The sequence below is a fragment of the Phaseolus vulgaris genome, chromosome 7, assembly GCF_051622355.1.
Source record: "Phaseolus vulgaris cultivar YP4 chromosome 7, ASM5162235v1, whole genome shotgun sequence".
Lineage (NCBI taxonomy): Eukaryota > Viridiplantae > Streptophyta > Magnoliopsida > Fabales > Fabaceae > Phaseolus > Phaseolus vulgaris.
Window position 1 is genome coordinate 4601763 of NC_143504.1, and position 144179 is coordinate 4745941.

A 144179-nucleotide genomic window follows, 5' to 3' on the forward strand; every position below is an offset into this window, starting at 1 on the left:
TGTTTGATTTTAGACGATGAATGATTTAGAGAGTATATATTTGGAACTTAGTTATGTCTTTAAGTGAATTTGAGATATATTTGGATTGTTTAGAAAGTTTAAAATATGATGTGATTGAATGGTGCATTGATGTGTTAAATGATGTATGTAATGAGGTGAAAGTATAATCAAGACATAATATTTTCAGGAAAGAAAATATCATGTTGAGATTGTTATTAGGGTGTATTGATTTGTGAGTGTCCTATGAATGAGACGATCCTGACTCTACTGATATAATGGAATCACATAGATGAAGTTAATCAGTTGGTGAGAGTCGAAGGAGGTTCATTTGGCTGAGTCTGAGGTTTGAAAGAACTAATCAGAGCATATCAAATGGATTTACCCTGTCATATGAGATGATGAGAAGATGAGATATTGAAATTGATTATGTGCATGACTTTGTGGATTCACAATGAGTAGTATGATAGGTGCAGGTCTCTGGATGCTAATTTCAATACACGAGTCTTCCGGAAGTAGTCAAGTGTCTAAGTATGTGAGTCAGTAGAAATATGTCAGGAATAATGTGGATGATGAACGTGATAGAACCTTGATGAACTTGTGAAAATGTGTGAATATTGATGGTTTATGTTGATATTTAAAGTTTTATATTTGAACTTTTAAAAATAGCTAGCTTACCTTGTGTTTGTCTTGTGTTTGTTTTCTATAATCTGTGATGATCGTGTTAATTTACATGGGAGCAGATGGAGTTGCAGGTGATAGAGTTTTTCAGTGAGCAGCCAGAGGAACATATGTTTTATGTTGAATGTTTTGTTCGTAAACTTTTGTGTAAATATTAAAATCCCTATGAAGAGGGATATCTTTTTGAAATACAACTATGAGATAGTTGTTTATATGCATATGTTAATTAGATATTTCTTGTTTTACTTTTATTTTATTATATATAGGTAAAATTATAGATGTTACATTTTATCCATAGCAGTCACATGCATCTTATATAAAACAAGTTAAATATAATTCAATACATTAGACTTTTTGTTTGTTTTTTTATTATGGTTATTTCACATTTTTTCCAATCAAAAGTTCAATAGAAATGTAACACTTCTCTTTCTTATTTTACTCCATTGTTGGTAGACATCCCATATTTTAAAAGAGAATTTTCGAATTCATCTCTAGTTCAAAATCCAAATCACTCTTCAACATCTCTTTAGCCTATTCAATTCCTCATTTAACTTATTGTATCTAATATATCTAAATTGTTATAAATTATTATGTTTATTAGGGTTATAAAGGATTATTGATATTTGTATGGTTTAATATGCTATACCTTTTTTTTTTAATGATGAATTAAAGTAACTGTTTGTTTATATATACTCTTTTCTTTATCAGCAATAAAAAATCAATAAATGAGAACTACTTCAAGGGTGGTCCAACCCTTTTACAAACACACAGACAATTTAACTCCTAACTCAACACCCAAAACCGCCGGTCAAAAAACCAACCAAACCAAACGCTAACTAGCTTTACCGAATCAACCGTTTACAGGCCAAAGGATCCAGAACCCAACAGGGATAGGAAAAATAAACTTCGCGGGACTTTGCAACAATCCAAGACCACACCTTTACTTATGCTGAGACAAAAACTTCTAACACATCCGTCACTCCTCCATTAAAGACGACCGAGTTCCTATGCTTCCAAATTTCACTCACAATTCCAACCCAAATTGTCCCCTAAACATCATTAACCGAAACAGATGCCTGACTCAACCTGAATTGAATAAAATTTTGCATTGGATCCAAATGGATTACGAACGACACTCCAAGCCACTCAAAGCAAAGGCACCAGACCCTCCAAGCAAAGTCACAAACGGCGAACAAGTGACTCATCGACCTTCCCACACAAGCAACATACAGGGTTTTCAACCACCATCCCGCGCCTAGTTGCAATCCTATTTTCCAAAACTCTCCAGGCCAAGAATACAGCAGAAGGCAAGGCTTTACACCTCCACAACCTATAGTAGGTCGGAGAGGACTCCCCATCACTAACCCTCCTTACCTTGCTATAAGCTGAGTTAACAGTAAAACTTTGAGACCCCTCAGCCTTCCAGACCCAGCTATCCACCCCTCCCACATCCATCTTCACCCCTTGCAGCAACTGACTCAACTGCTCCTCCAACAAGTTCTCCCAGTCAAAGAGGGGTCTACGCCAACACAAATACCAATATACTACATTGTAGATGAAAGTAGATGAAATGGATGAGATCAAAACATAATTGATGAATGAATTTGATATTGTTATCTTTTGTTTTGAAATTATTTTATATTTTATCATGTAATTTAATGTTTAATGTATTTTTTATTTGAATTTAATTTTTTTTATTTAAATTTAGTTTAATTTAAGAAATGTGTTTGAAGTGTATGAAAATTAATTTTAATGATATTTTGGATAACCCATGAGTTTTATAGGACTTATGCATCATGTTAAAATCGAAATGTACTAAGTCTTTTTAGATCCTTAATTTATCTTTTTTTTTATTTCTTGAAATTTGGATAGTTAATTTTTTTTTTTGTTAATAGTATTAATTTTTTTATTCTCTCATTTTAAAAATTTAGTGAAAAAATAAATACTAGAAAAAACTAATTAATATTGATGGATAAATAACTGACGTAACTTACTTTGACAGAAAAATAATTCTCATCCAATAATTGAAAAAGAATTTCTATCAACGTGTCAAAAAATCATAACTTGCATTGTTAAAAAAATAATTATATTATTATCAATAATTTTTTTTATTAACATCGATGATAAAATTGTCATATTAATATTAATCGAAAAAACTATAATTAATATCGGTTCAAAAATCACTTCAACAATGTTAAACTTTTTTTGTTAATGTTGATAAAAAACAATTTCCACTTACATTAATTTTTCAAGGTCAAATATATATTAGTCAATGTTGATAGGGGAAACGTTAAATAACATTAAATCTTAACTATATTATAGTTAATTCAATACCGTTTCAGGATTGATTGGAAATTTTCAATCAAATTAGTGTCTCAATCCAAACCAAGTCAATAAAAAGATAATATAAAAATATACACGAACATAAGAATTATATTTCTTTATGTAAATTTTAAAATTATATAATTTTAGATGATAAAATTATTCTCATCTCAATTTTATTTTAAAAAAATCATCAAAATATTATATTTTATTATAAACAATTTGAATTTTTTTCATATAAATATGTTACTCTCTAAACATTTTCAATTAAAAAAAATATATTAAATATCATACCATGATTGGTAGATGTAATGATTATTTGGTTTAAAAAATATTATAAAAGAAACATGATTGGTGAAGATAAAGTTGGATAAATGATATAGATAAGATTGGAACTAACAACTGCATAATACTGGAATTTTGGGACTCTTGAAGGTTAATCATTTGCTTGGTTGGGAAAACATCTGCATCAAATCCTCATCGTATTTGCTTCTCCTTATTAATGCTATTTTAACATTGTACCTAAAATGAAACTCGTAATAATCAACTGTTTTGTATATCAAACTAATATTTTTTAAATATACTTAAAGTATTTTACATCATATAAAAATATCTGAGAAACATTATCCATTATGTCAACAAAAATTGTTTCAATTGTTAAGGATGAGACACGCTAACAATAACGTCGATTCAAATTCTGCTTTTGTGTCGTGTCTTTACATGTCTTGACAAACACCAAGTAGCCTGTTTTTTGAATTTCAAATAAAAAAATATTGGCTTTATATTTTATATAATATATTAATTTTTAAAATAATAATTCAATTAATTGAATATAATTTTTATTAAATATTGCATTATTAATAATTTTATAATTTTTTTTATTAACTTATTATTAAATTATAATCTCATATCATCGTAATTATTTATCTTAAAATTGAATAATCTAACATGATTAAAATACTCATATTTTAGCATGTTTTAAAAAATATATATTTCGTTATCTTTTATCTATCATAATAATATTTTTTTTTTGTAAATATCGTTAGTATAAAATAAACTTTCAATTTAATAATAAATAAAAAAATATGATTCAATTAAAAGATACTGAGATTAGATTGTCATTTAGATAATATTTTTTCATAGTTCATTATTAGATTGAAGGAACATTTCAAAAATATTATATATATATATACATATATATATATACATATATATATACATATAATAATAAAGTTGTTTAATATTTTACTTATATAGATTATAATCAATATAATAAATATACTACTATATAAATAACTAAATATTTATTATTTTTGTTAAATTTTAGTCAACTTTAATCTGAATAATTTTAATGATATGATATTATAATTTAATAGCTAAAACGAGAAAAATTATTTTATATAAATGTGTGTGTAAAGGTATTCATAACATTTAATAAAAGTTACCTGTTAATTTGATTTCTTCCTATGTATATAAATAAAGATTTTATAGTATATTAAGAATAAGGTTGTTTATATTATTACTTATTATAAATATATGTCCACGATAAAGTTGTTTACTTTGTATTTAAGTTTAAGTAATTTTCATTAGTTGACCTATTCAATTTTTTTATATATATTAATAATAGTATATTAAAATTAAATTCTATCGATAGTTTGACTCAAGTGGTAGTAATTCGTATTGTTTAGTTAAGTACAGTGGTTCAAATAATGATAAAATAAACTTATGGTTACGAGAAGAGAAATACAAAAATTAAAATTTGAGAAAAGATAAAAGGAGAAAAAAATTAGTTATTTAATAAAGTTAAAAATAAATGAAGATTTAAGAGAAAAACTATTTTAAAATCTATGTAATTTAATTGATTTCGTAAAAAAGACAATAAAATTATTTTTTCTCTTTTCTTTCACTACACAACAAAACTATATTACTTATCTCCTTCTCCATATTTTAAATAGACAAATAATTTAAAATGGATATGTTATTCGCAACTGTTATATCGCCCAATAGTATTCTGCTGCTCATTCGCCATCTCTGTCAGAATTAAAAAAATGAAAAAAAAATTCGAGATAAAGTGGTGTTATCGTAGTTTGAATTGACCAGTTTTTGTGTGTGAATTTGATCCGATTTTTTAAAAATAAACTGAATAAATTGCTAAATTAAAAATTAAAAATATATTGGTCGTATCAATATGTAAAATTTTCAAAGTACTTGAAAAGTATATTAAATTTTCTTGATAGATAATGTTTTTCAAAAAGATTGTTTGATGATCCAAAGACTCAATCCTTATTTTATGTGATAACTGTTAACTAAAATTTAGATAACATAAAATTGTAAAGGTAAAATTTAAAGTTTAAAATATAAAAATAGGACGATTTTTCAATAAGGTAAAAATGAAAAATTTAATTATTATATATAAATAATTTTTTGTCTCATTATAATTTTCATATAAATTATAAAAAGGTTATATTTTTATGATAACTTTGTTTTTTCTAAAAGTAGTTATAAAATATAGAGGTAAGTTTTTTAACATTACTATATTTACATAATCTAATATAAATGTAAATTTAGGTAAAAAAAAAAAGGAGCGTGAATGTCTCAAATTAAAAATATAAAGAAATGAGTATCTAGTTGTTATAATAAAAATATATAAGATTTCACCTCAGTAATATTTTTTTAAAAGTAATAAGAAAATATATTTAACCTCAATCCATTTTTAATTTAATAACTTAATAATTGAGCTTTAAAATTTCATGTTTATTATGATTTATTATCATCGCGTGTTTTAATAGGGTTTTTTTTAATTAGTTTAATTATAAACTAGTTTTATTTATATCTAGTAAAAAAATAGCTACTTCATAAATTTATATATTTTAAGAAAAAATAATTACTTTTTAATTAAAAATAAAATAAAAATATTAAATTAGCATATATATATATATATTCTTAAAGATTTTTTATTTATTTTTAGTTTTAAACATAACTAAAAATAAAATAAAAATAGAAAAAGTATATATTAAAATGAAGAATTATTTATATATTCTTATAGATATAGATATTGTACTTTATATAATGAGAACACACTTTAACGTATGATTTAAGTTTGTATAATATTTTTTTTACAATACTATTTCAAAATATATTTAATTGAAATATTAATTTTCTTCGTTTTTTGAACTAAGCCACTGTCAACTTTTTAAAATTCGTAAATCTTCAAAAAGTGAATTAATTAAACTGAATTTGTCAATTAAAACATACTATTCCCCTTATTCGTTATGAAATTATTTGGGCTAACGAAGTCAGAATTTGGCAGCTAACGGAAAATTTAGTTGAACAAATTGGGTTAACTGACTGACAGCTGAACTATTGGTCCGTCAAGTCAAAGTTCAAGTTGACTTGTGACAAATATATTTACAAATTTTAAAATAGTGAAAATTGTTCAAGGAGTTATTCGTACAAGGTGAGTAAAAAATATGTAAATTGATTAAAGTATGTATAATTAATTTAAAAGAATTTGGATTTTTAGATAATAGCTATTAAAACACGTATTATTTTTCAAGAGAGAACAGACAAAAATTAAGGTAATTTTGTTTTCCAAATTTATAATAAAGATAACCATAAATAATAATAACAACAATGATTAGAATATAGGAGTAAGTGGAGAGTGGATTGTTTTACTTAAAATGTTGATTGAAACTAATTTCCTTAATCATACGAAAAGCGAACATTTAAGACATAATTTTTTAAAACAAAATTACTTCACAAATATCAAAAAGATAATCATTATCCTTTCCTGTTCAACATTATTAAGATTCAAATCACGTCATTTTAATTTATGAGAAAATAAATACAAAACTATTTTATATAGTAAAATATATAACTAAAAGCTCCTTTTTTTGTATTTATGGATAGAATTAAGTTCATAATATTTTTTATTGACTGGTAATTGAAACATTTTTTATATATTCATTAAATTTGAATTATTAGAGTTTAAAAACAATTGTCCGATTCATTGGTGCAAAGATGTACTTATCTGCTACACGTGACAGATTGACAGAGTAAAGTACATAGAAAAGCAAAGATGATGGTATAAACATTAAACAAAAGAAAGAGAGAAAGAAGTTTAAGATGGAGTCCATCTTGCAATCAAACCCATTCTTACTTCTCTGTTTATGAATGCATATTTTTTCTTTCACAGAGCAAACCCCACAGTCCGCATGATGATGATGATGATGGTGATGTCCTTCTCTCTCTCTTCTCCTCTTACACTCTTCCCATCCATTCTCTCCTCCTTTCCTCTTTCTTTCTTCCAATAAAAATCACCCTCTTCTTCTAATCAGACAAAAAGAAGAGTTGTTATAAGTCCATTCCTTTCCTCCATTTCCACAAAATTTTCACCACAAGAAACTAACACCTTCCTAACTGCTCTTCTATCTCTTCACTGCCACAATCACTTTCCCAATAATCCTGCAACTCAAGAAGGAACAAAGAAGAAATTTCTGGGTTATGTTCACGGGTATGTTTTGTTTATTTTATTTATTTTTTATATATATAATCTTAAGCGTTTTGACTTATGGGGTTCATTTTCATTTGCAATCAGGTGGTGTGTAGCTATAGCCTGAGCTGTGCCCCATTCCATACGCAACTTTTCCTCCTTCATTATCCTTTTCTTCTTCTTCTTTCTATTAAAAAGAGATGGAAATGGAAGAAATTCCAGAGTTGGTAAGAATTTCTTTTACGGTTTTTCTCCCTTAGAACTGTTCCATTGAAAATTTGGTCTTCTGGGTCTTCGGTTTTCGGTCATCAAGCTCCTCCATAATTCTTAATCATTGTACCTCTGTTTCCATGGGTTTGGGTTTTGCAGAATTCTGGTGATTCTTCTTCTCGCGAGGCTTTGGAATCAGAACAGAAGAACATGGGTACCCAGAGAATCTCTGTTTCAGACCACATAAACGCATATCAGTATTCAGCTGAGGAAGCTGATAGCTTTGTGATTGACATGGATTCCTTCTCTTCCGCCATCAACAAAGATAGCACCAATGCTAATTCCAGAATTACAGTAAGATCCTTTTTTGTTCTGTGTTACATTGTATCTTACCACGCGATAATTACTTTATTTTAATTTTGTTTGGCACATATTACAACCAAAACAGGTTCAGTGGTGTTTTGTTCTTCTTGCAATTAGTATAATGTACACTAATGGGTGGGGGCATTAATGAAAGTTGAGAAGGAAAACACACGTTATCCACTGTTGTTAAACCTTTGCGGCCATTGAAATCGAATGTCTTTCTCAAGCTCTATTATTTTTATTATTATTTTTATCATCATTATTATTAATTTTCCACCCTCAATTCCCTCACCCTTAACTATAAATTAAATTAATGAAACGTTGAAAATTAGATGAAGCCATTTAATATAATCATTTAAGTTTCACCTTTGTGTATCCCTTACTTAACTCCCCACCCAAAGTTGACTTGTTCACTATTTTTTTCACGTTATTGATTGATTGATTTTAACGGTATAGTTGCAGCGGAACCTTTCCAGGAAAGGATCTCAGCGTGGGGGCGACAGGATGGTGAATACACTTCATGATAGGGATACTGTCCCAACTACATGCTCACCAAAAGGTACCATACACCATTGTCTTCGCAAAAAAATTGTGAACTCATTAATTGTATTATTCTAATCTAAAATATAATATAGTATGTTTTGTTTTATTTAGAATTAGATCTTCCTCTGAGTCTCTTCATGCGCATAGTAATTTGCAGATAAATATATAAAAAATATGTACCACATAAAGAACACATGAGAGGATCCAAATATCTTTTTTGTATTTTTCATACTATCCTAGACCGAATGATTCACCAACTTGAGATTTGTCTTCATGTATCTCGTGTTGAAGATAATTTTAATAAAATTACCAACAGTCGCGTCTGTTTCTATTGTTTGACCATTATGGAACTTGGGTTAATCGATATGTATATACGTGCATACAGGTGACAAAATTAGTAGTATCATTAAATATTTCAACACCAACCTGTACCTGTGAGGCCAAAGTGGTTGTCCCCTGATTCTTAGGTCTCATTGCTGTCTAACTCTGTCTGTTATGAATATACTATAGTTGTCAGTACAGTATCAATATCTCAGATCCAATGTAATTTAGGTTTCTGAATATAATGACATCAATATGATTAAAAGTCACACTGGGATTACGTAGATAAAAAATTATGATGGCGGTGAAATTAGTTTGGCCTAGTCCCTGGTAGGTGGAGATTAGTTCGGGTGAAAAACAGGAAACCTACTATGAGAACATGCCAATTAATTATAGCTCTCTGAAATAGATATCTGGGTCAACCATGTGTATTTCTACAGACATTACAGATCATGAGATAGATATTAATATTAATATTTTGTTGGTAACCCACTCTTGGGGGCCACAGGTAATGCCATTATCAGAAATTGAGACAGTATTGTGATGTGGGTTTTATGGAACTGCAGCTGCTCTAGCAGGATCCTGCACGGCTGAAAAGTCAGCGGCGGTAGCTGTAGGGTCCACGCAACACTCCACAAACACACAGGTTCATCATCAGATTACTATTACTGCCAGTAACATGTGCAACACCAACACCGAAAGCAAATGTGTTACTAGAAGAAATAGTTTTAAACGAACTTCTTCATGCCTCCTTGACCCTAGAAGAGTTCTTCTTTTCTTTGCCACCTTGTAAGATTCAGCTCCTATTAGCTTCAGTACTTGGCTTCAGTTATGTCTTTCAACCTATTTTATGTGTCTTAATTTCCCAGCTCTGAAACAGGTCAAGCATGGGAACAATGTTGCTAATATACTTCACTCTTACTATCAGCAAGCAAAGTGCAGATGAATAAGGGGGTGACTGGCAGCAGTTAATGATGCCACTGATTTAAATGGGACAAATGAGATAATGGGTTGTGTAAAATCTAGATCCTAGGATTGGAGAAAAACGCACGAACAAGAAGTTTGAAGACAAATTTGTAAAACATTCAGTAGGCAACTAAAATTTCCACCACCTTGACGTCAGAATCAGTTATCTGTTGGGGGGCTACGAAAGGCAAATTCAATGACATACTGCACTATGATAAAGGGGGAAGGAATATTTTTTTTATGTGAATGGAATACAGCAACAGATAAAGATCACATGTAAGAGAGTGCTCTATAGTTTATTTGGAGTGTCATCTAAGGGAATAGCGGTGTTGGAGGATCAGAAAGTCCCTTTTTGCTCTTTCTACTCCGTCCTTATTTTTATCCCCTGTATCTTTTGTTTTGATAATGTAATGGCAAGTGAAGCTTTTTCTAATGTGTGTAACTTTAATGTTAACTGTGGGAAAAGGTAGGGGAAAGTAAACCAAAACCATGAGAGCTACTTACCTACAAGCTACAAAAGTAGACACAAACGGCATGCGTGCTAAAAGACGTTTTTTCTTTCTGGAAGAAACTGTAATCCACGAGTGCCTTTTCTAGGGACAAAGAATGTTTATATATTAGGAGACCTTTCGGAATAAGCTGTGTGTATATGGAAGATTAAGATTAATTTAGTAAATTTTTGTCTGCTGTGTACTGTGGTCTACATAAAATGTAGAATGTCAAAGTTAGAGACACTGGGATCCTTTTAAGATAAATGTTTCCAGAAGACATAAACAGCCATGCGAGTTTTCGATTGCGGACTTGAGGACAACCCTCAATTACTATAAGTGTTAAATTTGTCCTCAACCATATTAAGAGATCAGATAGACTCCTTAGGTAATTGAGCTAACAATTATTCTAAGGTTGCAGCAAAACTGTTAATCCACAGTCCCAGTTAGGTTTACAAACATTAGCAACCCAACCTACAAAATTTGTGAGTTATTGAATTTCACCATGGGAAAGAAAAACAAAGAACCCCTCACTGTCCATCTGCTCATGCTTTTGAGCCCGTAGGCAAGTTTGGTACACCAGCAAGTTTACTTATATAAGTTAAATGACATAAGTTGCTTGGAATGTAAGATTTTAGCATGTTTAGCATGTTTAGTATATCTTGTATTTTTTCTACAAGTGTTGGCAACCAAACTAGCATAAAATATTAAACTCCACCAGATATTTTGGCAAGAAAATTGATGGCTTACATAACAATAAATATTGCCAGCATACCAGTCAGTGTAACTAAAGCCAGTAGTCATCATGGAGGGATACTTCACTATTTTGGCGGAAACAGAACTTCCTTTCCCTTGAAGGAAAAGAGCATTCTACTCATTCATCATGCTCCATGAGATTTTTCACAAAAAGAGAAGCCACCAGCACTCACCAAAATTTTTGAAAGCAGTTTTTTCAACTGATCAGTAGGTTCACCATAGCAAAGCAACTTTTCGGCCGCTGGGCCAAGACACGTTCGACTCTTTCTTGGAATCGAATTACTTATGATACAAGCTGTTGATAGTAGCATTTCACCATATACATGTAATGATATGTAAGACGAATATGGTTGTTAACTTTTAAAAAAAGGCATGCCTGCTGCTAGTTAGCAAAAAGAATACCCCAAAAAGTAAGTGGCATATAAAATTTAGGTTTAATTACTTGTTTAATTCCTATAACTATAAAAATTTCATTTTTTAATTACTGAACATAAAAACATTTATTTTAGTCCATATGCATATATTATTTTAATCTTGTGATGATAGGCAGAATGCCGACCTTAAAACAAGTCTTTACTCATATATTGATGGTTGTGTAATGGTAAGTAGAATGTTAACTTGATTAAAACAAGTTTTCATGTCGACTTGATTAAAATAAGTCTTCATTCATAGTTGGGAGTAGACAAAATGTTAATCTGATTAAAACAAGTCTTCACTTAGATTTGAAGGTTGTATAATGTCATATAGTGTCATGGTAGAAGCTCGATCTCTTTAAATCCAATTTTAACATTCCCAGTAGGCCATTGTTTAAGAGTAAGATATTACTTAGGTGAATTCCCATAATATTGTTGAGACATTTAAACCTTTTTAATATAAATCATGATATTAAAGAGACATAATTAATACCAAATATAATGAGAATGGACTAAAAACTAGGCTTCATACAAATCACACTGAAGTGTAAGAAATGAGCAAATATGAGATTAGAAAGAATAGTAACAAAGAAAAAAAAAAGAGGTGAATGATGTAGCTTATCTTGTATATCATTTCAAATCGTTTTTAGTACATACCGTCTAAATTTATATAGAGACTAAAAGAAATTGAAATAGTATGTATAAGGACTAACAAATGATGTTTATTCAATATCTGAAGTTCAACCTGAGAAATACTTGTCATCTCTAATAGCGTTTTGAGATCCTCGACATGGTGCACTTCTGCTTCCTGTCATGGTACAGCCTCAACAGAATTGCTGCAGTCTCTTCTATGGCTTTTTCTGTCACATCTGTAAATAGATAACAAAATAAGACGTCATAAGCATAAGTCTGAAAGGCTAACATTTTCCAACCACTGTTATGAATTAATGTAACATCAAAGATGATAGAAATCAGGACTTGAGAAGAATAAATTTGTACCAATGACTGGCCAAAGAGGGTTCTGAGCAAAGACCCTTCCACCGAATTCAAGTTCCTCCATGACATACTTCATCTCCGAATACGTACTCTTACCATCTGAACTTAATCCCATGGTTTTAGTCCTTGCAGTTCTAATATTCTGCAAGACAAGAGGATTTATAGTCAAGCCAAAAACCTTCTTCGGATCCACCTCAAACAGAGTCCTTGGAATTGCCACACCCAAGACAATGGGCACATTGGCCACCTTGTACCCCTTCTGAGCCAGATAAATGGACAAGGGGGTCTTGCCGGTGCGCGAAACTCCGGTGAGAACAATGTCGGCCTTAGCCAGATTCTGGGGAGATGCTCCATCATCTTGCTTGATGGTGAACTCAATAGCTTCAATCCTACGAAAGTAATCATCAGATAGGGGAAGGCCAGAAGCCCCACGCGGAAGGCCAGATGGAGAAACACCCAAATGAGAAGCAATGGCCTCTGTGATGGGTCCCAAGACATCACTGGAAGGCACACCCCATAACTTGCATGCCTGCTTTGCAGCCAAAGCCAATTGTGGATCAGCCAAAGTATACACTAGCAAAGCGCCTTCCTTAGCTGCTTGCTTTGTGATCTCCACCAACTTCTCCGCGTTATCAATCTTAAAACCATAACATCAACAACAAAATTTACATTCTAAACATAACTGAACAAAAATTGAAACTATACAGCATCAGTCAAAATAATAATTATTGATATGATTCTTCATGCATACAATTATTTAAAAATCGTATCTAACATTTTTAATTTATTAATTACTAATGTAAATGCAAAATTAAACTCATACTATGAGATTATTCAAATTAGTAAAGCACATTTTCTGTAAGATGTGTTTGCATTTGATTACCCCAGAAAACAAATGGGTACTGACGGGGCAGCCACGGTCGACCAAGCAGTAATCGAACTGGCCCAAAGCGGCACTAACGCAATGCTCGGCGGTCCAGCCGGTTCCGTCGGAGACTATGTAGATGGACTTGACGGCCATGACATCTGCGACGTCCAAATTGACGGCATCGTCTGGGTCCACCGTTAGAGCAAATTGACGTAGAGGGGCGTTGGGTTCCGGTGGTTGGGTTCGGAGACGGGAACGGTCCAATTTCTGCCCGGACCGTACGGCTCGGGCTCTGGACCATCGGTTCAGCTGGGGGCTCCCCTTGGGTCTCCCTGAAACGGACTTGGACCCGGTTTGGTCATTTTGCGTGCACGCTACGATTTGAGGAACAGAAGGACTTAACCGCAAAATTGGCATGACTAACATGTGCTTCCGTTTTCTTCTTTCTCTTTGCCCGGGGTAAGATTAGGATAATGAAAACATTGCCAAATATCAACAATTATTTTTCCTTTTTTAAAGAAATGTTTTTCATTATTATTAGCGGAAACATAGGTGCAATAGCGGAAACATAGAGAAATCCGCATTTTTCTCTTCTATTCAATTTTTATGGTTTGAGTTTCTCTTTTCCTTCAAACCTTTTATTTTCTTTCATTGGTGATTTTTGGATCTGGAGGGTGTGAATGATCTTCACCTTAAAATTAAGATTCACAGATGGTAGATACAAAAAGAATGATGATTTTATCAAATAATAGAGTTGATTGAAATGGAATGGAAAGACCAGTTGAAAATGAAGATTATTTTATTTGATACGGAATATTTGGTGTGGAAATGAGTTGAGATTGTAAGTATGTTCTCTTTCTTTCTGGTGTTGCCTTAAAATAAGGAATTAAGGGAAGAGTGGAGAATTGGTTTACATATAAAAATTGTCTCATAACATTAATTTTAAAAAAATAAAAAATAATTTTAATTTTTAAATAATTGATATGAAATAATAAAATATTTAATTGTACTAATAAAATGAAATATATTAAAAAAAAAAATCAGTAAAAATTTGTTACACCAAAGAATCCTCTATATAGGTATAAATTATTATTATTATTATTATTATTATTGTTGTTGGTTAACCTACTATTTTAATTTCATGGTTTTGTTAACTTAATTCGCCATGTTTTATTTTGTTATAATTTTATATAACTCAGATAAACTATTTTATTGCAATTTTCTACTTCTTAACATCAATTCTCTATCTTTGAAATTCGGAGCTTTGTCCATTTTGTTTCGCTTCACATTCTTACTTGATGAAGGGTCGTGAGAGATTCCTGAGCACAGCCACAAAATATTCTTAAGGGCTCGTTTCGGCCCAAAATATATTATAAGTTAAGTCCCTAACTCAGACTGGTACTTCAACAGTATTCCTTTCTTTATGCACCCCTATCTCAAACTCCTCCTTATCAAACAACCAGCACCAGAAAGGGGGCCTAAACAAAACCTTTTTATTATTAAATCAACCGAAAAGATTATTTAAATTTATTAGTAATATTTGGTATACAATTTGTTTTTTGTAATTTTACTAAAAATAGAGTTGTTTTTAAAAGTTAACATTTAGCTTCTAGTTTTTTATATGTATTTTCATTTTATTTTTACTTTTTCTATCAAAGACATGATTTTATTATTATTTCTTTATTTACTCATAAGACATGCAAAACAAAGTTGTGATAAAGCAGAGGCATGAGGAAGTGGTATTCATGCACATTACGTAGCTCCTCTACGTATGAGAAACTTTGGTAGGCCAATTTTGTAGCCCAACTTCTGAACATCATCTCGAACTTCTTGTCTATATTCCCCAAAGCTAAAGTTCCTGTACTTCGACGCCTCTGTGCAGCTTTCTATCAATGTATCATCAGAGGGGCAAAAGAAATACGCCATAGAGAATCTCTCTAATTTTGGGTTCGTCATAACTCGGTGTTCAAGACTTTTGTAAACTCCATTGCTCCATGCCTGCATATCCCAGATTACCAAGTTAACGCATGTAACTTCACCATAAACAGTCTCGGAAAAAGTGTTCTTAGATAAGAGAAAAGATATGTTGTGCCTAACAGTATAAAGTACCTGGAACAAGTCGCCAATGATGATTACAAGGGCATCAGGGTTTGGTTTGACTGCAATCCATTTCCCATCTTTCACGATTTGCAAACCTCTGACCTGATCTTGATGTAAGATGGTGAGGAAAGCAGTGTCTGTATGTGGCATCAGTCCGTGAACCTCAGAAGCCAAGGGGCATGGAGGATATCGATTCAATCGAATATAACAAGAACTGGGCAAACAATTCTCCTCAAAGAAACTACACTTGTGACCCATTTTCTCAGCCAGGATATGAGCCAACGTTTTCGCCAGAATAGAAACTTGGCTGGCAAACTCTTCAATGGTTGAGCTGCAAATATAGAAAATTTTCAAAATTTTCAATGTGTGCTGTATCTTTTAAGTCCTTTTCCAAAGGTTAAGTGGAACATACATATTTGAGGAGAACTATGTCTGTCTTAATTCAATGTTCAATGTTTGTCTTTGAACAATAAACACGAACCAATGAAAGCACACTATAATAAAAAGATGATGATGAAACATTAAAATTAAATAAATAACGTGATTACCTAAAAGTGTTGGAATCGGTGGAACTGAGTATATCAGTTAGAGGAATATGGAATGCTTCAGACCAAGATAACTGCCTAATGCATGTTGCAGTGGGGGCTCCCCAACGGTAGCTACCAGTGGAAAAGTTGAAGAGCTTGTTCTCTTTGCTCTTCTTCTCAAAAGGTTGCTTAAATATCTTCTCTCGTTCGACCCTCAAAACACTGAAAACGTCATTGGAAATTCCATGATTAACGATCTGAAAGAAACCCCATTCTTGAGAAGCCTTAGCTATCTCGGACTTGCACTCCTCCCTCCTCACTTCATCACTCTCTGCTAAATGACTCACATTGATCGCTGGCAACTCTGTCTCCTCCACCACCAACACCTCATCATCATCAAAACCACTCTGTTCGTTACTGTTTCGGCTCTTGCTCAAGAGCATATCGTATGCCTCGTGAAGGGGTGGGTTTGAATTCGAGTCCATGCTTTGTTAGTGGTGGCTGAAAGGAGAGAATTTCAAGGAAAAAACAATTCATTCTTGTTTCCTCATTTATTTTGGTAGATGGAGACAAAAAGAGATAATTAAAGACAACCAGTACTTGTAGCTTTCTTTTTTCTGTTCATATTTCGTCTTTGATTGAAAGGTTTCATAGACAAAGGTACGTACGTAGCTTGGTGTATGTCTTCAAGTTCACACTACATTGTAGTGCTAGTCATTTTCTTATTATCTCCTGCTTTTACTGATTTCTTATGATATTAATTGTTTAATTCTAACTACATTGTGTTCAGACGAAACTGCATCATAATTAGATCTTAATATATGACCCACTTTACTTACACGGTCTTAGTTAGATCTTCATTTTTCAAACTTTATCATAATTAGACCAAACTTCATCATAGTTAGATCATAATTAGACCAAACTTTTTCACGTTCAATCATGCAGCTATTCAACAATTGAGGACCATATTATCATAATTAATTCTAAGTACCAACCATAGCACCGAAACAAACTCATATTTTAGCACAGGTTTGTTTGAACTCACTTTGAAGTGACGATCAGTATATTAATGACATATGAGGATTATAATTTTGGGTTTTAGTTTTTGAACAAAACTTGTTCTTTTATGTACTTTGTGTGGTGCTCTTTATTAAATTTGAGGTTTACTTCAGCAATCTTCACAATAAAAATCGCTGCTAATTTTTTAGATACATCTTTAATTGTGATAAGAGAATAACTACAAAATTTCACTTACTTTCTTTTACCTTTTATCTTCCCACACCTTTTGATTCAAGGGAAATCACTTTTTTTCAGTTATATTCAAACACAAAACACCGAGAACTTACATACATATTATTATGACAGAAGAAAACCTTCGTCTGATGTTTTTCAAATATATCAGATCGATCAAAACATCTACAGTTTGTATTTAAACACAGTAGCAATACACTCCGGGAGAAATTAAGAACATGATAGAAACTAGCTAGCTGTTATTATTGAGAACAAAAGAATTAAAAAAAAATGTATAAATATGAATAATTATAAATACACAAAGAGATAATCATCTTGTTGGAGGAATTAAAATTATACAGACATGTTAATAGCAGAGAAACGTGGCACTCACACATATAAGGAGACTATCCACCGAACAATGAGCAATGAAATTTGCTTTCAGCTTTAGAGATTAAAGAGTGTAATTTAGCCTGTCAGCTACATTTGCGGACTTGGGATAATTTATAGGCTACAAGTCCCTCAATTATTGTCACTACTGATAATACCAAGGACATATATTGATGTAGAAAGATCAAGTTGAAGAGAAAAATAACTTTCAAATACTCAAATGACATGGTTTTAAATGTCACTTGGTGAATTCAAAAGCTTAAAGGGAGAATTACAACAAGATAATGGCATAAGAATATAAGATAGGCACATAACTATTTACATGTAAATTGCACAGGAAAAAGAGAATTAATTTAGTTTGGAGATATTGGAGATGTTGGAGATTCCACGTCGACAAGAGATGAGGACAATTCATTGTATATAAGTGGGTGCAAACCTCACCTTATGAGTTGATTTTATGAGGTTGAGTTAAGTTTAAAGTCAACTTCTTATTTCGATAGTTTTTTAAAAAAGATTTTTTATCCGTGTTTTGTAGATAAAAAATAGTTTACTTAGAAATAAACTCTTTTCAAATCTTCCAAAAAAAAAAATTCTTATACGTCATCTCAAACCCAAATTATGATATGAAATTATTATCCTAATTTGGGAATGATTTCAATTTTTCTACATATGGAGAAATATTACATTTGGAATCTTGTTCCATGATCTGAAGTGGCGAAACCTATAGGTAATTTGAAAAAGTTCAAGACTCATCTTGTGACGAAGAAGAGATCTATACAGATGGAAGACGTTGATTGTAAACAAATTATTTTCTTTGATTTCTAAAGACTCTTTTTGGAGTAATTGACATATTTTTTATATTGAGTTACATCAAATAAATGTAAAGAAAGTATTATTGATGAAATAATTTATATGGTACAACTACAAAACTTTGTTTTAAAATGTTCAAAGGATTTGGTTGGAAACTTAAGAAATTCATCTATGGACTTAATGTAATTAACTCTTGTGATTTTGTGGTAAATTTAGTTTATGATTTGATATACCATAACTTTTGTGGAAGCAAGTATATTTTTATAGTTTTATAGGTTGATGTTATTTTGCTTTCCGGCAGCAATATAAATTTAGTGCATAAAATCAAGAGAGTTTTAACTAAGAACTTTGAGATGAAAGATCTTGATAATGCATATTTTGTATTAGACATATATAAATACATCAAGACTTTTGGGTTGTTCATGATGTAAGATATTATAAACCAAGTAATGCTCTATAATTAATGGTGTGTTTCTAGGAGTGGAAACATTAATGAAAAGCAATGAAAATGCAAATTTCAAGAATTTAAAACATAAAAAAATGCACAAAACTAAACTAGAAAGTTGGTTGTGATTTAAACTTTTCACTCATATAGGAAGAGATTTGTATGGAAAGTACTGTTCACTTTAAAATGATAATTGATTGTATTTATTATAATAAAATAAGTAAATTAAAGTAAAAAATATTAAAATAATATATTATACAAATTAAATTGTTTTAAAATGTTATTTAATTTATAAATAAATCAATCCAATTAATTTTTTAAAAATATTTAAATATGAAAATAAATTTGTAAATTTACATTTTTAGCAATTAAAAAATATAATTTCAACCATTATCACATCACTCACAAACTTTTATAAACTTTAATAAATTTTTCTTATACCTTTTATTCTATTTACCTTAGTTTAAACAACCTCACATTTTTCATATTTTCTCTAAATCTCGAATTCATTTCCTCAAATTCACTTCTTAATTCAAACAAAGAAAGAAAAATCCATTAGTATAGAATTCATTTTGAAGAAAAGAAAATATAAAAGATTTCTTCTTCATAAGCAGTAAGAAGTCTAATATATGCTCTCAAATTTTATAATTATTTCTATAATTTTATTTTTAATTTATAGACAATGTATTAATCAAATTTTAGATATAATGATTGTACTACCTAACCTGAATAAGCGGAGCAGTTAGAACAGTGATACTTGTAGAATATATAGTATAATGATATACATTTGAAGGAGAATTTATTATTATTTTAAATATGATTAGATAATAAGTCTTGAATTGCTTATTAAAAAAATGGTTTGTGCTTGAAATATATGTTTTCACGTTGGAATTATTGTTAGGTGAGTAAAGATCATATATGAGACATCTTTATCGAAAGCTGAGTTGCTCTATAGACTTTCAATACTTTGAAGCACGCACCTTTTTCACAACATGGGTATACTCATGATCTAAGCAATCTATTGATTACACGTGTTTCGTTAATGTTAACAACTCATCCGTGTTAAATTTTAAGGAAATTGTTGCTTTATAAAGATGAGACCTAGAGAACTATTGAAGTCTTCGTCTTTCTTTCTCTGTCGGGCAGGTTGTTAGGTGCTTGATTGAAATTCTTCTCGTCTTCGTGTTTCTTCTTCGGCTCTCAGTCTTGGGTGAACACCAAATGAAGTACCTGCGCACCCTAACGCTCAAGTCAGTAAAGCGGGTTATCGGTATTCGAGTAGGTGCACAGTAATAAATGACGTACCTTTCTCCTTGAAATGTGTGCTATTTATATATTATTTTAATATACTTACCTTATTGGGCCTAATTAGTAGAATGGATCACACTTACGGGTGTATTACCTAATCTTTAATGACATGTTAGCTTCATTGACCTTGATTTTAGCGTTAATGGATGTATGTGTTGGTCGGTCGGACCGTCTGGAGTAGTTTCCCTCGTCTCGGTTAAGTTTCCATAATCTCGACCAGGTGTTCTTGATTTCGGTCAGCTAGACCGAATCTCGATTTCGCCCGTACTTTTTTACAGAAATATTTTATGATCATCCTAAACTAATCTCATATAAAAAAGAGAAAAAAGAAATTAGGATTGAGTTTGTTTGATCCATTTAAGAAACAACTTAGAAATGTGAAAATATAGAATTAAAAGGAAGTTTGAAAAAAAAGAGGTGAAGGTTTGTGCACGTATATGGTTTGATCATATGGTGGATATTGATTGTGTGGACATTGATAGAATGGAAGAATTTGATTTAACCCTGAACTCAAAATTAACCTAACATGAATGAACAGAAGGCAGATGTGAGATGGAAGTAGGCCTGAAGAAGACAGAGGGGCCATGGATGGATTCATGTCGAGTACCAAACAAGGCTCCACCCAGAGTAACATCAACGTCAAAATTTATCCTCAAATTTCTAATTGGCTCAGCCTCAGAAATTGAGCCCAGAGCATGCATGTGAATTGCTTTCATAAGTGACAGACACTGAAATGAAATTAGGTAATGTGAAACCCATGCTTCTGTTGCTACACAATATCCCTCCTACTTCAATTCATGCACATTCTAGTTTAACCAAGTAACAATTTGTTAAATAATCTCTTTATCATTGATTACTATTATTGTACCTGATGTATAAATTAAATTATAAACACTTAATCAAGTTATCTAGATCTGGTGAGATAGTTAATAAACATAAACCTATAGAAACATACATGTATATACTTTATTTTATTTTAATGGTTGAAATAAATAGTATGATGTAAAATATTAATAAAAAAAACTTATTATTTATCATTACTAGTATTTTGTTTTTAAAAAAAATTATTTTATATAAAATAAAGATAGCAATTATAAAACGTATGTTTGACTAAAGAATGGTGGTTATGTGAAACTAATTCACGTTGGATAAAAAAAATTATGCCGTGACAAATTTTGAAATTCAAATAACTTTTTTTTATGTCGGAACACTTAAAGTCACACATAAATTTTTAATTTTATATTTTTTTTTAAAATTGTGTGTTTTTTTTCTTATTGTGATTTTTCGTTTTCTTTCCAACGAATGTGATGAGGTTGTGAAAGTTTCATTGATGATCCAAACAATAGTTTTCTTAATTCTTCAGATTTTGCGTATTCATCATTTTTATTTGTTTGAATTGCGTTCTTTATTGAGATTACTGGTCTGAAAACCTTCCATTTGTTTTTAAATTGATAATGTGATTAATTTTTGGGATCACAATCATAGCAATTCCTAAATGTGTCCCTTAAATTGTTATTGCTTAGTCTTTTGTGTCATGTTATTTAAATGTATAAATTTAAAATTTTGAATATTGAAATTAATTGTTAAAATCAATTTATTAGTATAGATGAATTTTTATTAGATGTTTAAAATTAAAATTTAATATTTAGGAAAATAAAAATGATAGAGGCTAATTAATTATTTTAGTATCTATATTAAGTCACTAGTTTGTTTATTATTACTAAATTATAGGTAATTTATATAATATATTTTAGGGAAATTATAGTTTGTCTGAGATTTACGGTAAATGATTAAAATTGTATTAAATCTTAAATTATCCTATTGAACAATTTGAAAAAATTATTTTTCAATTATTAATACATACGCATTGTAAATTTGATAAAATATTGGTTTTAACTATTTTATGTTGTTCTCCGTATGTATATTTGATTCGAAACATATAAGATGTTGTGAAAAATTTATCTAATTTAAGATAATACATTTTGTTTAGCTTTTGTTTATTATAGATTTACATATGTTATGTTGAGATCCGACATAAATATAAATTTTTTATTGACGCATTGAATTATTATTGAAAATAAAAATTCTTAAATGAATAATAAATGTAAAAAATTAGTTTTTTTGGTTAGTGTTCATGAATAAAAGAAGAGAAATATGAATAAAATAAGAGAAATGTAGAAAATAGAAATCAAAGTTAAAATATTTTTAAAACGAAAAGAGAACAAATGTAATAAATTAAAGTTAAAAGTCAACGTTTGAAAACTACACTACTTTCAAACAAGTTTTCTAATTAATAAAGTAAATAAAAAAGTTTAACTGAAATTACCTTGAAAACATAGTTTTAGATTTAGTGATCATTAATGTCTATTCAATGAGGTTAGATAGGAAACAAAAATGATAGATTGACAAGTAATGTTATTTAAAAGAATAGAGAGAGATAAGAAGGACTAAGAACAAGGAAGAAAATTAAATGAGAATTAGATAAAAGAAAAATAAATAAATGTTAGTATTTGATCTTAATTTATGCATTTTTTAATATTTATTCATTAATATTTTATGTGATATTTATATAAGTTTTTTATTTATAGAAATATTTTTAAAAAATCTCATAACAAAAGAAAATAACAAAAAGTATTAATACAATTGGCATATCAATCGATGGTGACTGGGCTTATTTACTTGTTATTGTGTACTCAAAACCTCAAAAATAGAGGAAATAATTTATTATGCTAAATATGATTTAGAAAGACAAAAAAAGTAAGTATAATAAATGAGAAATTATGTGATAAAAAGATATAGATAAAAAAACTAATGGGTCATACATAGTGTTCTCGTTAAGATGAGGTCAATCAGAATTTAAAGTAGTTTTAAGTAGTCTCTATTTGAGCTTTAGAATCGGCTCCAAAGGAATGAGGAGGTTCCACCTACATAAAACACTCTGATGCTCAAGTCAATAAGAGTATCAAATTATGTGTGTATAGTGAATATAGTGTAGAATTCGAGTTGAAAGTAGTTTTTGTGTTGTGTTCTTTCTTTCCCTTTGTATCTAGTCTTGTTTTGAACTATATTCCAAATTAATTATAATCCTGCATATTCAATAAATCACCTTAATTAATGCATTCCTCTATTTATGAGGAGCAAATAAGATATTTTTCATCATGTTATATATAAGATCACCTTTCATCCTATTATCTGACTCGGCCCATGATACTCCACATATACATATTTATATATCAATTATGTTGATAAAAAGCTAGATTTATTTTATCAATAAAAATCTTAAAAGTAAAATATGAGGATGTAACACATTTCTTTCAAAGTTTCTCACTAACTAGTGCTACATTCACTAATATGAAAAAGAATTCCTAAAGCGTAATTTTATATTATTTTTTATTAGAAAATAATTTAAGAATAATTATTAATTAATAAGTTGTATGTAATTTAAATCACCATGTTTATTTTTGAATTAGTGAATTTTATTTCATGTAAAAAAATTAATGAGATAAACACCTTTTTTTTCAAACTTTCTCAAAAAATTAAACAAGTTATAATTTTTATAAAATAATCAAAGTGCAAGAGTTTTTAGAAAAAATAAATTCACTTAAGTTATTTTTTCTCTTTCTTTGCTTACTCTTTAATGTAGTGTTATTTACCTCTTGGAATACTTATGTTAACCGACTTACAAAGTCATGTTTATAACTTAATTATGTTTTCTGCCATAACATAAGCTTTTAATTCATGGAAATTGCATTACACTTTAAAAGTAAGTTTGTCATAACAAATTAACACTATCTTTAATTTTGATATAGTTTATCATTTATTTTGCATATAGTTTTTACCGTTGACTAATTACCCTGTCTAGAAGTAGCTTAATATAAAATAAAATTTAAGTAAACTAATTGACCAAGACTAAGTAAAACTTTTTTTTTTTTTTTACAAATAATAGATTATGACATATTTTTCACTCCCATCTTCTTTCTTGTTTTTTTTTCCTATCTCAATTTTAAGTTGGAAAAGGGATAACTATAGGTATTTTTCAACTGATAATGGTTAAAAAACTTGTAGCCACATAAAATCAGAAGTTCATGGTTGTGTTTCTCTCATCTTTCTAATAAAGTAGAATGAGGAGGGAATCAATATATATATAATATGTGGACTTGAAAGTCAACATGTTGATGATCTCAAAGCCACATGAAATAAACACTATATAATGTAATTATGATAATGAGTTGTTGAAAATGGTTTGAAATAATAGCTACATTGATTAGAGATAAGCTAAATCCTATTTGATTGGAAATTTGGATTGTGTGTGATGTGTGGAAGTGGCCCTTCCCTCTTCTTGTCAAAATTTCACTTTGGTTAATCAAACCAAAAAGCCTACGCGTACACACAACATCTACTCTTATTCAAAAGAGCAACTATGTCTTACATACTATATCTCTATCTCAATTCTAGTTATTTTTTCAAACAGTTTTCAACAACCCATAATAGGAAAAAAATACATAATTCAAAAAAATTATGAGGTATGATACATTAAAAAGATATATTAATTAAATAATAAACATTTATTAATTTTAAATTCAACTTCCGAGTGGATAAAATAAGAATCTGTAACATTTTATCATTTAATTAATTTTTGTATTCTTTAGTACGTGACTCAATTTATTCAATCTATAAAATATTAAATAAGTCATATGGTTGGTTTATATTTAGTTATTTGCAACATCTAATTTCAATTGCAAATCTCTAAAAAAACTTCAACTGGAGAAATTAAACAAATAAAATAAAAATATGGTGAGAAAATAATGGTTGCATTTATTTCCCAGCCCTCGAGAATGGCTGCATGATTAAGTCTTAACTCCACGTCTTTGCTTAAAAGGGGACCGTTTCTTCTTGAATCTTCGTTTTTTTTTTCTATCTCCATAAATTTTCATATTTTTTAAAATTTTTATGTAATATTTTATATTATGTAATTTGTAAGTCATTTTTTAAGTCATTTTTTAAATTTGTAATTAGTTTTTAGATTACATAATTCAGAAGTTTTTTTTAAAATATATGATTAGTTTCTAGATTATATAATCTGAAAATTTTTCTAACTTTCGAATTATGTAATTTAGAAGTCTTTTTTCAAATGCGTGTGCAGATTACATAATCCGGAAACTACTAGCAAATTCAAACTTTCAAATTATATAATTTAAAATATCATTTTGAATTATGTAATCTAAAATATAGAAGTGACACAAGTAAAAAGGATAAAAAAGTTTTTTCATATTTTGTATGGTGTGCCAGAAGAACTGGAGGTGCAGGAAAAAAACAGTGTAAAGGGGCTGTGTCTTATTGCACAATTTGGACTGAGGTATATTTGGGCCACATTTGTGGGCTGCCATTTAGAAGCTCATGAAAAGTAGGGTTTTGTATTTTGCAAGTCCATAAGAAAATGAAATTATAAAGTTGTCTAAAAAATTCCATTCCAGATTCTAAAATGTATTTATTATATATTTGTCTTTTGAAAAGGAAAAAAGAACCAAGAGTGTGGAGTTTGAGAATGTGCAATCTCAAAATTATATACAACAATAAAATGAACAGGTGTATAAGCATGACTAACATTATATGATATAATTCTTGATATTTATGTAAACATCTAGATTTTAGTAATATAATATAAAAATCATAAATTAAAGTTCGCATTTTTAATGTAGATCAAAGTATGTTTATAGTTGGTATTACTCAATTATCCTGCAACTTCCATTAATTTTCATCATATAATTCAATCACTAAGTAATTGATAATACATATTTTTTTATTATGAAATATAAAAAAACAAGCTTCTATCATTGTGACCAGATTGTATTGTGATCAGATTGTATATGGAACATAAACTTACCTATTATTGTTAGGGAGATGAGACCTAGAGAACTATTAAAGTCTTCGTCTCCTTTCTTCGATCGGGCAAGTTGCTGGGTGATAAACTGAGGTTCTTCTTGTCTTCGTGCTTCTCCTTCGGCTCTCGGTCTCGGGTGAACACCGGATGGGGGTACCTGTGGAAGGCACTCGGACGCCCAAATCAGTAAAGCGGGTGATAGATACTCAGGTAAGTGTACAGTAATAAATGATGTACATTTTTCCTTGTGATGTGTGTTATTTATATTATTTTAATGGGCTTACCTTATTGGGCCTGATTAGTGGAGTGAATTTCACTTAGGGTTGCATTACCTAATCCTTAATGATGGATTAACTTCACTGACCTTGGCTTAAGTGTTAATGGGTGTATGGGTCGGCTGGTCAGGCCGACCGTGATGATTTCTAGAGTCTCAGCCAAGTTTCCGAGATCTTGACCGATTCCACGTGTCTCGATCAGAATGGCACGTGTCTCGATCAGGATGGCATGTGTCTCGGTCAAGGTGGCACGTGTCTCGGTCTGCCCATACCAGTACATTACCAAAATCACTATTCTATTTGACATTCAACACAACCCAAATTTTAATTTTACCCCAAATTTTATATTTGTTTAAATTTATATAATTAATGGTAAACTCATATTTTAATAAAAAATATATAATAGTATTAACACACTAACTATCAACTAGTTTAAGTAATTTAGTTAAGTTTTAAATATATTCATGCTTTTTAGTTATAATTTTGGCTTTCTTTTTGTTCTATTGTTTATATGCTACACGTGATAGATGAGCTAATTTTAATATAACATATGTTTTTAATATATTATACTCAGATAGATTTTAAAATACAAAAAATAATAATTTAAAATTGTATTAATTATTTGTTAAATATAGAATCATTATCCATGATATATTAAAATAAATTATATTGCAGTTATTCAAAATTTTAATTTTAATATAAAAACAATACATTAAAAGTAAATTATTAGTTTCTAATGTTATTATATTTAAATTTATTAATTGAATTACTTTTATAATGATTAATAATTCTACACTAAATTGTAATTCAAAAATATTTATTTAAATAAATTAATTTTAAAATTGTATTAATCAAATCATAATTATAAATTGATGATGTTTAATATGCATTTAAAGTAATATTTTTTATTTATTTTATATTTATAAAATATATTATTTTTAAGAATTTTAGTAAATTGATAATCTTAGACTAGAATACAATTAAAAAAAGAAATATTTTTTTTACTGGAATGTAGATTACAGATAAATCAGATAAAGAGATATAGTAATTTTGCAAGATTGACATCATACTAAAGAACATTTACTTAATAATCAAATAAATTAATATTTTAATTATATTTAATTTATTTTAATTTAAAATAATATTATAGTAAATTATCAATTAGATGTGATTTCGGTGTAAAAGTATTTTTTTTAAATCATATTGTGTCAGGTTCTTATAATAATGGTGAGTTTGTAAAATAACATTTTCTTATTAATAACTTAAAAAATAAAAATTAAATTAAATATAGTCAAAACATTAAAAAAAAAAAACTAATTCGCAGAGCATGGAAGACCCGAATTTAGATGGGAAGTGTAGCAAGAGAGCATTCGTTTGTGGAGTTTGGGTCAACAGAGAGAAAGTAGGGAACAGAAGGAAAAGAAAGCCTCACCGTTTTCGGCGTCATGGATCCGCTGCCGGCAGCGCTCCGGTGGCGCACTACCGCCATCCTGTACTTCGTGGCGGTCCTCCTTCTATCCACCGTTTCCCCTTCGCGCGCAATCTACTGCGACGAAGATGATTGCTACGATCTGCTTGGGTCAGCTAACATTCCTTTCCTTCCTTCAATTGTTTGTAACCAATACTTTAATTCTTATCGTAACGCTTCCTCTTCTTATTCACAGGGTTTCTCAAAGTGCCAATGCTTCCGAAATCAAGAAAGCTTACTACAAACTCTCCTTGAAGCAGTACGTGTTTCTCCTCCTTAAGACGCTCTCTCTCTCTCTCTCTAATAATATCTACTTTCTCTTTGGTTTCGTGTTTAATTCAGTCATCCAGATAAGAACCCTGATCCAGAATCGCGAAAGCTGTTTGTTAAAATCGCCAATGCTTATGAGGTGCTTTGGTTTTCTAGCTACTTTTTGTTCAATGATTTGGATGTAGGAGTGTGTATTTGATAAGATTTAACATTGTGCAATGTTGAGTGAATTGAAAATTGAACACACTGTTCTGCATTTGGTGAGATATTGGTTCTGATGGTAATGAAAGTTACACAACTTTACAGATTTTGAAGGATGAGGCCACGCGCGAACAATATGATTATGCAATTGAGCATCCAGAAGAGGTGTTTAGACTTTTACAGAAACTTTGGTTTATTTTTAAAATTTGGGTCAATATCCCTGAATTGTTCATCTCTGTCCTTTTAGTGTTTGTTGAAGTATGTGTTTTCATTGATTGATTTCAGGTGTTTTTTAATACGGCGCGCTACTATCGGGCATACTATGGACATAAAACGGTAAGATTTGTTGGTTTACAATTTGAATCAGTGATGAATTTTGGATAAAATTGATTAGAAATTATTGATTTCTGCAAGTGAGTCTCATTTTGTAGTACTTACGTACTTTTTTACCTGCCAGGATCCTCGCGCTGTGTTGGTTGGCCTTCTTATTATTCTTTCAGGTTTTCAATATCTAAATCAATCAACAAGGTATAATCAGGTATTGTGATATATGGAATATCATACGATTTATTGTTAAACTCCCCTTATGTGAAAATGTACCATACGATTGTGTAATGTCTAACTCAGGAATAGTAGAACTTGCTTATGTAAAATGTACTTTTATACAATTCTCTAATTGGCTAGCTAAAGTTTGAAGAGCTGTACCTGTGGTGTTAAAGATTGTATTTAGCTAGCCCACTAGGGTCGGCATGGTGCTAGTACCTTTGGGTAGTTTTTCGGTTTGAACCTCATTTCTGCCATTGTACGCACCAAAAAACAGATTGTACTTATCTGACTTATGCCCAGTTGAGCTCAACGCTGTTAAGGGTTTTGGAAAATCTCTTAGCAAGGAAAGTAAGTAGGTCAAGAAATCAAGGGTTGCGGTCCCAAGTTTTAGGGTGAAAAATTCCTGTTCCATACATGTCATATGAATCCAATATCATTGCCACTAAAATGTTTTACCATGATTTTCAGTCTTAGAGGCTTGCATAAGATTTGAAATAGGTCAGGGCTGTGCCAATTTTCTTTGGTGGATATATGTGACATTTCTTATGTGCAAATTGCTTAGTTTGTTATTTGTACAAAGTGCTTTTGGAAGATTTAGACATTTACGATCATTGCACTATTTTTCTGTGCATAGGCTGTAGCCATGGTCAAGAAGACACCTGCATATAAAAACAAACTAAGGGCATTGGAACTTGAACGCAGTGGAGGGATTACAAACAAGAAGAAGAGTCAGAAGAACATGGTCAAGTATGCTATTTTTCTCATTCTGTATGAGTCTGTTGTATTTGTTTCAAGTTTTGCAAAATTATTCCCAGGAATATTATATTTGTGTGTTATAAGTTTTAAAAAATTTCCCATACGTAGTTGATTCCTATGAATTTGTCTTCTCCATACTTTGCTTAGATTTCATTCCCATGGGATTGTTGGACGTTATCATATATTCCAACTAATAGCTTTCTTTCTCCTTTTTTTTTTTTATATTTGATTGTTGAAAACATTCATCAAGATACTAAAGCTTAACTAAACATGTCGTTTAGTTTTCGCAGGAATACTATTCTTGGAGATTTAATTACATGCCTTGATATAAATTCCACCCATAGTTGTTACACGTAATTTCCTTTTAAGTTTTTCAGTTGCACCTATATCCAGGGTCAAGTTACCTGTTCAATTTGGTTCTCCACTTTGAAAACTCTTATTTCCTTTTTTAAGTCAGTTTGTCTGTCATATGTAAGATTGCGCTTTGTTGACTGCGATTTCTTTACTTCTGGTACACAATGTGAGGAATCTATGCATGCAGGAAAGTGGAGGAAGACCTTAGCAATGAACTCGACCTGCAGATAACTGGAACTGAAAGGGCCTCTGTTTGGAAACTTCTTGGTGTCCGCTTTGTTCTATTACCTTATACCTTAGGCAAGGTTAGAGTTGAATCTTTATCTAGAAAATGCAGTTACTACAATGAATCTTTCATTGCTCTATTTTAATTCAAGGTAACATCTGTGAAGTTCTTTCCCACGAATAGTGGTGAACCTTGAAATATTTTTTTTGCGCGTGAAATTTATTGATCAGTTCTGTTTCCATTCAGCTGCTATTGTGGTCTGCCTGCTGGATTTGGAGATACAAAGTGAAGAAGCACTCTTATTCTTGGGAAGATGCTTCTTATCTGACACACAGATCCCTTGGTATTCCTCTCGATAGATGGAGAAATATAGGTAAATATTTCTTCTTTTAGACACCATGGACATTGGGGACTTATGTGTGTTTTTTTGGTTACTTGTGTTGGATTTTACAAGCATGGCCTAACCTACTAGTATGCATATTAACGGTTCTTATTTGGTGCCTGTTATTAATAGATGAAGCAACAAAGGAAGATCTTGTGCTCAAACGCTTATGGGAGAAATCCAATATGGAGAGCTATGTAGCAGAGATGCGGAAAGAATCAAAGCGCAGAAGATAGCTACATCAGTGGCCTCATCTGCTGATTATAAAGTTCTAAATTTGGTTTTAATTATGAAGTTGAACTGAAACACGAAGTGACAGTTAAAGTTGGAAAGCTGCAAATTGAGTTGGGGGAGGAGGGGGTGATAGAAGCAGAATTATTCATTTCAACCACGAAATCGTGGAATCATAAACAACAAAGTTTACTGAGTTTAAACATGCTCTCTGACAGCCTGTAAACAGTGAACGCTAAAGAAAACCGCATTAGATATTTGCTTTTTTGTTTTGTTTCAAAGTCAGGTATTTAAGCCTCAATCTTACTACAATCGGATGTTCGGTGGTGGTTTTGTGCCACAATTTTAATGAGGGATTATATGAAATCTCGGCATGTTACAGTAGAGTTGTGACTTGAATGTAGATGTGTCTGAAATATTTATCATTCCACTCTTCCTGAGTAGTATATCACGGTTAGCGTTGCTTTCTTAGACTTAAGATTCCTGGTGTTGCTTACATGAAGAAACGGGATAGATGGGTCTTTGAGCCACTTTGTGAGGTGGTGAATGATTTGTTAGAGCATCTCTAATGTATGAGTTTTAACTAGACTGTTAAATCTAATACATAAATCTAATAAAAAAATTCATTTGAACATGTCATATAACATAATGAAGGTCTTGAGATCAAAAGATATTTAATCATAATAATTAAATTGATCTTAAAATACAAATAGTAGTTATAAAAGTACATGTTTTTAAAGATTTTATTATTCAAGTAAAATCTGAAAGACAGTTTTAAAACGATACTGAGATGTAGATAAAGTAAAATAAGATTTTATGAAAAGAAATTCTTTTAAGACATTTGGAGATGTTCTTATATTTATAGAATCGTTTGAGTTAAAAACTTAGAAATTATCTGTCTTTTTGCTTTTTTTATTGGATAATCATGTTAGCTAATGGATAAAAAAAATAAAAACTTTTATAAGATTCAATTGTTATAAAAAATCTATATTGCAACATATTGGTATATCATGGTGTAAATTTTAAAATTAATAATAAGATCTAATATAATTATATAAGACTACCTAAATTTTAACTATAAAATATAATATTTTAACAATTAAATTAAATTTTAAAGTTATAAAAAATTAAAATAAAAAATGAAAAAAGTATGATTTTTTTATAAGATTTAATTATCAAATCAAAATTTATAAAAAATATAATATAAATGCTACACATTTAAAATTAAGTGAGAAAATCTTAAAAGAAATTATAATACCTTGTATTGTAGTCATCTATTGGATATTCACACCCAAGTGCTTGAAACATACCTTTGAGCTTGTATATATGATATTCTTCTTTCTTTTGAACTCTATTATATTTTGTCATAACAGATATTTGGAAATGAATCCTAGATCCAAATTTATTATGTGAAATGAAAAAAAAAATACTTTTTTTAGTTTTTAAATAAAAGTGCAAGGCAAAATGTATTCTGATTTTGGATTTCTAGAATACATTTTCAGATTTGTATTTCTATAATATTTTTTTTGGATTTTTATTTTCCAGAATATATGTAATTATTCTAATTAATTATATTAATGCACAATTATTTCTCTTCAATTTTGTTTGAGGTAATAAAAGTATAAACATTTATTGGTTATCATTAAGCAATAGAAGTATGTATATTGTCGTTGGTGATCTCTAATTTTATTCTTCTTTTGTTGTACTTTGTATTGTATTTTCCATCTAAAAAATTAAGTTTTATATAATTTGATTTTTTTTAATTTTTCACATATATGCATATAATTATACATGATTTAATTTTGTGTTTTTTTAAGCCATTCTTTTATGGAAAATTGACTCATTAAATAAACTCAACATTGTACCAACTAAAGTCATTAAATTAACAAATTTTAAACAAATTGTATTATATGACACTTTTAATTTTAAAAATATTAAATTATCAACTCCATAAAATTATATCCCGTATGTACATATTCCAATCCTAACTGTTTCCTGTGACAAACTATTTGCACCAAATTCGCCTAAAACTTATAAGAAAATGTATACAAAAATAAAGAACAACGGGGAAAGTAATGTAATTTTCGTTCCCTTTTAGCCAAATATATATTTTTTATACAATTGAATAAATAGTGTTTGTAAACATAATTTTCAAATAAAGAAATTATACTTATAATCAGGACGTCTGTTTTTTTTTTTTCAAATTAAAAGTTGTGCTTTCATACATATGTTTCAATTTCTTTTTCATAATTACATTGAAATCGTGGTTCAGAAAATGAATTTTAATTTTTTTTAGAGTTTAGGGTTCAGAAAATGAATTTTATTTTTTTAAATTTTTTGATAAAGTCAATGTTTGTAGAGACGTTTTCAATTTTTATTTATTGAAATCGTTCTTGTAAGTATATTTTTCGTTTTTTAATTTTTTAATTTTTTAAACAATATAATTATTTTTATTGTCTTAAATTATTTTCTTAATTTAAAAATATAAAATAATATTTTCTTATATTACTTTTTATTTCTTCATTTACTGTTATTCATTTAAAAATATAAAATAATATATATAAAAACTCTTATTGTTATAAAAATGAAACTAATACATATACATAACTTTTATATACATACATAGGTTATTTATATATAGATATAAACTAATAAATATAAAATTATTTCTATTGTTTTCAGTTTCATTAAAGTAATATATAATTCAAAAATTAATTACATTGTTTAAAACATAAAAGCATAAAAAAATAAAAAATAAAATAGAAGTTGACTTCAATAAAAAAAAATTGTTTAACACAACATTTTGAAAATCAGTTTTTTGCAAGCAATGACTTACCAACCGTGTAATTGTTTTAAAAGTTAACTACTTCTGTGAACTAACAAAAATTACAACATTTCTGTAAATTTGGCACAGAGCAATCTTTGAGCTTGTATATATGATATTATTCTTTCTTTTGAACTGCAATCCCACATTTCATTTTCAGAGTTTGTTGATTTTGGTTGCGGCATGGATGTGACTTTCGTGTTGGAGGATAAAACGGCGTTCTGTAGTAGAGTGGAGTTGTTCGACAAGTTCCAAGAAATCAAAGAAAGGATAAAGAAATCGAGGAACATTCCCGTTGACCGACAGACGCTACTCTTCAATGGTGAAGTTCTTCAAAACGAAGCCTTGGTCATCGACTCTGACATCTCTGAATTCTCTCGCGTTCAACTCTTGGTTCAACCAAATGAAAAGGTCTACGATCTTCCGCAGTGGATTAGGAACGTCTCCAATCTAAATATCCAGGAGATGCAAGAGATGATCTCGTCGATTCCAGGAGCACAAAATACGCCGTTTACTATGGACCCATCGATGGTGCTCTCAGAAAATCCAGACGAGATAGAAGAGTCTATATCGTCGATGATGCACGCTCCGGCGAAGGAGCCGGTGCCGCAGTTTCTGGTGCCTTATAACCAAGTCAAGTTCACGGTGAAAAGCTTGGATGCGAAGCGGAAGCCTCTCCCCATGCAAATGAATCTGGACGACACCGTTCTGCTGCTGAAGAAGATGTATTTTAGAAAGAAGAGACCTCGAATCCTGAAGCTGAAGGATATGGTGGTGGTGACTAAAGTAGGTTATGAATTGTATGACCGCATGTCTATGCTAGCGTGCGGGATGCTTAATCTGTCACATGTTTACGTGTGTCAACGATCAGAAGAAGGAGCTTTGATTGGTGGTGATCTGAAGAAGGGGAAGATGTTGAAGGTGATGGTGGTTCCCGAGGGCAGAACTGAGAAGATACCTATCGAGGTTAATTCTCTTACCCTTTTGGAAGATTTGAGGTATGAGTTGGAGAAGTTTCACAAACATGTTCTTCCCCGAAGTGTTCATTACACTTTTACCGTCAAGGACGACCCTGTGCCATGTGAAGTATATTCGTTTGACAAGTTAGGGATTAAAGAGGGTGAGACCATTGTAATCAAACCTATAAAACTGTCCCTTCCTTTTTCTTTCCACAGTTCTGAAAATGGTGAAGAAGCCATGCATGCATGAAAATCGTTCAGTGTTGTGTTGAATAACAAAAATTGAGTTGCAGAGTCAGTTACTTAGGTCTGGTGCCTGTTTGTTAGTTAGTTAGTTAGTTAAACTAGCTTCTAGAAAGTTAGTTTGTTTGTCGTTATCATAAGAGACTTGTACTAGTATGAAGGGGTATCGTTTCACAGAGCTTTGTAAATCATTCAAATCAAAAATTTTGCAAACACCTTTTCATGCTCTTCTTAGCTTTTACATTTTATATTTCAATTTATTTAAATTTTCTCAACCTCCGATTAGCATGGTTTATATTTCACAAATATTTCTTTACGCGTTAACTTACTGCACCTTTCAAGTAGTATCCATTTTTTCATGACTTATATGTTTAATAAAAAAAATTATCGATAAAAATAATAAATTTGAATAAATTTCTTTAATACCCAAAAAGTAAAATACATACAATTAACAAAACATTATAATAATATACTAATATTTTTAATTAAAAAAATATTAATTTATTAGTATGTGATGTGTATATATTTATTATGTATGGTGTTAACATGACCCTAATAATTTGGGGCAGTTTCTTCCTGCACCCTACATTTTTCTTCCTGCACCCTCACAATATTATGCAAAAATTAAACTCTCCCTTTTATTTTTTAAAAACTCTAAAATGCACTTGTATTTACTTTTTTTCATTCTGGATTATGGAATTTGGAAAAATTTCGGATTGGCACTTCTGGTAAAATTTCGGATCCACCAATCCGTAATTCAAAATATGCATTTCACATTCAAAAATTCATCATCCAAAAAAAGCATTCTGGATCCAAAGGGGTGATAGGGTTTCACCCACAGAAAATACTCTAACGCTCAAGTCAATAAAAACATTAAATTTAAATTCAATGTGTATAGTGAGTATTGTGCCAAATATAAGTTGAGTTTACACTATGTGGATGACCATCTATTTATAAGTTTTCATGGACTTAGATTTTTGACACTGATTTTTTCAGGTTTTAATGTGACATATTATAGTATCCTCTTATTAAAATTTAAATATTATGTATATAAATAAGACTATTCTTTAATATAATCAGAACATTGATGTAATATAATCAAATATATTATATAATTAAATCAACGTATTAATGGAGTTAGAATATTATCTTTATGGTCAGAGATGTTATAAAATTTGTGCAATTAAGAAGATTGAGATATTATGCTCTAAAAACAAATTACATGAAAGTCTATTAATTTTTACATTAATAATTGATTTCCATGATATATTTATTCAAATTAACGACACTACTAATGATAATCACGAGGGAAAGAAATTAGTTTATAATATTTCTAGAAATTTTGATTAATTTCACTAGGTGATGGTCACTTTGTGATTTGAGCTTATGTTCGACTCACCCTAGTTAGGCTAGCTCGACATCTAACTAATCCATATTTGGACGATACAAAACCCTTCAACCTTGAGCCGAGTGAGTGAGACGAAAATACTTGTCAACGTGAGTCTGGAAAAGTGAGTTTGTTTCCGAGAATGTCATCTGAAAAGATAAAAACACGCACATATATATATATATATATATAATTAATAAATATTTTAAAAAACTTATATAATTTATAATTGTATAAAAATAATGTTCAGCTCCTAATTATCAAATGAAATCTTTAAGGCATCATACTATATATAATAGGTTTTCTGCAGGTATTTTAAGTGATTTTTTTTTTGGTAGTTTGCCATTTTTGTGAGTATTTTCATATGATGAAATGTTAGTTTTATGTAAGGGTTAACTCTTTTTTATATCTGTTTCATTCCTTAAATAATCTATTTTTATTCATTCACTTTGTTAGTAAAAAAATGTATTAAATGTGCATTTTTATAATAGTAGTCCATTTTCTTACAACAAAAAAAATGGTATATGAGACATTTCTATTGAATTTGTATCTATCACCATATAACCTCTATCAATGGCAGAAAAGAGAATAGGAAAGAAAAGAAAGAAGTCATAGAGATTCACTCATAACAGAATAAATTACCCACCTAGAATACATACATATATACACATATATATATATACATATATATATATATATACATATATATATATATATATGTATATATATATATATTTTTTTTCTTTTCGTGAGAAGCTTTCTCCGATATTTGTGTTACAATTAACATTCGAATATTAAGTATTTACATGCTTAAAATATTGCGTACTAAGATTTTTTTAAACCTTGTAAAAATTAAATATTAATATGTAATTTTTATTAAAATCCGATTTTATAAAATTGACATCATATTTTTTTTTTCAATAAAACTTTCTTTTTAACTTAAAAGCTAAACTCTTGTCTATCATTGAATTTATAGAATTTAATTTTAGATATATGATTTAATTTAATTTAATATATATGATTTTTATAATTTTAGAATATATTTATTTTATCTCTTTAAAGTCAATCAAAACTTTTTTTGTGTGTTTATCTTTTTACTAAAAAGTAATTATATCAATTTTTTTTAAAATTTAATATTTACAGATATTTTTTTATATTCATCAAGATATTAACGTTCCTCATCCATATTTTTATTCGCAATAAAAAGTTAGCATGACATAGTTGTTTGTAAAAGAAAAAAAACAACTTTTAATAGTTGATAATATTATGAAATCAAAAAAATCTTGCGAGACTTTTAATTGAATTAGCTATATGAGTATAAACATTACTATTAAGATTAATTTGAATAAGAGTATTTACTCGTAAGTTCAGATTGGGTCAATTTTTAATTTCAATCTTGTTTCTTTAGAAATATTTAATTAAATTATCAAATATCTGATAAAAATAAAATTTTATTCATTTATAATGTCGAAAAAAAATAGCTATATAATCAATGACAGTATAGGTTCAAAGTTTATATTATTAAAAAAAATAGCAAATTTAATAACAGTACGTATAAAATCAATTTGAAATTAATTGAATATATTTTGAAAATCAAAATTTCAAGATAATGTTTGTTATTTGTTTCAGTTTTGAAACAGTTAAATTTATTCGATTTGATTTGATTTCAACCGTTTATAAATAGGAAAGAACGTGCCTAATTCAAACAAAAAAGGGTGAGATGGATATAACTTTTGTGTTGGAGAATGAGAGAACGTTCTGCATTGAAGTGAGTTTATTTGACTCGTTTCTTGAAATCAAACAAAAAGTGCAGAAGTATAAGGCCATTCCCGCTTCTTCCCAAACGCTCATTTTCAACGGTCAAATTCTTCAAAACGACGACGTCATCTTCCATACTCATATCTCTCAGCAGTCTCGTCTGAAACTTCTCGTTGACCCGGAATATTTCGCCAACCCCGCCGTGACGTTGCCGTTGCCGTTGCAGTTTCCACCGCCGCCAAATGAAAACGACTACGGAGATATGCTGCAATGGAATGCGGAAAAGCAGGCATCAAATAGAGGCCAGTTAGAAGAGGAGCTGTTGAGGATATCCGCCGCGCTATCGGAGACGACATTACCGCCTTTGTGTTTCGAAGACGATTCAGCGAATGCGTTGCCGCAGTGGAAGCCTGAGTTTAAACCGGCTCCGCCACCGCTTCTGCCAACGCCACCGGCTATAATCAGGTTAACGGTGAAAATAGTTGCATGCAGAGCGAAGCCTTTCTTCTTAGAGATGGATCTGGACGACACCGTTCTGCAGCTGAAGGAGAGGATTTACAGAATGAAGAAACCTAGAAACGTAAACCTAAACGAGGTGTCGGTGCGGATAAAATCAGGTGAGGAATTGCGTGACCAATTGTCGTTGCGAGATTGCGGGATGCTGAATCTTTCTGTTATTTACGTGCATAGAAAATCAGCAGAATCAGAACCGCCACCGAAGTTTACTTTTCCGGCTGTGACCGCTGATGGTGGTGTGGGGGCAAAGATGGTGAAGGTTATGGTGGTTCCGAAGGACGGAACTCAGAAGATAGCGATCGAGGTGAATTCGTTTAATAGAGTGGAAGATTTGAGGTACGAGTTGGAGAAGTTTCACAAGCATGTTCTTCCCGAAAACAATAGTTATTTTTTCACTAACAAGGATGGCCATGTGATGACCGAAACGCATTCGTTTAACTGGTATGGGATTGAAGATGGGGACGTAATTGAAATCACCCCTGAATATGTTTCTGATGAATCCAATCCCTGAGTATTATTATTTCCTAGTGAAGAAGCCACGCGTTCAAGCATGAGTATCAGTTGGTATTGAATAACAAATTTTCTGTTTGTTACTTAGGCGTGGTGTTTTTGTTGAACAATAAATAGGCGGGAACATTAGTTACTTACTTATCCTAACACAACTATAAACAATAAATTTGAAAAACATATGTCATGATTCTTTTCTTTTATTAGATATATTTATATATTCTTTTAACAGCTTTTTTTTAAAAGGCTTAGATGCATAAACATTATTATATATGATAAATGTTTCGTTGACACTTTTTCAAAAAATTAAATTCACTTCACAATCTACTTTAATAATATAATAATATATATTAGAGTTTTAAATTAAAAAATAAAGCTGTTAGAAAGCAATGGCGTTTTTTATGTGATCACCCTTATTATATTTGATAAGATATTTTTTATCAGAAAAATAAATAAATAGCAAAGTATTAGAAATATTTTAAGTCATATACAAATTTAAAATAGAATCGAAAATCCTAATAAGAATGACAACTCAAGTTCTTCTATTACATCACCAAAGCAATTAAAAAAAATCCTTTAATAAAAATATATACAAAATGTAAAAAAGTTAAATATTTTTTCAAAATTAATAAAATTATAAATTTTTATAAATAATTAAAATGTTAATATTTATTGAATTATAAGATGGAATACATTTTCAAATAAACATTAATCTAAAGGTATATAAAAGTGATGAGAGAACAAGAGCAATATGATTCACAAGTTTATCAATACAAGACAAGAAGGGTTAAATATTTTTTTTTCTTTATATCAATTTTTCTTTGTCTTTGTATTTAGTACAAATTTTAGACCTTTTTAATATTTATAGTAAAAAAATATTAAAATTAGTCATTGCATAATAAACGAAATTTTAGCATATTAAACTAGTTATTAAAAAAACTAATTTTACCAACAGTCAAAATTTGTAAGTAATGCATAAATTTTTGTTAATAAATAAAAATTACTGACAAAATTCAAAAACCATCCAAAGACTTGTATCTAGAACTTCTCAACTAAAAAGTAAGATAAGAGAAACTTAATCTGGTTGCTGTAGGGGAGTTGAACACGCGTCATTGACTACAGGAACTTGTAACCACTGTAGAAAAGATGATCATTATTATTTGGTTAATAAAAATTAATATAAATAAAATATTATTATTTTGTTAATAAAAATTAATATAAAAAAATTAAAATAGAATAATAATATATTTGGTTGTTAATTAAAATGGAAAAAAGAAATTGTGAGTGTTAAAGTATGATTACCCAAATGGAAATGGTGGAAACCTATCACTCCATGTTAGACAGATTTTTTCCACTGTAAAGGTATCAGCCCCCTCCTTATAATATATGGTTGGAAAGAAGTTTCCAGAAACGATATAAGGAAGTATGCATGGTGGCTCCCTCTCATTCTCAGATTCTCACAGACCCTAAAGTGATGGTGCTGATGGATGTGAATGTTGATATCCAGGGAGGGGAATCGTTCTCCATTCAACTTCATTCCTCCCAAACAATACGTGATATCAAGGAAAAAGTGCAAGACCTTCGACAAATTCCCATTCGCCAACAAATCATCCTCCACAATCAACAACTTCTCTACGACGATCTAAAGCTTCATGAATGCTTCATCCAAAACGGCTCGCGCATTATCGTCCAAATTCTCGACGATGCTCCAATTCCTGTTTTCTCGCCGAACGACTCTGATTTTGACCCGGGATCGTCATCGCCGGAACCCTACTCAGACTTGCCTCCATCGCGGGCTCAGGTACCTGACTTAAACTTGACTCCATCTCCAGCTCTGGAGGCTGATCCGTCACCGGCACCGCTGCATGACCTAAACTTGCCGCCGGTGCCTTCGCCATCACCTTCACAGTCACCCGCACCATTACAACAATCATACTTGCCGCCGGTGCCTTGCCCGACGTTAGGCTCTAACCTGACACCGCAGCCAACGTCTGATCTGCAACTCCCAACGCTTTTCAATAAGGGATACAATCGATCGGATATTCTACAGTGGAATCCATCATTGCAGCTGATTCAGGCGTCAAATGAAGACGATCTGTTAGAAGTTGGAGGGTTTTCATCTTCACCGCTGTTGATGTCGATGCCAAGTACGCCGTCAAGGGTAAGGACTGCGGCAGAGTCGGCGCCGTTACCGCCGCCTTATCCGTGGTGGCTTCCACCGCTGCCTCCTGCACTATTTCAAAATATACCGAATCCTGTTCCCCCACCGCCGGCGACAGTGACGTTGAACGTGAAAGTGCCTCAGTCGAGAGATCGTGTCCGTATAGAATCGGAGCGAACGGACACGGTTCGGGAGCTGAAGGAGAAGATTGTTGCGCTGGAAGACATGCAGGGCGTGACCGTGGATAGGATCGTGCTGCAGTTGCACTCATTGCGTCTGGAATTATTGGACCATGTGGCACTGCGTGATTGTGCAGTTTCAGAGAATTCTCAGATCGATGTGCTCTTGAAACCTGCTGTTGAGGAGAGTGGTAGCAACGAAGAGCAGTTTCGGAAGCTGAAGGTGACTGTGTTGCCTATGCGAACGAACGAGAGAATCGAGATAGAAGTGTTTAGTTTTGACAAAGTGTCGGTGTTGAGGCAGAAACTGGATGAGTTGCACCAGATGCAGGGGTTCCTTCTTCCTGAAGATGGTGGCTATTTTTTCATTTACGGACGGCAGGGCATGCATGAAGAGCAGTCCTTTGATTGGCACAGAGTTCGTGATGGTGACACCATTCAAACTTTTGATGGATTCCTTACAAGAAACTCCTCACCCACACCCTCCCTCACTCTCTCCCCCACTCTCTCCCCCTCATCCTTACCCTCCTCACCCTCTTAGTTCCTTCTCTTTAGTTCTTCTATAACTACCGGAGCTTAAATACCTGTAGATACAACTTTCTAAATACAACCACTGTAAATTTCACCTTTCCATCCAAATGTGTATAATCCTTCATCATCAATCAAAGCATTCTTCTTTTTTGTTTTCTATCATACACCTCCATTATTCAAATTACAACATTCAGTATAACAAAGGCGAGTAATGCACTTACTGATCAAAATTTATGTAAACGATAGCGCCTGTGTGGTAAAAGAAAAAAATTAAAAGTTAAGTGTGTCCGAAATGAACAAATGATATATTTACCCCCAACTCTAATTTCTAATTAATGATAAAAAAAAAGTTATAAAAATTAAAATTTTAAATAAAGAAATTGAGTTGTATACTGAGTACGGTTGTGCATGTATATTTTTGTCCGAAATATCATATTCTTTATTAAAAAAGGTGGTTACTAAAACAAAACAAAAAGCATTCAGAACGCAAAATAATAATATTTTAATTATATTTATTTTATTTTTTATTTTTTAATTTAAAATATTAAAATATATTATTAAAGTTAGTTGTCAGATGGTGGCATTGTTGTCAAATTATTTTTTCATTAAAAAATGATTGGTTGACACAAATTAAATACTTCCTATTACCGCATTTTTAACAATATAATAATATATTAATAACTTCTATTAAAATATAAAAATAATATGATTAAAATAATAATATACTGAATTAGAAAGTGAATATAATTTGTAGGAATCATGATACTTTCCTGCTTTCACTTTTCTCACATTCAATTTACAACAATATTATATTACAATAATAAAACTGAATAAAAAAAATTATAATTTATCAAGTTGTAAATTGAATGTAATAGAAAAATAATCATGATACTTTGAAGTTTTAATTTTTTTCTTGTAAAATTTCTACTTTATAAATTATTATTTGATTATAATATTTTATTTGTATTTACTTTTATTATTGTAATATAATATTTTATTATGAATATCAATTATGAAAATTGATGTAGATAAAGAAGATGTTCTCAAGAAATATTTTTCTAATGAGAACAAATCACATTTATCATAAAATTGAGAAATAATATAATTCACATTTACTTCACAGCTAAATATATTATTATTTTATTTTAAAATTTTGTTTATATTAATTTTTTTAAGAAAATTTAATATTTTATTATTAAAAGAGATGGTAAAGTAGAAGTGTAAAAAAAAAAAAAAACACTAATGTGAGAGATTATTTTTAAAAAAAATTACTAGATAGGAGGTATGTGTTGATCGATGTTTATAGTTTAACCATATGTAGTTAACATTGTCTTACCTCAATAAAGGCTTCATAGCCTTAAGAAAGTTTGACATTTGTTCAAACTCAAAGAAATATGTTTTTGGAATTGAGAGAGACAAATTCATATTGTTTATGCTGATCTATTAGAGTGTTAAGCACAAATTCATGTGTACTATCTGTATTACTCATGTGTATTATTTGTATTACACGTGTTCGATAAGACACATGTATACATCCTAGATCTTACAAGGAACTAATTACATCTTGAAAACTTAGTATGGTTTTAAGATAATCAATTAAGCGTAACTCATATTTATGAAATTCTCTTTTAATTAACAGATTAATTCAATAAGTTGTTGTGAAAAGATCTCATTTGACCTTATAAATACACGTTTAGAGACAAGATAGAGATACATATCTAATAATATTTCTTACATTTAACACTAAATTTCGATTACTAACTTGAGCATCGAAAGACCTTTAATAGGTTCGATGACTCCCAAAAGTTCAAACGCCAAAAAGAATGAAACCTTCTTAATGTATACAAGAACATTATCCAAACATCTTTAAAGAAGTTTGATATTATAGTTATTCTTAATATAGAAAAAAATAAAATTAAGAATATAAGTACTATAATTTTTATTTATAAATATTAACTTATTTTTATTTGTAGTTCAGTCAGAAATTATACAAACAATTATTTTAATTATTTTGGTCTTATTAAATGTAATGAAAATAAACAAGGAAATATTATTTATATAACTCGTTTATTATTTACCTGTATTAAAGGAAAAGAAAGAATAAGATAAATCTTTTGTGTATATTAGACACATAAGATTATGTTTATATAGGAAAAGAAACATATGGGTTAAGCCCATTACATAAATAGAAATATCTAACAATATCTATAATATCTTATAATATCTAATAATATCTAACACTCCCCCCTTAAGTTGGTGCATATAGATCATATGTACTCATTTTGTTACAAATGTAATCAATCCTAGGCCCTCGTAAGGGTTTAGTAAAAATATATGCTAATTTATTATTTAAATTAACAACTCAATCTTGATATCTCCTGATATGATCTTTTCTCGAATGAAATGACAATCAATCCCGATATGTTTGGTCATTTCATGAAAAACTGGATTTGAGCTAATATGAAGAGCAACCTGATTATCACATATAAGTGTCATTTGAGTGACCTCTCCAAATTGCAATTCTTTAAGTAACTGTTTAATCCAAATAAGCTTACAAGTAGTCAAGGCCATAGCTCTATATTCTGCTTATGTACTAGATCTCGCCACAACACTCTGTTTCTTGCTCTTCCAAGAGATCAAGTTATCACCAATAGAGACACAATAACCAGAAGTTGATCTTCTATCAAATGGAGATTATACCCAATCAACATCTGAATAACAAATGACTTTAATATGGTTATTATGACAATATAACAAACATTTTTCCAGGAGAGCCTTTAATGTACTTCAGTATACGAATGACTTCATTCCAATGATCTTCACACTGATTGCAAAGGAAATATCAGGACAAGTAATAGTGAGATAATTCAATTTTTCAACTAATCTCTTATACTTCTCGAGGTCTGAAAGAGACTCCCCCTTATTGGGTAGAAATTTGACATTGGGATCCATGGGAGTATCAACAAATTTCAACTTCATCAACCCAATTTTCTCCAAAATATCCAATGCATATTTTCTTTGAGAGATAACAATACCAGTATTCCATTTTGCTACCTCAATCCCTAAGAAATATATGAGTTTGCCAATATCTTTGGTCTGAAAGTGTTGACAAAGGTGTTGTTTTACTTGCGAGATGTCATGGTGATCACTGCCTGTAAGAACAATGTCATCAACATATACTACAAGATAGATACACCCAACACTCGGGTGAAGATAAAAAATTGATTGATCTGCTTCACTACGATTCATACCAAACTATTGAACAACATTGCTAATTTTTTCAAACCAGGCCCTAAGAGACTGTCTGAGGTCATATGAGGATTTGTGAAGATGACATACCAATCCAGAAGACTCCCCGTGAGCAACAAAATCAGGAGGTTGCTCCATATAAATTTCTCCCTACAAATCCCCATTAAGAAAGGAATTTTTGACATCCAGTTGATAAAGAGATCATTGTTGAGGAGTAGCCATGGCTACGAATAAGTGAACATAAGCCATTTTTGTCACTGGAGAAAAAATATCACCATAGTCTAAATAAAAAATTTGGGTATAACCCTTAGCCACAAGACAAGCTTTGAGACAATCAATAATACCATTAGGACCAACTTTGATAGCAAAAATCCACCTGCAACCAACATCAGATTTCCTAGATGGTAAAGGAACAAGTTTCAAGTTCCATTATTCTGAAGCGCATTCATTTTATCAGGCATAACATGACGCCAACCAGGATGAGCTAAGGCATCACTTACAGATTTTGGAATGGATACAGAAGAAATAGACGAAAGGAAGGTATAAAAGGGTTGAGATAGTCTATGGTAACATAAAACAATATAATGTGGAAAGGGATTATAAGTAGAACGTATACCTTTACGGATAACAAAATAGGAAGATCAGGTTCAACTCTCAAAGCCAGAGGGGGATGAGGTGTTGGCACTAGAAGAGAGTCATTTGATGGACGATGAGACGTTTGACTACGACTATACACCTAAAGAGTTGGTGGCGGTGGTGAATCTTTAGGTGCACTAAGCACAACAAGAGGAATATTAACTTGATGATTAGATAAAGACATAAAAGGAGAAGGACAAGACTTAAAGTAAAAGAAGATTCACTGAAGGTGACATCACGGTTTAGAGAATGTGAGAAACATTTATATTCTTTTTGTGATCCAGTGAACCCTAAAAAGACACATTGACTTGGGAGATAATTTATCAAGACCAGGACTAAAATTAACAACAAAGCATGCAGACCCAAAATCTTTGGGAGGTAAAGAGTGAAAATAAAATAAAATGAGGAATTTTGTCCTCTAAAACTGAAGATGACATGCGATTAATGAGATAACATGCCCTAAGAACAACATCACCCCTAAAAACGTTGAGGAACATCATCATGGATTAAAATAGTACGAATTGTTTCAACAAGATGTTTATTCTTGCGCTCAGCTACCCCATTTTTCCATTTTGTTGAGGTGTATAAACACATGAAGTCATGAAGTTTGATGGATAATACCATATTAAAGGAAAAGAAAGAATAAAGTAAATTCCTTGTGTATATTAGGGTTATGTTTATATAGGAAAAAAACATATGGGCTAAGTCCATTACATAAATAGAAATATTTAACCATATCTATAATATCTCATAATATCTAACAACTTTATTCTAATTTTAAAACAATAAATATGCAGATGTCTCGAAAATGTTTTACTTGAGATACTTTTTTTGTGAATTTTTTAGGAGCTGAGGTTGTATTGATGAAGTTTATTTGTGAGCTTCAATATTTTTTCAGTTTTGATTTTACTTTGTGTAACGTTCATTTGGTAATTTATCACTTCTACTGCTTTTTCTTTTCTAATTTTTTTTGGTTAACGTTGCTTGTACCAGAAAGTATACTTTTATAAATAATATCATATTGCTGGAAAAAAAATCACTTCATATGTTCCAAGTGTATTTTTCTTAAATCCACAATAAACATTAATCGACCTTCTTAAGTACTGCTGAAGCTAATCTTAGTTTGTTTCTTGTACGAAGAATTATACAGATATTCATAATTCATGGGGTGAATTAAGTTTATACCTCTTACATTTTAATTAATATTCCTCCATCCACAATCAAACAAGAAGCTCTGTACTTTTTAAAATTATGTCTATACTTCTCTGTTAATTTTATGGACATATTATTTATATAAATATGTAGATATTATACTGTTTTTAATATATTATTAAATCTTATATTTATTCAATTTTATAAACTATATAGTAGTAGTATATTTTTTTATTTAATTTATATAAAAATATATATATTATTTAATAAAATATACTTATAAAGAAGTTTATTCTGTACTTATCTATTAAAAAATATCATATTTTTCACATTATTTATTTAAAATAGCTTATAAAATGACTAATGAAAAATAGTAATTTATATTTTTATTGTTATAATTTTCTTATACTTGTTTTGTCAAAATTATAGGCTGATTTAAAGTTACTTAAATCCTCTTTTAGATTATTTGTGTTATTTCAAAAGTTGAAAATAAAGAAACTGTAAATAATTTTAATCAACAAATTTTCAATACCAACAATTGCGTAAAATTTGTTCAAAAATATTCAACTAAATTTTAAAAAGATAAACAAAAAAAATCACCCTTGATAGAGAATAAACTTATAGATAAATCTGTGTTTTTAATTCTTTGTCTCGCCACTGAAATTGAAAAAAAAGTAGTAAGTTTCTATTCCAAAAAGAAATTATGAAAAAATCGTAAGTATTTACTTACAGTTTAACTGATCGTATGAATTTTTTTATGAAATTTTAATAATGCAGCATACAAATAGAACTGTAAATAGAATGTGCAGTTTTATTCTATTATTATTAATACTTATCAATAAAATAAAATATTTATTATTACATACTAATATAACTATCGACAATAATTTACCTTATTATTTTTAATTATGAAAATAAACATGATGGTATACTTTAAGTATAAAAAATGTATTGGGATCTATTTAAAATGTAATATAGCAATTATACTCAATAAATATATATTTCACATTTTAATTGATAGCATTAAATAAAAGAATAAGATAGAAAAATCATCTACAACTAAACGAAAAAAAAATTGAGATCCCTTTTCCAACTTTGGAGGCATAAGGGGTGGAAAAGAAGTTAGAAAGAAGTTTCAAGAAAGTACTGAGTACAGCAGCAATGGACTTTGAAATTGATGTTATTTTTGAGGTCTCTGGAGGGATCTCCTTCTCCATTGAAGTTAATCGCTTCGAAACAATCCGTGAAGTCAAAGAGAAGATCCAAACCATCCACCATATTCCCATTTCCCAACAATATTTCGTTTTCAATGGCCAACATCTCCAAGATCATCTCTACGTTTATACCACTCCAATCCTTCACCGATCCCGCATTCATCTACTTATCACCACCGCCGATGCCGCAAACCTTGCGCCTCCTCCGCCGCCGCCGCCGCCGCCGCCGACTCCACCGCCGATGAATTGCCATTCTTCTCCGGCACAACCGCTGCTGGAGCGGCAACCGTCAACACTTCCGAGCACCAAGATGCCGGATAACGCATCGGTAACGCAGCGGCGAATGACGACGACAGTGACGTTGAGCCTGAAAATGCCAAAATCCACAGATCGTATCCGTATAGAAATGGACAGAAAGGACACCGTTGGGAAGCTGAAGGAGAAGATTGCGGCGCACCAAGACATGCAAGGTGTGCCTGTGAATAGGATCGCGCTGCAGTTGCATTCAAGGCGCCAGGAATTGAAGGATCACGTGGCTCTGCAAGATTATGCGGTTGTAGAGAATCCTGAGATTGATGTGTTCTTGAAGCCGCCTCTTCCGGTGGCCGGTAGCCGCAGAACGCATCCCGGGAAGCTGAAAGTGAAGGTATTACCGATGCTAACAAAGCAGAAGATCGAGATAGAGGTGTTTCCTATGGACACGGTGTCCGTGTTGAAACCGAAGCTGGAGGAGTTGCAGCGGATGCTAGGGTTCCGTCTTCCGGAAGGTAACGGTTATTTTTTCATTCACAAACAACGAGATATGCATGAAGACCAAACATTTCATTGGCACGGAGTCAGTGACGGTGACACCATTGAAACTTTTGATGGATTCATTATAACAAACCCCCAATCTTAATTCCATCTCTTTACATCTTAATTCCTTCTCTTTAATTCTTCTATTAAGAGAAATGCTAATTTGAGAAGTGCAGAGCCTCAAATTTACAATTGTAATGTAAATAACTTTACCTCAATCTAATATACTCACATGGTCCACGATTCAACAACAAAATTACATAATAAATACAAGTATAATTAATTTCAGTGCATCAAAATGTGTAATTATTCTCCCTCCAAATATAGAATAAAATTTTTGTAACACTAAAATATTTAAGAGTTAAGTGAATGTAACTAGGTTCAAAGTATTCTTGTTCACCTCCAAATAAACCACTGAGATCGTTTTTTTTAGTAATAATACCTTCACACCATACACATTAAAAATACTCATTTCATCTTTTCTTTTCTGTTATAAATTGAGTATGCATTCTGATATTTTGACTTTTGTTGTTTTTCTTTTCTTTTCGATTTAATCTTTCACTTCAAAGTAGTGTATGAGTTTCTTCGTCACTCAGAATTTCTCAAATATGATTTGGGTATCAGCCTTTGCTTTTTCTATGATTTTTATTGTTGATTTTCTTTTGGGCAACTTTTTTTTTTTCTTTATAGTAAATCATTAATATAATATATATATATATATAAAAGTAATGAAAAAATGTTTATTCTTAATTGTTTGATGCGATATATGCAACACATTAGACATATGTATGATGACAAGTCACCTACCAAAAATAGTAGCGACTCATGGTACCATACCAAAAAATAGACAAGTTTATCTCATGGTGTTACATATATAAATAAACATATACACATTAGTTAGGATATCATGTATTTCATATGTGAAAACATGATTTTGACTTAGCTCACTTTATCTTTTTCTTAACAATTATCCAGTTGGAAATTGAATCCATAACTTTGGCTTCAATATCAATTCTTGAATCAAATGCTTACCATTAAAGTTATGGCTCATAATCATGGTGTAACTGGTTCTACTAATATTGTAGCAACCTAAGCACTATATGGATTAATTATGATTAGGCTCACTAATTACAACCTTGAGATAATTGATGTCACTTCGATACCTATGTCATAATAACAACCTCGAAAGTCAACACAAAAAATGCAATGTCATAACTGAAGGACCTCTTCCATCAATAACTCCATCATGACCTTTATCAAATGAGAGCGTAATGACTAATATAATTCATCATAATGAATTCTTAAAATAATATATTATTTCATCACAAAAATTGACTTAAATAACAAATAGTCAACACTAACTCGTGATTATCGTCCATCTTTTATCAATAAAAAATATGACTCTCCATGACTCAAAGCTATGATCTTTGTGTCAACACCCTATTATCAATAAAAAATATGACTCTCCATGACTCAAAGCTATGATCTTTGTGTCAACACCCTATAAAAGACGTTATTAACATCAACTAAACCCGCATTAAGATGAACATTATATATTAAACATTAATTAGTTATGAGGATGTAGCATCGACTTAGTGGACTAAAAGGTTATAAAATTTAATTATTTTTTAATAAATAGAGTTGGCTTAGCCAATATTTGTCATATTAATTTAATTTGTGTTGGTTTGATAGAAGCTAACGACGGTAATTTAAAAAAAATTATAATTTTCATTTCTAATAAAATATAATAAATTGAAAAGATTTGTAGTAGATGAATGAGATGGGAAAATAACTATGAATAATAAAAGAGATGAAAGATTAATTTTTTTTTAGTTCTTAACAAAAAAAATTGATCTTTTATTTTATTGCTTACTTTATTTTATTACTTAAATGTTTTCTAACCTGTGTTTTCTTATTATGTAGTTCATATAGTGGTTAAAGGAAAAATTTGGTTTGACACGGTCTTTTATCAACATCATTAGACAATTAATTTAAATAATAAAATATTATATTATAAATAAATATAAATATAACTAAATATTATAATAAAATAATAATTTATGAAGTTGTAATGTTATTGAAAAAGAGAGTGTCAAGCTATCATGGTTGCGTTATTCCTAATTTCATAGTGAAATAAATATCTAATATTCAATTGTAGTTCAATAAATAACTGCAAAAGTATGAATGTGAGTATTATATAATGTAATGGGTGACATATTTTTTTAACTTCTAAAACTCTAGGATAGACGATGATCTTTAATTACTTAACTCTTTGGTGGTTTAGTGTTAAATTCAATTTATGTGTTTATAGTGTATAAATTTTTTAAAACATATTTGATTAATTTTAGTGTATAAAAATTTGATTACTTTAAATATTCTATTTTTTTATGAATATTTTATAATATTTATATCTTTTATTATCATATTTCTGCATTTGGCCGAGGATTACTAGATTACATGTTAACAAAAAGGAAAAAAAATAACTGAATAAATTGTACTAAAAATAATTTGTAATATAAACGATGATTCATTCCAAAATTGTCGTCTATATTACTACATAGACGACAATTATAGATATAAAACATTGTCTATAAGTGTTTTCTACCTTATTTATTTATGTCGCCTAAATATATAAATTACGATTATATAAATACAAGTATAGATAATAGATTCACTTAAAATCGTCCTTTATTTGAAAATTAAAAAAGACAACTTAAGTCGTTACCGTGTATGTTTAAACGACGATTACAAATATGTCATCATACAACTCGAATGTTAATCGTCTATGAGCCTTATGAGCCTTTTTACAACAATGAGTGTAAAGTAAAAAAAATCTGTTGTAAAATAATAGTTATATTAGTGCATTAAATTATGGATTACCTAAAGTGAAAAGCAAGACATCAATTCCTTCCAAATCCATTTAATGCAACAATTACTATCCATCCCGAAAATAATTTATGTCTTAGGTTATTTTATCCCGGGTAAAAAATGAAACTCTCCAAGACAAATATTATTTATTTAGACACAATTCCACTAAAATAATCTTATTTTCTCTTAACTTCAATACATGTAGGTCAATTTTATTAAAAAAAAATGTTTGACACGTGTTAATATTTTTCATATAGAAAAACTTCGTATTGATAAAAACTTCAATAACTATATTATTAAGTCCTATTATTTAAATAAAAGTATCTATTTTGGGACACATGTTCAATGTTGGAACTGAAATTATTTGAGGAAAAAGGAGTAATTAATTATAACTTGTCCCTCAGGAACTTTTTTGTTTAGGGAAGTTTAGAAGTTTTCAGAAACCAAAGCACAAGAATGATGGCTTTTTTTTTTATCAAGAAGATGGTTTCTTGAATGAAATGAAATTTATGGGAAATGACATCAAGATCATGATGCCGATTTGGAACGTTTGTTAGGTACAGTTACAAATTAACCGTCTCACTTCCTAGCGAGTGGAGGGATTTTCTTAATTTGCACCCATTTACTCACTTCTCAACAATAGCCGTTATAAATGGATGACGACGGAACGCTGTTGCCGCCGAGGTTGAGGTGGAGAATACAGTACAGAGGCAAGAAGACGGTGGATGCGTCACTGGCACCGTCACAGCAGACGCAACCTACGACGGTGACCTCGCCGAGGGAGTGGTCGACAATCGTGCTGAAAGTGAAAGTGCCTGCGAGGAAAGAACGTGTTCCAATAGAAATGGACGTCAACGACACCGTTATGAAGCTGAAGGAGAAAGTTCTAGAACAGAAAGGGATGTACGCCGTGGCAGTGGAGAGAGTAGTGTTGCAATGGCATAAAGAGCACGTGGAATTGGTGGACCGACAGTTGTTGAAGGATTTCGTAGATTTCGATCAACGTGAGATCGATGTGTACTTAAAGCCTCCGCCGCGACCGCCGCGGACGGTGAGGATGAAGTTGTCGGTGGTGCCGGTGAACTCGAAAGAGAGGATAGAGGTGGAGGTTAGGGCTGAGGAAAGCGTGTCGGTGTTGAGGCAGCGGATAGAGCAGGCGCACCAAATGGTTAGGTTTCGTCTTCCCACTCGCGGTCGTTATGTTTTCATTCACAATGAAAAAACGATGGACGAAAAAATGTCGTTTCGTTGGCACCGTGTTAAGCACGGTGACACCATTCGCATGCTCGATGGGTACTTGGTGAAAAATAAGAACACCCTCTCTGGATACATGATGCAAGATCAAAACGACGTCGCTCAATATCGTTCGTGACGACAAAGATTGTTGCCAGCTATTATTTGGCGGGAATGTTAGTGTTTCTTTCATAGAATTGTACGAGTAATGTGTAATATACAGTTTAACTGAACTTCGAAAATGAACGTTGGATCAATAGGTAATGGTAATAGTCGTTTTGTAGCAATTTTCTTGATAATAAAATGGACAATGATACACATACACCTATTATAAATACTTCTTTTTCCTTTCGATCTCTATCTTCCTAACACATCATATATCCTATAAACCTATAATTTTGTTTCTCTCTAAGTGTATCTAAGGTGTTGAACAACATTTTGGGTATCAATGAATCATTTTCAGAATAAAATTAGGTTATTGGTTTTGGATAGTAAGGACTAATGTTGTGTTGAGGTGTAGCATGCAATGGAAGACAGTTCGAAGCTTCCAGATGGACTGATTCTAGTACACTCCAACAAAAAACAAGGTAATTCGCTATTTGAAATGCTTAAGGTAGTTCGCATGCAGAAAAAATGCCCTAACTTCTTAATAACATCATTTCAAATATGTAAATATAAAACGGTATTATCTTATTAACACCACTTGAAATTTGATATTAGACATTCTTTTAGGAAGCAAATGTTAGACATCTTATTAACATCTTACTAATTTTCAAATATTTCACGCATTTAATTTTACTTAAAAAACTAGTTGAGAAATATTTCAATATTTCAATATTTCAAAAAAGACAAAAAAAAAACACAAGATTAATTATAAAATTATAAAAAAAATTATAGTATTTTCATAACATATCTATGCGTAAAACTAAAAATTCTAAGATTTTTAACCCGCTCTCTGATTAATGTTTACATACAAAATCTCACAATGCTCCTAAATACAAATTGAAAAAACATAATTTACTCAAATAATTTTTTTTGTGAACTTGTATCAGACACCAGCGATTTACAACTTATTTCGCCTGCTTTTAACTCCATTTATATTTCCGTCCCTGTATTCAATGTCTAGTTAATCTTAAGAAAAAAAAAATGTATATATATAGTAAAAAAAACGTTCATTGATTGCAAAATACTGAATAGCAGGTAATCGTATTTTTTTATTTCAACATAAAAATAAACCTAACATGAGAAATGAACGTATCAAAGTCTGATTTTTATTAACATGAATAAGATTACGTTATATTTCATCTCCTATTAAGCCCGTCTTCATTGATTGGGCCTGACCCATTTTCCTTGCGTTCCTTTCTTTCTTTTCTTCTTCTTTATAGGTATTATTTTCTTAATTCTACGCGCATGTTCCCAACCGTTCCGCTCCATCATTCTGTATAAATTTCTCTATCGTTTTTTTTAAAACGTTTATAACCCGTGCAATGCAGGAAAAGGAGTGTAAAATATTAATTATTTATGAAGTATTACTAATATATTAATAAATTAATTAATTATTAAATAAATGTTAATATATAAGAAATAAATATTCAATAAATATATTAAAATTAATATAAATAATGTATAAATATAAAAAATACACATAAATAAATAAATTGTTGAAGTATCGTTAAATTGACACAAATTTTTAAGTAAAATAAGTATTAAACAATTATGTAAAATAATGATGATTTATCTTAAAAGGCGAATAACTTGAATTTTATTATTTAGTATGTTAACCTCTACTTCAAAAATAATCTTATCGTTTTTTTTTAAGTCACTTATCATACAAAAATTCTTCTATCCCGCTTTAAGTTTTGTTGATTTAATTGACAAGTTTTCTTTTACTATTATGTATAAAAATATAATTTATAAAATCAAATATATATATATATATGAATGTAAATGTAAATTAGAAAATAAATAAATTAAAAAGCAAATATTAATATATAAGAAATAAACATATAAGAAAATGATATATAAAAAGATGGTAAGAAAAAGAGATATTTTTTATTCTCTTGTGTAGATTTACATCAATCACTCCATGTATATATGAAGACTTTCTCTCTCTAAATTACAAGCTAATTAGGTAGGGATTCACTAATTATGAGATTTTATCATTATTAAATTAATTGCATATATAATTGCGTATAATATCGTACAATAATTGTATACAATAATTGCATATAATTTGATAGTTAATATTTCCTTAATACTCCCCTAAAGTTTTGGTAAGTGAAGATATGAAATCACAACTTGTGTCGTAGCGTCAAAAACTGTTTCTTGTCTCAGTGCGTAAAAATATCTGCAAGTTGTGTGTTGGTACATATGAAGTGTGTTGATACATATGACGTGTGTTGGTACATATGAAGGACTGATTATCCTGACTTCTAATTTTTCTCGCACAATGTGGCAGCTTATGTCAATGTGTTTTGTGCATTCATAAAATACTGGGTGGGTTTGTTGTTATATGTAATGCTGCTTGGTTTGGTTGTCACAAAAAAGTTGAGCTGACAAGTTACATGACACATTTAAATCCTGCAACAAATATCGCAACCAAACTATCTCCAAACAAGTAGTCATCGCACGGTATTCTGCTTCCGCAAATGATCTTGATACGTTTGTCTGTTTTTTGACTTCGATGAGATAATAGAACATGGCATTTTGCACATCTAGCTGGTGAGTAAACCAATTTCTGGTTGCTGCAATGGTGAGAAGACACCTCAAAGTTGTTAATTTTGTTGTTGGTGAAAAAGTTTCAAAATAGTCAACACCTTCAATCTAAGTGTACCCTTTGCGACAAGGCGCGCCTTATATCTGTCGACGCTCCCATCTGAGTTGTACTTTATTTTTTAAACCCATTTGCAACCGATGGGTTTCTGCCCAGCGGGTAACGGTGTTAAGGTCCACGTTTGATTTAGCTGCAAGGCAGAAAGCTTTTCGTTCATTGCTTTTTGCCAATTTGAATCAAGGACAACTTGAGCATAAGTGTGAGGTTCTTTGGTGGCTGTGATGTTAGCAAGATATGCACTATGTGCAGAAGAAAATCGTGAATTAGAAAGAAAATGATGCATGGGATACATGGTTCCATTCGGTCGGTCTTGGGTAGTGGTCAAATGATTGGCTTGGGATCCCGTTACGTAGTCTTGAAGCCATGAAGGTGGGGTTGATGTGCGACTGGATCGTCAAACAGGAATGTCGGTTGGAGAAGGTTCAGTAATGGGTGCTAGACTTCCTAGCGTGGGAGAAGAAGGTTGGTATGTTAGAGGTTTAGGTGCATTGTGACAAGTAGAAGAAGAATGTTGGTTTGCTGGAGGTTCGGGTGCATTGTGACGAGTATGAGAAGAAGGTTGATCGAGTGAATGTTGGACAATGGTGGGTAAGTCAATGTCAATAGTGGGCAAAATACCTTGGAATGGAGGTGATGATTGCGTCTGGGACTGTTGGCAGAATGGGAAAACACTTTCATGGAAGATGACATCCCGACTTGTAAAAAAGTGTCTGCAACTATATCAAATAATTTGTATGTTTTTTTATTGAGAGGATAACTAATGAAGATCCATTGTCGAGCACGCGAATCAAATTTTTGCTTAGGTGAAACAACAATTGCATAACAGAGGAGTGTAGACACAACTGCTTTGACATTCAATACCTTTTTTGAGAAAAAAATTACACATAGAAATAAATTCCAATCCGTAGCCAACGCGGATGGTTTTAATAGATGCCTGAAATTGATTTTGTGCAAAAGTAATGAATGATTCTAAAAGATGTTGGGTTTGAGACTTGTTATTCATAAGAAATAACCAAGTACATTTAGTATAGTATTATAGTGAGAAAAACACGTTTTCCAAAATGAGTTGAGGTTTTATGAGGACCCAAATGTCACAATGCAATAGATTAAATGGAGAATGAGATTTTATTGTGCTTAAAGGAAATGGTAACCTTGTTTTGTTTAGCTTCGAGACAAATACTACAATTATTATGAATGAGAATGAGATTTTTACTAATAGGTAATAAGGAAGATGCAAGTTGTAAACACCTCGGAGAAGGATGTCTGAGGCGCTTGTGCCATAAATCAGGGTCGGTCGAAATTTGAGATGCGTGGGCTTGGTTTGGAAGAGGGACATGTAGTATAAGTTTGCGTGTTGTTTACCCGAGCCAATCATCCTCCCCGTAGCCAAGTCCTGCAAAACGCAACCATGTGGAGTAAAAACGACACAACAATTTAGTTTAGTGAATTGGTTATCTTACTAACGGACATGAGATTTAAATTAAAAGAAGGAACGCAAAGAACATCATCTTTGATAGTGATATTAGTTTAAATTTTTTTTGATATATATATATATATATATAAAGAAAATTCTAAGTACCATCAATTGATAAATGATACTAATTTCAATGACCATAATTAAAAAAAACAAAAATATACTTTAAATTGAAAGAAAAATCATCAAGAGTAATCGAAAAATATACTTTATACGACATAAATGTTCTGTTCTCAATACATGATATCAAGATATATTCATATTTTAGGAACAGTTACCGTAATATGACACGTTAATTCCTGGAGAAACCAGAGTCCAAGAGTCAAGCCCATGAGGCCTTATAAATAGACAACCACCCCAGGGAGTATCTCAACTTGCTTTTTTACATACTCACTAGATATACAGAATTTTATGCTCTTACTAACTTGAGCGTCGGAGTGTAATCGCAGGAGGAACCCCCACTCGTTCTTTGAAAGCTGATCTACTGAAGCTTGAAGGGAGGCCATCAGAAGCTCATCTGGATTCCAACCGACTTCGAGCCGGCGAGAACAAGAATCTACTATGATCAAATGCATTCTTGGTGGAATATATATAATATTCTCTTTTCTACTTGTTCTTGGTATTTTCGTTTTATGCTTATTGCTAGATTCTATCTGATCAATGGAGTCTTGAGTTTGATCCTTAAAATTTAACTGGAAAGTATTTTTAAGGATATGAAATAGACGAAAATACTTGATAACTTGTAATGCTAGGAATAAATTCCAGGTTATTAATTGCATCATAATTATGTTCATAAAGTTGAATGATTTGTTATATATATGAGGAATAAGTATTTGAGAAATCATCTTATGAATTTCATTTGTGAGGAATCAAGGTAAACGACAAGAATAAGTAGTTTTGAGTATTATATATTGTATTATTTCGAAATACAAATGACTAAGATAGAAGCAATTCAATCCCAAGTATATTTATCTATATTTGATAAGTTAGTTTCGTTACTTGTTGGATCAAATCTTAAACTTTAAGTTATTTATGGTGAAATCGTTAATTTAGTTGTGAAGAAGTTCTCACATTTATTTTCTATACTTAATGAGTTTTATAACAGAACTTCTTAATTAGAATTGTTCATATGGGTTCAACATTCGTACTTTAAGTTGTACTACATTATAGTTGATTCGGTATACTTGATGGGATAAATTCAACAATTATGTGTCGTATCATCACTAATTAATGTTATTAGTGAAAATTTAACATAAGGAACTAAATTATAGATTTTTTTAAAAAACTTAGAGAACAATTTTATTTTTTTTTAAAATCAAAAACAGTTTAGAAATTAAATACAATTCAGAAAGTAGAAAGTAAGAAAAGTAAATGATTAAGGATAAAAAAGTAGAGCGGAAAAATTAAAAACACATGAATAAGAATACAAGTATATTCAGCTTTTAAAATATGATTTGTGAAGTAATTTTATAACTACTTTATTTGCACACGAATTGTATTAGGCTTCTTTCAACCTTTTTGAAAATATATATTAAACATGTACTTTTAAACTACAATCATCTTTTTTAAACATAGAAATTTATCTCTAATTTCTTATATTTTTAACACGAGTAAATGTATCTAAAATATGTAAATCTATAGTTTGCATCTTCTCTTCTTTCATATACAAAGAAAAATGGATGACGTTTAGAAGATGAACAGTTCCAATTCTCTTCTTTCATATACAAAGACAAATGGATGACGTTTTGAAGATGAACAGTTTAAAAGAAACTCTATTGAAAATTCAAATAATCCAACGCCTTTAAATAATGTTTGTTTAAGCCTTGACTTTTTTTTTTCTTTTTTTAAATGTTAAATTTTGTATTGTATATTTATAATTTCTAAACAAAAGCACCATATATGAGCTGATTGAAAACTACTTGTCTTCTAATTTTTTAGAGTATTCTGTGTTTGCTTTCCACTTCTGTCCTAATCAGCTCGACGAGCCTACGCTTTAAAACTTTTTAATTTGACTACAGAAAATGCAAGTTTTACTTTACTTATCTTAAGTTGAATGTAGATTTTTTTTTTTCTAGACTACGTGTACTTTTAAGCGTAGGCAACTCGAGTTTATAAGAACAAAAATTAATCACAAGTCTATTTTAATTAGTAACCATTTGAAAGGAAAAACTACCAAACACACACGGTATCAAAAGATGTAATAAATTCAATGAAAACTACAAACAAAAGGTATGAAACTTATTGAAGGAAATTCTGGTTATAAAGTGAAAGCACCATTCATGATCAGACGCAAAGCTTCCGTTAACGTTGTTCCTTATTCTGATTATGGGATGGGTGCCGTTTCTTGCATGCTTCTTTTCTTTCTCTGTTGTCTAATATCTCAAGCCAACGCCCAGTATCTCTTCCAATCCTGTGATAACAGCAACGGCAACTACACAGCCAATAGCACCTATAACACCAATCTCATCACCCTTTTATCCACTCTTTCTTCCAACACGGAAATCAACTACGGTTTCTACAACTTCTCTCATGGTCAAAACGCAGACAAAGTCAACGCTATTGGGTTGTGCAGGGGAGATCTGGAGCCAAATGAGTGCCGCAGTTGCCTCAAAGATGCCGGAGGCAATATCACACAGCTTTGTCCAAACCAGAAAGAGGCTTCTATATATTATGACAACTGCCTGTTGCGCTACTCAAACCACTCAATATTTGGGGTCTTGGACATTTCTCCTGATTTTTATATGGCAAATCCAAACAATGCAACAGAAGTGGTTGAGTTCAATCGAGTGCTCGACGACTTATTGAGGGAACTCAAAGGCAAAGCAGCCTCCGGTGACTCTCGTCGTAAGTATGCTACGGATAATGACACAACTATGAATTTTCAAACCATATATGGTCTTGTGCAGTGCTCCCCTGATTTGACTCAGACAGACTGCAATGATTGCTTGGATGAGGCTATCACACGAATACCAACTTGCTGCGACGACAGGAGAGGTGGTAGAGTTGTTGGACCCAGTTGTAATATTAGATATGAAAACTACCGCTTCTACGAACAAACCACGATAATAGACCCAGAGACACCACCACCATCCACAATTAACACTTCCCCGGAAGGTACTTATCATTATATTTAATTGCTAATAGCCTAATAATTACAGTTGAGTTCGTGATCCCCCTTTATCATTTTCCTCTCTATGCTGTTTTTACTGTCCTTAATCCTTCGAGTGTCTAACACGGCAGAGGATTCTTGTTTTTGCAGAAAGTAGCAACACAACAATAATTGTCATTGCCGTAATTGTGCCTGCTGCTGCTGTTGTTTTGGTCATCTGTCTCTTCCTGTATTTAAGGAGGAGGAAGGCAAGGAAAAATCTTGCAGGCAAGTCCAGTTATCAATTTACTCCTATATATATATATATATTGTTAAAAAAAATTATAAACGGACAAGATAAACATATAGGATCTGTCATAATATAGAGTAATTCTTACTATAAATAATAATTGAACTACATGGAATATCAAACAGTCTGAATATGAAAATCTTCGATAAGTGTAACTCACAGATATTTTGAATAGAAAGAGGGAGATGTAAACCTTTTATGTTCTGGTTTCAAAAATTATAATTTAGAGTAATTTGTTTCCCTACAGTAATAATTGAACAGCATACAATTTATCGAACTGACAGAATATGAGAAAATTTCAATAATTCAAAGCATGAGCAAGTCACGACTACTTTGAATAGAAACAGGGAGTTGTATGCCTTTTGTATTTTGGTTTAAAAAATTATAAGAAATCACGAATTCACAGAGAGCGGTATTGTTCTTCGAACATATTCGAAAAACTGACTAGTTCAAATCCGTTTCCCATGTGAAGTTAAAGAAGAAGAAGATGAAAAGGAGGAGGATGAAATTAGCATTGTTGAGTCATTGCAATTCAACTTTGACACAATACGAGTTGCTACCGAGGACTTTTCTGATTCTAATAAACTTGGACAAGGTGGATTTGGAGCTGTTTACTGGGTAAGTAACCCTGTTGATTCAGACACACATCATCAAAAAAACGTGCTATAACAGCAGTTACCAAATTATTTACTATACATGAGAGAGATATATTTTCAGGGTAGGCTCTCCAATGGACAGATAATTGCAGTCAAAAGGTTGTCAAGAGATTCTGGGCAAGGAGATACGGAATTTAAGAATGAAGTGCTTTTAGTTGTCAAGCTTCAGCACCGAAATTTAGTCAGGCTACTTGGTTTCTGCTTGGAAGGAAGAGAAAGACTACTTGTCTATGAATTTGTTCCCAATAAAAGCCTTGATTACTTCATATTTGGTAACTTTATAACTGCTCTTCTATATTTCACTTTTTGCTCAATACACACCTAATTATTCATAAACTTAAAACTGTTGGCGGCTATATATGCAGATCCATCCATGAAAGCCCAATTGGATTGGGAAAAGCGCTACAAAATCATTAGAGGTATTGCTCGAGGTCTTCTCTACCTTCACGAAGATTCTCAGCTACGAATTATCCATCGAGATCTCAAAGCAAGCAACATTCTCTTAGACCAAGAGATGAATCCTAAGATAGCAGATTTTGGCATGGCCAGACTGGTTTTAATGGATCAAACTCAAGCAAATACCAGTAGAATTGTTGGAACCTAGTAAGTATTAGAATATGTTATAGCTTGTTGATGGTTGAGACTTTAATTTCAATCAACCATTGAAGAGAACTTTTATCAATGGTAAAATGAATTAGTAACTTTTCAAAGAGTTTACATCTAAGGTAGTTGTTAGAATCAATCTGTTTCGTATGCTGTGATAGCGTAAATTATTTTTAGTACTAATTCAGATTTAAAGCTGTCAATGGCATTAGAAACTGAAACAGAACGAAAGTAATAATCCTGTCAATATATTGGTCTGTAGTGGATATATGGCACCGGAGTATGCGATGCATGGACAGTTTTCAGTGAAATCAGACGTCTTCAGTTTTGGTGTACTGATTCTTGAGATTGTAAGCGGCCAGAAAAACAGTGGAATTAATAATGGAGAGAATATGGAGGATCTACTAAACTTCGTAAGTCTTTCTTTTGTCACTGTTATTTCTTCATCACGACTTAAAATAATGGATTAGAAGATTACATGCTCCAAAACATTAATGTAGAAGTGAATCCATGATCATGATGTGATGACAAATTTTGCAGGCTTGGAGAAACTGGAAGGAGGGGAAGGCTATAAATATTGTAGATCCATCACTGAACAGCAATTCACGGAATGAAATGCTGAGATGCATCCATATTGGTTTACTCTGTGTTCAAGAAAATTTAGTTGACAGACCAACCATGGCTAACATTGTGCTGATGCTTAACAGCTATTCTCTGAGTCTCCCGATTCCTGCAGAACCAGCATTTTATATGAACAGTAGAACTAGAAGCCTTCCAGAGATGCAGTCATGGGATTATAATTCACGGGAAACAGGATCAAGTGAACCAATACTTAAATCGGCTCAAGAATCAGAAAATGAAGTTTCAATTACTGAGCTATACCCTCGCTAGATGTTGGATTTATTCATTATCCATCTTTCTTCTCTTGGACCAAAATATAATGTCTTACAGTCTGCAAAATTTTGTTAAATACATTTTTTCCCTACTGAGACTGAAACCTGTGATGATTTTCTTTTAATCTAATTAATATATTTCTTCAATTAATACGTAATTTCATTTTTATTAATGTATTTATAAAATGGTTTATAAAATATCCAAATATTCCTTAATTAGTGTCTGATAGTTTGCTCCTTGTAAAATTATTCATGGGTAGAATGTTTTTGAGAGATGAGATTGATAGTTTGGTCCTTTTCAATTTTCTACCTTTTAATAATCTCATGTTCGATATTATGATATGTGTGTATAGGAAAAAGTTTTATTGACAGTGTGATTAACACTATTCAATAACCCCCTCTATAATAATATTATAATATTTTAAATTAAAAATTAAAATGAAAATGATTAAAATATTAATTTATCTATTTGCTTTGTTCGTACTGTTTAAAGTGTCAAAGGATGAGGTCCTGTGTGTATAATGATTTAAATATGACAATTTAATGTTTGAAAACTTTTAAACACACAAATAAACAAGAATAAAATATTTCCTGCAATAGTAGAACTTGTAAAGAGATGGATGAAGTGTATACTTCGTTCTGTATGCTACTCGAAGTTTTAGTATGTTTTTTTTTATGGGTAATGATATATTAATAATTTTATTTTTTATACAATTATATCATAATTTTTAATATTTTTTATATTATTTAATTACAAATTTATTTTTTATTATATAAATTTATATTTAAATAAATCAAATCAAGAATGGTATAGAATTTATAGCTGTTAAAATATCAATTTTTTTTATATTGTCAAAATAATTTTACCTTCTCAAAATTCAAAAATGTTTTTTTCACAACTCTGTTGCACCCTACAACCCAATAAATATTATTATTTTAATTATTTATAAAAATTTATAATTTTGAAAAAAATTATACCATTTTATGTTTTGCTTGTATTTTCACTAAGGGTTTTTTTTTTCTTTTTTTTTTGTTACAAATATTAATATTTATTGTCCAAATTCTTGTATAAGGGTTGGGACATCCCTGAAATGTCCCTCTTAATTTTAATTTTATTCTTTGTTGATAAAAAAAACGGGTGGACCACGGTTGTTAAAATATCATAACTCCTCAGAATAACAAATTTTGTCACCTTTCACCCCGACAAATTTTTTTAAAAAAAAATAACAAAAAACTTGTAATAAATAATGAAAACAACCCAAATACATGATCTCCAAGTTGCAATACTCAGATACTCATCTCCGAATTTTCTGACAACCTTCATAGTCTGAGTTGCAATAAGATGATGTCGGTGTCAGATTCATGTTTCTAATAAGTTTGTGATTTGAAGATGAAATGAAAAGCAAATGTGATTTGTTATGATTCAGTGAAAATAGAGAGAAACACCTACCCGTGAGCATATGCGAAGATATTCCTTCATGAATTGTCATTTATTTGTTTTGATTTGATCTGGGAAATTGATTGTGTCTATAATTTTCTATATTTGAATTTGGAAGCATCATAATTTTCTAATCTGTTGTTTAGTGAATTAAGATGGGTTTGATATTTAAATTCAAATATATTCATTTACTATGCTTGAGGACAAGCAAGATTATAAGTTGGGGAGAGTGATAAGTGTCTAATTTTAGTAATATTTCATATTAAAATATAGACACTTATGAGGATTTATTGCTAATTTACATATAAAATAATCCCTAATTTATGAATTTATACCTTTTTACATTTTTTATGATCTTTTATTTGAATAAGAGTATTTTATTCCCAAATTTGGTGTTAATTGCAGATTTATAAGGAAGATTGGAGATTTGGATTAAAGATAAATGATTTGACCTAAAAAGATAAAGATAGAAGGTCCCATAATGGAAAAGATGCAAAAAAGATTGGGTCTTTTTTATGTTTTATTATTTAGCCCATTAGTGCGACACAGGAAGCCACCTAACCCTAGAAAACTATGATAAATAGAGGGCTAGAGGCTCAACTCTAGGGTGCCAGATTGAGAGGAAAACACCATAGAGTGAATTGTAACCCAATTGGGAGAATGGAAGGTGATAGAAGTATGCGTGGCTAATTCTATCCTTTGGGATTTGGAGTAATCTGCTCAAACTCTTATGTATTGAGGTGATATTTTATATATTAATATTCAGTTCTTAATTGATTATTGGTATTGTTGTTTTACTTTTAATTTTCCGTGACAAATTGAGAATATTAAATCTGACCGGGAGGTATTTTTAGGGTTCGGACCTAAACAACAATACTTAACATATTTGAGTGCTAGGAATATATTTGAAATGTTAATTGTTGCTATTAAACGTCTGAGCTTCGTTCTAAGTTGTTCTTATAATTATGCGAGAGATCGATAGTTAGGGGACATTCTTAAAGATTTTATATGCGAGGAATCGATATAAATGATTTTTATACGGGCATCAATTCCAATCAAAGAACTTAATATTGACATGCTAATCAAAATACTTAAGAGTGAGAGAGATGAAACTAATCCTTATTTTTCCAATTGAAACAACTAATTCTTTCCGTCCTTAGGGAAATTATTACTTTTGACAAACGCGGTGCACTTGCCGTAAAAAGTCATCAGCAACCAAAAGTTTTTAGGTGAGAAAGTGAAGGTGGATGATTATATAGTATCTCAAAAGGTGATTTATTTTTTAGTAAAGGTGATGACAAACAATTAATGATATATGTGGCGGTTAAAACGCATCTCCCCAAAATTCTAATGGTAGATGAGATTGAAATATGAGGACTCGTGTTGTGGTTAAGGAGTGTAAACGCAAGTGCGTTGACATTCAATATGAGGACCCCAAATGTCACAATGCAATAGATTAAATGGAGAATGAGATTTTATTATCCTTAAAGGAAAGGTAACTTGTCTGTTTAACTTTGGGACAAATACTACAATTATTATGAATGGGAATAAGATTTTTATCGATAGGTAGTAATGAAGATGCAAGTTGTAGACGCGTCAGAGAAGGATGTTCGAGATGCTTATGCCATAAATCAGGTCGGTCGAAATTTGAGATATGTGGTATTGGTTTGGAAGAGGGGACATGTAATATAAACATGCATGTTTTTACTCGAGCCAATCATCATTCCTGTAGCCAAGTCCTGTAAAACGCAACCATGTGTGAAAAAAACTTATCTTACTAACGAAGATGAGATTAAAATTTAAAGAGGGAAGATGCAATGTGATCGGTTGCTCCGCTATCCAAAATCCATGGTTTCGTAAAAGCAGAATTAGTAGACGAGTTATGAGCAAATAGACTTGCAGAGAGCGAGAGCGTGTAAATAGTTTTTGCCAATTGTTGAATTTGCTCGGCAGTGAAGCCTTGTACGAGTTTGTATCAGACTCGTTACTAATGCCTTCTTTGCTAGACATGATCTTTTATTTAGGGGATAAAAATGGAGAGGTTGTCAGGGCACCATCTCATGAGTTAGTTTTATGAGTTTAAGTTAAGTTTAAAGTCCACTTCTTAACAAAACATTAGCATATGCAAATAAAAAAAACTAAATATACTAAAATTAATATAAACAATGCATGAATATAAATAATACACATAAATAAATAAATTGCTCAAATATCAACATATTGACACAAATTTTGAGTAAGAAAAGTAACAGTAAACAGTTATATAAGAAATTACTCATCCTAAAAGCCGAATAACTCGAATTTCATTATTTGGTAGGTTAACATTTGCTTCAAAAAATAATCTTATTGTCTTCTTTGAAGTCATTTAACCTACATAAATTTTTCCATTTCGCTCCAAGTTTTATTTTACTATTTTGTATAAAAATATCATTTATAAAATTATATGTATATATGTATATAAATAAATGTAAATGAGAAAATAAAAAAAATAACATAAAAAATATTAATATCTAAGAAATAAACATCAACAAATGTGAATAAATAAAAAAATAAACATACTAAATTAATATAAACAATGCATAAAAATAAAAAATACACATAAATAAATAAATTGTTCAAAGTATCAACAAACTGATACAATTTTTTTAGGAAAATAAAGTAGCCATAAACAGTTATGTAAAAAATGACTCATCCTAAAAGCTGAATAACTCGAATTTCATTATTTGATTTTATTCTATGTTTCAAAAACAATCTTATCGTTTTCTTTTTTTAATAACCTTTGGTGTTCTAGAATGTTTTCTACTAGGTCATATTTGTACTTATGCTACACTTTGTTTCGTGCACGACACACAGTTTTAATATTTATATTTTGGTTATAGAAATTTTTGTTGGGGTCTAAATAGACTGAGTATATTTTTTTTTGGTAAGATTTTAAATACTCCTTAAATATTTTATATTTTATATTTAATTAATTTTTTGTCAATTAAAAAAAAATATGCTACATTTATATGCATATAATTTTTCAATTTCTTTTTGTGATATTTTGAGTTCAATTGATTAAGTAAGTTGACAGAAATATCATACAAAATAGATTGATTTTTGGCTGATCTTCCCTATGATTGGGTTATATCATTCTAGATATATAATATTTTGGTAACATTTCAAATTTTTGTAGTCAATATTTGGATTACAAACAACTTCCAAACAACGGAATCTATTAAAACTACAATTGATTGGTTGTTTTGTGATGATTGTGTATTGAAAGAGAATCAATGGATGTTGATGATTATTTTTATATTTGAACATTAAACTGGATTGGAAGGGTTAAATGAGTAGTTGGCTCCTTAGTAACGTGTGCTTTTACTAAGCATAAAATTATGTTTTGAACTTATAAAAAATGGTTAGTTTGGTAGAATTTATTTTTGGATAAATTTTTGTCTTTATGAAAAAATTATTCTTTTATAAAGTGACGTTATTAGAGGATACTAGTACACTATTTTTACAAATTTCAGAATGGCTCAAACGAGGAACAAAAGTTTGAGTAACACAAGAAAATGACTATCTCCTACTCTTTAGAATTTTATAGCTTAAACAATGACTATCACTAATTGATAAGGTTATTAGGATCTTAGGTGAGTCTTTGAAGGATACTCTGCAGCTAGCATATCATTATTTATCTAAGAAGTGTACTTTAAGTTTAATTAGACCTTATAAAATCAGTTTATAAGTTGAGGTTTGCACTCACTTATATACCATAAAATATTTTTATCTCTAGTCGTTGTAGGATCTCTAATACATCCCCTCACGCCAAGACCCTCCAACTCATGTGTAAGATTTTAAATTAATGGGTGGTCTGATAGCAACCCGGATGCTGTGATAAGTCTAACAAACTCTCGTTATGATAGACTTTATATGACTCTAATACCATCTTAAGAAGTAAACTTTAAGCCTAATTCATTCTTATAAAATCGACCTATAAGATGAGATTTGGACCCACTTATATACAATGAAATGTCTTAATCTTTAATTGTTGTGAGATCTCCAACCATTAGAGAATGTATTACTCAGATAACAATATATTCTATATATTATATATTAAGTGAGGAGGAATCTAAGTGTAATTTGTGTTATATAAATATTATAATAAACATCTAATATGATGAAGTAGTTTCTCAACAAGTTTAACTGTAAATTTATTATAAAGTATTAAACATACAATACAAAACTCATATCACAGTACACTAATATTTTAATTATATTTAATTTATTTTTTAATTTAAAATATTATTATATTATTATAATGGTTTTTCAAACATATATATATATATATATATATTACTTTTTGAGTATTAAAAAATCTTTTCCTTTATTATAAAAGGAACATTTAGAATTTCGGAAAAAAATAGGCTAAAATACGCGTTGATACGTGTACAGTTTAAAATAAAGTATTATATTATATTACATATAAGTAAAAAAGTTTCTAATAAACAGCCAATTTTTGTTTCTTTTGTTTTCTTTATGACGTAATTATTACAAACTATTAATTATCAAATAAAATGCTAAACGATAATTTTTGTACAAACAATTAAAATTACACATAAATAAAAAAATTAATAACCTGACAACTCAGATAAGATGGTGTAGCTTATTATATGGAAACTAGATTAGATGATAATGATTATACCCATCACTCTTAAAGTTGTCTTTAATACATCATTATTATTTTTTTCAATAATCTATCTTTTACTCTTATTTAATTGGTGAATCCGTCACCTCTAAGTTTCATAATTTGTTTAGAGTTAAAACATGGATAACTACAAGACATTTCCTCATTAGAAAACTGAATGATAAAGTTTTTCAATCATTCATCGTTATCGCCCATAAAAAAATCCAACATGACAGCTTTTAAATAGAATTCTTAATGAGTAAAATAGGAGCCAGTGGGCCCACATGAAACTGTGAACGCTCCACTTGCAATGGTTCGGGCCCAAATTGTGAAGTGGGGCCCAATTTGATGACACCGTTGTAACAGATTCGACCGAGCGTCTGACTCCGTCAACATTACGAAAATCCAACAACCACGCAAATTGCCATCCTCCTTTTCCTAGAAGGTCTCCCCGAAAACGCATCCAACACCACATATCACCCGTGTCATAAGCACCAAGTAACGACACATGGACACGCGTCACAGTGTCATTGGACAGGATTCCACCGCTTTAGCTATAAAATGGCCCATGCCCCCTGTCTCTCTTCACAGTTCAATTCAAAACAAACTTGTTCATCCTCTTTAGGCCGTTCCCAACCTCTCCCTTCAAGGTTCGTTCATTTCTTCGTGTTTATGTTATTTATTCGTTCTGTGAATTATCGTTTTCTCGATTAGGTCGTTGTGTTTTAGTTAGGGTTTGCACGGTTTAATCGATCTCGAATTCATCGTCAGAACATGTTCTTTATCTTTTACAATAACGTCTGGTATTGTTGATTGTGTAATCTTATATTCGGTCTAGTTATTTATTTTTTGAAGAAATTGTTCAGATCCCTTAACAGAGCTTTTTTTCTTTCAAGAAATTGTTCAGATCCGTTAACAGAGCTTTTTTCTTTCAAGAAATTGTTCAGATCTGTTAACAACCGCCTTATGTTGTTTGTTTTTTAGCTAGATTATGTTTTTTCCATGAAACTCTCCAGATCTGTTCTTGAGATTTACTTGATTCAATTGGATAGCTGTTTAATTACATCGATGTGATTCGTCTCTGGTTTTTATCTCTGCAGATGCAGATCTTCGTTAAGACACTGACCGGAAAGACCATCACTCTCGAGGTCGAGAGCTCCGACACTATTGACAACGTCAAGGCCAAGATCCAGGACAAGGAAGGAATCCCCCCAGACCAGCAACGTCTCATCTTCGCTGGAAAGCAGCTGGAGGATGGGCGCACCCTCGCCGACTACAACATTCAAAAGGAATCAACCCTTCACCTAGTTCTCCGTCTCCGTGGTGGCATGCAGATCTTTGTGAAGACTCTTACCGGAAAGACCATCACCCTTGAGGTGGAGAGCTCTGACACCATCGACAACGTCAAGGCCAAGATCCAGGACAAGGAGGGAATTCCCCCGGACCAGCAGAGGTTGATCTTCGCTGGAAAGCAGCTGGAGGATGGGCGCACCCTCGCCGACTACAACATCCAGAAGGAATCAACCCTTCACCTGGTTCTCCGTCTCCGTGGTGGCATGCAGATCTTTGTGAAGACTCTTACCGGCAAGACCATCACCCTCGAGGTGGAGAGCTCTGACACCATCGACAACGTGAAGGCCAAGATCCAGGACAAGGAGGGAATACCCCCGGACCAGCAGAGGTTGATCTTCGCTGGAAAACAGCTGGAGGATGGAAGGACCCTCGCCGACTATAACATCCAGAAGGAGTCAACTCTCCACTTGGTGTTGCGTCTTCGTGGTGGTATGCAGATCTTTGTGAAGACCCTCACTGGTAAGACTATTACTCTTGAGGTGGAGAGTTCGGACACTATTGACAATGTGAAGGCCAAGATCCAGGATAAGGAGGGTATTCCCCCGGATCAGCAGAGGTTGATCTTCGCTGGGAAGCAGCTTGAGGACGGGAGGACCCTTGCTGACTATAACATTCAGAAGGAGTCTACCCTTCACCTTGTCCTTCGTCTTAGGGGAGGAATGCAGATTTTCGTCAAGACCCTTACGGGTAAGACCATTACCCTTGAGGTGGAGAGCTCTGACACCATCGACAATGTGAAGGCGAAAATTCAGGACAAGGAGGGCATCCCACCGGACCAGCAGAGGTTGATCTTTGCAGGGAAGCAGTTGGAGGATGGAAGAACCCTTGCTGATTACAACATTCAGAAGGAGTCCACTCTTCACCTTGTCCTGCGTCTTCGTGGGGGCTTTTAAAATTTGAAATGTGGATTGGGTCTTTATCGACCCTCTAAATAAATTTGGTTTGTGTTGGACTGTATTGTCCCGTTGATATTATCGAACTTTGTTACGAATCCATCCTTTGTTGAAGGATACTCTGCAGCTAGCATATCATTATAAACATTTTACTCATTTCACCAAATAATATATCCTAAATTCATGCTTTTCTTCTCATAATTGTTTCAATTCAAATGGTAATAGAATACACAATACTTGTTGGAACATAATTAAAGATATGAATGAAGACTATTGATAGAGTAACCATCGTCTTCAAGATCTTGTCTCTCGTTACAAACTCAATTGTTAACTGCAGTTTCGCGTGATCTGACTTACTGAGTATGGGAGAGGCTGCCAAAGAAGTTTTGAGACCTTTGAAAGTTTTGATTCTTCAAACAATTGATTAATAGTTTCACCTTCTTGGTCATTTTAGGTAATAACCTATAGAGTCTATCGCAACTTTGTCCCTCTTTCGAATCTCATTTTATGCCTGTTATCACTTGGTTAGGTTAACTACTTGTTTGCAGTACCATGTGATTTTATCACTTCACCTATCTATTCCTATTTGTCTTTTGAAAACCTCATCCTATCAAACGCTTGTGGGTTATCATTGCATTTTTTTCAAGTAAAAAATATAACTCTAATAGTAATTGCAATTTTCTAGTAGATAAACCGTCATCTTACTATACTTTAAATATGCCCTAAGAAGCTTAATAACTTGTAGTTTGAAAAGTTTGAAGCTCCATCAAAAGTTTTTGTTGTACCACTCAAACCAATTTAAGGAGTTAAATATTAATATAAACTCAAAACCCTAAAATCACACTCTAATTGAGTTAAAAATTGATTTTGTTGTAATAAGTTAAAATACTATTTTTAGTAATGACTTATATTTAAATATTAACTTAAACTTAAAACTATTATATAGTTTTATTTATATATTAGAAAATCCTTTTACTTAATACATATTTGATCATAGTTATTCTAACTTGCTCTATTTTAAAGAGATTAATCAAAATTTTAGTGAACTATTTTTCTGACACTTACTTTTAATTTAGGTTCTATTATAAAGAGATTAGTTAAAACTCAGATTTTAAAAAAAAATCTTTCTTAATTCACCTAAAAATAGTTTCAATAAGTTTCGACAATAATATTTAGAGTTCATCATCAAACTTTGGTGAATCTATTTTCAAATTTTAGTTATTATGATACTCACTAAAAAAAAGTTATATTAATGAATCTATTTTCAAATTTTAGTTATTATGATACTCACTAAAAAAAAGTTATATTAATGAATCTATTTTCAAATTTTAGTTATTATGATACTCACTAAAAAAAGTTATATTAATGTGACAACATCATTATATTGAGATGAAATCATCTTTTCATGATGTTTTAAAAATTTATATGAAAGCTGATTCGAGATGAACTCATCTTTTCATGTTTTAAAAACTTATATGAAATCTATAAACAAGTGTTCAAATTGTCGTAGTTAACATATGTAAAATAAGTTTGATAAAGACAGAACTTTTACAAAATCAATGAAATTCAAAACTTTCAAAAGAGCAACTCGCTATAATACACTAAAACTGGATCAATCTTACAACATATTGCAACATATAGAGCAGGTTATCGATTCTTCTTGTCCTGTTATCCCCAATAAATTTGTCAAGAATGTACGTCAACTAGAGCAAGATACTCGACCACAAAGAGTATATGTTGAATCACAGAAAAAGGGATTTAGATCAAAAGTCAGTTCCAAACTATTGACAAAACTACCAACTTACCACAACTAGTAGGTTGAGTTCAACTATCCACCACAAAAAGAATTGTTAAATCCCAAGTCTAAATCCCTTATTGAATGTAAGGATGCGAGTCAATCTAACTCATTTTTACCCTTTTGAAAAGTGATCGTCTATTGAAAAGTATAACTCAGATTCCATATATGAGAACAAAAAGAAAAAATAATGTGTATTTTCGTAGTTGAACTCTACAACTAGTTGAAGAAAGATAGAAAGTCACTAAGAAGCTTGTACTATCTCTTATCTTCTCGACATGAACACTCATACACTATTTTGGGAGTTTCAATATTATTGTACGCATTGATTATCCTATCAAGTAGATGCTACAAAAATCAAAACTAGCTAAGAAAATGACTGAATGGTCAGTGAAACTATCACAGTTCAAACATAAATAGGAGCAGAGAACCAACGAAGGCCTAATTCTTAGCAGAATTTCTTATCAAGTTTCCACAACATGGAGAAAGACATGAATCGTGGTATATCAGTATGGATGAGTCCTCAATAAGAAAGAAAGTAGAGATGGGCTGATCCTCAAAGGTCATGATAACATTACATTACTTTCGAGCTACACTACATACACAAGTATTTCTTCCTATATTCAATAAATTTTTTCACTCGTGTATTCATTTTGAGAACAACTTTTCGCAATACGTCTCGGAATATAAAAATTATCTTCGAAATTTCATTCCGAAATGAATGAGACATCTCAAGAAATTTATTCAGTAAATGAAGAAATTCCCTTCTTAGACGAATGCGATCATATTACTTTGAGCCCTTTGCTTTTGGCATTGTATTCAATAATAAATTTATAGGTAGCTAGTGCTAATTCCATTTTCAAATCCATTTTTCGACCACTTTGACTATCATTCCTGTGAAATTTGCATAAAGGTTGCATCCAATACACAAACATCAGGTAATACTTTATAATCCAGTTCTTTCATATACTATATCCTTCTAGGACAAGAAACCATGCGCTTAATTCTTGAGAAAGCCATTAGGCATAATCCGTGCTGGAATAACAATTTGGCATGTTATCATACTATATCCTCTCAGCGGAAATATTAAGATAGTAAAATTTAATTCTAACTTCATCTTATAAACCTAATTCAATAAGAAAAAGTTTATCCCCACTTATAAGGTCTTATGTTTAGTCATTGTAGAATCTCCCAATATCACTACCATGCATTTACGCCGGAGACATTAAGTGCTGGAATTGAAGGAGACCTTATAATAGGTGGTACCGTCAACCCAAATATTGACTAGAATAGATTTAATGAATCTGATATCATATTAAAAAGTGAATTTAAATTTAACTCATTTTCACAAAATCAACTTTTGAAGGTGATAATTATTTCCACTTATATATTATAATTAAACTTATATATAGTAAATATAAAATCTCCAACACAACACCTTTTGAATATTACACCAATAACATCGAGCATGAAAATCAAGAGAACCCTTCATAACTGGTGACACGATAATCCTAAATCTCGACTAGGATAAACTCTAAAAACCTCACCATATTAAGATAGTAAAATTTAAGTCTAACTCAATCTTACAAATCCGACTCATTAAAGAGAGGTTTGGACTTACTTATATATATATATTATAATTTGGTCATATATCTCTCCCTGAGATGGGATTTCCAACAAAGAGTTTAACAACATTTGGTTTATGTTTTGGATCTATAACGTAAATTCACTAAGGACATTATGGAAGACAGATAAACTCATTGTATTTGTTTTTTACAGCTTCAGTTACATTAGCAATACAATCAACTAACAATTAGAAAGATATTGTGCAGCTAAAAGAAGATGCAGCAAGCAGTCCAGTACTAGCATTCACTGCACATTACACATTGCTCTGTTTGTAAAACTTGGTGTCAAGAACTTGCTTGCCACACATCGCACAAACTCCTGCCATACAGAACACATCAAAAATTGAGTCATGCCCTTTCATATACAAGGCACCCTGTATCCAAAAGGGGAAAAAATGTATGGTAGCAAGTGCAAAAACATCTCAACATGGGAATATCACCTTTAGAGTAAGCACAGGTGTGGCAGTACTTGGCATCCTGGTGCACTTGCTGCTTGCATATGATGCACTTAGTATTTCCGTAAGGGGTCCATCTGCAAGAAATTAATGTAAGAATAAGTGCACTCTTCACAGATTATTAATGACTGAAACATGCATGGTGGAACAAATATCAAGGTTAGAAAAGGAGAAAAAAGAACATGTGACCCAAGCAGCAAAGGTATAACAGAATATTAGATAAAAAATTGCATAAGGTATCAATAACCATCGACAAGCACAAGACTTGCATACAGATTTACGAAAAGGTAATGCCCCTAACTCAGGCGTACTTGCTCTTATACTTAGGATGGAACTGGCTTTATTCCAGAATGTCACTCATTCTAAATCCGAAACATGGAAAGCTTTTGGACAGCTATGAAGCCATGAAAAACAAGTACCAAACTTATAATCATTATCAAATGATATGAAGTTCACATTTAAAAAACAGTGCTTATAGTGTAGAGCGTCACTTACAACAATACTAAGCTTGCACACATTACAACACCATACGGAATATATAGTAGTTTTGGAGCTTGAGACAGCTAAATTAAAAGTATTTCCCAAGAGCCTCATAAATCAAATACAGATATACAGTTTTAACTTTTAAATATATGAATATCATATGACTAAAAACATGAAGTTCGAAACAAAACTAAATTGTAGGGGATAACTGTGAAGAGGGAAAGTAATCAGGGTTGAAAGTGAACTAGGAAGGGATGTCACACACAAAAAAGTATGAAATAGAATGAATTGTAATAACACAGATGTAATTGTGTTCAAAATTCGTTACTTACAGAATCAGGTCCTAGGGATAGTGAAAAAATGATTTACTTTGTTAAAAATACTTGTTCAAAATAGCCGACTAGTTCCCTATCACTAACTACCGCCGATAGAATTAGGTTTCTTTCTCAACTCATACAATACAACCATTAGTACAAATGTACATGTAAATATGCATTGCCTAAAAGAATATATATATGTATGTATGTATTCTAACCATCAAACCAAGTATGCAGTGACAATTGTGCAGGGAATCTCCAATATCTCCATATAAGGTCGCGAATATGCATAGCCTCTCATAGTTAGTGATGCATACAATTTACAAACACTAAAAATTCAAAAAACCTAACATTCAAGGGTGAATCTCATCCAACAAGTTCAACCCATCAAATTCCTCAGAAGATTGTTCCCCCCTTAAGGAAGTTCTATGCAACACAAATGAAATATAGTAGAATAAATACTGTCGAGACTCAAAGCTGAAAATCGGGGATAGCATCAAACAAATTCCACATTGCAAATTGATTTTTAAAATATAATCTCCATCACAAAAATTTATTATATCAAGCAGCTGTCAAGTAATTTACATTCAAAAATTTCTGCAGGAAACTAGAAATGCTCGCTATAACATGTTATCAGCTAATGAAAAATATACAAGGGACAAAGCTAAGTTATGGTTCTTTATGTCCAGTTTCAAAATTAATAAAAAAAAAAGAGGAAATAATAACAAAAAAAGAAAAATTAAAGATTATCGAAGACCTGTTTTTCTTAGAGAGAAGCTTGTTCTCGTTGATCTTGCGGCCACCACCCTCGGTAGTGTTGCTGGCCCCTTCTTTCCACTTGTCTGGTACTATAACCTTTGTTAATTTCTTCTCACCTGCAACCCAAATTCCAATTCCAATTCCAATTCAAATTCAAATGAAACTTCAAAACAATTAAATAATTAACGGAGAGATAGAGAAGGAAAGGAAAGTGTCGAAGGAGTGGAGATGAAACTCACACTTCTCGCAGACCATAGCTGTCGTTAAGGTGTAATTGGACTCAGAATTTTGAGATTCGATGATCAAAGTTGGGATGCTAACAACAAAACCCTATGCCCCTTTTCACTAAGTTTTTCCAACGACAAGCTCTCCCACTAATACACTTCTTCAAAGATTCCAACTTTTTCAACCGACAAAATTACCCTTTCTTAAAAAATAACTGAACCAAACTAAGGATCTATAAAAAAAAAATTATCTATTTTTTGTTCAATAAAAATGTTTGATTCGGATTAAAATTAAAAATATTTTAAATTTAATTATATGAGTATAACAAAATGTCATTTAAGTTTAATTATCATTTTAATTGATGTACCAAAGGCTAAAAATAATTTTATCCCCTAAATTTAAAAAGCTCAATATAACTTCAATTTGTTTTAAAAAAATCAATTTCTTGTCAACTTTCATTAAAACTTTCAACGAGATCTAAGTATTCAAAAATTAATTCAGAGTGATGATCTCAATTTTTTTTAAAATAATTTAATATGATAATCACATATAATGATTTTATAAGGTCTAATTAAACTTAAAGTACACTTCTTAGATAAATAATGATATGCTAGCTGCAGAGTATCCTTCAAAGACTCACCTGAGATCCTAATAACCTTATCAATTAGTGATAGTCATTGTTTAAACTATAAAATTCTAAAGAGTAGGAGATAGTCATTTTCTTGTGTTACTCAAACTTTTGTTTCTCGTTTGAGCCATTCTGAAATTTGTAAAAATAGTGTACTAGTATCCTCTAATAACGTCACTTTATAAAAGAATAATTTTTTCATAAAGACAAAAATTTATCCAAAAATAAATTCTACCAAACTAACCCTTTTTTATAAGTTCAAAACATAATTTTATGCTTAGTAAAAGCACACGTTACTATGATCTCAATTTTTTTTAAATAATTTAATATGATAATCACATATAATTCAAGATAGAATGAAGGAGAAAATAATTTAGTTAAATTTATTTTAAGGAAATCAATCTAATAAAAGAACTATATTGAATACTAAAAAAAAGAATTATATTAAACTTGAACTGAATTGATTTATAATCTTTAATATAAAAATCAAAAGAGTAATTAAGTCTATAATTTAATTATGAATATCAGAATCAATTAGATAACAATGATACGAAGATAAATAATAATTTTTTATTTAATCCATTTTCATTATAAAATATTGACTATTTCTTTTGTTGCATTTTAAAAAGAAAATAACAATGAAAATTGATTCAAAATCTACTTCAAAATATTAAACTATTTTAGTTTGAATTTTATATCAAATTAAAATTAACTAACTTATAATTAAATTTTAATGTTTGATTCAAATATTTTTTTAATAAAAAAATTGAATTAAATTAAGCCACAAACACGTTATGGATTATGTTTAAGAAATTCTTTTCATGTTATTAGTACTAAACAATTCCACACATTTAATAGGATGTAAAAACATGATACATTTTTATTAAATATATATATATATATATATATATATGTAAAAAAAAAGTCTATATTCACATCACATAAATTATTATTTTTCAAGTCGACATGTATTTTCATTGATAATTGTACCCGTCGGCACCGGACGACTCAGAGGTTCTCATTGAATAACTTAATTAAGTACAGAACGTTGTTACAGTGGAATAAAGAGCAGTTACAACAACCGTTGATTAAGTCAAAGCACGTTCTCTAGATTACTTCCCTAATTTTCAGGAAGCCACCAAACACGACCTAGGGACCACTAAGCATGTCCTAGCGAACAACAAACGGTTACTTGGCCCACATGGTCAAAACCCAAGTCAACCTACTAAAGGGACGTCAGAAAGGGAGAAAATGTATGTTTTTCATAATATCAGAGAATTCTCACTTGAGCATCATCGCTGACTTGAGCATCGGAGTGTAATCGCAGGTACCCCCACCGACCGACAGAAGCACGCGAAGGGAAAGGATACGTGAAGAATAGGACAACCAAGAGTGAAATAAACAGTGTATCGACGTGGATTAACATTACTTGGCCTCCAATATCCATTCAATAACTTTTAATATATTTTAACATAATTTTTTATATAACAATTTGCAAAAGTTATAAGCCCTAATTAGTAAAATAAATATTTTTTTTCTAAAAAGTAAACTCTGTAGTTATAAAAAAAAACTAACTGTTTTCATAAAGTTATTAATGGAATGAACGAATTCAAAAAAATATTAATAAAAATGAATCAATTTAAATATAAATAGGATGTCATCTATTTAATTTTTTATAGTATTATTAACTTAATATTTATCCTGAAAAAAAAAGAACACAGATGAATAACAAATAATATCGAATAAAAAATTAATATAATAACCAAATAAACAAATAATTTTGTTTAGAAAACTTTAACATTTAAAGTTACCAATAAATTTTTATGATATTTTAATTAATTTTATTTATTTAGTAACTCCATAACGATATGTTTAAGACACTTGAAAGAAACAATAAACATGGTTTTAAAAAAAATTGTTTCTTTTATATTCCTTGTATAACACTTTAAAGAATGCATTTGTTCTATTCATTTCCCACTTTTCAATTCACTTATAAAAATGTTTCTACTGTTACTAATTATTTTAGAAAAGAAGAGTAACTATGATTAACGAACTTTCAAGTGTGTTTGCTTCTCATCTCCCACTTCAGAAATCACGACCTAAGCGAAAATAGGAGACACTGTTTGTTAATGGATAGAGATTTTTGAGGTTTTATAACAATTTATGCATTTCACTAATATTTTTAGTTTTGTAAATAGTGTTCAAAAGGAAGGGAACGAAGAATGAAATAAATAACTTTAAAAGCTTACAAAACCAAAACTGCACATTATTCTAGTGACAATTAACAAATTATAAGCCAGAAAATAACACTCTAAAGAATAGGAACTTTTGCTGTTGGTATATGATATTAATCCCATGGACTCAGTGAACACTCTTCTGGTGTAGTTGGAAAACGTTCAGAATCCTTGCAGTAATCATAGATCACAAGGTTCCTCTGAACCCAAGCATAATCCATTTTCTGATCACCAGATAGATGCCAAGCATCATACTGATCCCACCAATTTTTGGTTGTGGTTGAGACACAAGCAGGGTATGGATCTTCCCATTGGCAACCATCCACACTGAAGTCCTTGTAGGATGACACAAATGGAGATAATTTCCAGTTTGTCTTCTCAAGCCCACCTCTTGTGGCCCAGTCATCTGCATTCCATATGCTGGAGAACAAGTACATGGGTTTCTCATTGGGGAAGAAATTGTTTGCTTCTCCATTGTTCTTGAACACCCTCACAGGAACTTTATCCACAAAAAACCTGTCCACAATTAATTGCATTTGCATCTTTCAGTCAACAAAACTTTCTTCACCTCATCTTAGAATGAAGTACATAAACCACATGAATATTCTATAATTAGAATGTGATATCATATATGACAATATGTGATGTATTATTGGTATTTTAGTTAGATTTGAAACATTTAAGAATAACTCGTGTTAATTATTCACAAGTGGTTGATCTTAGTAGATAAAAACAAAAGTGATTAGAAATGGCATACTAAAAAAGGAATAATAATTTTAAGTACCATTCTTTCTAATCCTTGAGATGTATGGTTCTTTAAGGTAAAAACCATGGATCCTTCTTACTGTCCACGTGATTTATATATATGCACTATAACTTATAAGGTAACAAGATTCGTTTGCTCAAGCTCAGAAACACATCGTGCAATACTTTTGACTATTAAGAACATATAACTTTAAACCTCAGAAACACATCATGTAATACTTTTGACTATTAAGAACAGAACTTTAAACGACAACAGCATAAAGGATATGTTCAAACACGTTTTGAAGAATATAAACACCTTTTGAATCTGAGATTAGGGTGAGAAGAACTCAGGTTAGAAGCATAATACATAATAAGATGGAACTTACACTATCTGATGGTTGTTCCAGAGGATGGAATAGGTGTGGTAGTCCTCAGTTGGGTCAAACCATAACATATGCCTCATCTCACGCCCACCAGTCCCATTCTTGTACACGTTTGTTTGAATCAAATAAGGCTCCCCAGTTCTGTTTCCCAGAAACTCAAAATCAAGCTCATCTCTCTCTGGCCCCGCACCATTTTCTGAGCACATCTGCAACAATTCCCCACTCGCTGAATAAAACTTAGATGCACTATTTATTTATATAATTGATGTTTTAATTCAATAATTTGTACAATGAAGATTTCTTACAAAGATGGGTACAAGTTACTGAGATGATACTTTAATTCTAATCAGTGAACAATTGTAAAAACACTTGGCGACTAAATGTTGTACGATTCTAACTACTGTACTTAAATGCTTTGTACACTTACATAATATGCTGTCACAACACCAGCAGAGTCACCTGCTACCAACTTCAGCTTCATACTGAACCACCCAAATCTGTAGCGTTGTTTTGTTTGAAACCCACATCCTATCAAACATTGAGTGCTTGAGAAACAGCTCAGATATCAAATTTGATGCTAACAGTTGCAATTCTTCTCATCAAATCATAGTATGCAATGCATGTTGAACAAAGTGCTTATTTCAATGTCATGCATTTGGTACCTGTGTCTTTGTCTAGGGAGAGATACCAGATCTGTCCATCTTTAGAGGTAGTAAAATGGTCCTCGGACCACATTATGCTGAAATTGTCCTCAAAAGATCCCTTGGACACAGCTGCTTCTGATGAATGCAAATGAGCAAGAAAGACTGCTGCAAGGAAAATCACCATGGACACTGAAGAAGCTGAAGAAGAGATCCTTGAATCCATTCTGAGTGGGAGGAGAATACGAACTCTCACAACACAAGGGAGGGTTTCTCGGTTAGATCTCAGAAACCGAGAAGGGGGGCACTTCAATAAATGACCATCACTTTTAAAATGGTTTTAGCACTTCCAGTTGTAACATCATATGCTGTTGTTCTGTTCTTCTTAGATTTCTTTGTTTATTTAATTATACTGCATGTGCCAGTGCTCAATTGTACAGATTTGCCCTTTTTGAATAACAAGATCCTAGATATCTTACAAATAAAAATGATACAGAATTAGTAAATATATAATTTTATTAGAAATAATCTAAGAATATAGTGAAAAGTAGAGTGAAATATATAGATGATCAAGTGAGAGAGAGAATGAGAAATAGATGAAATTTGAGAAAGAATTGAGGAGGCAAGGGCATATTGGGGAAAAGAAATAGAACTGTGGGACCTTAGCCAGGCTGCATTTGCAAATTGCAATGGTAGTCTGTCTTGAAGGCTAATGAAAGTGGGAGTGGGGCCCAGCCATCGCATGTAAGAACATCTTTCTCAATAATGGGAACTGCTACACCACCGCCACTACCATTTCCATTCATTTATTATATTTTTACTTTAACTTTATTCATGCTGAAATTTAAATCTTTGATTTTTTTTATTTAAGGATTGGGATTCGACTAAGATGTGGAAAATGATGCGAAGGAAGGAAAATAGAATGAAAAAATGAGTTATTGGATTGATGTTATAGATAACAGATTTTTTCTAATAAATAAATTTATAATATTATTATTTGGTATTGTGTTTAAAATGAATAGTGATAAATTATTTATTTATGTTATCCATATTTAGTTAAAGCATTATAGGTGAAGTCCACTAATTAATTAATATTGTCAATACATTAAAAATGAATAAAAATAATTTTAAAAAATAATTCATTTTAATTTTTTTTATTTATTAATATTTTATTGTTTTTTATTTATGATTTTATTATTATTTGTATATATTAGTTTATATATTTTTAATCTTGATAATTGATTATTTATACTTATAGGCCATTTTAATCCACAATTATTTGGCTTTCTAATTTTTCTCACCTCTACACACTAAACAAAAATGTGAATTTAATTTCTCATCACATTAACTTTGATCCATGTTAAGACCAAGAGTATTATTATAGCTTCTAGGTATAAACACAAGTCATGTCTACTTTATTTTCATAAACAAAACTTATACATTAAACGTAATACCAAACAAACATGTTGAGAGTATCAAGAATTTTTATTTATGTTTCACTTTGTAAGCAGGTGCAATATTATATATTTATTATTAAATTATTTAATTATAAAGTTAAAAATAGGAATTGAATATTAATAGTACTCGATAGTCATTAAATTATTTAATTCAGTTTAAATAAAATTTTAAAAAATAACAATACTGTATATGTAATTTCATTTGAAGATTTAAAGTAATTTCTTTGAATGCATTTTTTATTTTTTCAATTGAAAGTGTTTAATAAATATTATAACAAGAAAGTATCATCAGAAGACAGTTTGGCCGAGTGGTCTAAGGCGCCAGATTTAGGCTCTGGTCCGAAAGGGCGTGGGTTCAAATCCCACAGCTGTCATTATGTTTTTCATTTTTTCAAGTTTCATTTATTGTTGATATAACTTATAAGGGTCAAATATAATTAAAAGAATTCCATGATTATATTATAATAGGAATATTCGTTACATTTAAAAATATTACAATTCAATTCAACTTAAATAAATCGGATTATAGTTTAACTAAATTTAATTCAACCTAATCTCACTCAATTTTCTATATGTTAATGTAAAAGTAAACTCGATCCTTATTAAATAAGATTAATATTAATGGTCATAATAATAAGAATAATAATAATTTATTTATTTATTATTCTATTAACTAAATTATATTTTGAAAAGTTCAATTATTTAATTTTTCAAATATTAAAAAATATAATATATTTTTAAAAAGAAAATTATTCCTACGTAATTCAATCGGTAGACCGAAAGCATAATATAATTTTTCGTTCTTGTTATTCATTATACGTCAATATCACAAGTTTTTAAGAAAAAAATACATTTTAAAATAGCAACAGACAATAGATACATTAATTTATTGTGAATTTAAATTATAGTTCATTTCAAATTAAAATAATTACAAGTATGTTTTATTCAGTCGTTATTAATCGACTGTATTTTACTGAGGCAAAACTACGTGTTTATTTTATACAAGAGTGAATGCATTTCGATATATGGTTCTCAATATTGATTTTTACAAAAGTTAATCATAAATCAACTTCAAATCGATTTATAAGCACTCAATTTTATAATTTATAATGTTACTATTTATAGTTATATGAAATTTTTAATATATTTTCTTACATATATACTTATTAGCTTGTATACACTATATATTTAAGCAAATTCTCTCTCCATCTCAATATCTTACCCTTATACTTTCATATTAATTTGAAAAGTCAATTTTAACTTTTTTAAAACAATTTAAATATCCTAAATAAGACATAATCTCACTTATTTAAATAATCTTAGTTGCACTCTGCATTCTCATATTTTCTTTTCGGTCCATACATTTGTCCAGAACTTCCATTTTCTTTCCGGTCCATACATTTGTCCAGAACTTCCATTCTTCTCTAGTTGTAGCATTTAGGAGAATAGTTATATCATTTGAGTATGTGTGAAAGAGTTTATAAGAAGATTCGTTATATTTGATGCAGTGCAAATATGATTTTTTTTTTTAATTTTGTATTTCATTTTTGCACATTACTAGTTCTTTTTTGAGTTTTGTGGCTTTCAAAAAAATGAACAAAAACACAATCATCACAAGTAAAAACACCACAAAACTTACTCCAACCACCAGCATTCACTATCAGTCATCATCACCACTTGAAAATGAAGAAGAAGTATCACACTCTCTATCATACTTAAAAGGGTATTGTTTATTAGAAATCTCATATTGACGGAAGATAAAGACATTTAATATATAAGTGGATGTAAAGCACACTTTATAAATTGATTTTATAAGATTTAATTAGAGTTAAAATTCACTTTTTAATATTTTAATATTGTATCAGAGTGATTTATAATCTATTTATAATCTATGTTGGTTAAGAGCCTTTTATATTATATATAAATGTTTCAAGCATGTATTGAGTTATACAGATGAAATCATGTCAGCAGCAAAAAAAAAATTAAGGAAAATTTTCTATAAACTTTTATGAAGACACTGAAGCCGAATCAACCATTGTTGAATAATTAATGGACAGAGGAAAACAGATTTTGCTCCACAACACAACTAGCTTTTGTTGAAGCTACTCGTAATTGGGCCAGCAAACATCTAATGGACCCATAAGTTGGCATAAATGGATATTTTACAGGTGTCTCTTTAGGACTACCAGCAGCTACCATTTACTTTTTGATTTCATTTTCTTTCATCTTTCTCACTTTTGTTTTTTCTTCTTTAGAGCTACATATCAACCACCACATAATTTAATTTTAGTAATCAGTTTTATTTATTTTCATCATATAATTTTTCTTTTTTCAATTTTATTCTAAATTCTTTTTATCTAAATTCAAGTATTTATTCTACCTTCTTATATTACCATAGATTTTTTTAAAAAAACTGTTAACTAACACATATACACTCAAACATTGAAAAAAACATGTAATGATATGATTTGTAATATATTATTCTATTATTTAACATTTAATAAAATAATATCATAAAGAACTAAATAAAAAAATAATATCTTTTCTTGTCATTTTCTGTCTAAAAGCAACATAATTTGTTTTTGGTATTTATGATCTGAAACATAATAAACAAATAACTTAAAAATGGTTTATGGCAGAGAAGACAAGTGATGGAACTGGTTCGTAATGGTAAACCATGGATTCTGGTGTGGAAAAGAAATCAACCACTTTACATGAAAATATCCCAAATGGAACGTTCTGCGCCTTTCAAATTCTATCTCCTCCTACACAAAAAAAACCATGGAGTTGATAGATTTTTGAGCAAGATATTTCACCATGGCCAGCCCCATGAGAGCCCCATCACTGCCCCATCACTCTTGGTTTCCTTTATAAAACCCCACTCCAGTGCACGGACAAGTATCAAGTCTTCAACTTTTCTTCTGTTCTCAGTGTCTCTCCCTTCCAAAAACACATAATCCATCAAACTCTGATGGCGGCCATGGCAACCACTGCCCTAACTTCAAACCCCAAACTCTCATTCTTCGACCACAAGCCCACCTCCTTCCATGGAAAGCCCGTTTCTCAGTCCCGCCTCACACCCACAAAATCCTCCTCCAAACAACCCACAATCTCCATGTCCTTAACTCCACCACCTTACGACCTCCAATCCTTTAAGTTCCAACCAATCAAAGAATCCATAGTCTCACGCGAAATGACGCGCCGCTACATGACCGACATGATAACCTACGCCGACACCGATGTCGTCGTAGTGGGGGCGGGCTCCGCCGGCCTCTCCTGCGCGTACGAGCTGAGCAAGAACCCGGCGGTGAGCGTCGCCATAATCGAGCAGTCAGTGAGCCCCGGCGGCGGCGCGTGGCTCGGTGGGCAGCTCTTCTCCGCCATGGTGGTGCGCAAGCCCGCGCACCTCTTCCTGGACGAGCTCGGCGTGGACTACGACGAGCAGGAGCACTACGTGGTGATCAAGCACGCGGCGCTGTTCACCTCCACCATCATGAGCAAGCTCCTGGCGCGGCCCAACGTGAAGCTCTTCAACGCCGTGGCGGCGGAGGACTTGATCGTGAAGGAAGGGAGAGTCGCGGGGGTGGTGACGAACTGGGCTCTGGTTTCGATGAACCACGATACGCAGTCCTGCATGGACCCCAACGTGATGGAGGCTAAGGTTGTAGTGAGTTCCTGCGGGCATGACGGACCCTTTGGCGCCACCGGAGTTAAGAGGTTGAAGAGTATTGGCATGATTGATAGCGTCCCTGGAATGAAGGCCCTGGACATGAACACTGCTGAGGACGCTATTGTGAGACTCACTAGGGAGATTGTGCCTGGCATGATTGTGACTGGCATGGAAGTTGCAGAAATTGATGGTGCTCCAAGAATGGTATGTTAGCCTTACAATTTTGTTTATATACTGACCAATAACTTTTGATAAACTTGTGGATTAGGGCTTGGTTTGGATTGAGTGGTGATCAAGGTTTTGTGGGTGATATTTGGTGCAGGGTCCTACCTTTGGGGCGATGATGATATCAGGTCAAAAAGCAGCTCACTTGGCGTTGAAGGCTTTGGGGAGGAATAATGCAATTGATGGAACGTGTGGAGTTGGAAGGGAAGAACCAGAACTTGTTTTAGCTTCGGCCAACACTGAGGACATTGTTGATGCTTAAACTTTATCATCACATACCTTTTCTGTTTCACCTGCAGCCTATGATTTGAATTCTGGAATAAATAAAGAAAAGTGTGAATGATGAAGGATAAAGAGACGGTACCTGTTATGTCTGTGTTTGTGTGGATTGACAAATTGTCACCACCAGCCATGTAACTGTAAGTAAGCAGCCAAAAATCAAATTATCGGATCAAGAAGAGATAGGTTAAATTACCCTTCGGCCTGCTTGTTTGTGTTAAATCATAAAGAATTGTTTTATTCTATAAAAACAAGAGTTGCAGTATTTTTAATTGATTTTTTTTTTAAGTATGATATTTTGTTGTTAGAACATAGTTATTTCCAAAAACTTGATTGTGAAAAGATAATTTTTTGAAAAAAAGAAATATGTAATACCACAAACATTTTTAATAAAAAAAACTGTAAAAAGGGAGGGACATATTGATGTTGAGTTTAATAAAAGCAACTTTTTTTTTTCAAATTGGTTGATTGTAGAAATACTCCCATTTACTTTTAGAATAAAGTTTGTCTCAAATTCCAAATAGTTAAAACAATAATTCTACCACTTTTTTTAAAATAAAATATTACATTATAATAAAACAATAATTTACTTAAGTATTAAATAAATTGATTTCAAGATATCATTTCTAAGTTCCGAATTATTTTTCACCCGTACCCGTATATTGATACTTTTAATTTAATTATTATACTTTTAATTTTAATTAAAAGAATCATATTTTTCATACTATCACGTTACGACCCTTAATATTATTATTTTAATATTTTTCATATTATATAACTACAAATTTATACTTTATTATATATTTATATTTAAATCTATAACATTAAAAATTTATATCACTTTCATTAATTGTCAAAGTATCATTTTTCGTTAACAATTACCAATGTGATAAAAAAATATTATTATTTATGAATCTTACATGACACTATAAGAAAATCGTAAAATAAAAATCAATTTTAGAAACAAAAAATAATTAATTGTTATAATGACTAAATTAAAGATCATTTTAAAGACTCATTGTGTACTCAATACATTCATAACATGGTATCACATAGACAACAATTAACACAAGTTAAACTACTAAAAAAGGTCATAAGAATTCAAAGTTATTAACTAAATATTGAAACAAATACTCAATACAATATATATATATATATATATATAAACACGCACAAAATCAAATAACACATGAATCTCCATAACCAAAATATTCATCAAGGAATATTCATTGATGTCTTCCTGAAAATCTATATTAAGCATTATTTACTATATAGATTTAACACATGACTCATTTTAACACCTCAGATATGCAACCTGACTCATAGTCTACATGACTTAGACCATTAATGAAGTTATGAGATCTTTGTTATAATATAAACATTTTCTCAATACTTATGAACAATAGTGGTCCACATATCATTCCAGATTTGTGACTTCAAAATCACACCTCATACATAATCATGTCATTTCATGCATATCATACATTTCATAAAAAACAATAATCACTCAAGCACAAAATGAAACATTTTTACCTAACACACTTATATACAACAACTACATTGGAACATACCAAGTGAAGATAACTTAAACTGAGATATCATATTATAGTTTCACTTGGGTGAAAATAATTTCGCTAGGTGAGGGTATTATATGAGCAGTGACTCAGACGCTATTTCGTTGGAGTAAGGGCATCAAATGATACTCTCACTAAAATTATTCAGATGAAATCACAACAGTGGCCTTGTTATTTAAACGTAACTACCTCCATATATTTTTAAAACATATTTTTTTTTATCTAAAACACTATATTCTTTCTTTCCAATATGATATTTGATTTTACATTTGACTCAAGACTCGATGGAAGTCTAGATTTAGACAAACATGAAGGGACCCTAGTTTTACAAATAAAACGAAGGCTATGAAAGTATTATGATCATGGAAAGCGCCAGATGCATGCACATTTGAAGTTGCTCAGAGTCTAAATGTTTACTGGAAGCGTCAAATGCAAATGCAAAAGAGGTTTTTCAGATTTACAAACAATTTGAGCACTTAAAATGCAACTGAAGTCCAACAAATTCCTCAAATTATTGGGGAACATTAGATGTTGATGCAATTTTTTTGGTTTCCTGTTGAATATCTTTACTCTGACATGCAACCCCAAAGCTTTAGACTCACATGCAACTCACAATATTCAAAATTAGTCGGTGTGGAAAGATAATACTACAAGGATTTTTACAAGAAAGTACTATACCTTTAAGCTTACTAACTACAACTTCCTTACCTTAATTTTGCTTCTTTTTCGAGAAGATTTCATGCACCGAGGTTGCTTGACACTCCAAAGCTTCATTTGAAAATTGTTTTAATGAGAACATTACTTGGTATTCCAAGTAACAAGTAGTGTGGTGTTTCAAGTAAGAAAGAGTGCTCAAATAGGAGTTTAAGATGAAATAGTAGGAAAAAAAATTCTTCCTTAACAATTAGTTTAGCGAGATGCATTATTCAAAACAAAAAACTCTTCCTTATACAAATAAACAACTACATATTTAATTAAAAGTTAGGTGATTCAAAAAATATTTTTGTACTTGTATAGGTAAATATGACCTAGATAGTACCTGAAACTGGTTGTACAATTGCTGACGTGTTGGTGATATCCTTGCTCCTTTCTTCAAGTCTTATTCCTCAATTTCTAGTGCTCGGTCGTGGTTGACCTGGAATAGGTAATTCGACGATCAAGTAAGTACTCTGTGTAAAGAGTGTATGTTTGTAAACTGATTAAAGCGTACCTTACACCTCTGTAGATAATTTATTTACAGTGTTTAGTCATAGACCCTTGTTGCAATGGGCTGAATCAATCAAATATCAGTTGTTAATTAATTTATAGCACGATTCTCAATTTATAGGGAGATATATTAGTATATTAAAGAATATTTGGAATATCTTTCAATTGTTCACTGTTTGATTAATTTCTTAGAACATAATTTGGGATCTTATTACGACTCATCAAGAGTTCCTCATAACTGTCGTTGTCATTGTTGTCATCATTAGTTTCGAAGTATGTTTTAACACGATCGGTCGGTCACCGGTACCGATCGGTACAATTTTAATTTTTTAAACAACAAATATTTTCTATAACTCATATGATAAAACATATCATTTGCATTAATATTCATAAAAGTATTTACATAATTTTTAATTATTCTTTTAACTTTTAAAGAGATTAATTCCAAATTATTTTTCTCTGAAAGGAGGGGTCAATTTATTAGCATGTTTCATTAGAACTAGTAATTTGGCATCACAAGACAAAAACAAAAAAACTTTAGAGAGAGAGAGAGAAAGTGAAAGAGTAAATTTAAATTATAATAAACTATAATTATATAAACGTTTCTGGGAGTGGAAATTGGGGTATTTTTTAGGAGTGTTTGATATTGTGAAAGACTGAGAGTCTTTCTCTTGTTGTGCTCCGTGCAATCGTAGACTTCCAAACCGTCTCCTCCAATCCCATCCATTGAACAATGTCTCCATTCCGGAAGCTCCTATTGCTGATCCTCACGGTGGTCGTCTCCTCCGCGGCGGCCTCCAACGATGAAAGAGTGAGCGAATTGCTCTCCCTTCAAGCCAGATCCAAATCGGGCATAATCCGTCTCAACGACCAATCGCTCTCCCGCTTCCTCACCTCCGTCAAAACCCCGCGGCCATACTCCATCCTCCTCTTCTTCGACGCCGCGCAGCTCCACGACAAGCCGGAGCTCCGCCTCACCGAACTCCGCAACGAATTCGCCATCGTCTCTTCCTCTTTCCTCACCAATAACCCTTCTTCTAGTTCCAAACTCTTCTTCTGTGACATCGAGTTCAAGGAGTCCCAGCTCAGCTTCTCTCAATTCGGCGTCAACGCCCTCCCTCACATTCGCCTAATTGGGCCCAACATGTCCCTGAAGGACTCCGAGCCCATGGACCAGGGCGACTTCTCCCGACTCGCTGAGTCCATGGCCGAGTTCGTCGAGGCCAAGACCAAAATCTCCGTGGGTCCCATCCACCGTCCCCCCGTCTTCTCGCGCAACCAGTTGATCCTCATCGCGGTTGTCATCCTCATCTGGATCCCATTTTTCATCAAGAAGGTTCTCACGGGGCAGACCCTTCTCCACGACCCTAAGGTCTGGTTGGCCGGTTCCGTCTTCGTGTACTTCTTCAGCGTTTCCGGGGCTATGCATAACATCATTCGCAAGATGCCCATGTTTCTCGTGGACCGCAACGACCCTTCCAAACTCGTGTTTTTCTACCAGGGTTCCGGGATGCAGCTTGGTGCAGAGGGTTTTGCCGTGGGGTCTCTTTACACTGTTGTGGGCCTTCTCTTGGCGTTTGTTACCCACGGGCTTGTCAGGGTTAGGAACGTGAGCGTGCAGCGGGTGGTTATGATTTTCGCGCTCTTGGTTTCGTTTTTGGCCGTCAAGCAGGTTGTTCACTTAGATAACTGGAAGACGGGTTACGGGATTCATGGGTTTTGGCCCTCTAGCTGGAATTGAGGTTTGATGACGCTTCTGGGTCTGATTCCCATTTTGAAATCTAAACATTAGCTAAATGTCTTCTTATGTTGGAACTTTGTCGGATGGCATACTATATAGCTTGTTTTTTAGTACTAAAGTTTTTATTATCCGGGTACTACATTTTCGCTTGATGTGTTATCATTATTAGTTGTGATTGCATAATGCTGAATTGCATTGTTCTGAATTGCTGCTGCTAAATTGATTGTTATATTAGTGTTGTGTCGAACCATTCCTTTTAATGATCTATTGATCTTCAAGCTGACGTATGCTGTCGTGCTGCAAGTGCATGATTGATATCTAGGACGTGGTTGGTGTGAACTCAAAACTGCAATCCATAGTTTCTTATCAAGTTGCTTAAGTTCAGCAAAATTTGATCCGCTTGGCACTTCCGTTTAGAATATACAACTTGCACTTTAGAGAGCCTAATTATGTTTCCTCTGGTACAGAATTGACAGAACCAGAAGTTTATGCAGAAGTATGGTCATACCTTGGGCTATAGCATTTGTTTTTGTCAGTACCATCATGCATTAGAATTGGTTAAATAGTGTTTCTTTACAAGGTCTTTTATTGATTATCACATCAAAGATCCTATGCTTCATTGTGAAATTTATAGTTTATTTTTATTTTATTGAGATATCCTAATGCATGAGTTAAATATGGTAATCTTCCAGAATCATTTTCAATATTTCCATGGTCATGCTTCCATCCTTTATGATAACACATTGTATTGATCGAGGAGGTATTTTTTTTTTACCTTTCTTTTTAGGTCGAAAATTCATTTGCTATTTAATTGTACATTGCATATTATCCTGTGAATTTTTGGGAAATTCTGGTTGTGATTGGTGTCAGATGGAATTTTATCATCATTCATCTTCTACACCACCGCGTCTTGGAAGTCTATTTTTTGGTATTCATACTTTAGTCAGTGGGTTTAATATCTAATTTCTCCTTTTTCTACACTTGAGTCTGTCTGGCTTAGTAGGTAGAAACGGGCAGGTGAAACAAGCGGGTTGGAATTATTTTCAACCGGAGAAAATTAGTTATATATCCTTTTTCTGTCTTTTCATATTTTTGTTATGCCAAGCAACTGTAAAATGACTTTCATTCCAAGGTTTTACCTTCCCACTTCCAACCTCTCAACATGCAAGTGGTTTATAGCTGTAAGGGATCTGTGCATGCAAATTGGCTATCACGGAAAGAAATGGCGTCTGTCATCATTTTGATGGTTAAATTAGATCTAGTGGGATATCCATGTTCTCTACTTTGATCGCTCTATCAGCATTTAAAATTCATGGGTATAGATAAGATTATATGTTGAATCGGAATTTGCTGCAGTCACAAATCCATATATCAACCACAGACCACAGTCAGCAAACTAAGTTGTTAGATGAAGATGAGATTAAATGCCTTATATTTAAAGTGTTTCAAATCTGATTTACTGGAATTGGAATCAAAATCATTTGTTCATCATCCATCAACTCCGATTTGTTGACTGGTGTGATTTCATGAATTTGTGACTGCAGCATATTTGAGTTGATTAGATTTCCAGTTAGACGTACTCAATTTTTTAGTTCGAAAATATATCTGTTTTGGATTTTCTGATGTATTGTGTTAAAAACCTTCTTGTGTTGAACGGTCAACCTAATGGCCGATGTTGGTGTAAGGTGTAAAGTTCTAGAACAGTGGGAAATTTTAAGTTTGTAATTGTTTTGTCACATAAAATAAAGTTTTTTTTAGCTTTTTCACGGCAACCTGATTTACTGTTGCTGATTCAACTCTGCTTTCAGCATGCGTTCTGCATTTCACTATAATGTGTTAAATAACGTGGGATCCTGAGGCAATGTTTGGATTGATGATAGGATATAGAATGGAGGAGGAAAGTAAGTGGACACTTTTGTTTGAATTTTATACATTAGGATGGAGTTCATTGAAAAGTAATGGGTAAAGATTCATTCTATTTTGTTACACACAACCATTTTTCATCCCCTTCACTTTGAGAGTGTGTGATGGAACATCAATATTTTATCATGTATTGACTTTTTTAGCATTGTTGTTGTTAGGGAAACGACAAGGAATCCTTCCCACTTTAGGGACAGAATTGATTATGGGTATTAGTTGTGAAGAGAATGGTTGATGTAACTAGAATGCCCTTACATGAACCTAAAGGATGCATTATTTATAATTCAAGAAATATTTAAAAAATGCAGTAAAGTTGAGTTGAGAAAGAGAGGAGATAGATTTTTTTTTATCCTGGTTTCACCAAACCTAAGTCTAGTCCCAGCAAAATATGTTTAAATTCTTCATTAAAATCTATAAATCCTTGCAATTAAACAAGTAAGTCAACTTTTGACCTACACAAAAGGCCTTTTAGAAACCCTTAGGAAGTCTACAAAGAAACTTAATACAAATATATTGCTTAGAAAACCTATTTCGTATCTATACCAAAACGTAATGCTTGAGAGGATATCATTTGAATGTGATACAATTGAAGTTCCCTTTTTTTATATGAAATTTTATAATTTTTAGAAAATTTTACAATTAATTTAAATTGAGTCAATTAAATAAATGATGTCAAGTTGACAATGTATTAATCTTAATTGAAATAATAAAAAGATAATATGAATTCAAGAGAGGAAATGGAGTAAGAATAATTTCATATTCTTGTATTTTAGGTTAATTGTAAAATAATTTTAATTAGTCAAATTACTCTTTTAATTTAATTATTTTAAATTATATTCAAACTATTTTTTTTCATTAAAAATCTTTGTAAAAGTAAAACCATTCTCCATCCACAAGCTTTTGACATTGAAAAACTGTTTCCCTCACATTTAAATGGTATTTTAACAATTTGGTATTTACCTATAAAGTGTGTCATATGTGATCTATGACAACAAAACCAGGGAGGGAGAAAGAAAGCTAAATAAAACACAGACAAATTGGGAGAAGTATAACTATAATGAAAGAGCAGACAAAAATCATAGATATTTTCTGTGCATGAGTAGTGAGTGCAGGAAAGTAGTTAGTTTCTTTTTTCAATATTATTTATTTGTATTCTTTTTTTTAAGATTAACTACGTGTAGTTATATAATTTATAGCGTACATATGAGCTAATAGTTCCGTGATGATGTAAATGTCGCTCTCAATAAATATAACCACAAGGTAAAAAAAAATTAAGAACGAAAGAATCACTTTTGTGTCAAAGTAATCGATTATTAACAGTGTTTTGTGAAATCAATTGCAGTCTCATATTAGCTACGACATTGCTAAAAAATTCCGAAAGTGTGGGTTACTCTTCTTTTGGGTCGTATTAACAGCCTAAAAGATGTGCTTTCAAGAGAAAACAGGCTCATCAAAGAAAGATATTGCGTTCTACACCCCGTGTTTTTAAAACTGTACCCCCATTTTCTATCCCTAAAAAATATATTCCAGATTGCACGTATGTATTTTTGGATCCATAAAATATATTCTTGAATGTATAATCCAGAATTTAATGCATTTTTATTGCACAATCTGATATGTTTTTCTAGATTGAAAATACTTTCTAAAATGTACAATTCATAATATATTAATGTATTTTAAATTGTACATTCCGAAAAGTATTTCCAGACATGGATATCAGATTGTGCAATCCATAATACATGAATACATTCTAGACTGTATATTCCAGAATGTATGTGTTTTTTTGAAAAAAAAAGTTTGTACAAGACCAACATATGTGCGTGTAATTCATAACATTTGGTTAAACACTTGCATCCTACTATAATATAAAGACCATAACTTAGCATCCGCATAATAGTATGTAAAATACAATGCCAATAGTTAGTATGGGACGACCATCATAAATTTTCACTTGCACTTAGTTGTTAACATATGATATCAGTGAGTAGCCGTGAATACAAATGTTAAACATGACCACACACATTAGAAAATACTTGAACAAAATATGAATTGTGCACATGTCCTATACACATGACTCGATTCAGACTAACATCCGTGAGAGGCTTACTTCGTAATGAGAATATCATGATATTTTGCCTCAATGATAAACACACTAAAATAACATTATATCTACTAACAATCATGTATCTCATATCAGGCATAATTATCCATTTGTTCACACTAGCTTGTGAAAACATCAATGTGTTGGAAAAAAAATGTGTGACATGTGTCATAACTTACCATTGACATCTCATCCATCAAAACTGGTCTTTTTAGTTGGTGTACCCATTCATAACCACCCAACAATGTAGCATATTCATCACGCCACAATTTAATTTCTTTAAACAAATCCTTTTTTATAATCGTCCATGAATCTTCCCCTATTCCCAGTAGTGTAGTTATAGATCGATAACTACAATGACCATCAATATTGACATTAATGACATTATGTATGTAAGGGTGAGTACTGAGATGAAACTAATCCAACATTGGAGTTGCTTTAATTCTCAAGAGGACTATCATTTCTTCCCTCTTATTGCTTGACTTCCATGTAAAATAACTATCATATATTGATTGAATGACATCAACATGCTCCAAATATAAGAGACCACACTTTGTAGATCTCACATTTATATTTGCTCAACTTTTTTGGGATCCCTTGGTTTTCAATTTATCCACTAGTGCACACATTGATGTCATATTTGAGTATGTTATTTCATGGAACTTGGACTTAGTTGTTAATTTTCCCACAATGTCAACTTCTTTGAAACGATTCAAAATAACATCAAATTCTTTTTTAATAGACAACTCAAAGGATGAATCACACGATGATATGTCAGAAAAAATCAATTTGATCCACTTAACATGACTGGATTTAAGGGTATGTTATCGAGGTCTTCTCTCGCTAATTCACATGCACAAGGTAGATCGTGAGTACATTTGAGTGCACAACATAACATTCATTATCCATACCAACATGTCTAACTCAATCAAACTCCTCAAAAATGTAAATCAAAGCATATTTAGATATGAATCCTTACAATCTTCTATATAAACTAACATTGAAAGTGCGACCCACAATTTACAAACTCTTCTAAAAGATGCCTTAATTTCATTTTGTGGCAAGCTAAGGATGTTTTTGACAGCGTCCCAATAGGTACACAAGTCTCTCATACTATTTTCAAATACTTGCTTTAGGCTCCAATGAGCGAATTCTACCATGCGAAATGAATGTGGAGTAAAAAAGTTTGTTCATTTATTAACAATGACTAAGGAATACATACAAAGTAATATACCTATTCGTCACCGTGTATTCTCATGCCTTAACCAAATTTTCCTTGTGTGGAAGGATCCATGTGTCATTCATATAGTCAAAAAAATAATGGTCATAACAAACAAACAACTTCAAAATGTTTCACACATCCCACAAAAGCATCACAGTCTGCACAATCCATCACGTTGCATAGTGGCAACAACTGGTGTTAAGCATCGTGGCCAATTTGGGGAGGGGATCCTAAACTTACTTAGTCCACGTCCGTGGGAAACCAACTTCAATACCCTCTCACAGTCTACAAGTTACATGGTTGGTGTAACTCTGTAATAATGACATATGAGTAGGTCTCTTAGGAAATCCTACTCCAATTTCCTCATGCTCTCCTATAGCATATGATGGCAAGACATCACCATCAATAGCAATGACGACAACTTGTTCTCTATCCTTTTTACATACCAATTTTGTCGATTTCTATCTAGCTTGCACTTGCAATGATGATTCATTTATGGTCTCAACCATATATATATATACCAATAATAATAACAAACAATCAATAATTTAAAAAAAAATATATATGCATTTTAGATTGATGGAAACTATCCAACCACAACATCCACAAAATAGGAAGGATAAATACCTAGAGTTTTGTTCAGAGACTTGTTAGAATAAATGATCCTAATTGGGCTTTTTTTCTATCTTTTGTAGGCCCAATAAAAATGACAACTCTAGGAGGAAAGAATGCACAAAGTATATCAAAGAAGAAATCCACACCATGAAAGAATATTAGAGTCTCAAACTGAAACTCAATTGGTTTTAGCAAGACCAAGTTAATATCTCTTAGGGTCAGCCTTTAGCTTTAAAATTTTTTACAAATTAGTCTAGGATTTTATTTGAACCATGTATTGGGCCTTGGTTTAATTTTGGGCTATGTATTGGGCCTTGTATTTGAGCTAATAGAAGTGAGTGTGTATAGTAATAGAGGGTGCATTTGTAAAGTGCTCACAACTTGGCATGGGAAGCATGTGCGTGACATGAGAAGCATGAACGTCCACATGACTCTTGCTCATTAGATAGGATCCCCACCAGTTAAGAGTCATCATCTCATTTGAGAGGATCATGAGCATGGAACATGTGACGCCACTTGTCACCTTGCCAATGGAGATTTTTTAGGTTAAAGATTTTATTTTAGACATCCAAGACTCCTATAAATAGGAATACACTCTTATATTTTTTTTTTTTAACTTGGAATTAGTAATAAAATGTTGTCCATTTTTGGCCATTCTATTTGTTCCTAAGTTCTCCCTAGGTTAGCCTCTTTCAAGACTTAGCCTAAGCTCTTTCGTAGTGAGTTGGTCTCACCTCTCACTCTCATAAATTCTTAACTTCACTTCAATCCATGAAAAATCCTCTTGAGTTTCTTTAATGCTTCTCCTCCTTAAATCTCCTTCTTCATCCATCAAAAGAAGAAATTAAAAAAATATCAATAGACGAAGAGTGTTTTCTATCACGGATTATGTATTTTAAAATAGACTCTAAATAATTACCTCTTTACAACAACACTACTTAAGTTACTTCTGCTCTCCCACTCATGAATGGAGAAAGAAAATTTGAAAAAGGTACAACGAAAGGTAAAAAAAAAGGTTGAAAAGAAAAAAACAAGAAATTAAGTTAAATATAAATATAAAAAAATAGTTTAATCTTTCTACAAGAAATTTATGGTGTGCAAAATACATCGCTTTGCAATAAAAAATGGATAACTTTTTAATGAAAGAAATACCTTAATACAAAAACACTATCAACATTTTCGGTATAATTTTTAACTTTTATAAACTCAAATAAATATACGATAATTATAATTGAATGAGTATATATCCCAAATATCAAAATAATACCATCATTCAAAATTTTTGAAATTGTCTCGTATTATTCTCTTGCTCGTGTGTTTACTTATTTATTATATAAAAATATTATATAGTTCCTCGTAAAGAATGATGGAGCCAGGTCCTAGGTGTTACCATGTTAGGAATGATATTCATATTTATAGAAAATGTGCTATAATTTACATTAAATGATAGTCAGAGCAGCCAGAATTAAGTAAGGTCAGCAGAAATTTAAAATTATATTTAATTGTGCTTCCTAATATTCACGTTTTAAAAATCTTTGAACTACGAACTTTTGGTCAACGCTATTAAATTTATTCTCCATTGCAAATATTGGGGAGCTTTAGTTTATGAAATCAGCGTACCCAATTTGCTACTAAGTGGAAAATTGATTATTATACTCCATTATCAAAATCTCTAATAAAATCAAAACCTCTAATAGAATGATGAATGATAAGAAAATGTTAGAGTGAAGCATGATTTTCCCACTTGAGAAAGAACTCTCTCGTCGTAGATGTTATCCAAATCACTAAAAAAATAATGAAAAATTAATAGTTAATTAGTTACCAATTTAAAAACTATTTAATAATAATATAAATAAATTTAGAAATTATAAATTTTTTTAGTTTCTATTAGGTCATGGGTCTGATCCGATATTTGATCATTTATGAGTTGTTTCCCGACCTATGTATATAATATTATGAGAGAGCACTATTCAAGGAATTTTAATCAATTAGTTTTAATCACTCAATTAAGGTATAATCATGACTAAAGGTGGAGAGGTTACAATTCTATCTATATATACCAGATTACGTCTTACATAAAAGATCCTCTAATATCTAATATAATCATCATCATCTAATAAACAATACAAGGAGTGCTTTCCACTCCTATTTCATATTATATTCATGATATTTATGTTCTTACTGACTTGAGCGTCGGAGTGTCATCGCAGGAGGAACTTCCTCTCATTTCCTGAATGTTGAATCACTTGAAGGGAGATCACCACTAGGAGCTCATCCAGATTCTGACTTACCTTAAGTTGACTAAAACAGTTTCTAAAATAGTCTTTAATTCAACCATTATAGCAATTAATTATTTTTTTTCTTCTAAAATTAGATTTTATTTTATGATTTTCTTGAAACAAAATTATGTACACATGAAGGATAAAAAAAATGATGTCTCTTTCCCAAAATAAGAAAATAGGTAGTGGTATGAGATCCACAAGAATATTTTGTTTGGGTATGACGAAAGATACAAAGGCTTTGTCTCTGGAACGTGCTTCCAACCCATTCTGGGATGTGCCAACTAAGCAACGGAGTTTGTGCAGGAGAAGTGCCTACGTAGACGATTCAGAGGTTTTTTTTTTCTCTTCTTTGTTTTCCTGTCAATTGAAAACTGTACTAACAATGACATATGCACCAAAAATGTCAACATACATACAGCAAAAACACTGTTACCTACACAAAAGGGCACAAATCATTTCCTTTTCTTAACCATTTTCTTCTCTTCACCACATTTTTCAATTTTCGAAACTCCAATGCTTTTCTGGACTTGTTCATGCTGGCATGGTAATGCTGCACCATTATATTTGTAACGTAATAACATGGACCACCTCTTTCATTAACATTGCAGCTTTGGACCCTTCATCATCCTCCAAAACTAAGACACTCTAAATCTTGGTAAAATAATATATGAAAATCTTGCAGTAAAATAGTAAAAGTTATCTTGCATAATCGATGCTTCTTTTTACATAAAATTTTCATGTTAGATATTATTATACAACTTCACATCTGAACTATACTAACAATTTAAATTACAACAATCACTACAAGAAAATTATTAAATATAAATTAATTTTAGAAAAAAAAATAATTAATTATTATATTAATTAATTTAGATACGAGATTACAAATTTTTTTTTTCTAAATTAGTTTCTATTGTTATTAATTTAATTAATATAACAATTAATTATTTGTTATCTATAAAATTAGTTTTTATTTAATAATTTTCTTATAGTAAATACCATTACACAAATATACTAAGATTTCAAGTAAGAATAATCATTTATTATTAAATTTCGTTTCTCATTATAACAATTAATACATGATTCAGTGAAGAAGAAAAAAAAACACAAAAGAACCCAAAAAAATTGATCATTTCATAAGAATTTGTATACTTGTATAAAATTAAAAAAAAAAACAGTTAAGTTGTGAAATTATACTTTAATAATGATACGTAAGTATTTAAAAAAATTAAAGTATTAAAAACAAACAATTAAAGAAATGAAAGTTTATTGCAATTAGATGGTTAATTAAAGAAAAAAAAAATTGATTCGGCATAAAATCCTATAAAATAACTATTACAGAGAAAATGGTTATCCGAATTATTTATATGTACTAATGAAGAGAGTTAGCTTTATGAAAAAGTATATATAAAAGTTAAATTTAATTGTAATATGCTAGTGGGTTTTTCTAATTATACAATAATATTTTTTACATAATAAAATATTACATTTTATAATATTTATTTTAAAGATCATAGACTAATAATTAACAATGTAAACATTTTAAAGTTGCAACTAAAATATTAAGATTTTGGTCTACTAGTGAAATATTAATTATTAGGTATCTTTCACCATACACCATTACTTATATCCTAACATACTTTTAAAAAAGGTACACAATAAATACTTGCAACATGAAATACACCATAAAATATAATACATATTATACCTAACAATTATATATGCATAAATCCTTCATTTATATATAATCCAGCATAAATAATGTCGCTTTAACAAAATCTTTCTAAAGAAAATGAGTTTATTTTCTATCTCTCTCCGTTTGAGTGAAATGTTTCGTTCAAACAAAAAGACTTTAGAAAGAAAGTCATATATATATATTTTTTTTTTTATCTTTTTAGTGATATATAATAACTTATTTGAGTAAAAATAATAAAAAACAAGAATATGCAAAAATTTGTAAAATAGGTTTCAGAGTGTATCTAAAACTTAATATAAAATATTTATCAACTTCTCTAACATGATCATAAAACATCATTATACACTTGTTTTATATTTTAATATATTAAAAAATTGTTTCTAACTCCAAAGTAGTTACTATTTTTAACAAAAAAAAAACCAACATATTAATTCATTCATGATTTTACCAACTTTATAACTTAAAAGATTTCCACTTCAAAACTAAATATCAATACAAAGGCCATATCTTGACTATCTCAAATTCAATAGCAACATATATCACCATCACAAATAAAATAATTCAGTCATATATACCTATTCGATTTCGTAATTAGGGATACAAGTTTTTATTTCAATTACTATTATTTTTCTTGCTTGTATCTATTTATTTAATTAAAAAAGAAACTAATTTAAAAGTAATATATGAATTTAATTATATATAAAAATATATAATATCAACTCTAATGAATTAAGTCTCGCACTATGCATCACTTAAATTTAACTTATTTATTCAATGAAATCAAATGTCAACTTAACTTTGACAAATTAATTGTCTACTATCATTCCCATATCTTCTCACATATTTAAAAAATGTTTATATGAGGTTTAAGAAGAAATTAATGAATGATTATAAACATTAGGATAACAAAGATAGTAATGGCTTCGTTTGTTAAGCTTTTTTTGTGACTTTATCCACAGTGAAGAAAGATCAATTTATTAGATTAAAGAAAAAAAAATTAAGGTTGTGATTACAAGCTTAACAGGAATACCATTCACCATATATATAACCCTCCTCACAATATTGTTATAAAAAAGAAAAACAGATCAAGAAGATGTTAAAACCATGCATGATATTATAAAATTCGTATCTATAGACTACACAATAAAATTCATTTTATATATATAAACTAATGACAATAAACAATGATATTATATAACTGTAAGTGTAAAATACTATAATTGTATTTATAAAAAAAACTAACAAATGTCGAAAATTTATTTAATTGTTTAAAAACTACAAGAGTAATATTGTCTTTTATTTAATTTATTGAATAATAAACTTGTACATGTATATAATTTAAATTAATAAATTCTAAGGTTGGCCTTATCTTAAAATATAATTACATAGATTGTCGTATTCTATTTATTAGAAATATAACAGTGATTCCTCCAAAAATATTATAACATGTACTGACTACAATAAGTTTCTCGAGAAATATGTAATAATTTTAAATCTTCTTCCAATAAGTAATTTCACCAAAATAAATTCTACTTCTTCTATTTTTTTTTTTTTCACATTTTCCTTCTCTCTCCTCCACCTCCCTAAGTTCTGTTTGCTAGTATATATTTATGAAATATCATGACAAGATATTTGATATTTGAATTAAATTAAATTAATGATATGATTGTATGAAAGGAGATTATTAGTAAGGTTATATTTAAACCTTAAGTAAAGTAGTTGACGGTTTTTTTAATACTAGAAAGGAAATTTTATCAAAAGGTTTTATTTTAATGCATAAATAATTGCACCAACTTTTAATGAGTGCATTTATACATGTTCATTGATAAATATGATGGGTTGAAGATTATGCGATAAATATAGCACAAAATAAAATAAATAGAAATCAATTTTTATAGATTAAAGTAATTAGTTATAATTGTAATTAAATTAGAGATTATTTTACAAACTAATTTTTTTTTTAAATTAGTTTATATTATTATTAAATAGTTTCTAAATTGGTATCTAATTAACAACCAAGGTTTTAGAAACTAAATAATTGGTAGTTAAAACTTTGGTTGCTAATTAGATACCAATTTAGAAACTATTTAACAATAATAGAAACTAATTTAGAAACTATTTTTTTTTAGTTTCTAAAATAGTCTTTAATTTAGTTACTATTGCAACTGTTTATTTTGGTCTCTAAAAATTGGTTTCTATTTCATGATTTTCTTGTAGTGTTGATTGCTGTTTAAGAGAAGAAAAATGTTTTATTAACACCCCAATGTCACTAACACAGACTTGACACCGCTTGAGTGACATTAATTGACGCGGCAGACGTGATATTTGGTAAGGATGTGACACTGACTTTATATTATAATATATGATCCGTAGCACATGCAAAACTGGTCATCCGTGTCTAGAATTGGTTACCTATGTGACGTTTATGACTCACCCACTCTTTATGAAAAAAAAAATCAATTTTTTTAATATGGATCATATATTACATGACTGAACATATGGGTCATTATGAGTAAAAAAATATATATTACACTGGTTGTTTCTAAGAACCGATGTAATATGTTCTTTTTTACCCTATTTTGAAGTTCGTGCTGCTCATTCGCGCGCAAGCTTACTCTGCCACATTCGCAGCATCAAATGTGTGTCATGTGCAGAGAGATCAATATATCGGGACTCTTAAGAGAAATTTCCCCAATAAAAAGGAAACAACATACTTTACTATTCATTAAAATTTTAATTTATTAAAAAGATTGTATAAAAGATTATTTTAATCTATATTAATTATAAATAAGTGTCATTAATTTTCTTGCATAAAAGATTAGGCGATAAGTATTGCCAATTCAAGAATTTATCCAATAAAATCATAGTTTGTGTTTATTTACCAATTCAAGAAATTTTCAAATAAAAGAAACAATATAATCTATTATTTTAAGACAACTTAAAAAAAAAATCAATTCATTATTATAAATAGCCTATTAACCTATATAATAGTGCAGTTATACATACTTTAATCAATATAATTAGGGTAAAAATTAATGTCTAAAGGGTTAAGTGATAGTTATTAATGCATAACAACTCATCCAATAAAAGAAATAATTTTTTAAAATAATTTATTTAAAAGGCAACTATACTCTTAAAAACAGACAAGTATAGCAAAAAAAATTAACTTCAGTGCATTGTATATCAATAAGCTTGTTGTATCAATGAATCTCTTAAGACTGTTGTAATACTTTTATTACATATAATTAATGCCTAAAAGGCTAGGCCATAGTTATTATCTATCTGAAAATTCCTCCAATAAAAAAAACAACAATAAGGATTCCCCAATATATTTGAGATATTTTTCTTACTTTTTCTTTTTTTATGTTTTTGTATAATTAGGCTATGCTTAAAGTTTTTTTTTTCTTAAAAATAAAAAAAAAACGCACTTTAAATAATATCAATATTATTCACAGAAAGTAGATTTCTCTTAAATCCAAAATACAACAACTCAATAAATTATTATTTTATTATAATATTATTTTTATTTTTATTATTTTAATATAATATTTTATTATAAAAAAATTATTAAGTGAAAGTAGGTGAAATAAAGAGTCTTAAACAAATATTTTCTCAAAGACTAATTCTTTTGAAACATTAATATTATGATTGAACATAAATATTAACATTGGTCTATCACTTAAAAATTATATCAATTTACCTTACTTTCATATAAAAATTTTATAATAACATTAAATGACAGGATTTCTACATTTTTAATTGAGTATTGTATATGAAACCTTAAATCTTAGACCATAAACCCTAAATCTCTATTAGTTATTTATCATATAATATCTTTGTATATTTATCTTGATGTATCATTATAATAAACATGTCTCAATTAAATGACTAACTTAATACTTACACTACATCTCAGTAGTATCTCTTTGATAATTTTTGACAATTACAAAAAGAATCACATTAATATCACACATATCCACATGCACAATATATCATCATCAATCACATATGATTCACACCTTATCATCAATAAAATACATCCCATCTCATATCATTAACCAAATAAGATCTTCAATCTATCTCATCTATTATACTCACATATACATAATATTTATAACTTCAAAACATATCAATTTCATCCTATAAAATCTTTTTGTGACACAATCTCGCTTAAGGAAAAATTCAATAAAAAAGAACATTAATTTTTGTGAGATTTTTTTTACTAGAGAAAATTTTTTAGATTGGTGAAAACTTTTAGCTCAAGCGAGAAATGTCTAGTTTGGACAAAAATACTAAAAATAAATAAATTATACAACATCCAAATACAACTACTTCAACCACACAATTAATAAAAAAAAACAATTCTACAATCATTTTTCATTAAATTTACACTTTAACAAAAAATTTAAAACCAAAACATTCCATCATTTTCATAAAAAAACAAGATAAAATATTAATTTTCCAACTTCTACATGTCATAACATTCTTAAAACAACAAAATACAACTAAATAAAATATGCATTTAATCAAGTACTAATCCTACAAAAAAAAAGCTACTCCAATCCTCCAAAAGCCTAATTAACTTTGTAATGCACCAACTCATCACACTTGATTCAGTTTCAACCTAGGATCAACTTTGTACCAAATCCAAAATCAATTGAAAATAATTTGTAGTTACCATCTCCCGTTACCTTAATTATTGTATTCTTTAAGAAAATTGCTCAAATAAGTTAGAAAGACTTAAGAGTGTAGCAATCCAAGGATCACAATTCAATTGTGACTTAACTCACCTAGTATGTGTTACTTGATAATTGATGTCACTTGTAATAAACTTCTCATCAACAATTATCCTGCTGAAAATTTAAGTCATGACCTTAATTTTAATACCAATTGTTGAATTGAATGCTTATTACTATGTCAAAAGTTATGAAAATTAAACTCATGATTTTGATTTTAATACCAATTATTGAATTGAATGTTTGTTACTTTGTCAAAAATTATAATTGTTAGTCAAATTCTACTTTTTTGTATTGAGGAGTGTAATAACTTAAACATTACTGTTTGAGTGTGACTTGTTCCATCTAACTTCTGTAATGGAAATTGATGACTGTTATAATAACCCCATATGCAAGAAGGAAAAAAAAAACTTACCCTAATTAAAATTTTAATCAATCAAAACTGATTTTCACCTTTTCACCGCTCTTTAATAAAATAATATAACAAAAATTAAAGAAAAATAAGAAAAAGTTAAAAAATTTAAATTTAAAAATAAATACAAAATAATTAACAACTTAAGTTTTGTATTAAACATAAAATATAATTTTAAATACTGTTCTCGTTTAAAAAATCGGCTCAATGAGATGAGGTTTGTACCCACTTATATACAATGAAAGACTCAAATCTCTAATCGATGTGGGATCTCTAACATAAATGTTATTTTTTTATGATAATTTTATAGTTTGAATATCACATTCCAATAAAAATAATTTCGAAAAATATTCTTAAATGAGATTGAAGAAATTAATTTATATATTAAACAAATTTTAATTAACAGGATTTTTTTTGTTTATATCTGTACCGGTATGGTCGACCGACATGTTGACGTGTCTCGGTCACCTTGACTAAACTGACTGAGACACTACGGATGGTCAGACCGATCGACACGTTCAACCATTAACGCTCAAACCAAGGTCAGTGAAGCTAAACTACCATCAAGAATTATGTAATGCAACCATAAGTGTGATTCATTTCACTAATAAAGCCCATTAAAATAATATAAATAGCACACATTCCAATGACGTAATTATCAGTGTACACATCCAAGTGCCAAATACTCTTTTTATTGACTTGAGTGTCGGAGTGTCTTCCCTTATTTGGCATTCACCCGAGACTGAGAGTCAAAGGAGTAACACGAAGACGAGAAGAATCCTAGTGAAACCCTAGTAACCTATCCGAAAAAAGAAGGAAAACGAAGACTTCAATAGTTCTTTAGGTCCCATCTCCATAACAGGAACAATATCCAAATATAAAAATAAATAATTTTTTCACAAAACCTAAAAATAATTGAAAATATTATATAGGACAAAAGCTAACTTTAAATTAATTAGCAATTTATACTCTTAAATGAATTACTTTCTATACATTACTATCAGATTATTACTCTATAACTAAATTAGTTATCTTGAATAGACTTTCCAAATAATAAGATTTGACACCTAAGGCAAATAACAAAGAAAAGAAACTTACCACTCATATCTCAGGAATTGATCTTCCATGTTCATAATTTTCAGTAGAACTGTATCCACCCTTACCAACATACAAACAAATAAACTGACATACCATAATGGACACTCTTAAATAAACAATTCCATCAAACAACATTATTAAATTACCTTTCAGTTTCGAATCTTTGTCCTAATTTATTTTTTCACCATAAACCAAGTCTCTCTCTATCTCTCTCTCTCTCTCTTCACATTCTAGTTTTCAAATTTTCATTAATGGATGCCCACCTTCTGTTATTCTCCTCCTAGAGGCAAGTCCCCTTCTTTCTCAGTATTCTCCTTCTTCCCATTGTTTCAGTTCAACTTGTATTCCACACCCCTCCAATCAAAATCTCAACTTTTTAAGACCCATCAGACTTTTTCTTCCCTCTATTCGATCTTTGCATGTGTCAGCACTCTCCACACGAGTTTCAGAATGATGGTGAATGGAGCACAGAAAACATAGTTGGATTTCTATCAGCACCTGCCTCAAAATCATCTTCGGGTACTGTATTTTTCTTTGTTTACCCTTAGATTTTTTCTACTGAAACATGTTGAAAGAGAAGTTTTCATTTTTTTACATTAATGAGCAATAGCATCTTCTTTGTGTTCAATATTCAGATGCTAATCTTCACTCCTAGGAAAAAAAAAAAGGTTCTAATCACATGCAATGAAACCTTAGCTGATACTCCACATCGTTTTTGGGATTGAGCATTTGTATATATCAATACTCCATTTTGTGACAGGCAAAAGCATCTCCAAGTCAGAAAATTTCCGGTCTCTACTTCCAATTTTGTCACTTTGCTGTGGTCGTGATCTCCACCATGGCAACCAAATTAAAGGGAATCTACAAGAGTTTCAAATATATCACCCAAATATTTGGTAATCTTTTATTCACCCTCCATTGCAATTTTTCTTTTCTGGGTTTTGTTGTTGTGGCTAAGCTGGGAAGTGGGTACTGTTCCAGTTGTGAAGGAGCGGGAGATGGAAATTGGGTACCCGACAGATGTTAAGCATGTGGCTCACATTGGATGGGACGGCCCTTCAGGAACTGGACCCAGTTGGGTACGGAGCTGATGTCCACTTTACCTCTCCATTTATGTTTCAACTATAAAAGATCCAATTTTTTAATTTCTTTTGTCATTTTCTCTTAGAGAAAGCAATACATAAAGTGCCCATTTAAAGAGCTTTTGCACTGTTATTCAATATCTCATTGCTTGGTAAATTGTTTGATATTTATAATAATAATCTTCAAAATCTGTACATATCATAGTTTTTTATTGATTTGTTATTATTGTTGTTGTTGCTTTTTATGCAGATGAATGATTTTAAAACAGCGCCTGATTTTTCAACGTCACTTGGTAACTTGGGTGAACTAAGTGACCCCAATGCTATGGCTGTCACAACATCATGGTCCTCCCAAGGTATGCTTTGCTTCTCACCTCTCATACAGCAAAATTTCATCCGAGTGCAGTGCTGATTTTTGCTTCCAAATGTGGTGCCATTAAATATTAAGATTGAGATATTGTATTCTTGTGGAACCGTGCAGTGTCCCTAATTTAAATAATACAAATGCAGATAGATGGCTCTTCACGGGTTAACTAGTAAAAAGAGGAACGTGGATTTGATTATTATTGTGTCTCTTGATTTTCTTCTAGATAAAATTGTGAGGCTTGCAAAAGCTATCTAGATTCTTTGCCTCCCTAGGAAGAATTTGGCTGTTCTGTCACGAGCAAACTCAGCTCCATCGTGGGGAATCTAGTGACTCTTAGCTTTACAATTAACACTGTTTCAAGTGGTCCACAGTAGAATTTCTTAAACGGATGGTTTGATTGTATGGAAATTAGTATTTAATATTATAACACTTTTCTTGATAAGAATATGTTTTGTTGGTCTTTCCATGTGGTAATTTTCCTCAATGTGATCAGTTAAACCCTTTAAAGAACTGAACAGCCTAATTGAAGGAAGCTGCAAAACTGTATGAATAGTTCTGCTACTGGAGATCACAAGATTTGTTCTTACTGGAGTGTGATTAAAATGGAGCTTTCATCACATGACATTACCAATTACTACGATTTTCAAATCTCCAGAAATTTGTTGCTATCATTCATATCAATTATATATTTATAGCAAATTGTAACCTAAGAAGGACAAACACTTGTAAACAGAATCTGTGTCGTCCGTCATGTAATTGTGTCAGTACGTATCTACGTTAGATACTGATGAATATTTCAAATAGTTTATTGCATTTTTATATTTGTAATACTTTTATATTTTGAACTTCTATACCAATACTGATTAGAATAACACTCTAATTAGATAAATTTGTATTTTATCACATTTATAATGACTTATGCTCAATTTTAGAACACAGATTCTATATTGTGATTTAAATTTTTTATATTATGTTAACTTAAGAATAACTGTATGCATATATTATGTTATAGTTCTGTTTTGAGCTATAGTTTTTTAAAAATTTCCACATTCTCATGTATCTGTTGCATTGCATCTTTATCCTGTACTGTAGTTGTGCTTAGTAGGTTGTAGCAGCAGCCAACTATATCTTCCTTCACCTGATCTTACCCTTAAAAAGCTTTATGACTGCATTACTTAAATGATGGCAGTTCTTGGAACTGTATATTTTCAGAACCATGGTATATTCGGAGGCAATTGTTGCTCTTGCTAAGAATAATTTAGATGTGCAATTTAGTCTTCTGTTGGACATATTTAGCTGTGATTTTGTGAACTACTATGCCTTTCTTGAAAGGAAAAGTATTCAACCCCTTTAAATCCCAGGGACAAGTATGATATAATGTGCTATTGCAAAAACAATATTTTGATCAAGGGTGAGTCTAGTGCATTTAGAATACTTTGATTCCTCACACTTAAAATGTCAATTGAAAATGAGGTTGTGATATTCTCTGTTCGAAAGGTGTATGCCGAGAAATTAGTCTAACCACAAATTGTGTTTGAAATAGGCTGTCTACATCGTGATATTCTTTTTCTGAAGTTGTATGTTCTCTCTTCATGAGATCTTTGGCTGTGGTCACTGCACATTGCTGATTTCATTCACGGTCATCTTATATGCTAACATTCAATTATGCAGTACATGCCATTGATTTTATATCCGTTGTTTTTGAATTTTGATTGTATTGCCTACTAGTTCTAGGTGAGAACCGTGAGCAATAGAAACATCATATTTTTATGTTCTTCACTGTTTCATGGGTGTTGGAACTGTATGAATGTAAATCAGATCTTGCCGAGTTACCCGGTCCCAATGACTTATTTAGTTTTTGGATGTATGTTATCTGATACTTTTCCCTATGATAATCATTCATTACCTGAACTCTTTGAACAGATTTTGAAGAGTCCACAGGAAGCCAATCGTCATCAAACATTTACAAAGGCATCCAATCTGCAGGGGTTTCTCATGTTTCTAAGAAATCCAAAAAGAAAAAGACCAAGTCAGCTTCTTCTGAATCGCTATCTGCTTCATCAAGACAGTCAAGATCAACAAAGTCAAAGGCTACATATAGTGACAGAGAAGCAACACCAATTTCTCAAAACTAGCAGGTTCAAGACTATGGAATTAGTGAGAAAAAGATTGTCTTTGTGAATAGCAAAGATCATGCTCTCATCCGGTAATCCGTTAGGGGAAGAAGGAAAATAAAGGTGGCTGTAAAAGTTTTTTTGCTGTTTGCTACATCCTAATCCACAGAGAAAAACCAAATTGCTTGTCTTCTTGTCTAAAGGCTGAGAATACTAGTGGAAAACCAGTGGAGGTTTTTCTTGGACGACAGAATGTGTTATGAGTGGTTGGTTTTCTCTGGATCATATGCATCCTTAAATTCATTAGTTGTATTATCAGTTTTGCAGATCAAAATGAATGGACATGGTAAAAGGATACACCAATAGATGCCCATTTAACAAGATTACTATGTTTGTAATTTATGATTCTTGAAGTAGAATGTAATCAGCGCTCTATGTACCTTCCAGATTGAAATTCTAGTGGCTGGAGAAGGGTATTGTAAGTTGCTTGTTTTACTTTGACATATTAGCAAGAAATGACCCTCGGTATCCCTCTGTGCTGAATGGTGTACATTACTCAATTGGTCGTGATTAGTCCTCGAATGTGCATACTGATTGTATATTTTTTCTTATTTGTACTTTTAGTAGTAGCTATATTCACAAAATTTCTTAGCCTTTGAGCAAGCATAGAGGTGACAACAATATGAAAATGCTGTGCTTTTGCTGCATAAAAATAATAACCCAACAGAGTTGAGTCTAAGAATTTGTCCTCTTAAAATCTTTGAAGCATACTAATAAATTCACCTGTTCATTTATAAGAACAAGTCCATGTGATCAACTTCTCTTGTATACTTTAATCAATTCATTTTGAAATTCTGATTATTAATAGTTGCTACTACTTGCTTTCCCTTTTCTTTCCCTGTTGTGTATTTTTAATAGAACATTGAAAGTAGGATGAGTTATAAGTTAGCAAATCTAAATGCTTGGTAAATCTTGGTGACATTTTACTTTCAGTTAAGTGTGAAGAATCTAAACAAATCTCGAAGGCTAGCAAATTTATGTGAATTAAAATCTTCATTCTATTTTTATCTATATGTGAAATGGATGTGTACATTTCAGATTTTTCTCTTCATACAATTACCTGAATGTGGTCAGTTTCCACTACAAAGCCTATTCTCCTTTTCATCATACAATATCATCATATATAGAATGTAAGGATTTGGAAACTAGAAGTCAGCAGCCATAACATAATGGTGGGATGCTGTTTTTTTTTAGCTTCTGCAATTGTATGATGTAAATGTGTCTTGTTTGTGACATTTTTTCATGTTTAGATTATTTGAAACGTTTTTCTATCATTTTATTTCCTATTCTTGTCCTTGCAACCAAAGTATAGCGATTGAAAAAAAGGATTCATGGCAATTTCTCAGGCAAAGGTTTTTCCCCTCCCTTCGTTTTGTAGAAAATTAGTTACAAGGATCACTACATCTTTGCCTCAGTCAGTGGCGAAGCCAAAGGGGGATCTAGAGATGCCATGATTAACTCTCTAAATATGTTTAATGGCCCCCTATTGAAAAGAAAACACATTGGTCTCCTTTCATATAAATTCTGTCTACGCCAGAAAAACTCAACGCTGCAAAAATTAGAATTTACAATGCATAAATAGTCAAATGAGACAAAGATAGAATTACAAATGATTGCATTAGCAAAAAAGAGTATCCCGACAACACTTGTGAAAAAGACAAGAGAAAAAAAAAGAGTAGTGTCATTGATGAAAATATTTATAATTCATCATTACATGATTTGATTCACACAGTCAATCGAATTAAAGAAGAAAAGGGTTAATGTACACTCTTGTTGTACTAGTTGTTTACTCAAAAACAAAAAAGCACCTGCAAATAGAGGCCCACAGAAGGGTATGACATGGAAAAAGTATACATCTATAGAGAATTTAATGGCTATTGTTGGTAATAGACCCGCCAAATCCATGCCCAAAACTTACTATTTTCATCACTCCATTCTCATTTTCATTTACTCTCAGAAACCAAGTTTGGGGCAAGTCCATTTCCAATGCCTACAATCTAGTTGTGGACCAGCTTTTGAAGCGTGCAAACTTTCACAATCCATAGGCACTTTCTGATGAAGAGGTGACACTGACACTAGTTGAAGTGTCACTTTCTATATTTATATTATGACGTTTAATTTTACTTGCCTGTGGCTGTCATATTAAACGAAACAACAGTAATCATCATGGGTACTACAGTAATGCTTCTCCCCCCAGAATCTCTTTATGTTAAAGACTTTCGTGTCCCCACAAAATTAATATAGAGGACAAAGCTTTCTATACTTCCATTTGGTTCAATCAAATTAAAATTTTATCTCAATAATCACTCTTAATATAAGCTTTTATTCTACAAATTAGCGACATAAAATTCTGATTATAGTAACGGAACAACACTAAAGTCATATAAAGAATTGCAACAAAGTTTTGTCTTTATGATACTGCTTAGGACTGCAAAGGTGGAGGGGGGCAAGCATCACTCTGATCAATTGGAAGCAAATTGATTTGAGAATTGGTTTGATGCACTGCAATTCAAGAACATATAAACCACTGTCATGCTATAATTTATTTTCTAGGAATGAAGTTTTTGATTGGTGAAGACAAAGTAACAAACCTGAAGATGCTGGGAAATCAAACAATTAGTTGTTTCCTTGACAAAGAAACACCGAAATATATCGAAATGATGTAACTGTTTAAGCTTTTATAATGAATTTCCATTGTCAAGAAACAATTCAAGTGGGCATTTCTTTTGTATCTGCAAATCGAACACCAATCTGCTTGTGAAGTTTCTTACTTTCTGATATGATTGATTTATACTATTTAACTGAAAATTGAGAAGCTCGTTTTGGTTACTTGTACTTTCTGCTGAACCTGAGCACCAAAATTAATGATAAAAAATGACAGGTTTAAAATTAATGTTGAAGCACCAACTCAATGTACAAGGTGGACCCTTTGATTTTCATATTAAGAGCTATGCTCTGCAATTACGTAGCACTGAAGTTGAGTACCATAATATGGTTCGTTGAAATATAAATGCATATACACTATTGAAGTCAGAAGCAAAAATAGCAGTACATAGAGATTCTTTTCAAGGATTTTCCTCTCAAAAGTACACCAGATTAATTGAAGCAAGGGTAGATTAATGCATGAATTGTGGAGACAATATTTGCAAAGCTAAATTCATGCTACCATGTGTTAGGAAGAAATTGGTGAACCAATTTTGGAGCGACAATTTACGTTGGTTGTTTCAGTGCCGGCTCATCCGGCTACAATATTGGACTTGATGGTCAACCACGTTAAACATGTCAGATAATATTTACTACTGATGAATGCTGAACCTCATTGATTAAGTTGTAGAAAACAATAGCTCGAAGGGAATTTGACATAGACTTGTGTTGGGGTCAGGGTTTAGAGAATATATTCGTATTTCAACCATTGAATTCACAAAAGATAGATAACCATGTTTTTTTTTCCCTATTTACTTTACGCAACAAGATCTGTGCATTAAATAGCAATGACTCCTAGTAGTAGTGATGGTTGAGAAGGACGATAGAAACATGAGCAAGGGCTCCTTGTTGTAAGAATAAGATTATATATTACTTAATGATGAACATCTTTTTTTTTTTCTTTTTTCAGAAGGATGTTTCCTAGAACACTCAAAATAATCAGAAACAAAGAATTTTCAATCTAGTTTTTTCTATGTTAACTCCAATATTCTCCGAGATTAAGATCAGGTTATTCATTTCCAGTTATCCTTATATACATCGTAACCGATCCCTATCACAACGGAACCCACCAAACTTCATGTATGAGTCTAAGAGGCTTACAATCAGAATTTAACCCTAATACCGTACTATTTTAATATAGCATAGAATTTTCATAATCAAGTTCATAAATCACAAAAAAGTGTTGTATAAGAAGGGAGGTGTATTTTACTAATTATTACGTATAAGAATACAAGAATTGAAGATCTCAAATCTAAAATATTCTGTCTATAATCAAGAATATGGATATTAGTAAACGATCTGTTTGTCTATAACCAAGAATATGGATATTAGTAAACGATCTGTTTATATATAATATCGGGCTCAGTTCATGACGAACTAAAAGTTAAATTTATTCTGACGATGCTCAATCTACCATATATCTTACTTTCCTTACTTTCAGGCTTGACACATGACAATACACTAATCATACATGTGGCAACTTAAAACTTTCTTGCGGCTAAAGGGTGATGCTAAAGTATTAGATCATGGAAAGGAAACGGATAAAGAAGTATATGTAGTTTATACTTATTATTATGTATATCTCTGTTACGAAACCAAAAGTTAGATACTGATATCTTCATTATCTTTATCCTACGAAAAAGCAATAATATGCATGCTAATGACATATGGAAATGTGTACTTAAGGATTTTAATCGAGATTGCCTCATTCTAATGATGGTCTTATCATAACTATGTGCAAGCCAAAGTCATTATTTCTATTAGAGTAGTTTTAAAGAGGGATGGTATAAAATGGGTTTTCTTAAAATCGATTGGACTACTTGTAAGCTGAAAAAGGACTGGATAGTTTCACCATTTTCTAAAGGAAATAAATTCTATGATAGTTACTTGATAATCCACTTTTAATAATAACATATTAAATTAAGATATTTAATTAAAATATAAATTATTATTCGATAAAAAATAATAAAAATCATCGTAGAATGGTTGATGTTGTCAAATTTATCTCAAGATAGATTGATAAGCTATGGTCATAATAAAAATCATTCTTTTATCAGCAATAAACAATAAGTTAAATATAAATCACTTCAGGGGTGATCAAATCCTTATACAGATCTTAACAACCTTCACAACACCAACTCTAGAACTATCTGACAAAATTACATCACTTAACCAACCTCATACAAGCCAATGGATCAGGACACCAATCAGAGTAGGAAAAAAAATCAGAATATGACTTAGAAGTAACCCAATACCAAACTTTTAATTGATTCATAGCAAACATTTCTAAACAATCAACCACCCCCCTTTGAAAATGACATTATTCATATGTTTCCAAATCTCGCTAACTACTGCAATCTAAATTGCTCCTCAAACATCATTAACAGAATCAGAGGCGTTACAGAATCTAAACTGAACAAAATTTAATAGTGGATCATTGTGACTCACTAACATTACACCAAGCCAAGCCAAACAATGACTTCATACCGTCCAAGCAATTCTGCATTCATAAAATAAATAACGACAAGTCTCTTTCTCTACCCCGCAAATACTACACAAAGGCTTTCAACCGCAATCATGCGCCTTTGTAAATTGACCCTAGTTGCAATCTTATTTTCGAGCACCTAATTAACGAAAAAATTGAATAAGAAGAACTAGATTAAAAAATATTTTTTTTAGTACTTAATAAAAAAATATGAGTCTAAGTTGAAATACTCAAATATAAGAGGAGTTTTAATTTTAAATAAGACTTACTTTTATAACTGAGATCCATGTATAATAATACAAAATTATTTAGTATTTAAATTTAATAAAATAACGTTTTTATTTTTTCTCTATGTCAGACAAATTAATACACCAAGTTTAAAAATATTCACTTATCTATTTTCTATTTTTAATAAAGTGATACTTATATCTTATTTTCTTTAATTTTTAAATAAACATTCACATATTTGATGTTTTTAATAAATAATATTCACATATTCCACTTCATAATAAGTGTGACACTTTTTTTTTTTTTTTAAACATTGTATTAAGTAAATTTTAAATAAAAATTATAAAAATTAAAATATTAACATTTAAAAAACATAAAGTTCCTAACTATTTTAGATTTTAAAGTTGATAGTTAGAATCTTAGTGGTTAATTTAGAAACTATTTTAAATATTAATAATTTTTTTAATCTGTATAATAATATTTAATTTAGCAAATATAATAAAAAATCAATTTTTTTCTGTAGTTTCTATTTGATAATTTTTTTATAATATATATATATATATATATAATGTAATTTTTTATACTTTTAATTTTATAAGTATAAAGATGATGTTTCAAGACATTATATGCACTATATTATAGATATATGGGGTTAGTTAGGAAAAATTAAAAAAGTATTATAATTAAAAAAAATAAGTTTGAAGATGATCTAAAATATTTGATTGTATACATAAATTGATTAATTGATTTAAATATCAATAAAAACAAAATTGAAACAAAATTAATATTAATTACCATAACAGGTGTGTGATAGCAGAATGCCAAACAGACCAACTTGTTAATAAACAATAAGAACAAAACAGAAGAGACAGTGAAAACAATATTTGATATACCCGAAATTGACGCATTATTTTGGCACTAATAAAACATGTATATTCAAAAGAGGGATATCCACGTGCGAAAATAGCAGTGAACCTATGCCACTATTGGATGAAGAAAACTCACCTCCATTTGAATGATGTATATCTCCCTTCTCGTTTTTCATCTCATCCAAATACAATCTAAATTCAATAAAATAAATTTGAATAAGATTTTATCATATAAGTAAATAAAGTGTAAACATAGCTAAGTTGTAGGGGTTGTAGGGGTGGCAAAGCGGGCCAGCCCGCCCGCATTGGCCCGCCCCGCTTGGCCCGCAAAAATGCAGGCTGGGTTAGCTCGCCCCCACAAAGTTATTGCGGGTTAAAATTTCCGACCCGCCCCGCGTAAGAGCTGACTTGCGGATTTGCGGCTAGCCCGCGTTCTTTTTTTTTTAAATTAAATATTTTTTTTACATTTTGTTCTTAAAAAATTGTCAAATTAAACCTATATATTTCTTACTATTAAACCCAATTTTTTTTTCTTCCTTTTCAAACATAGTCAAACATCAAAAAATTAAACATTAAGATAAATATTAAATATCACTATTCTTCCACTTCCAAAACATTAAAAATACCTAATTCCAAAACATTAAACATAAACATAAACATTAATTCAAAAACATTAAACATAAACATTATTGACATTCTTCCATTTCAATAACATTGGATGCCGCCTTAGAAGAACTTTCATCCATTTTTTCATAATTATAATCTTCCCCGCCATTTGCACACATTAAAACAATGACAATTTTTTTTCTTGCGGGTTAGCGGGTCAGCCCGCCCCGTCCCGCTGCTGGCCCACGCGGACCGTGGGCCAATGCGGGACGGGCTAATGCGGGTTAGCGGGTTGAAAAGGTAAGTCCGCCTCGCGTTTTTTATCTGCGGGCCACGGGCCGGCCCGCATGACCCGCTCCGCTTTGCCATCCCTACTAAGTTGCATAGCTTTCATTTAAAAAAATGTGACCATAAATGGATCTAAATTCAAATATTTAAATTTGAATTTATATATTCTATAAAAACAACTTGAATTTTTATAAATTCAAATCCAAATTTATGGATTGAATTTTAATTTCAAAGTTTAAATCCATATTTTTGTAAATAATTTTCTATAAAATTACATAATATTAAAAAATCATTATTAGTATAATATAATATAAATTTTTTTTGGTGTGATAAAGGATAATTATTAACTTTTTAATCTTAAGCTTATGTTTTTAATTATACATTAATTTCAATAGTTTATTGTAGTTTAACGTTTTTATGTTTATGCATTTATTATTTATTTTATATATATTTAAATACGTAAGTTTGATTTTACGAGAAATTTTTTATCCTGATTTGACTTTCTCTTATATCTATTCAGATTAAATATAATTTAAATACTTTTGATACGTTTAATTTTAAAAAAATCGTATTACTCACACCTTAATTTTGATAAAAAAATTCTTAACGAAAAAATTACTCCACTAGTTTTATTTGGATAAAACATTCTTTCATTTTCTATTTTTTTTATGAAAATCATTTAATTTTAAAATACTAAAATAAATTGTATAAAAGGATATTTTTCAATTCAGTACGAAAAGTTTATTTTCCAGAATTCTAAAATGAATATTTTTCATTTATGAAAAACAAAAATTTAATATTTTTATTTCATGTACATCTTCCCTTTTCTACATTTTCGTAAAAAAAATATCTACTAAAAAAATCATGGATAAGCCAAATTTTGTTAGACAAAATCTGAGATTTTTGGTCACGAGAGAAAGTTTTGGCTAAGCGAAATGTTTTTAATGAAAACTTCAAGTTGTGTAGTCACTAGACTAACAGTTTGTTAATAGACGAGTAAAATTTTCTTCGGGCGACTAAAATTTGTTGGAAAAACGAACAACTTTGGTAAGCGAGTATAATGGTGGCTTAGTGAATTGTAACATATGTTTAATTTGTTTAATTCTCAAGAGAGTATTTTCAAAAAATTTGAAAAACATATTTTTAAATGTTTCTAAATTTTAAAATTTATCTATCTTTCATTCTACTATTATATTGTTGATCAATATATTAGGTTGAATGTTATTAAATGTGATAAATGATGAATGGATGATAGTATTAGTAATTGAATTGAGATGAAATGTATATGAATGAAAGTGTATGATGTTATGGTTGTGGCATAACATATGATGTGTGGAAAGATAGTTATTTATTATAAGGAGGGAATACTATGTTGAAATGTAGGTTGTGTATTGAATTGATGATTCGTGAAAGAAATATATCGACTTTAATGATATTAGAAACATAGAGAAAAATATAATGTGATCATAGTCGAATGAAGGTTCTTATGACCTAGTCTGTAGTGGAAACTTAGTGAAGATGGTGTGACATATGCACCTCTTTGAGTCTAATTCAACACATGTATCTTTTGAAAATAATGTAAAGAGTTTGTGGTGGCTGATGTCAATAGTATTCTGACATGAGTTGATATATAGTTAGACAATTTGGATGTGTTTGCTTCTAATCATGATCATTGTACGCGGATTGCAAGTAGTGAATTGTCTATTATCCATTTGGATCAAATAATTTGACGGTAGGTCTGAAGATGGACAAAACGAATGGAATGAAATTTTTGTTACTCTCTCATATGCATTAATTTAAGAGATATCCATGTAAATCGAAAAATAATTTATTGAGATACCCTTCACTATATGGCACTAAAGCACTGGATGAAAAATAAAAAAAAATAGTCAAAAATATATTTTCATACTTTAGACCCTTTCCGATTAGAAGCAAAATCGATTTTGATGATTTTGGTGGATGAAAAATAAAAAAAAATAGTCAAAAATATATTTTCATACTTTAGACCCTTTCCGATTAGAAGCAAAATCGATTTTGATGATTTTGGTGCATGTAAACTAAGAAATAAAATTGATTTTCTTAACGAGCAAAATCGATTTTGTCCTAACATTTTCTAATAACTAAAATCGATTTTGCTTTATGTTTACAATTTTATATTATATGTTTCAAATTTTAACAAATTACTTCAATTTCTTTTTATTCAATTTGTTGTTGAAATTATATTAATATTTTTTTTTATAATTGTTATGTTTATAGTTATTATTTATTTTATTATATTTTTTTATATATATTTTATGGTTATATGATTTTGGTTATATTTTATTTTGCACTGTCTACCTTCTTTTATTTTTATGCAGTAACTTGTTATGTTTAATGTTTTAAAAAAATATTGTTGTTATGTTTTATTTCCTTTACTGCAACGTTTTTTTTAAGCTTGAAAATTTGTGTTTTGTATTTATATAAAATCTCATTTATTTTACAATTTTATATTATGTATTTCAAATTTTAACAAATTATTTGAACTTCTCTTTTTATTTAATTTTTTATTTTGAGTTCATATTAATATATTTTTGTATATAATTATTATATTTATATATTTATGTCTTTTTATTTTTTAATTGCATACAAGTTAAAATAAAAATAATACATTAAATATAAAATATCATTTTTATATTATTTATGTACCAATTTCTAGTTTATTTTTATATATATATAATCTTAATTTTTCATTAAAAATACTGACAATTACAAATATTATATATTACAAAAATTTAATTAATTTAAATATAAAAAAATATCATAATTCATTATTTAAATTTATTATTAATCTCCATACTCTCACATGTACATAAACTTAGAATTATTTCTGTCTTAGAATTAATGAAATAATGACCATAAGATTATGAAAACGAAAACGATAAAATTTAATGAGAAATAAATTCCTGCACATGCAAACTCTTTATCCTTTCTTTATCTTGAAATGAATATCTCATACATGATGACAAATTATATTTAAATCTAAACCGTAAACCTCATTAATTAAATCATTAAATTATAATTAATTTTAGAAACTAAAATAATTAATTACTATTTAATTAAATTAGAGATTATTATAGAAAATAAAAAAATTATTGATATATAAAATAATTTTTATTATTAATAAAAATTTATAAAGTAGATTTTAAATTAGTATCTAACTATTAGGTAACAATAAATTTATTTACTAACAATTTTATGTTCTAAATTAATCTCTAAGCTCTGGTTTGGATTGAGGGGTGCATTGTTCACGTGGACAAATGTGAGAGTGCATCCCACGTTTGTTTCTAGGGATGGGTGAGGGAGAAGATATAACTTTCATAAGATCAATTTATAATCTAAAATATTAGTGACTAAAATTCTGGTAACTAATTTAGATACTAATTTAAAAACTATTTTATAAAATTTTATTAATAATAAAAACTACTTTAAATATAAATATTTTTTTAATCTTTTAAATAATATTTAATTTAATTAATATAATAATTAATTTTGTTATCTCTAATTTTAATTTTTATTTAATATTTTTTTAGTGTCATAATTTTTAGGTAAAGACACAATTCTCATCTTCATATTGATTTCAAGGCAAAGTGACACCTTCCCAATCTAGGACAGTTAGCAAGGTTTGTTAAGCTTCTCCATTTATAGATCCCTATATAATTTGTGTTGATTCCCCTGCAAGTTCATATACTCCAGTTCCAAAATTTTGAAACATCTCATTTATTTATTTATTTTCTATTTCTTAATTATAAAATTTGTTGAATAAACAATATTTATTGTAAATATTAACCATTTTTCTCTTTAAAAAAAAACTTATTTCTACCATATTTATTTATAATTAAGAGATGTAATTTTAAAATAAATATGGTGACGAATTTTTATTTTTTTTAAATTATAAATATATTTAAAATAATTTATTTTTTAATTATTGTAAAAATTTCATCTTTGTAAATTTCTAAGGATTCTATTTCTATGAGTCGTGATTGGTCATCAGTATTCTCTACAAACATATTATATCATTGATGAGACATCAATGAGTAGGTGAAAATATATTAATTAGATTTCCCCTAAATCGATCTTTTATCTTTTTTTAGTTTAGGAAATTCTAATCCAATTGTTTTAATAAGTTGAGGAATATGAATGAATATGAGTAAGTGGAGATTTAGTTGTTAGCTTGAAGTTTTGGAAGTTTTATTAGTTTATTTATAAATGTTTTGATATTATAGTTTTTTTTATAAGACAAGTTATCTTCAATTAAGTGGATTTAATAAATGGCATGTCTAATTATTTTAATTAAGATGTGTTGAACATGTTGAAGTTGAATTGATAATTTTAGGAGTTGGAAATACTAAATTTCTCCATGGTGAACCATTTGGTTTATGCTAGTTTTGCTATAATTGGAATATTAGTCAAAATTTTATTAAATGTAAGTTTGAGTGTAAACTATCTTTGTTTTGGTGTCTAGGATTTGTGGAATGTATTAGAAAAGTTTTGTTAGATGACTTGCTCTATGTTTTTTGTAATTTTTTAGGATTTATTTATATCTTATTTGAGTGTTGAACTATAATTCTATAATTCTAGTGATGTTAAACTTACAAACAAATAGTTCTTAATTAATTAGATCATCCACCACATCGTACACGACAATAAAGAAAAAATTCACAAAACAAATAGATTATTAAAATAAAAGAATAAACAAAAAATTTATAGAAAAAATAACATGATTTAATTGAAGTGTTAATTAACTCAAATTTATACCTACAAATAAAAATTTAATTAGTAAAACTGATATTATAACACGAAATCTATCTCACACACAGTGAACTCTCAATTCTAGGTTTGATTGACTAATCATCACAAGGTCCTATTTATATAAACAAACAAAAATGTCTAACTAATTTTCACAAACATGGGTAGAGAAGTTGCATGCATAGTACTTCACTTGAGAGCTCAAAATGTCAACTGACGCAAACTCTGATAAGATAATGTGAAAGTTACAACAGTTGCATGTAGATAGTGTGATACCCTAAAGACAAACATTCTAAAAAGAAGACAAAAACTCTGATCAAGACAAACAATCTTGTACTATCAAAAGCTCTAAAACTTGTAGACAATCTATTGCATTAGACGATCTAGAAATCTTTGAACAAGATTTTTTACTTAACCGATATTTACAAATCTCTATCTTGATTCGACACAAATCTTCTAAGTGATAAAAAATTCATTGTCTCTAGAGTTTAGGTCTTTTCAACGATATTCATCATAGACTTAATCTCTAATCAAATAAACAATAAAATTACTATTACACAGTACTTTTGTCATCATATCATAAAGATTTTTTGGTATGTTAAAGATCTTCACCACCTTCATCTTCATACGCTGATTAAAAAAAAACCTTCATCTTCATAGATATCCTCTGATAATCTTAAATTATATGTACATTGATTTGCACATTGGATTAGTTAACCCACATAAGCTACGTTTACTTGATACTTTTAATTTATATTTATCTATTACTGTAGGAAATAAAGAAGTGAGAAACTAACAAAGACTTAAAATATCTCAACTCTACACTTAAGATAGTCATTCAATTATAAGTAACTTTTATATAACAGTGATAACGCGCTGATAAAAAATAATAAAAATAAAAAATATAACAGTGATAACATCGATTTAATTTTATTAAGCAAATTGAGTTTTGTAAATAGAAATATATAATTTTTTTACTAAAAGAAATTAACTATTTTTCAATACAAATTAATTATTAGTAAAATTGATTAATTTATATATAAAAAATGCCTTTTTTTTTTCCTTCTTCATATCAAATTCGTAGTTATGTATATTTGGTTTTTTTTATATTTATTTGAATGTCTATATCTATAGGTTATGACAAACACGTTCTATCGATATATTTAAAATAAAAGAAGATAAATAATGATTGTTGTATTTAAAAGATACACTTAATCTTGAGAAAAAAAAAGCACGCTCTATCTTTTTAAAAATAATATATTTAATGAAAATTAAAAAACAAATAATTTCATTTCATTCAATATTGTTCTATCTCCTACACCTTATTGTCTTTTTCATTAACTCTTTTCGATAAATATATTTATTTATAGAAATATTAATTATAAGCTTTGGACTGTGGAATCTTAAGTTGGAGGAACTTTATGCATAATGATTGAGACACTTTTAAAAGGTCTCGTTTAATTTTATTAATTCTAAAAGATCTCGTTTAATTTTATTAATTTTTTTTGAAAAAAATATAAATATTAATTAGAATTTTAAAAAATAAGTTGAGATATAAATATATACTAACATAATAAATTTTTATGCATAAAATAATAAAAGCAATTAAAACTTTAGATGAAGTTCACATGAAGATGATAGTTACTTGATGTTAAAAGACTTTAGTGTTGAGACCTTTGACTCAATGTTGAATATGAATCTGAATCATTTTACCTAGGTTAATGTTGTGGCTAAAATAAAATACAAAATAAATTTCATTAATTTTAATCAATCATAATAAATTGTTGGGAGGATATGAGATGAAAGCACATTTTTAGTTTTAAAAAATCTATTTAATTAAGACTTAATTAACAAAGTTTGTATTAATGAACCAAAAATATTTTATTTACAAAATAAATGGTATAAATAAACAGTAAAATAGTTTTATTTTTTAAATCTATCATTTTGAAATAAATTGAATTTCTTATTTTAAGCTAAAACTATGAAATTGAAATAAACCAACAAATTATTTTTAATTGATTATTTATGTGATTTTTTTAATCTAAACTATATTGTTTTATATTTGCTTTGGAAAAATTGGTGAATTTAAGAGTGGTATGTAAATTGATCATAGTTATAAAGATTAGGAAAAAAACTGCAATTCACTAGGTGATCCTCAATTTTGAACTTGCATCTCCATCCAGTTATATGCTGGTTTAAAACATCAAATTAATGTAACAAACTATAAAAAAAAAAGACAATGATTGAATAATATACCATGGATGAATAAGAGATAGAGTAACTCACACTTAAATCCTTAAATGTGGAATTGTGATAAGGTAATAAATAAGAATAAAATTGAGTAACTCATACCTAGGGCTAATATGAATATGTGATAAAGTAGATTTTATGATTTTTTAGTCAAACTTAACTTTTTAAAATTTTGTTTAATTTTTTCTATTTAAAAGTTTACTTCTTTTATTAAACAAATAATAAAATTAAATTAAAAAAAGATATTTCAGAATTGTCTATTAAAAATAAGCATAGATTTATGTACACCTAAGCTTCATTAGGCAACAAATCTTCAAAAATTGTAACACCAAAAATCCTTGCAAAGTAAATCCCTTCCCTACCTAAAATGAGTAAGGTGTTTCAGCAACATTTCTGCTACAAGTTCTTTTATCCTTTATCCTGAAAAGGAAGCCATAATTGCTAAAACCTACTCTACATCCCATAACTCCTAGAACCAAAGTGAAAAATTATTGTGTTTATCAATCCAGTTACAAGCACTAATAAAAGTTTACTAATCTTTGATGATTTTAAATAATATTTTAAATAACTAATAAATATGATACAAATTACTTATACTTACTCGTTAATTTTTTTAATAAAATATTTTAATAAATAATAAATAATCTTAAAATACTATATATATCATCATTATTAGAAGTATTTATCATAATTTTTTATAATAAAATTTAAATATATTTATTTTGATAATATTTAGTTTAATTAACCCAATGTAATTATTTTTAAGGATATTGTTTTTAAGAACAATTATTCTATATGTAACTCCATGCTTATAGAATTGTCTATAATTTTCTAATAAAGAATTACTTTTGCTCCTTTATTTTTTTCTTTTTTTTAGTTTCAATGTGTTTATTTAAGTTTTTAACAGCACTTTTAAAGATTTTTTATAATTCTATTTAATATAAAAAATTATATTTTATAAATTTAAATATAAATAAATATATTTTATAAATTTAAATATAAGTAAATATTTTATATTCTTAAATCATTTCTTGTTAAATTTTAGTAAAGAGAAAACTTTATCATTTGAAATTAGTACGTATTGGAACAACATTTTTTTATAAATATTTTTAAATATAAAATAAAATAAAAAATGATACATTTACCTGTTTATAAATCAACTTATCTATAAACTAATTTGTAAAGTTTTTTTTTAATTTTATAAATTTTTTTAGAATTTTATAAATTAATTAATTTTATTTTTATCTAAAGGACCAAACCTATCTATAGATGTTCTCAACCGTTTATTTAATATTCAACTAATAACATATCATGTTTATCTTTTTTTTTTGGTGTAGTATTTGCAAAATTGTGCAGATATTATATAGATATTTAAAGTCAAGATTTTGAAAGATAAAATTTACATTAAATAATAATTTCCATGATCAAACGTTAATTGAATATTATCTTTATTATACATAACTAAAGTGTTAGTTATTAAATAAAAATATTAATATATCACTAATTAATTTGACCACCATTTGACTTTTCATGTATTACAACTAATTTAACTCAAGAAAAAACGTTTTGCATTAGTATAAGCTAGAAACGTCCCAACCTAACAAGCATTGGTATTTGCAAAAAAATCCCACCTTCCAATGCTAATGTGGTCTAGTGCATGAAGAGTATGACAGAGCTCATTGCCAATATTATGAAGATTTTGTATCACCACTTCTAAAAAAAAATAGAAAAAATAAAATTAATTTACATAATTTTTTTAATTTTATTTTAATTTTTTAATATGTGTAAATTAATTTTAGCATTATATTTATTTTATTATTTATAAAATCTTGTTTGAAGATGACTAAAAAACAAAGATTGAGTTTCCTTCATACAAACAAAAGTTAACAAAGGCGAAACTTGTGTTCTCTCTCCGAAAACTAATGCATTTATGTATTTATGTTCTTCGTCACAAAAGTTAACAAAGCCGAAACTCTTGTTTTCTCTCTCTCAAAGATAATGCATTTATGTTCTTCGTCACTCCCATTAATGCATTTACACCCGTTCAATACTCTCATCAATAACTTTCAACCCTCTTTTCTTTCTCTTCTTTTTAGTCATCTTATTTTGTTTATTTATTTATTTATTTAATCATTTCATTATTTGCCCCACCACTGTTAAACCCTACTTAAACGTGTTTCTGGTCTAAGTCACCCCAAAACAACTCTTTCTCTTCCTTAATCCCCACCCACTAGTTTCTTTGAGGTGACCCACACATTCAGTTTTTTAGCTACCTAGTTCCTTCTATATGCAATTTTTCCTTTTATTTTATTTTATGTAACTTATATTATTATCTCAGCTTTCTTATATTTAACCCTTGTCTTTTGTAACTTTGGACTTATTGTAGAGTGAGAGAGTGTGAGAGTTGCATGCACACACACCTTATCTCAGTTAAATCTGATTGTTTTTCAATTTTCTTTCCTTTTTTCTCCTTTTCGTGTAACTATTGTTAACCTTTCACACCATGTCAACTCTTTTTCTATTTTGTCGGTTCTGAATTCTCGTTTACATTTGTCAAGAAAGTAATGCATTTTCTCTGCATGTAAGAGAGAGCATTACCGTTTAGCACAATCCAAATTTTGTAGTCCTAGAGAACTATTAACTCGGTTCATGGTTTTGGACAGATACTGACAGTTTTGAAATCAATATTTTCTCTCTCTCCTCTTCTTGCCAGCCACAGTTTTAGCAGAACCTCAGGGTCAAATTAAAACCACATTTAAATACCAAGAGTTATACAAGGAGGAGAAAGACACCACATAAGTTCATTCAGGAAGAGTGAGAGGCTTGGATCACTGTAGTTCTGCAAAGTGCTGTGGTTTGTAAAGAAAATCCCCACCCTTCCACCAAGGTTGATCAAAACCAGGTGAGTTCTCCTCTCTCCAGTCTCTTACTTCCTTTCTCTTCATAAAACACATCAAGTACATTACTGTACCAGCATTAAACTAACATTCTCATACCATTTATACAAGATTTGTGATAAAGCCCTTTAATTTCTTCTTTTTGTTACACAGCACTACTGATACCTTTACTTTTTTTTCCATATCTGAATTCTCACTTAGAGAATTTACCACCTTCTGTAACTGTTGCTACTCTAATCAATGGTGTTTTTTCTAGAGAAGAACCTTCTTGTTTTTTTTTTGTGACAAAGGATTTTGTCAAACCACTCTTTTAATTTAATTTAACTATTTTTGGTCATCCCCAGTGTATCTTTTTGAGTGTGAGAATAAGACTGCATGGTGTGTTTATTTTTTATTGCTAAAATTCCAAAAAAGATATTGTTGGTACTACTACCCTTTTTGATTAATTGTGTAACACATGTTGACTTGTAGAGAGCTTTCTCTTTCACTTTCTGTCTTGACATGCAGATTCAATAACAACAGCCTGTGACTTTTCTAAACAAAAGGATTTGAAACAATGTATCACAATAACAACACCAACTCTTCCAATTCTCAACAACAACCACATCAGTCCACACCAGAAATTCCACCACATAGGACAACCTTGGAGAATGATTTGGAAAGGAACAAAGATGATGAAGCTGCTGGTAATGAAATAGATGTTCCTCCTTCCAGTGACCAAGATCCCGACAGTCAGATGAGAAAGAAGCAGCGTTACCATCGTCACTCACATGATCAGATATTGGAGATGGAATGGTAAGGATCCATGTTCCAATTCACATTTTTTTTATCTAATTAATAAAATGACAAAAAAAAAATTGAATGTTTAATTAAATATTATTAATGTTTTTGAACTGTGATCTTGTCAGTTTCTTTAAAGAGTGTCCTCACCCAGATGACAGACAAAGGAGAGAGCTGAGTCGAGAACTCAAATTGAACCCCTTGCAGATCAAGTTCTGGTTCCAAAACAAACGTACCCAAGTGAAGGTAAAGGAGAAAGTCTCTTAAATTTCTATGTTAAGAACAATTCACCTTTATCTCATTCTTTTCCTCTTTTTCTAATTATGAATTATTATTATTTTTTCTTACAAATTTTTCCCCATTTTTTTTCATTATGTTAATTACCCCTCTCTTATATATTTTTTTTTCTTGCTACCACTTAAGATGAAGGAAACTAGTTATTAAATTAAAAAAATATTTAGAAAAAATATTGTTATTTTTTTATATGTCTTGCGTTCGAGGTTTCTCCTTTTTCCAATTAAAAACAAATATTTTAAAAAACTATTATTTTTAATGAAGTGTTAATATTAATTCTCAATTATAGAAAAACACAAATACAAGGATCTAGAAATTCTATTGTAAAAAATTCTAAGCCCAGTCAAGAGATCAGAACAATTACGGAAAAGATTTAGACAACTCGGATTTTATTTATGCATTAAACTCCAAGTCATTCAATCTTTGTTCAAGGAGATTTGAATTCATTTTTTTCAACTCAGAACAATATACTATTTATCTTATTCCCCCCTTCTTTTATCACATTACTTAATATACAAATATAAAGTTATTACTTCTCTTTATCTCTTTTTTGTTCTTTATATCTCTCTTCTGTGTCACCAGCACTCTAACCAGTATTAATTGTTCTCACAGTACCACTTGATTTAGGTACACTTGCTTGTCTTAAATATATGCATGTTGTGCTATTATCTAATTATACTCTCTTGTCATGTATACAGTCTCTACATGAACGCCATGAGAACAATCTTTTGAAGGCTGAGAATGACAAGCTTATTGCAGAGAACATGAGGTACAAGGAGGCACTACTTCATGCTTCTTGCCCTAGATGTGGAGGCCTCACTGGAGAAATGTCCTTTGATGAGCAACAGCTGAGGGCCGAGAATATGCGAATAAGAGAAGAGGTAATCACTTTGATCATTAAATCATACAACTCTCAGTGTTCAATCTTTAGTGTGCTCATTTTTCATTTTTTGTTTTCTTACTTCTATTTCAGATTGAAAAGATGTCAGCAAAGATACAGAGATTTGATGGAAAACCTGGGAGTTCCTATTATAACATGCCATCTCAAAACCAGATGATGCCTCCTAAGTCCCTTGATCAGGGAGTTGGAAATTATAGAGCACAGACACATATGATAGGGGAAATGCTCGGTGACAATAATGAATTCCTTGGGACACTCCCAATTTCTAATGATTTTGAAAAAAACATCGTCATGGAGATTGGTAACGTAGCAATGAAGGAACTCACAAACTTGGCTATGGCTGAAAAGACTTTGTGGCTCCCCGGAAGCTGTGGCTGTGAGATTCTGGACCAAGATGAATATCTGAGGTCTTTTCCTAAGGGAATAGGTCCAACACCCCTAGGCATAAAAATAGAAGCTTCAAGGCATTCCGCAGTGGTCATCATGGATTACAATAAACTCGTTGAGATGTTTATGGATGTGGTGAGTATTAATACTCTTTCCAACTATGTGTTACAGGAACACCAGTAAAAATATCTATAGCTTCTGATTTGATTTTCCAAACTTCTTACTCTTATTAGGATTTACTTTATCTCTCTCCAGTTTAATCTTATAATCATCACCTTATTCATTATGTTTTCCACTTTGATCATTTTTTTATTGAAGGTGAGACATCATTGTAAGACGATTATATAATATTTTTTTTTGCTAAAGAAACATTTATTTTGATGTATAGTTATTGTCAAAATAAAAATGGTAGGTTTGGACAATTTGCAGAATCATATTAACCTGGTTGACTGACATTGAGACTGTTGATAATGATTTTCAGAATCAATGGGCAAACATGTTTTGCGGCATAATTTCAAGGGCATGGTTACATCAAGTTCTGGAAATTGGCCTAACAGAAATCTTCGATGGAGCCTCTCAAGTGGTAAGCAAAGTTTAATTTATTAATTTGTCCTAATTCCTTCAAGCTTATCCACTTTGTCACCTCTCTGGAGAATTGATTAACTGGTTAAAATTAATTCCATGACTAAACCTAACAATTCCAATTTCATTTGTTATTTCAGATGTCAGCTGAGTTCCAAGTCCCTTCACCGCTTGTTCCTGTTCGTGACGACTATTTCGTGAGGTTCTGTAAGAGGAGAAGTGTAGAATCATGGATTATTGTTGATTTTTCCGTGGATCAGCTGCGACCTAGTTCATTCACAAAAAGCCGAAGACGACCCTCTGGTTGCGTGATCACAGAATTGCCAAATGGTTACTCAAAGGTCATATTTCAACTATTAACTTCTACAGTGATTAATTACATTACTTTTCCATGGAGAAAACATTGTTGAAACAACCACTAATTATGAATTGTTTTCTTCAGATTGTTTGGATTGAACATGTAGAACTGGAAGATAATGAGGTGCATGAGCTTTACAAAAGCTATGTTAATTCTGGCCTTGCCTTTGGAGCTAAACGCTGGGTGGCATCATTGGGTAGACAATGCGAACGTCTTGCTAGTGCAATGGCCACAAACATACCGCCCGCAAGCATTGGAGGTATATATATAGATATATGTGACATCTTTTGATCTTTCTTCATTCTTTTTTTCTCTTTTTTTATCCATTAATTTTTAAGATTGTGTAAAAAGGTTAGACACACTCAATTGCAAAAATTGGTGACTTAATTTGTGTGACTTGGAATGTTTATATTTATGTATACAGTGCTAACAAACGGCGGCGGTCGAAGAAGTATGATGAGGCTGTCGGAAAGAATGATGATGAGCTTTTGTACTGCTGTTGGTGCTTCCACTGCAAATACTTGGACACTACTAACAGTTGCCGGTGAAGATGTAAGGGTCATGACCAGAAAAAGTGTGGATGATCCAGGCAGACCTTCTGGTATTGTGCTCAGTGCTGCAACTTCTTTGTGGCTCCCACTTCCTTCAACGACCGTTTTTAGTTTTCTGCGATCTGAAAACTCAAGAAATCAGGTAATGTATACAATCTCATTATTGGTTACAAGTTACATTACATATCTCCATTCATAATACAATATCTAGCTATTTTAACTAAAATTTCTGAGAAATAAAGGAGAGTACTAATTTAATTAGATGCAAAGGTGAGAACTCAAGCAATTTTGACTTGGATAAATTTGCATTTTATATATTTTGAACAGAACTAATCTGACAGTATCTGTTATATGCCCTTGTTATAATGATTAATTTTCTTGCTTGGCCTTGCAATGGAAGCTTAATTGGTAGCTATTGTTCATTATATTCTTCAAATTTGCAAACATCTTGTTGAATTTGCAGTGGGACATTCTCTCTAACGGAGGACAAGTGGTAGAATTGGCACACATTGCCAATGGTCATGATACTGGGAACTGTGTCTCCTTGCTTCGAGTCAACGTAAGTTGTTAGTATAGCATGCTAAAGAGGTACACTTGATAGTTTGTTTACACATCTGATTACAGTTATAAATAATCTGACATGGTGTTTGGTGAATGCAAATTGTAGACTCAGGATTCCAGCCAAAGCAATATGATTATACTTCAAGAGAGTTGCACTGATGCAACGGGATCGTTTGTTGTGTATGCTCCTGTTGATTTAATGTCCATGAATGCTGTGTTGAAAGGTGGAAATCCTGATTGTGTTGCCCTCCTGCCCTCGGGCTTTGCTGTTCTTCCTGATGGGCCTGAACCGATGGTTGGATCTGGAGGTTGCCTTCTAACAGTGGCATTTCAGATATTGGTTGATTCTGTTCCAACTTCAAAACTCTCTGCTAGTTCAGTGACTACTGTTAGCAGTTTAATCAAGTGCACAGTTGAGCGGATCCAAGCTGCAGTGTGCAGTGGCCGCACTAATTAGGTGCGGAGTCCTCAAATAGTAAGCAAATTAACTATGTTTCACTTTTAGTAATGAATCTATAGAAGTTTACATATAAATTATTTCAGTCTCTAAGGTTTTTCTTGTACTACATGCAGATAGAACAGATAGATAAAGATGATAGACAAATAAGGAAGGTGGTCCTAACTTTATAGTTCTTGGGTGCAGCTAGTGACTTTACTCAGCTGGTGGGAACGATGTTAGGTTGGGGCATTGACTTTCCTCAAAGTGAAAGTTGTTCCATATGGCCTTCATATATAGATGTAATAAATAAGTCTGGATTTCTCTTTATCAGCGGACCTTTTATTATTGTGCTGTAAACTTGGATGATTTTTTTCACTTCTAAACTTTCTTAATGTTTCTTATGTGCTTCAGAAAATCGCTATACAGCTCCATTGATGTGTTTGAAAACCTATTTTATTTTATACAACAACCATATACCTTTCAATACTATTATAAATCTATCACATTAGAAATTATATACACCTCTCATATATCTCATAGTTTGTTAAAATATCATTTCTCTAAACTTATATAAGATATTTGTTTTTTAATATTTTTATCAAAACAAAAATGAAACATTTAATGTTTCAATCTTATTACAATAAAAGAAATTTAAAATTTCTGTATAATTTCCAAAAAAAATCAACATAAGTCAAAGTAGGAAGAATCACCTTTCAACTATCAATAGTCCCTTACTCATCAACTATATAAAAAAAAAACATATATACTACTGCTTAGATTGAGCATAGAAATTGTTGGCACTACTAAAATATTAAGCACACAAACAAAAAGAGTTAAAATATAAGTATTTAGAAGATCAAGAATCAAACCTCATATTTGTATAGTTAGTGACCTCATGTCTGACCTCATATTTGTTCATCAAAAGAATGACTATTTTGCCGATTAAAAAATAAAAGTGTTTTGTCGTCTGTTATAACTATGATCGAAGTGTTTTGTTATGTTTTTAACATTTTCTTTGCTAAATTAATTAACAAATTGGTTTATTAAAATTTAATTTTATTGGTTTTGTTGAGCAAAGCATATTCTAAGTAAGAAAAAGAGACTAAAAAATTTACAAAAAGAAAATAAGATTAGAGACTTTTTTGAAAGACCAAATTGTGTTCATGTCTACTTGGTTAATACATTAATCATTACTTTCTTTATCGATGTGAATCCAAGTGGATAATCAATCGATGTGATATTTTTTTATAAAAACACTTATATAAGGCAATATAGTTTTGGGTTTGATTTCCATGCTTGAAAATGTATACATAAATTTGGGTGGGTATGATTTATACAAAAATATTTACTTATATTAATCATTACTTTCTTTAACGAAGTCATTATTTAAAACCAACATTTTTCTCAATATAAAGGAGATTTACGCAATAAGTTACTCAAGAAAGTTATCTATTGCATCCTTTTAAATTCAAAAGTACAACAATAATTGCATGTATCATATAATATAGTTAAAGAACTGTGTGAGATAATTTTTTATTATTTTTTTCATTAAAATTATATATATTTTTCTAAAAATAATTTTACAATTATATATAATTTTCTAAAAATAATATACTTTTAATTAATTTTATTTTTTTTATAAAAAAACAATTATGATTATGAAAAATATAAATATTTTAACTTAATTATATAAAATTATAATTATAATTTACTCATGCAATTTCTTTTATTAAAATTATAAAAATTATTCAAAGATTTAAAAAAATATTTAAAAAATAATTATTCAATCATTAATAAGAGTAATAGAAAGTGTGCCTTTTCATAAGAATATCATCGATTCATTTATTGAAGATGTAATGTGGTTGTTACCACAAAAGTACACTGGTACTTTCACGAGTCTTGATATAGTGACACTATCTTACAATAATATATATTTCATGCTTCAGACGTCACAATAACAATGTATACATTTGACGCTTCAGACGTGACAATGACGTGTCAGAATGAGATCGTGTTTGTTGAGGTGACATTCAAATTAGGGTAGTAACGCGAATGAACAGTGAGATGCGAGTTCAAAATAGAATAAAAAATATATATTACATTGGTTCTTAGTAACAATCGGTATAATATATTATTATTTTTTACTCGGAATGACCCATATTACACCTGTTAAACCATCTAACCGGTGTAATATATGACCCGTATTAAAAAAATTGAATATTTTCATAAAGAGTGGGTGGTCATAAACGTCAAGTAACCACTTACATGCACATGAGTAACCAATTTTGTGTGTCAGTAAAAAAGAAAGAATATATTACACCGATTCTTAATAACAACCGGTGTAATATATTATTATTTTACTCATAATGACTCATATTCAAAAAAAATTTAAATATTTTTATGAAGATTTGGTGGTCATAAACGTCACATAAGTAATCACTTATAGGCACACGGGTAATCAGTTTACGTTTGCTAGTACATGTGAAAGAACCTGTGGTTGGGTAACCATTTCTGGTAGGTGGGTGTCCATATTACACCGGTTAAGTCATCTAATGGTGTAATATATGACCTAATGACACTGAACACTTGAACAACAAACAAAGAAGCAACGACAACCGCTTATTATAATGATTGGTCCATGCTTCCCGCAGCTTCTTTCTCTCTCTCTCTGACGAGGTCGTTGCTTCTTTCTCCCTTTTGTTTGAAACTCTTACGATAAACCCTTACACTCTTACAAAACTGTCACATCGATCACATCAGAATTACAAAAAATCTCACTGCCACATCCTCATCGTCACATCTGTGACGTCAAGTTTGTGTTAATAGACAAAGGGTGTTAACAAAACATTTTCCTACTTTCAGACTGTAAATTTTCTACAGTACACTTGTCAATCACTAATATTATTATTTTATTTTAAAATTATATTATATTTATTTTTATTAGTTGAATATAACATTTTATTATTAAAAGGATGGTTTGTGAAGAAGTATAAGTGAGAGAAAAAGAGTGTCAAACTTGTATTTTCCTAAATAAAATGAAGGTGTTATTATTAAGAATTTACGTATGTTTTTATCCCTGAGAGCAAGAAACCAAATTTAAAGGAATTAAGAGATGGAATAAAAGCAAAGGGAGACAGTATAATTGAAGCCTGCTTTTATTTATGGTCTGACAAAAATACAAGTACAAGAACTTCTCATAAAACTGATAACATCTGCATTGCCTAAAATAACAATAGTTTTTACACTACATGTACATGACTCTGGCATAATGGTCATACTACTGCAAGATTCAACTCTTTCTATTTTGGTATAATCATCAGAGGTAAAGTTCAAGATTTGAGTCCAGTCTAAGATAGCCAATGCACAAAACTGGTCAACTTGAGTCAGTCAAATCCGCATTCGTTTCCTTGGGGTACCCTCTTCATAATCATGCTGCATATAAACAAAAGAATAAACATGCTTAAGTTAGAGTGTGTGTTGAAAAGAGAATAGTTCAGAGTATGTTACAAGCATTCTAAAAATATACCTTTCGAAGATGTTGGGAGGGAGGCCTTTTAGATTCTGATCTGCATTTGGCATGGATTATGGGACCTAACTGTGACCTGTCCATGGCTGCTAATGTTCCTGTGGGTTGATAGAGGTATGCAGCTCCTCTATACATCCAGTCATCCATTTCATCACTGTAAAACTCATCAAAAGGCTCTTTACATAGAAAACATGTTTTCTGGTTCTCATCTGCTGACACTGCCAACTCTTCATAATCTTTCTTTTCTTCTTTTGTTTCTGTTGGGAAAAAAGATGGAACTGACTTTGTTCCCAATGCCTCTGCACCACTAAGCCACATCCTTTCACTCACAAAGAATTGGCGACTTGATCTCTGCTTCCGCGTTTTAAGCGCCCGATTCTTAGTCACATGCCAATCCATATGACTTCTGTGTTCCTCTTGGCTTCTGAATCGGAGCCCACAAGTACTGCATTGTCTTGGGAGATCACCATACAAGGCATTCACTACAGACTCATACCGAACCTTCAGATTGACTGCATTAAACTCTGTTCCGATACATTTCTGAAAAGCAAATAATTTGTATGAAAATCTTGGGTGGCACAACACAATCAAATAAACAAAGGATAAAGATGAAATGAACTCATGATAGATAATACATTACTATTTGAGAGCAACGCACTCTTCTTAACTTACCTGTGTTGGCAGCAGTTTATCCCGTGAGATGACCTGAGAAATTTGAGAAGCAAGTGAATCGGCCTGTTGGCTTGACATAACTGGACCAACATTTGAATGAGGTTTCATCATTTGAGATGAAGCAGGAGGATGACTTGGATGAAAAGGGTGGTTTGCAATACTTGGGAGTGATGAAGGGAATTGCACAGGTAACGGATTCAACATGGTTGTACATGTAGATTCACCATGTCCCGAACTCATCCCTTGACTAAACTGTGAGGTTGATGGATCCTGAGATGGAAAAAACTGTGGCTGTGGTGCTTTCCAGTGATTTTTCTGGTTGGAAGAAATTTGTCCAGGAAGTATTGGATTTAAGATAGGAGATCGAGTGACATTCTGATTTGCAGAAGGTGGTGTTTCAGAAGATGCTAGCACAACTGATGGTGGAGGTTTCACATTAGAAGCAATGCCAGAAACCATTTTTGGCACTGCATGTCGAACGCCATATGGGTTGAAATAACTTCTGCGAGTGTGATTAATTGAAGGTTTCGTAAGAGTCCTTGCTTGATCCCTATCACTAAAGATATGTTGTGACGAGTTATAGGGATGATGAGAAGTCTTCCTAGCACAATGAGATTGAGAGGAGACCAGGCTATGCTTCATCTGCATAAACGAAATTGCAATCATTTCTAGAGGTATATATTTTAGCTTTCACACAAGGTATTTTGTTGTTATAGCCTTATAGGTATATAATTTAATGGGGAATTGCAACATGGTAAATCAAATATACTATAGCAATGTATAGCAGAAAGAATAAATAAGAGATACAAGTGAGGAAACATACCTCCATAGCAGAGGAATCATCAAGAGGAGGAAGCTGAGATCCACTAGACCGATACTTCCAGGCATTTTGCTCTGACAAAGTTGCATTATCTGCAAGAACAGGTCTTTCCCCTGAGAAGCCAACAGTTGAAGGTAATAAACTTTGATTCCTGCCATGGTCTATTAGGGTTGACTTAATATCTTTCCAGTCAAACTCCTCCTCTTCAGTGGTCAACCATGATTGTGACCACACCTTATTGCCTATGCAGTTTATATCCATCTGTTCAACTAACAGTGCTTTACTGCTTGGACATTCTTGGCTTTTCTCATTGCCATATGATTCAATTAAAGCTCTGGAACTTTCAGGATGATATTCATTACTAGGGATGTGAGTGATAGAAGTTGGAAATTGATTACACCCAGAATACTGCATTCGACACCTTACACTCATTTCCACAGTTCTACCTACTCCATAGTCAACTACGTGATGAAGAGAGTTTCTCTCAATTAACCTGCCACCACAATTGTGAAATGTATATTTTTCCATTGATGTAGACAGAGACCTATCAAGTCCAATTCTTGAAGGGGAAAAGGAAATTCCAAGCCTGCTACTGTCTGATAAAAGTTTGTGTCTTGCTATAGCCACAGAGCCAAAGTTTGTATTACTAGCAGTTACTGATGAATGCCACTTTTCAGCACCAACCTGCGAGGATAAAACACACACTGCGTCACTATCCCAACGTTGTTACCTTTTAGCAAAGATGAGTTCCCAAATAAGCGATGAATATTTTTTCTTGAGTGCTAAATATTCACAACAATCATTTCGCACCAGACATAAAATATGAGTAACTGATAAAGACAAACATGCAGGAAAAGACATCACAGCATGGGAGGAAAAAAAAGGACATTCATATATAACACAAATTACTTCTGGTTTTACATGCAAACAATAAACAATTCTAGCTTGTTTCGAAAAGAGAGATATCACAAAAAATCTTACAGAATCCCCAGTTGATCGCTCCTTCTCCCCCACAAGTCAAGTATTTCTGAATCTTTCTATTAACTTGTTAGGGGATACTAAATCTCAATCCAAAATATGTTTATCTTTCTACTCTCTTTTTCTATCATATATTTCTTTAACCACCTAATCTTTTAAATCTTGAAAGTTAATGATTTTTTTATCTTTTATTATATGAAATATGAGAATAATGTTAAAATCTATCATATATTTATTTAACCACCTAATCTTTTACATTTTGAAAATTAATTATTTTTTATCTTTTATGATATGAAATGTGAGAACAATTAATGTTAAAATCTATCAAATATTTCTTTAACTACCTAATCTTTTAAATCTTGAAAGTTAATGATTTTTTATCTTTTATGATATGAAATATGAGAATAATGTTAAAATCTATCATAGATTTATTTAACCACCTAATCTTTTAAATTTTGAAAATTAATTATTTTTTATTATCTTTTATGATATGAAATATGAGAACAATTAATGTTAAAATCTATCATATATTTCTTTAACCACCTAATCTTTTAAATTTTGAAAATTAATGATTTTTTTATCTTTTATGATATGAAATATGAGAAAAATGTTAAAATTAATGATTAATCTTTTAACAATTAAATTTGACTTAGTTGGGATTTCGAAATTATTTATCTTTTTCAAAAATTCTTTTAAATTATTTTTAATCTCTTTATTCATTTAAAATATGCAATTTCATCTATTAATAAAAAACTAATTTTTATTCTTTTAAAGTATTATTAAAAAATAAAAAATAAAGAAAATACAAAAACAAATATGGGGGACTAAACCAAAACTCATATGTTAACAAAAACGATACATAGTTAGATTATACTTATTCATAAAAAATTATAAAAACAAACTAGATGGAAACATATTATACCAATAAAATGATTTTTCATAACCAAGAGAAGAAGAAATCCAAGAAAGGGCGAAATGTGCCGAGAGAAGAAGAAACACAAGAAATGAAAATGCTTGAGAGAAGCGAAAAAGGCAACGAAATAAAGGCGGAATAGAAGACAAAAAGTAAATGAGAGGAGAGAATGAGAGAAACCAAAATAAAAGAAAGAGAAAAGTGTAAATGAGAGGAAAGAGAGTAAATGTGGATGATAATAAAATGAGAGTTTTGTGACACGTGTAAATTGTACCGTGTGCCACTTGTCACTTCCAAAATGAGTTTAAAATTGTTATTTTGAGTTAAAATTTGAAATATTTTCTTTTTGAATTCTTTTTAGAACTTACCCTGAAAGTACCTTATATTTTTATTATAGATTTGTGTTCTTGTATTCTACAATTTAAAAATTACACTTATCTTTGTATTCGTATTTAGTGTTTGTGTCTGAATCTATGTTATGTAATCGAAAAGACAACTCGTACTTATGATTTGATAGTAATACACTTTTTTTAGATATACTGTTAGAGAGATATCACAAAAAAAACTTACAGAGTCGAGTTGATCGCTCCTTCTCCCCACAAGTCAAGTATTTCTGAATCTCTCTATTTAACTTGTTGGGGGAATACTAGATTTCAATCCAAAATATGTTTATCTTTCTACTCTCTTTTTCTATCATATATTTCTTTAACCACCTAATCTTTTAAATCTTGAAAGTTAATGATTTTTTATCTTTTATTATATGAAATATGAGAATAATGTTAAAATCTATCATATATTTCTTTAACTACCTAATCTTTTAAATCTTGAAAGTTAATGATTTTTTATCTTTTATGATATGAAATATGAGAATAATGTTAAAATGTATCATATATTTATTTAACCACCTAATCTTTTAAATTTTGAAAATTAATGATTTTTTTATCTTTTATGATATGAAATATGAGAACAATTAATGTTAAAATCTATCATATATTTCTTTAACCGCCTAATCTTTTAAATCTTGAAAGTTAATGATTTTTTATCTTTTATGATATGAAATATGAGAATAATGTTAAAATCTATCATATATTTATTTAACCACCTAATCTTTTAAATTTTGAAAATTAATTATTTTTTTATCTTTTATGATATGAAATATGAGAACAATTAATGTTAAAATCTATCATATATTTCTTTAACCGCCTAATCTTTTAAATCTTGAAAGTTAATGATTTTTTATCTTTTATGATATGAAATATGAGAATAATGTTAAAATCTATCATATATTTATTTAACCACCTAATCTTTTAAATTTTGAAAATTAATTATTTTTTATCTTTTATGATATGAAATATGAGAACAATTAATGTTAAAATCTATCATATATTTCTTTAACCGCCTAATCTTTTAAATCTTGAAAGTTATTGATTTTTTATATTTTATGATATGAAATATGAGAATAATGTTAAATCTATCATATATTTATTTAACCACCTAATCTTTTAAATTTTAAAAATTAATTATTTTTTATCTTTTATGATATGAAATATGAGAACAATTAATGTTAAAATCTATCATATATTTCTTTAACCGCCTAATCTTTTAAATCTTGAAAGTTATTGATTTTTTATATTTTATGATATGAAATATGAGAATAATGTTAAATCTATCATATATTTATTTAACCACCTAATCTTTTAAATTTTAAAAATTAATTATTTTTTATCTTTTATGATATGAAATATGAGAACAATTAATGTTAAAATCTATCATATATTTCTTTAACCACCTAATCTTTTAAATTTTGAAAATTAATTATTTTTTTTATCTTTTATGATATGAAATATGAGAACAATGTTAAAATTAATGATTAATCTTTTAACAATTAAAATTGACTTTGTTGGGATTTCGAAATTATTTTATCTTTTTCAAAAATTCTTTTAAATTATTTTTAATCTCTTTATTCATTTAAAATATTGCAATTTCTTCTATTAATGTTTTAAAAAACTAATTTTTATTTTTTTAAGTATTATTAAAAAAAATAAAAATACAAAAAAATATATGGGGGACTAGACCAAAACTCATATGTTTACAAAAAAATATACATAGTTAAATTATATTTATTATAAAAATTATAAAAACAGACTAGATGGAAACCTATTATACCAATAAAATAATTTTTTATAACCCAGAGAAGAATAAATCCAACAAATGACGAAATGTGACCAGAGAAGAAGAAACCCAATAAATGAAAATGCTTAAGAGAAACAGAAAGACAACGAAATAAAGGACAATAGAAGAGAGAAAGTAAATGAGAGGAGAGAATGAGAGAAACCAAAATAAAAGAAAGAGAAAAGCTTAAATGAGAGAAAAGAGAGTAAATGTGGATGATAAGAAAATGAGAGTTTTCTGACATGTGTAAGTTCTACCGCGTGCCACTTGTTACTCCCATAATGAGTTTGAGATTGTTATTTTGAGTTAAAATTTAAAATATTTTCTTTTTGAATTTTTTTTAAAACTTATCCTGAAAGTACCTTTTATTTATATTATAGATCACTACAATAAAATCATGAAATAGAAACCAATTTTTAGAGACCAAAATAATTAGTTACAATAGAGACCATTTTAGAAACTAAAAAAAATAGTTTCTAAATTAGTTTCTATTATTGTTAAATAGTTTCTAAATTGGTATCTAATTAGCAACTAAGGTTTTAACTACCAATTATTTAGTTTCTAAATTTGGTAGCAAAAACCTTGGTGGCTAATTAGATACCAATTTAGAAACTATTTAACAATAATATAAACTAATTTAGAAACCAAATTTCTTTTTAGTTTATAAAATGGTCTCTAATTTAGTTACTATTGCAACTAATTATTTTGGTTTCTACAAATTAGTTTCTATTTCATTATTTTCTTGTAGTGGATTGATATAGATTTTTGTTCTTGTGTCCTACGTTTTAGAGATTACACATATCTTCGTATTCTTATTTAGTGTATGTGTCAGTATCTATGTTATATAACGAAAATACAACTCGGTACCTATGATTTGATAGTAATACACTTTTTTTTAGATATACTATTTTTTTAGATATACTGTTGGTGAAAAATTATTGAAAACTATTGTAATTTTCAACAAATTTCAATAAACAATAGAGAGACATATAGAAAAAAGTATTAGAAAATGTAAATAGCATTCCTCGTTTTTCTTTATGAAAATAGTGCAATTCTATTTGGATATTATCTAAATAAAAAATAATTTTTTTTATAGAATTGGATAAACACGTTTTTAAAATCAAGAATTCGTATTTCTAAAGTACAATTTGGTTTAAACTAATTTTCCATTACTGAGATGAGCTTAGGAATATGTTTTTGTTTTTTTATTATTGAAAATTGTATTTAAGAATACAATTTTTATTTGTTTAATATTTTTTAAATAGTACTGGTAAGTATATTTTCTATTTTTTAATGGCGATTGCATGCATTTTCTTTTAGTTTTTATTTTTTGAAATTGGTTTTTTGAATTTTATATTTTTTTAAATTTTATATAAAATTGTGTATGTAAACACATTTTCATTGAATTTTTATTGTTTTTTAATGCTTTCATTAAAAAAATATTTTTTATTTTTCCAATTACATTGAATTAATATAATTATTTTAATAATAAACTACATTGTCAAAAAGATAGAATACACGCAACTTGCAAAATAAACAAAACATTAATTTAAAATTAAAAACTATATGTAAATATTTAATTTTTCGAAATAATAATAAATAGAATTTCTAAATAAATAAATAAAAACTAGTATGTTGATTAAAAAAAAACAAAAAAAAGTTTTAATAAAAAAATATAAAAATTCATGAAAACGTTCTTCGGTGCTTGATTTCATACAAAATTAAAAATAAAACATTTATAAAAAAAAAA

General features: G+C 30.3%; 17 protein-coding genes and 1 non-coding gene across 23 annotated transcripts; 13 read left to right on the forward strand and 5 right to left on the reverse strand.

Annotated features, from left to right (window-relative positions):
- Positions 1-6999: 6999 nt before the first annotated feature.
- LOC137827813 (uncharacterized) lies at positions 7000-10328 on the forward strand. 5 transcript variants are annotated; one of them, XM_068634152.1, is made up of 6 exons: positions 7000-7513; positions 7598-7719; positions 7862-8056; positions 8528-8624; positions 9496-9718; positions 9810-10328. In XM_068634152.1, the coding sequence occupies exons 2-6, from the start codon at positions 7693-7695 to the stop codon at positions 9877-9879; spliced, it is 612 nt and encodes a 203-aa protein (XP_068490253.1). In that variant the 5' UTR covers positions 7000-7513; positions 7598-7692; the 3' UTR covers positions 9880-10328. The 5 variants fall into 5 exon arrangements, 3 of the variants coding, with proteins under 3 accessions (XP_068490253.1, XP_068490252.1, XP_068490254.1); XM_068634151.1 differs by having other exon boundaries at positions 7058-7513; positions 8522-8624; XR_016523226.1 differs by having other exon boundaries at positions 7069-7513; positions 8522-8624; positions 9438-9718.
- A 1822-nt stretch (positions 10329-12150) lies between these two features.
- Positions 12151-13996, reverse strand: RP1 (PPDK regulatory protein). The gene is made up of 3 exons (XM_068634154.2): positions 13432-13996; positions 12552-13185; positions 12151-12421 (listed from the first exon to the last, which is right to left on the reverse strand). The coding sequence occupies exons 1-3, from the start codon at positions 13840-13842 to the stop codon at positions 12318-12320; spliced, it is 1149 nt and encodes a 382-aa protein (XP_068490255.1). The 5' UTR covers positions 13843-13996; the 3' UTR covers positions 12151-12317.
- A 757-nt stretch (positions 13997-14753) lies between these two features.
- On the reverse strand, positions 14754-17751 carry LOC137828136 (gibberellin 2-beta-dioxygenase 8). The gene is made up of 4 exons (XM_068634586.2): positions 17668-17751; positions 16065-16544; positions 15526-15847; positions 14754-15414 (listed from the first exon to the last, which is right to left on the reverse strand). Exons 2-4 carry the CDS (start codon positions 16526-16528, stop codon positions 15169-15171), a joined length of 1032 nt encoding a protein of 343 aa, XP_068490687.1. The 5' UTR covers positions 16529-16544; positions 17668-17751; the 3' UTR covers positions 14754-15168.
- Positions 17752-27697: 9946 nt separating this feature from the next.
- Positions 27698-31200, forward strand: LOC137828450 (Chaperone DnaJ-domain superfamily protein). The gene is made up of 10 exons (XM_068635038.1): positions 27698-27961; positions 28047-28109; positions 28193-28259; positions 28427-28486; positions 28607-28657; positions 28779-28859; positions 29502-29614; positions 30165-30282; positions 30450-30576; positions 30718-31200. The coding sequence occupies exons 1-10, from the start codon at positions 27828-27830 to the stop codon at positions 30819-30821; spliced, it is 918 nt and encodes a 305-aa protein (XP_068491139.1). The 5' UTR covers positions 27698-27827; the 3' UTR covers positions 30822-31200.
- Positions 31201-33823: 2623 nt separating this feature from the next.
- LOC137827986 (uncharacterized) lies at positions 33824-34849 on the forward strand. The gene has a single exon (XM_068634372.2). The coding sequence runs from the start codon at positions 33824-33826 to the stop codon at positions 34847-34849; it is 1026 nt and encodes a 341-aa protein (XP_068490473.2).
- Positions 34850-37949: 3100 nt separating this feature from the next.
- LOC137827987 (uncharacterized) lies at positions 37950-39014 on the forward strand. Its single transcript, XM_068634373.2, has one exon. It carries the CDS (start codon positions 37950-37952, stop codon positions 39012-39014), a length of 1065 nt encoding a protein of 354 aa, XP_068490474.2.
- Positions 39015-40491: 1477 nt separating this feature from the next.
- LOC137827988 (uncharacterized) lies at positions 40492-41960 on the forward strand. Its single transcript, XM_068634374.2, has one exon. It carries the CDS (start codon positions 40494-40496, stop codon positions 41889-41891), a length of 1398 nt encoding a protein of 465 aa, XP_068490475.2. The 5' UTR covers positions 40492-40493; the 3' UTR covers positions 41892-41960.
- A 6033-nt stretch (positions 41961-47993) lies between these two features.
- Positions 47994-49030, forward strand: LOC137828861 (uncharacterized). The gene has a single exon (XM_068635599.2). It carries the CDS (start codon positions 48080-48082, stop codon positions 49028-49030), a length of 951 nt encoding a protein of 316 aa, XP_068491700.2. The 5' UTR covers positions 47994-48079.
- A 10452-nt stretch (positions 49031-59482) lies between these two features.
- On the forward strand, positions 59483-63036 carry LOC137828451 (cysteine-rich receptor-like protein kinase 26). Its single transcript, XM_068635039.2, has 7 exons — positions 59483-60449; positions 60595-60711; positions 61206-61351; positions 61451-61661; positions 61755-61992; positions 62255-62405; positions 62533-63036. The coding sequence occupies exons 1-7, from the start codon at positions 59567-59569 to the stop codon at positions 62881-62883; spliced, it is 2097 nt and encodes a 698-aa protein (XP_068491140.2). The 5' UTR covers positions 59483-59566; the 3' UTR covers positions 62884-63036.
- A 6403-nt stretch (positions 63037-69439) lies between these two features.
- Positions 69440-71433, forward strand: LOC137828452 (polyubiquitin). The gene is made up of 2 exons (XM_068635040.2): positions 69440-69639; positions 70090-71433. Exon 2 carries the CDS (start codon positions 70090-70092, stop codon positions 71233-71235), a length of 1146 nt encoding a protein of 381 aa, XP_068491141.1. The 5' UTR covers positions 69440-69639; the 3' UTR covers positions 71236-71433.
- Positions 71434-74640: 3207 nt separating this feature from the next.
- LOC137828453 (postsynaptic protein-like protein) lies at positions 74641-77099 on the reverse strand. The gene is made up of 4 exons (XM_068635042.2): positions 76909-77099; positions 76668-76785; positions 75096-75187; positions 74641-74974 (listed from the first exon to the last, which is right to left on the reverse strand). Exons 1-4 carry the CDS (start codon positions 76922-76924, stop codon positions 74910-74912), a joined length of 291 nt encoding a protein of 96 aa, XP_068491143.1. The 5' UTR covers positions 76925-77099; the 3' UTR covers positions 74641-74909.
- A 2563-nt stretch (positions 77100-79662) lies between these two features.
- On the reverse strand, positions 79663-82058 carry XTH8 (xyloglucan endotransglucosylase/hydrolase 8). The gene is made up of 4 exons (XM_068636359.2): positions 81549-82058; positions 81314-81414; positions 80890-81092; positions 79663-80272 (listed from the first exon to the last, which is right to left on the reverse strand). The coding sequence occupies exons 1-4, from the start codon at positions 81751-81753 to the stop codon at positions 79870-79872; spliced, it is 912 nt and encodes a 303-aa protein (XP_068492460.1). The 5' UTR covers positions 81754-82058; the 3' UTR covers positions 79663-79869.
- A 1220-nt stretch (positions 82059-83278) lies between these two features.
- TRNAL-UAG (transfer RNA leucine (anticodon UAG)) lies at positions 83279-83358 on the forward strand. Its single transcript has one exon. It is a non-coding gene; the product is annotated as a tRNA-Leu (tRNA).
- Positions 83359-85519: 2161 nt separating this feature from the next.
- On the forward strand, positions 85520-87430 carry LOC137829537 (thiamine thiazole synthase 2, chloroplastic). Its single transcript, XM_068636358.2, has 2 exons — positions 85520-86858; positions 86977-87430. The coding sequence occupies exons 1-2, from the start codon at positions 85956-85958 to the stop codon at positions 87139-87141; spliced, it is 1068 nt and encodes a 355-aa protein (XP_068492459.1). The 5' UTR covers positions 85520-85955; the 3' UTR covers positions 87142-87430.
- A 3059-nt stretch (positions 87431-90489) lies between these two features.
- LOC137827878 (Oligosaccharyltransferase complex/magnesium transporter family protein) lies at positions 90490-91884 on the forward strand. The gene has a single exon (XM_068634237.2). It carries the CDS (start codon positions 90672-90674, stop codon positions 91677-91679), a length of 1008 nt encoding a protein of 335 aa, XP_068490338.1. The 5' UTR covers positions 90490-90671; the 3' UTR covers positions 91680-91884.
- A 15940-nt stretch (positions 91885-107824) lies between these two features.
- Positions 107825-111884, forward strand: LOC137828638 (CRIB domain-containing protein RIC10). Its single transcript, XM_068635294.2, has 5 exons — positions 107825-108280; positions 108522-108657; positions 108743-108840; positions 109094-109199; positions 111134-111884. The coding sequence occupies exons 2-5, from the start codon at positions 108600-108602 to the stop codon at positions 111343-111345; spliced, it is 474 nt and encodes a 157-aa protein (XP_068491395.1). The 5' UTR covers positions 107825-108280; positions 108522-108599; the 3' UTR covers positions 111346-111884.
- Positions 111885-128263: 16379 nt separating this feature from the next.
- Positions 128264-133749, forward strand: LOC137829714 (homeobox-leucine zipper protein PROTODERMAL FACTOR 2). Of its 2 annotated transcripts, none has more exons than XM_068636597.2 (12): positions 128264-128500; positions 129003-129290; positions 129404-129521; positions 130268-130450; positions 130543-130992; positions 131339-131440; positions 131580-131780; positions 131882-132056; positions 132222-132490; positions 132812-132907; positions 133016-133384; positions 133483-133749. In XM_068636597.2, the coding sequence occupies exons 2-11, from the start codon at positions 129052-129054 to the stop codon at positions 133364-133366; spliced, it is 2184 nt and encodes a 727-aa protein (XP_068492698.1). In that variant the 5' UTR covers positions 128264-128500; positions 129003-129051; the 3' UTR covers positions 133367-133384; positions 133483-133749. The 2 variants fall into 2 exon arrangements, with proteins under 2 accessions (XP_068492698.1, XP_068492699.1); XM_068636598.2 differs by having other exon boundaries at positions 128364-128500; positions 133016-133366.
- Positions 133750-136735: 2986 nt separating this feature from the next.
- On the reverse strand, positions 136736-139227 carry LOC137827991 (polyadenylation and cleavage factor homolog 4). The gene is made up of 5 exons (XM_068634382.1): positions 139177-139227; positions 138370-139050; positions 137547-138233; positions 136875-137414; positions 136736-136780 (listed from the first exon to the last, which is right to left on the reverse strand). The coding sequence occupies exons 1-5, from the start codon at positions 139225-139227 to the stop codon at positions 136736-136738; spliced, it is 2004 nt and encodes a 667-aa protein (XP_068490483.1).
- Between the last annotated feature and the right edge of the window lie 4952 nt (positions 139228-144179).

Excerpts from the sequence above, each read along its gene's own strand:
- LOC137828638 (XM_068635294.2), top strand. The coding sequence starts at position 108,600 with ATGGCAACCAAATTAAAGGGAATCTACAAGAGTTTCAAATATATCACC. Across the intron at positions 108,841-109,093 it reads CAGGAACTGGACCCAGTTGG|ATGAATGATTTTAAAACAGC; the intron begins GTACGGAGCTGA and ends CTTTTTATGCAG. Across the intron at positions 109,200-111,133 it reads AACATCATGGTCCTCCCAAG|ATTTTGAAGAGTCCACAGGA; the intron begins GTATGCTTTGCT and ends CTCTTTGAACAG.
- LOC137829537 (XM_068636358.2), top strand. The coding sequence starts at position 85,956 with ATGGCGGCCATGGCAACCACTGCCCTAACTTCAAACCCCAAACTCTCA. Across the intron at positions 86,859-86,976 it reads TTGATGGTGCTCCAAGAATG|GGTCCTACCTTTGGGGCGAT; the intron begins GTATGTTAGCCT and ends TATTTGGTGCAG.
- LOC137827987 (XM_068634373.2), top strand. The coding sequence starts at position 37,950 with ATGGATATAACTTTTGTGTTGGAGAATGAGAGAACGTTCTGCATTGAA.
- LOC137828453 (XM_068635042.2), bottom strand. Across the intron at positions 75,188-76,667 it reads CTTCTCTCTAAGAAAAACAG|ATGGACCCCTTACGGAAATA; the intron begins GTCTTCGATAAT and ends AATTTCTTGCAG. Across the intron at positions 74,975-75,095 it reads CACCTGTGCTTACTCTAAAG|GAGTTTGTGCGATGTGTGGC; the intron begins GTGATATTCCCA and ends TCTGTATGGCAG.
- LOC137827878 (XM_068634237.2), top strand. The coding sequence starts at position 90,672 with ATGTCTCCATTCCGGAAGCTCCTATTGCTGATCCTCACGGTGGTCGTC.
- LOC137829714 (XM_068636597.2), top strand. The coding sequence starts at position 129,052 with ATGTATCACAATAACAACACCAACTCTTCCAATTCTCAACAACAACCA. Across the intron at positions 129,522-130,267 it reads ACAAACGTACCCAAGTGAAG|TCTCTACATGAACGCCATGA; the intron begins GTAAAGGAGAAA and ends TCATGTATACAG. Across the intron at positions 131,441-131,579 it reads TCGATGGAGCCTCTCAAGTG|ATGTCAGCTGAGTTCCAAGT; the intron begins GTAAGCAAAGTT and ends TTGTTATTTCAG.
- LOC137828450 (XM_068635038.1), top strand. The coding sequence starts at position 27,828 with ATGGATCCGCTGCCGGCAGCGCTCCGGTGGCGCACTACCGCCATCCTG. Across the intron at positions 28,110-28,192 it reads TACAAACTCTCCTTGAAGCA|TCATCCAGATAAGAACCCTG; the intron begins GTACGTGTTTCT and ends TGTTTAATTCAG. Across the intron at positions 29,615-30,164 it reads AGTCAGAAGAACATGGTCAA|GAAAGTGGAGGAAGACCTTA; the intron begins GTATGCTATTTT and ends CTATGCATGCAG.
- LOC137828136 (XM_068634586.2), bottom strand. The coding sequence starts at position 16,528 with ATGGACTCGAATTCAAACCCACCCCTTCACGAGGCATACGATATGCTC. Across the intron at positions 15,848-16,064 it reads ACCGATTCCAACACTTTTAG|CTCAACCATTGAAGAGTTTG; the intron begins GTAATCACGTTA and ends CTATATTTGCAG. Across the intron at positions 15,415-15,525 it reads TCATTGGCGACTTGTTCCAG|GCATGGAGCAATGGAGTTTA; the intron begins GTACTTTATACT and ends TGGGATATGCAG.
- LOC137828452 (XM_068635040.2), top strand. The coding sequence starts at position 70,090 with ATGCAGATCTTCGTTAAGACACTGACCGGAAAGACCATCACTCTCGAG.
- LOC137827813 (XM_068634151.1), top strand. The coding sequence starts at position 7,693 with ATGGAAATGGAAGAAATTCCAGAGTTG. Across the intron at positions 7,720-7,861 it reads TGGAAGAAATTCCAGAGTTG|AATTCTGGTGATTCTTCTTC; the intron begins GTAAGAATTTCT and ends TGGGTTTTGCAG. Across the intron at positions 9,719-9,809 it reads CTTCTTTTCTTTGCCACCTT|GTCAAGCATGGGAACAATGT; the intron begins GTAAGATTCAGC and ends GCTCTGAAACAG.
- LOC137828451 (XM_068635039.2), top strand. The coding sequence starts at position 59,567 with ATGAAACTTATTGAAGGAAATTCTGGTTATAAAGTGAAAGCACCATTC. Across the intron at positions 60,450-60,594 it reads AATTAACACTTCCCCGGAAG|AAAGTAGCAACACAACAATA; the intron begins GTACTTATCATT and ends TTGTTTTTGCAG. Across the intron at positions 61,993-62,254 it reads AGTAGAATTGTTGGAACCTA|TGGATATATGGCACCGGAGT; the intron begins GTAAGTATTAGA and ends ATTGGTCTGTAG.
- XTH8 (XM_068636359.2), bottom strand. The coding sequence starts at position 81,753 with ATGGATTCAAGGATCTCTTCTTCAGCTTCTTCAGTGTCCATGGTGATT. Across the intron at positions 81,093-81,313 it reads GTGTTGTGACAGCATATTAT|ATGTGCTCAGAAAATGGTGC; the intron begins GTAAGTGTACAA and ends GAATTGTTGCAG. Across the intron at positions 80,273-80,889 it reads TGGAACAACCATCAGATAGT|GTTTTTTGTGGATAAAGTTC; the intron begins GTAAGTTCCATC and ends AATTGTGGACAG.
- LOC137827988 (XM_068634374.2), top strand. The coding sequence starts at position 40,494 with ATGGATGTGAATGTTGATATCCAGGGAGGGGAATCGTTCTCCATTCAA.
- RP1 (XM_068634154.2), bottom strand. The coding sequence starts at position 13,842 with ATGTTAGTCATGCCAATTTTGCGGTTAAGTCCTTCTGTTCCTCAAATC. Across the intron at positions 13,186-13,431 it reads GTACCCATTTGTTTTCTGGG|ATTGATAACGCGGAGAAGTT; the intron begins GTAATCAAATGC and ends TATGGTTTTAAG. Across the intron at positions 12,422-12,551 it reads CCCTCTTTGGCCAGTCATTG|ATGTGACAGAAAAAGCCATA; the intron begins GTACAAATTTAT and ends ATCTATTTACAG.
- LOC137828861 (XM_068635599.2), top strand. The coding sequence starts at position 48,080 with ATGGACTTTGAAATTGATGTTATTTTTGAGGTCTCTGGAGGGATCTCC.
- LOC137827986 (XM_068634372.2), top strand. The coding sequence starts at position 33,824 with ATGGATGTGACTTTCGTGTTGGAGGATAAAACGGCGTTCTGTAGTAGA.
- LOC137827991 (XM_068634382.1), bottom strand. The coding sequence starts at position 139,227 with ATGTCTTTTCCTGCATGTTTGTCTTTATCAGTTACTCATATTTTATGT. Across the intron at positions 139,051-139,176 it reads TTACTCATATTTTATGTCTG|GTTGGTGCTGAAAAGTGGCA; the intron begins GTGCGAAATGAT and ends TTATCCTCGCAG. Across the intron at positions 138,234-138,369 it reads ATGATTCCTCTGCTATGGAG|CTAAAATATATACCTCTAGA; the intron begins GTATGTTTCCTC and ends CTTGTGTGAAAG.